Source organism: Phaseolus vulgaris, chromosome 3 (genome assembly GCF_051622355.1).
Source record: "Phaseolus vulgaris cultivar YP4 chromosome 3, ASM5162235v1, whole genome shotgun sequence".
Taxonomy (NCBI): Eukaryota; Viridiplantae; Streptophyta; class Magnoliopsida; order Fabales; family Fabaceae; genus Phaseolus; species Phaseolus vulgaris.
In genome coordinates, this window is record NC_143500.1 from 4,907,770 (window position 1) to 5,029,665 (window position 121,896).

Consider the following 121,896-nt stretch of genomic DNA (forward strand, 5'->3'; position numbering starts at 1 on the left):
AATGTGAGCATATTGAATAATCTCTCTCAAGCCCGGCAGGTGATGAATTCTGCTGCCTTAAGTGGTGGAACCTCTATGGGACTTCCATCAATGGGTCAGACTCCTGTTGCCATGCACATGTCAAACATGATATCTAGTGGGATGACATCTTCTGTACCTGCGGCTCAAAATGTATTTCCATCTGGACAATCAGGGATAACATCAATAACTAGTTCTGGGCCTCTTTCTGTTCCTGCACAGGTTGGACAAAACCCAGGTCTCGGTTCATTAACTTCAAACACTTCTAATTTGTCTTCAAGTTCAAACATTGGGATTTCACAACCATTGGGTAATCTTCAAGGGGCTGTTAGTATGGGACAACAGGCATCTGGTATGAGTCAAGGAAACCTTTCAGGGCCCCAAATGGTGCAAGGTGGGGTTCCCATGAACCAAAATGCAATGAGTGCTCTTGGTTCATCAGTTGTCTCTTCTGGGAATGGCACAATGATTCCTACTCCTGGAATGTCTCAACAAGTACAATCAGGCATGCAGGCCCTTGGGAACAATGCCGCAGCTAATATGCCTTTGTCGCAGCAAACATCAGGTGGTATGCAGTCTGCTCAATCCAAATATGTGAAGGTCTGGGAGGTATGTTGCCTTCCTCCATGGAAATTCACTTGTCAGAATTATGTTTTACAGCATTGGACTTTTTCCAGATTGCAATTTCTATTTTTAGTGCATTTCTCTTTCTATTATGGTTTCCCTGTAGTAACATTTGGCATCTCATCTCTTGTTCGATGAATTGTGATTGTTGGAATATATGTAAATATATAACATCTGATAAATTATAGTAATTAGCAACTATTCTATATTATAAATATTTATTCATATTAAGATATGATAATTCTAATATAAAATATATTAATTTGCAGAATATTTTTATATGTTATAATTTTGTATTCATCATATTATCTCATATATATATATATAATAATAATAATTTTTTATGAATATTTTAACTTATTTAAAATTAAATAATTAATATTTAAATAGTTTCAAAGAAATATATTTGAACAATAATTATAATTTTAAAAATATTTTTCATATTTTATAATTTTAAAGAAAGTAACTGCATAGGTTAAATATAATTTTATGTAATTTAGTTAACATTATAATTTGTTATAATTTTCATTATTAAAAAATGTATTAGAAGTTATTTTTTGGAAAAGTATATGTGTTTTAACTAAAAATAATGTCATTTGATTATAATTTATATCATATCCTATAGATATCTAATTTGTTAGGTGTACACCATACATAAGATATGAATCTATGATTACAAAGTTTATCCTGTTTTTAGCCTATCACGTTTTTATCCTGCGCTCATCCTCACTACAAAACATGCCTTAAGGATTCTTGCTTGTAATTTTTGTATGAAATGTATATATTATAGCAAATTTGTTAATATATGCTAAAACTATAGTTATTAAGAATTAAGATATTAAGGATCCTTTTGATTATTGTGTGAATAGTATATAATTTAGCAGCTCTATGTCATATAATGTATGAAGTAGCACTGATTCATACACGTACACCGGACATGACACGACTATGGACACCAAGACAAGGCTCATGTCCAAAATATTGGGTATAGGGACATCACATATATAATCAACATGAAAAATCTCCATTGAGAATTAAGATTTATATAATTCACATTGAAAAATCAAATTTGGTAAGCTTTATGATTTTCATATAATAACTATCCTCACAATAAAATTTTAAGAAAAGTATATCTTATTAATTAAAATAACCAGTTAAGTCCTGTGGAAAAAAAACGTTGATTCTTGCAATATTTATAAGATATTTTGATTTTATTTCATTTTACCTTTTTATGATACTAGTGTCTAGGAAGTGTTTAGCTAGTTCATTCACTCTATAATTGTGCTCAAGTTGTATCAAAGAAGTGTCTAAGATGTATTGAGGAGATGTTCATGCCAAAATCATTTTTCAATTGTGAGATTGAGGGGTGTTGGACACATATGGAAGACGTGACCAACATGTCGACATTCTATTTTGTAGAATTGGTGTTTTCTAGCATATAACTGAATTTTTATGCCTCTTTTATCTTATCACATGGTATCTAAAACTTGAGGCAATCGTAAATCTGTGTTTGCATGGTGGATCCACTATTTGTCGGCGATTTTGTTTCTCTTGTAAGTGTGTTTCTAATCTAGAGCAGATATTATCGACAACTACTTTTTTTTGAAGTTTTTAGTAAGTAACAATTTATTTAAAAACAAGCAAGGGACCTAGAGGAAATTTACATTAGAGGACCAAGGAATGAATGAAAACAATTGGAAAGGGAAGCAAGAAATTATAATAAAATTGATAGAACAAATTACATGTTGATAAATAAGTTGTGTTAGAGATCCCACATTGATTTGAGATTAGGACATGTCATAGTATATAATTGGGTGCAAACCTCACCTTATAAGCCAGTTTTATAAGGTCGAGTTAGGCTTAAAGTCAACTTCTTAATATGGTATCAGAGTTATTTAGAATCTATCCTAATGAGAGTTTGTTGGACTTATCAGGCCACCCGCTATTGGACCGCTATCAGATCACGCATAATATATAATTCCACACACGAGTTGGTAGGTCTTGGCGTGAAGGGGTGTGTTGGAGATCACACATCGACTAAAGATTAGGACATTTCATAGTATATAAGTGGGGGCAAACCTTACCTTATAAGCCGATTTTATAAGGTTAAGTTAGACTTAAAGTCCACTTCTTAGGTTTTATAAGGCTGAGTTAGGCTTAAAGTTCATTTATTAATATGGTACCAGAGTCATTTAGTGCCTATCCTAGCGAGAGTTTGTTGGGTTTATCAGATCACCCGTTATCAGGCCGCTATCGGACCACCCATAAATTTATAGTCCCATGCACGAGTTGCCAGCCTCGGCGTAAGGGGGTGTGTTTGAGATCCCACATCAATTAGATATAAGGACATTTTATAGTATACAAGTGGATGCAAACCTCACCTTATAAGTCGGTTTTATAAGGTTGAGTTAGCTGTTAAACTTTATGCTTAGTATATAAGTGCTTGCACTCTAGCCAAAAATGGCACCTCGAGATGGAGTATACAGGTGTTATGGTTGAAATGGGCAAGAGTAACATTGGAGGTTGTGAAAAATCTGTTAGTTCAAGCTAATTACCTAACTTGCATGACTTATTCTAATAATTATTTATACTAGCATCTCTCAGACAAACTCTCAACCTCTTTTTATGGTTAAAATGAGCAAGAGTAACATCTGAAGTTGTGAAAAATCTGATGGTCAAAGCTAATTAACCTTCAATACTTCTAATCATTATTTGCACAAGCTTTCCTCTCTCAAATTATCAACCTCTTTTTATGTTCTTTAATGTGAAACTGTTTTAAATGCAATGCCTTGCTAGCATGTTACTGCTTATGGCAGGTTTGTTAGTAATCTGCCTTTCTATATGTTTGTATAATTCTTGCATTTACACTACCACACCTAGTCTAATATTCCCTTAGCTTATGGTCCACAACAGGTGATTTCTAGTTCCTTGGTTCTTTACAAATACCTTATTTAGCACTAGGAACTTTTCTATTATCTCATTAAGTTATCTTTTTAAATCATAAAATACTGTACTGAAAACATCATATTTATACTGTATGTTGGTTATAATTATATCTATATAAATCTAAATTGAAGAATAATTGGGAAGTGTTGAAGTGGTAGCAATAATTTGGATTACTCTTGCATGCTTTGTTGGTTTTGTATATTTAATAATTGAAATTTGTGCAGGGAAGCTTGTCTGGGCAAAGACAAGGACAGCCCGTCTTTATCACCAAGCTAGAAGTATGTTCTCATATGCATGATAAAATTATTTTAATCTCACTTTAATTTGTTATTTCTGTTTTTAATTTGGACAGCCTATTTTCATATCCCTGTCTAGCCTTTTCCGTCTCATTCTTAGTAATGGAGATTGATGTAATTTTATAGCAACTCGTTACCTCTTTCTTGAATGATCCTGATGCGCAATTTTTGTGGGCAGGGTTACAGGAATTCTTCTGCCTCTGAATCGTAAGTTCAGGATGCTGTATTATCTCTTCCCAGTAGTATAGAAAATATTGTGTTTGAAATTTATACTAAAAAACTTAAAAAATATTCTTATTTTTGGTTGAATTGATTTTGGTTTAAATCAAGTGTTTAGTGCGATTATGAAATACCGGATTGTGAGCAATAGATACAACACTTTGATTGTCATAAAGAAGAACATTAGTAAATGAAACTTGCAATTCAGTGAGTAATTTAGAAATCCATGTTAATTTAGTGGAAGTTTGAGAAAAACTTCTATACTCAGCCTCAATACTAGAACGAGCAGTAACTCGCTGCATTCAGGACTGCCAAGATATTAAATTGGAACCAAGCAAGATGGCTGCTCCTGAAGTAGAATGTCTATCATCAATATCAGATGCCCGCCCAATCAACATCACAAAAAGGCTTTCAAGGACAAAGGTTAGACAAGAGATGCAGGCTGAATATGTAGTCCATGAAAGAAGGTACCTTTAAAATACCTAAGTATGCATTTTACCACAACCCAATGAGAATATAATGGTTTGGCCATAAATTGACTGACGAGGTCCCAAGTCCCATTGCTCTGTAATCCACACATCTTGTTTATCACAACTTGTTTCCATCCTAGATGGGCAAACACATCACTTGCAATCTTAGGAATTGAAATAGAGTGTAAGGAAGAAAGACTAGAATATTAAGAAGGAGAAATACCTTAAAGAACTTAAAGAAGTATAACAAGGTGAAGTACTATGTGTAGAATGTATACGTTTATCAGAGAGCAATGAGAATTTCAGACTTACGATGCAACACTGAAAGATGAGACGAAGGAGTAAGTGTCAAAGGTGAGTCTATGGTGTTGTTGGTGCTAGGTGGGGGCAGGAACCGAACAGAGAAGAGAGAAACTGAAAAGGCATTTGATGAATTCTGTATGTTTAGACCATGATGAAGCTAACGTTTTTTTTTTCCTGGAAATTCTAAGTTGTCTTTTTAGAACATAAAAGATATGAAAGTCTATTTTTTGAGACATTCATCATCAAACAAAGGTGTATATACAATTCTTGACTATCAATTTAGATATTTTCTGAAGTTTGTTAAGAGTCTATGAATCATTGATTTTGATGTTATTATCTGTCTGAAATGCTTTGTATCTTCTGTTAACTTCATTAATTTGTTGATTTTCTCACATGTTATTGATTTGGATGTCAGACTTGCATCAAATTGGCCCTCTGTAATGCAAATAGTTCGCCTTATATCTCAGGACCACATGAATAACAAGTAACTCCTTATTTTAACTGTTGCCATGTTCATTTCCTCTCATGGACACAGACACACATACTCATTAATATTGGTTCTTAATGTTTTCTTGTAGGCAATATGTTGGAAAGGCAGATTTCCTAGTTTTTCGGGCAATGAACCCGCACGGATTTCTTGGTCAGCTGCAGGAAAAGAAGCTGGTATGTTATCTTTGGGTGTTTTTATTTTGTCCCATTCCTATAAATCCCCCTTCTCCTAAACGCTGTTTGAACTCAGCCACAATTTCAATTATTTCCTGAATTTTTACCCTTGATGTCTTCTCTAAACTTCTTGCTCATGAAAGTTATAAGTAATTCAGGTTTAGTTCTATGAGCATTTTAAGTCAACAACTTAATGGCAAACGATTTTGAATTAATAATACTTGTAACTCAAGTAATATTAATGTATGTTGCATTACGTTCTTGTCTGTCTCATAATGATTTGACTTAATGACCTGTCAAAGGTAACCTATAGGTTCAAGCTGTTTGCAAATGATTTGAGACTATTTTTATTTAAATCTAAATAAATCCCTTAGGAGAAGGTTAGATGTGTTCCTCTACTTTGGGTGAAGGTTTGCCAAAAAAGGAGATTGCAATTTTTGGCCCTGCAGTTTCGCAGTTCATTGGTGTGGTTGGAATAGAATGGCTACATCTTGGAGGGTCTTTGCCCCTAAACTTGTTACGGGATAGAGTTAGTTCTTTGCTCCAAATGAGGTAGTCCACCACATTCTTCAGCAATCTAATAATCTTCTCCAATTCCAAAGCCTGAAATTCACACAAGATAGGTAGAAACTTAGTAACACAGTTGAGGTTCAGATTGTGCATTAATACCATGCGGAAAAGTGAACATTTTTTACTTATTTGAAATTGATGCAATGGGGAAGTATAAACAGGAAGAGGAGATTAATTCTTATCAGGCAATAATCTTTAAATGCTTTGTCTAAAAAAAACAAAAAAGGAAATAAAACAGATTCTAATTATGTCAATTCCTAATAATTTGATGTACAAATAAAATCACATAATTTTGATTGATTTCCATAGATCAAATCCCATGATTCTGATTGCTTTCCTTAACTATCATACACTGTATATGAAGAATTACCTTATGCATGTGGACCATTGGTTTCATTTCTTGCAGGAGGAATTTTTTGTGGTCCTGAATTTGTTGTTTGATTTTTCAGTGTGCAGTCATTCAATTACCATCACAGACGTTGCTACTATCTGTTTCTGACAAAGCCTTCCGCTTGATTGGGATGCTTTTTCCTGGGGTAACATTTAGTTGCTGATTTGCTTGACGCTCTATTATAATTATTGGCCTGTTATACCTTGCTTATTTACTTGAAGCCTTGAATGCTTGCAGGACATGGTTGTATTTAAGCCACAATTGTCCAGTCAGCAGCAGCAACAAATGCAGCAACAGCACCAGCAGATGCAATCACAACAGCAGCATCTTCCGCAGTTGCAACAGCAGCAGCAACTTCCTCACATGCAGCAACAGCAACTTCCTCAGATGCAACAGCAGCAGCAACAACTCCAGCAGCAGCAGCAGCAGCAGCAACTTCCTCAGCTGCAACAACAGCAGCAGCAGCTTCCTCAGCTACAACAGCAGCAACAGCTTCCTCAGGTCCAACAGCAGCAGCTTTCTCAGTTGCAACAACAACAGCTTCCACAAATCCCGCAACAGCAGCAGCTACCTCAGCTTCAACAACAAATTCCACAACTACAGCAGCAGCAGCAGCAGCTTCCACAGTTACAGCAACTGCAGCCTCAGCAGCAGCAGATGGTTGGGGCAGGAATGGGTCAAGCCTATGTTCAAGGCCCTGGGAGGTCACAGCTGGTTTCTCAGGGACAAGTTTCTTCCCAGGGAACAACAAACATTGGTGGAGGGGGATTCATGAGTTAGCTCAATTTTTCATAGGTTTCCCCACGGCCACGAAGGGTATGGTATTAAATGAATCATCTGCGACAGGTATCCAGTCACAAGTATTTTAGCTCATAATTTATCACTCTGATACGTTTTTATCACAGAAAGACGTTAGAATGTCCATTTAATTTATTCTGCAATGTAGCCATTAAAAACTCAGCCTAAATAGTTAATATTTGAAAGCATGTTAATTTTAAAGTTAGGTAGAATTGATTTTGATAAATATTTTGAAACTGGAGAATGAAATTGGTAAGTGTAGGATTGACTGTGTTTAGCAACCCAGCATAATGTTGAAATATGAAAATTTGTAAACAATGCCGTTTCTTTTCTCCTGTGATGTAAACAACTAAATGTCTATATAGGTATTCCTGTTGGTAAGAAGTTGTATATTTGTGCATCACAAAAGAAGGAGGCCACAAAAAGGTTATTAAGTGAGAAAGAAGGTTAAGTATTGTGTGAGAAACGGGATGAAAAAGGATAAACCGAGAAATTGAAAAGAGAAAAAGAAAATTTGAACTCTTAGATTTTAAAATTATTATATCTAACAATAAAAGTATTGTTGGTTCTTATTATTGCTATTGTGATTCTGCATTGGAGAGTAATGGCGTGATCTCCGTGTGTATATAATTACCATTCTCAAAGAAAGCAATCATTCGCTACTATTCAGTGCTTGTCTTTCATTTTCCATACTGTTTATGATATACTCCTCTTAGTCCTGCAAACAACTAACCTCTTGAGGTTAGGTCACATACCAACTGAAAGAAAGCACAAGCTCTACAAAAAGGGCGTAAACCTACTAAATTTTGTTGGGCATTGTCCGATAGTTTTTGGAACAAGTTCACGATATTTTAAAAATAGTTCATGAGATGACTAAGAGCAGTTTACTCAAGTAGAAAATGGCATTGAACATGTTGATTTATAACCTCAGCTATATCCAATTCTTGTCATAATTAAAAGTATTATCAATATCACTTTTAGCTTACTATTAGTACACAAAGTTACTTTTTTTTACTATTTATTAATTTTCATAAGTAGATGTTATTTGTGGTTGTATATTCATTAAGTTTGATAAGTACATGTTATTTGTGGTTGTATAACTAAAGTTTTTTAAGATAATACAAAGAAAATTTGAGTATATAAAAAGATCTATCCTTACTCCATAGTCTATTTCACATTACTTAAGGATTCATAAATAATGTACACTCTACTTGTCTATCAAACACACTATTACAAGCTTGTGAAAGTATTTTGCATGACCCATTTATATAAGATGTAAATGTTCATTCCTTCATTAGAATTTTCTGTATGGAAAAAACTTCCTTTATAAATGTGTCTTGCACTCAAAGTGTTGTATAAAGGATAACATTTTTTTCTATATTATTTCTCTACTATTTTCACAGCACCATTTTGATACAAACTAATGATTGGTACATTGTGGTAGAATCATTTATGAGACGTGTTCTTCCTTATAAAGGTGTGTTTAGTGTTGAAAACTTGTTTTTGTCTTCTTCTAAGACTTCAATTGCATTTAAGCTATTGTATGTGTCTTTTATATTTATATATATATATATGTATATATATGTATATATATACATATACATATATATATATAGATATACATATATATATATATATACATATATATATATATAAATTATGTTTTAGACGTAGAATTATTTCAATTATATTGTAACTTTTGATATCAATCTTAATGTATTTAAATTATATTATATTAATTTAAATTATATTATATTAATTTAAATTATATTATATTAATTTAAATTAAATTAAATTATCTTTCTGTAAATAGATAACATTTATTACATATATACAGTTGATTAACTTTGGATGAGGTGATGTTAAGTGTATAATTTTCCTTCAAATGAGACTAGATTTATATATAGCTTTTAAAAAATATACTGATTTATATGTGATTCTGTTTAAATAATAAAATGAATATCAAAGTTAAAATTAATAAAAGTTAAATTGTATTTCTATTAATGATTTCATTTTACAAATTAAAGTAATAAAAATTACTTTGCAAAAAAATTTCTCCGTCTCAGAAAAGTCACGAAAAGAAAAAATGCAGGTAATAATGTCCCTATTTATTCTCGTGGTCATAATATATACATGTATAGAAAAGGTATGATATAATTGATAGATAAAATTGTCTTTTAAATATATATGTTCGATTTCAATTTGTAGATTTAAATATGTATATATTCAGAAAAATCATCCCAAATAAATTTCAGTATTTTTAAAAGATTAATCTTTTAGAAAAATTTCCTACAAGCATGTAAAATATAATTTCAAATATAAAGGGACACAAACATGATACCCAAGTGGTTTTTGCAAACTTTATGGGGTTGGAAGGTCATAAAAAGCCAATTTTTTTGTGGTTGGAAAGCTACAATTTGTATGGTGAGTTGAGGGTTGAGTGTTTTTTTTTCTTTGGTCTTAGGAAAGAAAAAGACATTGATTAGCATAATGTGTTTAGTCAAAGGAAATGATGTGTAGGATAAGTTAGGTAGTTTATCTATTTCAAAAACATTGCGAGTAAAAGGAAGACTACAATATATAAGATTATTATATATTGTCTTCTCTCTCTCAGTTCATACATTATCTGTCTATTCTTATAATATTTTGTGTATGTTTAGTTTCACCATTTTCATGATCACATCCATTGGCTCTTGGATTGGAACACAGAGAGTACAATGAATGCTTCCTCACAATTATATAGTTTCAAAGAGTGAAAGTAAGCTTTTTTATGTTAAGAAAGACCTATGTTTCAAAATGAATAATAAGAGGTTAAAAAAATATCAAAGATTATGGAGAAAGATTCACAATAGGAATGTATAGGAGATTTAAAAAGAATATCTCAACAATATATAGGATGGTCGAAAAATGGTTTAATAGCGGGATAAGTCCAACAAATTATTGTTAGGATGTGTTAAAAAGTGACTCTGATACCATGAATTTTAAGTCTAATTCAACCTCATAAAATTAACATATAAGGTGAGTTTACACCCGCTTATATATTATGAAAATATATTAACTTTTAATCAATGTAGGATCTCCAACAAATAGCTTTAAGAAATAATAATTTTTTGAAATTGAGTTTTAAGATACTTGTATATACATGTTTGGATGTAAGAATAACTTTAAAAAATAAGAGTAAAATAAAAATAACATATATGAGACAATAAATAATGTTCTAGTTAAGAAGTTTGAAAATCCTAAGATAGAACATTTAGTGTTTACCTTTTTACCTTTAAGAGATGTAAAAGCTATGGGTGGAAAAATTGGAGAACTCGTTTCGTTTTGATGGGATTTGTTGTTAATCCATAAAAAAAAAACGAGTTAAGTTGGTCTGTTTAAGTTATACCAGCTGAAATTGATAACTAGTCCGATTATATGATTGTGATTTGTGGGTTGGTATGTTACTTTTTAATTATTTTTGAATATATTTATTTTATTGTAGTAATTAAATCACATCTTTGAAAAATAAAAGTACAAGAAAGAACAATAAATTTGAATCAAACTTTAATATTCTAATAAAAAATGTTTAATGTCCAACAAAACAAAGTAAATATCAATAATACTCCAATGAATAAAATCATGTATAAAGAAAGTAATGTAAATAAAATTTTACATAAAATTTTAACACCACCAATTTTGATTACAAAAGCATGACATTCCTATTTAAAAGTACAAAAAATAAAAGAGGGTGGGCTAGCGAGTTAGCCTACCCCGTCCCGCCTGTGGTCCGACCGATTGGCGAATTAGACGAACCAAACGAATATAAACTGACATGTTGAAAAGGTTGATTTACAACCGCTTAAAGGATGGTGCATTGGTGGGTTAATCATGAAACCCGACCCACTTTGTTGCTTCTAGTAAAAGCTTTTATTTATATTAATTTTTTAAGTAAAAACTTTTATTTATATTTATTTTACTATAGTAATAAGTCCCACCCCTATTTTCCCCCTTTAATAATTAAATTAGGGCTGTACTTGCGGTGATAGTGTGAATGAGGTGTCATTGATAATATAGATTCATCTATTATTTATATTTATTATTACATACATTTTTTTAATGAAGTATTTACCAGAACTTATTATTAAAAATGATATAATTAAATAATATTATCAAGATTTTCTATTATGATGTTAGTACTTGACCACTTGGATCGACTACAACTGCCCCAATCTATGTATATTATATGTATATTAAGAGTAAAGAGATAAAAAAAAGTAGACATATAAAAAATTAACAATAAATAAAAGTATTACATTTTTTTTTCTTGACATGGTATAAAAACAAAAGTTTATACTTTCTAGTAGGCTCATATGGGTTAGTAGTGACCTATGGAAGGGGAGTGTTGAGAAGTTTAACATTGTGTATCTCAACTGTTATAGTGAGTCTTATATATGTAACTAGTTAATGAAATGATTTTTTTTTTTACATTAATAATATATATAAAAAAAATGAAGTATTTAAAACTATTCAATTATATTCGACTGTGTTATGTTCTTGGAATCTTTTGAAAAAAAATTCTAATGCATAGAGTTGATAATTAATTATTTTAGATTGTTTTGGGTGGCTTTAAGGAATCTCTACTTTTCTGTTTTGAACAATTAGTGAAACACAAGCTTCATAGTTCTTTACTTTTATTTTTATTATTATTATTATTAATAATTATTGTTTTCACTTTAAAGGCAATACAATTATTATACAATATTATAAGCATAATTGGGAGCATAGATCCCTGGTTTATGACATCTTGTTCTTAAGAATTTTCATCCATAGACTCTCAAAAGCAACACAAATTAAAGAAAAGTTTTGTAGATTTGATGCCTTGTTAATTTGTGCTGTTTCTCAAAGAAGAATAAAAGGATCCTTCTTCCTTTGTTCATTTGAGTTGGATTGTTCTCAAGTATATGGTTCTTATTCTTTCTTACTTTCATTTGAACAATCATTCTACTTTCATCATCTTCTCATTGTTACACCATTTATGGTTCTCAATTAATTTGCCCTAATTAAGATATATGAATGCATTTTTTCACTACAAGAAAATATGAAATAGAAATCAATTTTTAGATACCAAAATAATTAGTTGCAATAGTAACTAAACTAGAGACGATTTTAGAAACTAAAACAAAATTTGATTTCTAAATTAGTTTTTATTATTGTTAAATAATTTTTAAATTGATATCTAATTAACAACCAAGGTTTTAGAGACCAAATTTAGAAACTAAATAATTGATAGTTAAAACTTTGGTTGCTAATTAGATACCAATTTAGAAACTATTTAACGGTAATAGAAACTAATTTAGATTTTTTTAGTTTCTAAAATGATTTTTAATTTAGTTATTATTGTAACTAATTATTTTGGTTTTTATTTCATAATTTTCTTGTAGTGTTTATCTATTAATCCAACCTCACCTTTATCCATTCAAATAGATTTGAACATGTGTTTTTGGCTCATATATACCAATTTTGTTTTGGGCCCTTAATAAAAGAAATAAATTTTTAGTTCTTAAGTTTATTTAAATAACAATTTTAAAAAAAATAAAGTAATTTAGATTCCATTTTAGAACAAAACGAAATAAATATTTATCAGAAACAAAGACAAAGTTAACAAAATTTAAATCTACAGTTTTCATTTTCATTTTTCATCCTAAAATTTATTTGAATAACACTTTAAAAAAATAAAGTAATTTACATTCCATTTTAGAACAAAATAAAATAAATATTTATGAGAAACAAAGACAAAGTTAAAAAAAAATAAATTAAATCTATAGTTTTCATTTTTCATTTATCATCTTTACATGGCCGAAAAGAAAGTGCAACGTGTTCACTTGTAAAGGGACAGGAATCTGTACTTTAATCTCCACTGTCATTATTCTCTTATTATTGTAGTTTAATATTTTTTTACAAATATTACGTGATTGAATATTTTTAATTTTAAGCAAAAGTAATTAAATTTAACAATATTTAGGTGGAAAATTGATGATATAAAAAAATATTATCAAACAAGTAGAATCGATGTTAAATTCGTATTAAACCAGTAAATATAAAACCTTGTCTAAAATTCTTTAAAAATTCTTTATATTGTTTATAACTTAGCTAGACTTGTTTTCAATATTTAATATGTAACTTCTATCATATGTAAATCCTAAATGATTTCAATAAATTGTTTAGACTTAATGTTTACTATCAGAATTCATCAATATATAATTTGGCGCCATAATAGATGGTATTAGTATATAAATCATACAGATTGTATTCGTATATAAAGTATTATATATATATATAATATTTTTAATAACTATAATAATAATATTAACAATATTTAATAATATTAACAAAATTTAATAATATTAACAATATTTAATAACATTAATAATATTAACAAAATTTAATAATATTAAAATTATTTAATAATATTAATGATATTTATATTATTATTATTCATAATATAAATTATATTAAAAATCATAATATGACAAAAGAACTTGTCTGGTGTAGTGATTAAAGCTTTTTTGGTCACTGAAGGGACTAGGCTTTGGTGATTATTCTTATCATCGGTGATAAAGTGTTGAGGAAAGTCTCGAAGGAGAAGACTGTAACAAGACTATGGAACAACTGGATGCATTCAACAAGTTGATACTTGATCTAAATAAATATTAATGATGAGGATTGAGCGTAATTATTGTTGTGTTCATTGCCTAAGACGCTTGGTCTTTTTAAGGAAACCTTGTTGTATGGAAGAGAGAGAGTCACTCTCTTAAGGAGGTTCAGGCTGCTATGAGCTCGAAGAAGTTGGACTAAACATTTAAAATTAAGGCTTCTAAAGATGATCTTGTAGCAAGGTGTACCAATTATAACAGAGGAGGTCAAAGTCGATGATGCACAATGGTGGAAATACATCGTCTATTAAGTGTTATCATTGCAAGAAGAAAGGTCACCAGAAGGTTTTGTCCAGAGAAATAGAAGAATGTTAACAACCTTGGTTCGATAAACAGTATGGACCATCTGCATTTAGTGAAGAAGCTCTAGTGGAAGATGATTATAAATCGTCACATGTCTTCATGATGTCGATTAATAGTGATGATTTTGAATGGATAATGAACTTGGGATGTTTCATGACACTAAATCGTCTATGCTTCCAACAATTTACAAAACTTGAAGGAGGTTCAGTTCTCCTAGGTGACAACAAGTCATGTAAGATAGCTAAAGTTGGAACCATCAGGTTTTCTGCATGATGGAACTTAGAGAGTGCTTGAGGAAGTTAGGTTTGTGCCTAGCTTGAAGCGCAACCTGATAACCCTTGGTGAATTTGAGAAAAGGGATATGTGTTCAAAGGAGAGAGGGGAATGTTGAAGGTGTTGAGAGGATCCATGGTAGTGATGAAAAGTATGAGGAAGAATGGCGTGTATGCCTTGAAACTTATTGTAGTGTCTAGATCAATGTCTACTATTGAGCAAACCGTCTTATCTAAGACTGAAATATGGCATAGAATCCTAAGTCATGTAAGTAAAAAAGTCATAGGTGATTTGAAAAAGCAAGACTTATTTGGTAGTGACAAAATTGAGAAGTTGGGATTTTGTGAACATTGTGTCCAAGGAAAAGCTTGTAGACTTTGTTTTAACTTATGGCAATAGAGAATAAATGGAATTTTTGACTACATTCATATTTACCAATGAGGACCATCTTCAACTCCATGATGCTCTGATTCTATATACTTCCTATCAATAGTAGATGATTACCCAAGGAAATTATAGATCTATGCTTAGAGGACCAAGGATGAAGCCTTTGAGAATTTCAAGAGTTGGAAGCATCTAGTTTAGAACCAAAGTGGTAAGATGGTAAAGAGGTTCAAAACTAATAATGGTCTTGAATTTTTCTCAAAATTGTTCAACACCTTTTCTAAGGAAAATGACATTGCAAGGCACCAGACAGTAGCAGGAACTCCTTAGCAGAATGACCTAGTTGAGAGGTTCAATAGGACCCTTTTAGAAAGAGTGAGATGCAGGTTGTTGAATGTTGTAGTTCCAAAGGTGTTTTGGGCTGAAGCTACTACTATTGTTCCCTACCTAATCAATATATATTGCTCAACAATGCTGAAGATAAAGACTCCTAAAGAAATCGGGTCAGAGAATTCTCCTTGTTAGAAAAAGAGGTCGAGTTCAAGAGAGGTTGAATTGAAATTTCAAAACTTATGAAAAATTAGAATGAATTACTTGCAGAATTAATCAACTAAAGTGAATCTAGTAAAAATTGAACATATTAAAATCTTTGTTACAATAAGAATAAGCTAAATTGAAACTCAAAAATACAAAGAGAAAAAGAAAAAAAATTACAATGATAAATTTTATATTTATGTAATGAAGTTACTTACGAGTCACTTTTATCACTAAATCAACTTTGAGAGTGTTACTTATGTTACATATCATTATTATAATTAATTTTAAAAAATTATATTAATTCATTTTCAAAAACTAGAATCAAATTAGAAGCATTTAAAATAATAAAAATATTAAGAGATTACCATAATAATATTATAATGAAATAGCTCAAAATTTCAAACTCATTCAAAAGAAAAAAATTAATATAAAAAAATACAAAATACAAAAATATTAACCTGATTCAATGAATTTTAAAATGTCTATGAAACATACAAACACATTAATAAAAACAAAAAAGTTGATCACATACATATTAAATATTAATAAAGACAAAAAGTTTGTTCAAGAGAGATAATATGATATAACATAGAAACACATTAATAAAGACAAAAAGAATTGATCACATACACATTAATAAAGACCAAAAAAATTGATGAAGAGAGATGATATTGTGTTACTTACCAATATTATCAGATATATTATAAATTTTAACAAAATTTTATTAAGTTAATATTTGCAAATAAAAAAAAAAGCTATTAAAGCTTTTTATTATGTGTGTTAGTTGAAAAAAATATAACTTTTAATAGATTTTGGAAATTTCTCTTTCTTAAAAGAAATATAAAAAGCAAAAATAAATCATAAAAAGGAACTTAGATGCGTGGCAGATGTGATGTGAACCGTTGGATCCTCCAACCCAACGTCTGCATCACCAACTAAGAAGACTCAATTACTTCAGCATATATTATTGTGAATTATATTCTTAGAATAATTAACACATGTTTCCGAAAATTTCTTCGTAATTAATTTAAGGATAAAAAATAAAATATATTTTTATAAGTTAACATAAATTAAGAATTTAGAAAAACTATATCAAATAATTTTTACAAATAAATTTTAATTTAGAAAATGTAGTGTTTTTCTTATTTTTTATGGAAAAATCTCATGAATATTTTTTATTCAACGTATCTCCGAAAAAAAATAAACCAATGTGTGTGGTACGTATTTAAAAGAAATTTATCAAAATAAAAATAAAATGAAATATTTTTTTACGGCGATAACTGTAAAAATAACATATTCTAAAGTAATTAAAAACAAATATTTCAGCTTTAATACAGTAGTGGCTTTTAATTCGGGTGGAAAAGGTCAAATTCAGAAGTTAGATGAATCAAATTAAGCAATTAAAACTTCTTTAATAGGTTCACTTATTTGATTATTTATTGAAGTTCTCCTTAAAATATTTTCAGTTTGTTAATTTTGGATTTAATAAATATTTGTATATTGTAAAATAAGTAAAAATAATCCTGAACATGAAATTTAAGTGTAATTATAATTCTCAGTATAACTTATTTTTATTATTATTTCTATCACTTTTTTTTATTTAAATTGTTTTTTTTAAGTGACATAAAATAAAGAACAGTCATTAACTTTGATGAAAACAATTATATTAGTTTATTTTTGTAGATAAGATGAAGTTGAAAATAAAATTAAAGAAAGTATCTTTGTAATTTTTTAGTTTTTTTTTCTTGTAAAAGCAGCAAGGACACTCAAATTGTGAATCTCCACCAACTTTGCCTTAAACTTTAATCATTAACCAGAAATTAAAAAGCTTTCTTTGAGAAGGCCTTAGTCAAGAAGGGTATGATGAAATTGTAGATCCCTTTCACTCACAGGAGAGATGTTTCCATCACTGGTCAATTCCAAAATTAAACAACATTTTAGAGATCAGGGGAAAATTCATATTCCAATTTCATTATGTATCATCAATTATAAAGGACCATTACATAACACCAATATGCAATCCACTAACCACACCAAAGAGTGATTAAATGATGTTCCTCATTCCATCATCTGTTACCCTTTAGCAAAAATAATCCATAAAAAATACCCCTTTGTTTTAAAACTGTAAAAGATCTAACTTTTTTGAAAAACAAAATTACCAAGTTGTAATTCTATTGTTTTTGTTACTTGCAACATATAAAATAACCTTATTTTTAAAAAAAAATATGTTGGCATGTGCTATTTATCATAATTATCAGGTGTGAAAAAGTTTTAAACTAAGCATTTTGGATGGAGATTACAAGTTTCAATGATGTAGGTGGTCAGGATTTGAACTAGGTACACACAAAAATGGGCTTGAATTGATGATAGTGGATTGCCAAAAGGGTTCCACAAATGCTCCTATATTTTGACTGTTATTGGCTACTGTTAAACCACAAGGTAGGAGCTGGTTTGTTTATCATAAATGCATAAACTTTGAAACAACTTATATAGATAGCACCAACCGCTTCACATAAAATTGAGTCACATTTCACCACAAGTCCTAAAGTCAAGGGGGTCATCTATCTCTGCTCTAATTTTGCAACTCAAAGGCAAAATGGTCTCAGGTTCTTCTCCCCCTTCCAAGGAAATGGTACTATACTGTTATCAATGTAGTTTAGTCAATATTTCTTGTGTAAACTACACTCTTTTATTATGTCAGTTTTTTTCTTGTTCTTGTTGCATGTTCTACACTTGTAGGAAGTTCAATCAGATCAGAAATGGGTGGAGAATGGCCCCTCTCGCAATGCCAAATGGTGGTACTCAACTTTTCACACTGTCACAGCCATGATTGGTGCTGGTGTTCTCAGCCTGCCCTATGCCATGGCTTATCTAGGATGGTAAATTGAACTTATGGCTTCAAGTCTTTGAGTTGCCACAAAGGTGGCAACTTGAGCAACATATATTACGTAACTGAGTTTCTTTTTCCTTATCTTTGAAGGGTGCCAGGGACCTTGATTTTGCTGCTAACTTGGTGCCTGACCTTAAACTCAATGTGGCAAATGATCCAACTCCATGAGTGTGTTCCGGGAACACGGTTTGATCGTTACATTGATCTTGGTAGACATGCTTTTGGACCAAAGTTAGGACCATGGATTGTGTTGCCCCAGCAACTGATTGTTCAAGTTGGGTGTGATATTGTTTATATGGTCACTGGAGGGAAGTGCCTGAAGAAGTTCATGGAGATTGCATGCACCAATTGCACTCAACTCAAGCAGTCTTACTGGATTGTCATCTTTGGTGGCATCCATTTCCTCTTGTCTCAGCTTCCCAATTTCAATTCTGTTGCAGGAGTTTCTTTAGCAGCTGCTGTGATGTCACTAAGGTACTTCTTGATTTCCACATCAGGAACCATTAGTAGCTTTAAATCAAGGCCAGTCTTTTGTATTGTTCAATATTTATCTTTCTGACTAATATGAAATGGATGTTTTGATACAAGGATCCATTTTGGCCTTAATAAATTTTGGGACCATTGAAAACGCCACCCATGTCTTTACTTTTCTAGCAATAGCTTTCTATCATGATTACTAGTATTCAATATTTACCATTTTTGAGAGCTTGCTGAGCTGGCTTGGCATTTTGCACCCATGTAAGGAAGATTCCAGGGAAAAATAATGTTTGGATTCTTCCCTGGATAAGTTATCCATGTGAAAACTGGAAAGCATAAAAAGACCTGTCCCTGAAGCTCAGAATTTGATATGAAAACTAAATATTTTGTAGAAAGATATCAGAAAATTTACCCTTTTGGTTGTGCTTGTGAACAAGCAGAGCCACATGACTTTTAAAACTTCGCAGAGTCGGTTGACAGCATCGAACTTTCTGAAAAGATCTTTGCCACAACACATGGTTGGTTTAGTTCAAATAAAATATACTATTTTGACACTCATTGTTTTTGTGAATCCAGTTGCTTCTAATTAGGTTGTGTTGTTCGGTTCTCCAACAGTTTGTAATTTATATAATCTGTAATGGCTGACATAGTTTGGTCATTTCCAAGAAAAAAGGTTTTGGGACACACTTTTAACACTGGTTATTTTAGCAGTTAAGACTTAACTAGTTATTTTAACTAATAAGGTATATTTCTTAATTAGAATTCTACTGTTATAGGGTTGTTTTCACAGGAAAATTTTGTTTTTAAAAGCAGTGGCTTACTCTTTTGGTGGTTTGATTTCAGCTATTCAACTATAGCTTGGGTGGCATGTGTGGGTCGAGGCCGTGTTGAAAATGTTAGCTATGCATACAAGCAAACCAGTTCTACAGACTTAATGTTCAGAATATTCAATGCACTTGGTCAAATTTCATTTGCATTTGCTGGCCATGCAGTGACCCTTGAAATTCAGGCCACAATTCCATCAACCCCTGAGAAGCCCTCAAAGATACCAATGTGGAGAGGTGCTATTGGTGCATATTTCATCAATGCTATATGCTATTTCCCACTGGCACTAGTGGGATATTGGACCTTTGGAAGAGATGTTGAGGACAATGTGCTTATGGAATTTGACAAACCTGCATGGCTCATAGCCTCAGCTAACTTGATGGTGTTCATTCATGTTGTTGGTAGCTACCAGGTACAAACACAGCACAAGCATATGCTTAAACTACTCTAGCATATTACCTTATTAATGTCGAGACATTGGATTCCAGGTTTATGCTATGCCTGTTTTTGACTTGATCGAGAGGTTGATGGTCAGAAGATTTAACTTCCCTCCAGGATTATCTCTTAGACTTGTTGCTAGATCAGCTTTTGTTGGTGAGATTTTCGAAACCATCTACTTTTTGGTTTAAGAACACAGTTATCTTCCACCGAGTATTAAACATAACTAACTGGATACTCAGAAACTATGAAATTCGGACACTTCTCTTAAATAACGTGTTCATATATGACACACATATTAAACACCGACATTCATGTACTACGTATCGGTGAAGTGTCCAGTTCAAAAAATATTTGTTGGATTTTTTACAATTCTAGTACGGTTCTAACACAATTTTAAAAAAAATACATTAATTTTCTAAAAACTCAAATTTATTGTATAAATTTTTATTATCATTATAAAATAAGGAACGAATCATTTTTGAACCAACCATAAAAAACATCTTTCTGTTCTAAAAAAAATTTGAAACATACTTATGCACTTAAATTTTTATTGTTAATTTATATAATTCATAATTATATAATATAAAGATATGTGTCTCCATGTCCTACATTTTAAAGATTATACATATTTTCGTGTCATATCACGTCAGTATCTGTGTTACATTAGTTTAGAACTCAAATCTGACTGAGTTAAATATTCTCATATCAGATAATACCTATGCTAGGCGATTTTCAAAATCATTTATGCTGTCATGGCAAAGCTATTTTGATAATTGATATTTGTGTTAAATGTTGCAGCTTTTACATTATTCGTTGGGGTCACATTCCCTTTCTTTGGCGATCTTCTTGGGTTCTTTGGTGGCTTTGGTTTTGCTCCTACTTCATACTTTGTAAAACTCTCTTACCATCTCATTTCCTCATGCTTATATCAAACTACCAAATTTACAAGACTTAATTTAGAACAGAGAAAATTAATATTGGTGTGTCTGTTGTTCAGCTTCCTAGTGTAATGTGGCTGATCATCAAGAAGCCAAAGAGATTCACCATCAACTGGTTCATCAATTGGGTAATGATTAATTTATTTCAACATTACTTAGAGAATGCAAAAATAGATTATCACAGTTCAGTGTAGTTTTGTTTTGGCATTGACCCTCAATTTTTTTTGTGTTTCTCAGGGTTCAATATATGTTGGAGTATGCATTATGTTGGTATCTACTATTGGTGGCTTAAGGAATATTGTTGCTGATTCCTCTACTTATAAGTTTTACACCTAAAATATTTTATATTATTGAAAAAATATGTAAGCATAAGCACTTAATCTAGTTGATATTAGACTTGAAGTTGGTAATTATCCTATTTATGGTGTCTGTGCTCCTTCAAGCAACAAGCCTAGTCTTCTTTCTATCAGTTTATTCATTCTCTTATTGATAGCATAGATAGATTTTAATATAGAATTTACAATATCTGAATAAAGTGAATTAAGACTTGATGTGTGCAATACTTTTCTTTTTTTTTAATTTGCCCCATCACTATCAAAGAGGATACATGTGAATTTATAAAAAATATAATATTATGAAATGTCTTTATTTCATCGATGTGTGATTTTCAATACATGTTCTTACGTCGAAGACTATCAATTTGTGTGACACTATATATTTATGAATGTTTTGATAGAGATTTGATAGCGAGTAGTCTGATAAACTCAATAAACTCTTGCTGAGATAGGTTTTAAATAGTGTTGATATCATATTATGAAATGTTTTTATTTCTGGTTGATTTTTGGAACTGATGTATTATATATATAAAAGGACACAGTTTATTTTGTAACCTTTAGAAAAAAAATTAATAGCTCAAGACTTTCATTTGCAAATTGCATGGCTTTGAAAATAAGTAGTTTCCATGTATAAGATGATTTTCCTATCGCAACTGTTTACACAAGATGATGATATTTTGTACAGTGAATAAACATTTTTTTATTGTCCTGAATTAATAGATAATTCATAATTTAATTTAAAAACGAATATTATTTATTCACAAATTTTGGAATATATATTGATTGCAGATTCAATTTTGCGAGCTTGTTAATAATAATTTTTTTCATAAAATAATTGTATTTCATTATAAAAGAGACATTATAAGAATTTGAATCAAAGTAATTGGCTAAAGTAATTGGCTACCAACACTCGTATGACACTTGTAGGACACGTATTCGTGAAGTGTCAAATTCAAAAAGTATTTGTTGGATTTCTGACAATTCTAGTACGATTCTAGCACAATTTTAAAAAGAAAAAATACATTAAATTTCTAAAAATTCAAACTTATTGTATAAATTTTTATTATGATTATAAAATTAAGAAACAAATATTTTTGAACAAGTAATGAAAAACATTTTTCTACTCTAAAAAATAATCTGGAACATACTTGTGCACATAAATCTTTATTGTCAATTTATATAATTCATAATTATATAATATATAGATCTTTGTCTCCGTGTCCTACATTTTAGATATTATACGTATCTTAGTATATGTGTCTGTAGCGTATCAGTGTTTGTGCTACATAGGCTAAAAGACACCTACTGCCACTCGTATAAATCAATACTTCGTAATTATTCTACTAATTAAATATTACAATTTAATTTATTATGTATTTACCCATACTCATATATTCAGAAATAATGTATATATTTTATAAAGAAGTTATTATCAACATATCAAATAATAACCATAAGATGATGCCCAATTTACCCTATTCATAACCCCCAACATTTTATATAATATCAATTGATTAGGGTTATCAGCCAAATTAATTGACAATCTTATAATAAATGGGTTATAAATACCAAATAATTAATTATTTAATAATATATACTTTGTAACAAATATTAACTACTCAATTATATTACAAAATGTTTATACTAAAAAGCCTATATTAAGATATCCCTGTGATTGGGAGAAAAATCAAATTTCAATATTTACTCTTACATTATTTTGTTAAAGCTATGTTTGCAAATATTTTTTCGACTTAAATATTGGAAATTCTTTGGAGGTGAATGTGATTGGATGACCTTTTATAGAGTTCTTCTCGTCAAAATTTACAACTCCACACAGAATCATCATTTGGCCAATAACTTATCATCAATACAATATCAATCATAATAAACCGGTTATATAATATGTAAAAAATAGATAAAACACAATAAGGAAAGTTGAAATTGTATTTTAAATATCTACTACAATTTTACTTATAGTGTCGTCTTGTTTGTATAATAGTTTTAAGATTTTTTTTTGAAAGATAAGGAAGAAAGAAATTATTCAAAATATTTATACAATTCGTTTGATAACATAGATGACATCCAATTCTTAATCAACTGATTGAGTTTTATTAAACATATTAATGCTACAAGATATAAATGAGTATTGTTTTGATTTGTGGCCACACTTAGCTAACCTATAGAATATTGTTTTGAAATGTAGTTACTCCTTGTTAACCTGTAAAGTATTCACTTTGGCTAAAAACTCAAATATTATTTTGGCTCATAGCCACTCCTCGCTGACCCCACGAGTATTGTTTAATAAAGAGTCACTCCTTGCTTAGACAAATAATATCTATTATGTGATAAAAAGATCATAAATTTTGCTCTCTAGAGAGGAGTAACATCTTTCGATGTTTACAATGTTATGTTCCCTCTACTAGTTTGCTAAATAAACTCAACAATGTTCTTACAAAGCAAAATCTTTGTTTACAATAAAACAGAGTGAATACTCGATCATCTACAGACAATCGTCTGATGGACTGTCTAGCAACACATAAAAATGTAAAGACAAGAATATAAATGACAGAAAAGTAAAGAGATAAAAAGAAAGTGTAATGTAAATGAAAAACAAAAGAAATGAAACAAATTTCAGTAAAATGTAACTATCAGACCGTTTAGCCTGCAATCACTTGCTAGACCGTTTAGTGGTTGTTTTGCAGAAAATGAAAAGAATTTTAATGAAAGAATTTAGACATAATTTATGATAAACTAATTGAGATATTCTTCTATAATTACAATTTAGTCATTGCCTTATAAAACTTCTTCTATGCATTTTGCTCAATTTGAGATACAAAGGCATAAGTACTCGGTTTCTAAAAGATGATCTAATCCTTATCCCATTATTTTTTCTCCAATTATATACTCCTTAAGATGTCACATATATATATATAGTCATTGGTTTGTGATTGTGACTTTAGAGCATCATCAATCAATTGATTGTGATTCCTCTTATTTAGCATCATCTAAATCTCATCTAGCATCATTTAAAATTCTAATACGAAGAGGTGCAAAGTCATCTTCTAGATCTAATAATTTTCTATTATTTTATAAAATGTCACTAAATTTTACACATTTATAATTTTTTTTTTGTCAAAATGTTGTTACTATTTATCACTTAAAAATCAAACTTCCTAAGTTAATAATTAAGATTATAAATAAAATATTTATGAACTCTAAATAATGATATCAAAATATGATAGGTTATGTTTATTCTTCTCTATAATTCAGAGTTTGATCCATCAAAACTCTTATCAGGATTTTATTTTATGCATAACATACCGTTTTCACAACCTAAAAGTGTTTCTACAAATAATTTTCATAACACATTATTCTAGTAATCTCTCATGGAATCCTATTTTTCCTTCAACTAGCCATTTTATTGAGGTGTTTTTATTAACATTACATATCATAAAGTTGAAATCCACCTAATTGAAACAATGTTTTGATTCCTAAATTCTATTTATTTTTTTCGATAACAAGTGCAAAATCTTCTAATTTTTGCCATGTCGGGAACGAGTGCCAAAGATCGCGTACACGTGTCATTTTCTCGGGCCACCAATTTTCAATCCTAATTTTCCATTTTTTTTACTTTCTTGCTCCTCTTCGTTTATTTATTGTACTGAGAAAAACAACAAAACCCAGAGAAAAAAAAATAAAAAAATCAAAGAACTCAAACAAGGAAGAAGAGGAAAATGAAGAGTGCGATTTGTGGGAGAATTCTCTCTCCCAACCATGTTTTCAAACCAGGTTCATCTCTCTTTCTTCTCTCAGATTTCGATTTCCTTGGCACTTCGATCCTGTGGTTTCTTCAACTTTCTGATGTGTATGGTTTTCTTTCTTGCCAAATTTTTTTTTTTGAGTGTTTCGAGTTTCTGGGGCTCAAGGGAATTGGGGTTTGGTTATTACTTTGTGGGATTTTCATTTTCTTCTTTACCGTACAAAAAAAATCATTTTTCTGTTTGTTGAATCTGTTGACTAGTGTGAATGTTTTAGTAATTGGAAGTGTTTGTGAAGCTGGAATTCTTTGATAAAGGGATAAATCACACTCTTTAGGAATTGGGTTAGCATAGTGTGATTTATTTCATACCTCATGTTCTTCCCTTGCTAGAATTACGGTTGTGCTGACTATTTCTAGGAAATTTTGGTTGAACAGAGTAAACTTCTGTGCAAGATTGATTTTGACTTCCCCTGATGCACTGAAGCTGACCCGTGTGATTTTTTTAACAGTTGCACCTGCTAGAATGGAAAATATCATTGCTTTTGTTTATTCAGCCAGGTTATGAGTTATGAAGGCTTAGTGGTGACAATGTTATCCACTAGGACTAAAGATTTGTCACCTTGTGTTTTTGTCAATCGGAACTTTGAATTAGAACATATCATTAGAAGATAGTAAACATCATTACTTAAATTTGAGTGTTGGATATGTGAGTTCAAAAGAGAAAGTGACATTGATCAAATAGTGGATTTGATAGGGATTGAATTCTTTGGAAATTATTTAACGTTATTAAACTAGCCCTGCTTATTCTACACTGGTGTTAGTATGTTAGGTTTCAGTTCTCTCCCTGCCATCTTATATGTATTGATCATTGTCTGTAGGGAAAAATAAGAACACCCGCACTAACAACTATTAGCAGTAGTCTCCATGAACTACTTTCAATTACTAACAGCATTTTGTTTGTTAGTTTAAAAAAAATTGTTTATCATGCAATAATCATGTTTTCCTTACCTAATTCATTCATGTTGATCTTCACATCATTTTTAGGTGTGAAATATAAAATAGTTCCCTAAACATTGATCTTTTTATAAATTCAAATCTTATGATATGTTATTAGTGATAAATTGATTAATAGGAATTGTTAAATCTGCCTACAAGCTTGTTACCCGGTTGGCATCTGCTCAAGTCTTTTAAGATTTTGGTGTGATGATGAAGTCAGAACTTCAATTGTCCACCAGGCTGATTACCATTATTGCCAATCAAATACTTTCAGCTCATAAGCAGTTAACTTATAAATTCTTAGATCCAAGCGAAATTATTCTTAGGTACATTTTGCAAAATTTGAGAGAATAGTTGGAATATTTAGAAGTTCATGGCGGGTACTCACATGCATAGTTTAAGACTTAACGGGTGTATACCTGCACTTTTTTTCAGAGTCTTTCTTTTCATTTCTTTTGCTAAATTCAATGCTTATGTTTAATGTGACTCCCTCCCTGTGTATGGAAGATCATGTACTTTTTCTTATTTAAGCATATTTTGGTGATGCCTTTAGAAATCTATGCCTAATAAATAATTAAGTCTGGAGAGCTTTTAATTTTCTTTCTGACTCATACTAAATCTCATTTGTTTCGCTATCTACTTTTTGATTGAAAAATTTTAGCATCCATGAAACCGTGTTGTATCCTATGTATATGGTTGAGTGCTTCAACTGTACATATTGAAGATTTGCATTACAGGGGACACACCTTCATTTTGTAAAGGACCATACTCCAATCTTTGCGTACCCATGGCCGTAGTGGCAACAGGACCGGGTAAAGGAGGAGGGTTGCTGGAAAAGCCAGTTATTGAAAGAGTCACCCCTGGCCGTGAGTCTGAATTTGATTTGAAGTAAGCAGGAGTTTTGTCTACTTATCTTCAAATTAAGATTTTCTAATTAAACAAATTTTGTTTGGGAACTTTGTTTTCTGAATGTGATAAGAAGGGAAATTTCATTTCAATGAGTGAAAATACAAATAATTTAATATTTGAAGTTATTTTACCAATAAACAATGGGAAAGTGGAGATCATTTTTTCAAAGGGATCCCTTTTGTTAGTAATAAGGGATTCATTTCTCAAAGGAGTTATGTTGTCATTTTCATTAAAAGCTAGCCTAAAATGGGTGAAAGATCTTGTGTAAGAACCATGGTAATAGATTTGAATCAAACTAATATTTCCTCATTTTCTTCAAAATAATGCCATTTTGAAATATGAACAGATGTTTATGCCTTAACCTGCTCCCTAACAAAAAGGAAGTAAGCAACCCATTATAGTGGCTTAGATGCTGAGTTGTTCATTCATGCTTTTTGCTGAATTTTCTGTGATATCTTGTATGGACATGTAACTATTTATTTCTTTGCAAAATAAAATGTAAGAAAGAATATATTTGATTCTGGTTTTTCTAAGATGTGCAGGAAATCACGGAAAACAGCACCACCATATCGTGTAATATTGCACAACGACAACTATAATAAACGGGAATATGTTGTTCAAGTACTGATGAAGGTCATCCCTGGAATGACCCTTGATAATGCAGTTAATATCATGCAAGAAGCACACCACAATGGGTTGTCAGTGGTGATCATCTGTGCACAATCTGATGCTGAAGATCATTGCATGCAGCTAAGAGGCAATGGGTTGCTCAGTTCGATTGAACCTGCAGATGGTGGCTGTTGATGAACAGTTTCACTTTAAATTTCCCTGAGTTTTATGTTATTGAAAGGTGAGATGGAACTATTAGCAGGTGTACATAAGTTCCCATCTTGAAGGCTTAGAGAAACCAGAAAAGAAAAAAGACGTCTTGTGTAAAACTTGGCCTCATGATTAAGATGACCGAACCTATGATTAAGACATGTGATAGTTGTGATTTTGAATAAAGATTGGCACAACATATGAAAACTAATAGCTGATGAATGATTGGTGTATATGTGAAAAAACATATAGATTTAGATACTAATGTTAGTTTTTTGTTTAACACAGCCTTGTCATGTTACTTGCTAATAATAGGATCTAAATATGTTATTTATAGGAATGAATCAAATAATTCAGAAACCTTGGTGATTTTTAAAATCATGGGTTTTAAGCAATACTGTAGCATATCCCTTGACGTAGGACTATACTATTTTTTGCAACGTTAGTTGTTTGACTATGAGTGATAATCATGCTAGAATTTGTACTCATACTTTTAATGATTCAAACATAACCTCAAGGTCAAAGAAAATTAAATTGTTCTATTTTCTTACCAAAGAAACTGTCATTTCTTTTCTAGTGGATAGTGATATGAATAAGGTCTGTTGCTAGTTAATGCTTGTCAAACATGTTTGTTTAATTAAAAAACAAAATTAAGGTTGAATGGTTTATTTTGAAGAGTTAACCTCAAGCTTTTCTAGCTCAACATTAATGAATTGTTAATAGTCTGTTTAGAGTTAAAATTTAAAGGTTAAATTACTTGTTTAGTTCTTTTATTTATGGTTTAATTAGTACTGTTTTTTTCCTTTGATTATTTTTAACTCCAATTTAGTTCATTTATTTTTAAATGTTTCAGTTTCATCCCTTAATTCTCTGTAATTAAGCTGACATTATTATACTTTCAAAGCATTTAAAAATAGAGATCAAATTGAACTTCATAAATAAATAAATGAAAACAAAAAGTTATTCTATAATATTTATATATTATAATCTTTTTAAAACATTATAAATTTAAACAATAAAAGAACTTATTATCATGCAATACTTTTGTGTTCATATTAGATGGATTGTGATTTGTTGAGACCTTTGTTACCTTCATAGATTCTTGAGTAATTTTTTCTTTCGTAAAATATAGCGTCACATTAATGTGTTTCGCTCTCTCTCATAATAAATTTGGTTCTTTGACAATTGTATAGCACTGTTGTTGTCATAATGAACAGTTATTAGTCTAGCACCTTCCTTGGTTGAACCCTTGAGCTACAAGGCTTCTTTTATAGCTTTTGTCATGTCAATATAATGTATTTTAGTGGTTGACAAAGCTACTACCTTCTCGAAACTGGCCTTCCAACTTATGACAATATCATAAGTATTAAATACATAATTAGTGAGAGATTTTCTAGTGTTTGAACACCCAACAAAGTCTGAGTTTACAAACCCTTTTATGGGAACATTTTCGGCAACTCGTCTAACTCCACCATAAATCAAGACTTTTCTAAGTGATTTCTTCAAGTATCGAAGGATCCACTTAAGAGCTTGTAATGAGCTCTCCCAAGATTAAACATAAACCTGCTAACAAAAGCAAGCATAAGTTATGTCAGGGAGCAGGCAAACTATTGCACACATTATTGAATCAACCAAATATGCATTTGGAATACCATTCGTATAATGTTGTTCCTTAATCGTCTTAGGAGACAATTTATCACTCAACTTGTAGTTGGAAACAAGAGGTGTGGGAACAAGTTTTAAGTTTTTCATGCTCAACTTGTCAAGGATTTTTCTAAGATAGATCTCCTAGGACAAATATAGACTCTTCAACTCACATCGTTTAGAGATCCCAATCCCCAATATCTTCCTAGCAATGCAATCTTTTTCTTTTCGGTCATGGATTTGTCAAACTTGGAGTCACCTTCCAAAGCTTCAAGAAAGCCTTGTTGAACCAAAATCTTTAACCACCATAGATTGAAACCATTCAAGCTAGTGAATTTCTTAACCTTTCATTGATCCATCAAACCTCAAAATGTAACACGAAAATGGATGAAAAACTACATTTCCAAAAAGAAGAATGTAAAACGGGGTAGAACATAGTATCGAGAGTCACACACAAAACAAGTTAATGTGGTTAGAATGAAAACTCGTCTACATCCTTAAACAAAAATTCACTATGAACAATATATGAGATTACAACACTAAGTTTCTTTCAAGTTTCATAGTGAACTCTCAACTCTCACGCTAAAAAAGTAACTGTCAATTTTAAGTTCATATGTACAAGGAAAAATTGTCTTACAACTTCCAACTAAAGACGTTTCTCATCAGAACTAACCACGTGTACATTGATTCAGTTACAATAAACATGAGATGCCAACAGTTAGTGAGAAGTTTAAGAAAGAGACAAATGATCCAAGTTTTAATCTTTAGATCCTTCATAGGTGAAAACTAGCTAATCAAAATTTTTTGATACTCATTAGACAATGACGAACTATTAAACGATTTGAGACCAATAGACAATGACAAATTAATAGACGATTTAACATTTTTGTACAATATATGAAACTTGAATTTAGATCTTATTTGAACCAAATCTTCAAAATTTGAATTTATGATATTTTTTGTTTGAATGCTGAATTCGAATCCATTCCATCATATTTTATATGGATTCCATTACTCTAATCAATTTTTTATTAAATTATAACAATTAGAAAATTACTATAGTGTGAAAATTTATATAGGTTTAGCTTCTTCTATTGGAACAAGATGAAGTTTATATTTTTCAATCTTTTATAAGGGAATTCAAATTTTAGTTTAAATTGGTCCCAATTCATGGACTGATAAAGAATCTGTGGCTTGGGAGACAGTTACACCGACCGGGCACAATTTTGAAAGCAAAAGTACTACAACTAACTGCAAGTCAATGTATGACTATGTCGTACTTATTATGGTGGGCTCTGCAGACCGAATGAAGCCTTGGCTAACCCAACTTCTAACATCAAACATAAAATTAACATGTAAAATCTAATACTAATATTTGGTTTTCTTAACTAAATCACACACTGACCCCAATCACCTTTTACTTTTAAGAATTAGCAAATAAAGGCTAAAGTAATTAGTCATGATAGCAATTACATGACCTCACACTCTACCCACTTTTTGTCCCACAAATTTTCAGCATCATCAAGTGCCCTAAGTTGGTCCCATTTTCTAATCATCATTCTTACATGCGCTGTCTTCTAATATCTATGAATTAGGTCAACCCTTAGAAGGACAATTTTTAAAATAGTTATTATTTATTAACAAAATTAGATATATATATACAATGTTTGATAAACAGTATGAAAAAAAAATACTTTATAGAAAGTATTAATAAATATCACAAATTTGTTTAAAACATAGTTTATGTTAATGAGTAGGTGTAGGAAGTAAAAGATAGCATTTGACCACTAATGGCGCTTATCCCAATAATAACACCTACACCTAAGTATCGTAATCAAGCACCGATAAAGTTAGCTAGAACCCTGGTCACAACCACCTTTCGGCTTTCCCAAGACCAAAAACCAGAAACAAGAAAAAGAAACACTAATTATGAAGGAATAAAATAAACAAAACATTGCCAAAAGCACAAAGCTTATGCTACTATCTCCTTGTTAAACAATATGCAAAAATCCAATGCCAAAACCAAGCTTTCTCAGATCATTCAAATCTTCTCCTAATTTTCACTTCATTTTGTTAATCCAATAATCTTTACGTGAATCCTTTTCATCCCAAAATAAAAACCCCTATTCACTCCCAAACCTTCACATCACACATTCTTTCTTTCGTTCCAATGGGACCTCTCATTTACCTATTCCCACTTTTGCTTCTGCTGTGCTTATCTCCGTTAGCACTCTCTCGAACCGCACCGCACACTCCCAAAACGACACTCCTAGACGTCGTTTCCTCCCTTCAAAACGCCCACAATGCCGTCGTTTCACCCCATTACCACCCTCTTCAACGACAAGAAGAAACTTCTCTTCTGTCGTCGTTTTCTGTTCAACTGCATTCCCGTGCCTCCATTCAGAAACCCTCTCACAGTGACTATAAATCGTTAACCCTATCGCGACTCGCGCGCGACTCAGCCCGAGTCAGGGCCCTGCAAACTCGTTTAGATCTTGCTCTTAATCGCGTCTCGAACTCGGATCTCCACCCGGCCGAGTCACGCTCCGAGTTCGAAGCCAATGCGCTCCAGGGCCCAATCGTGTCGGGAACGAGTCAGGGAAGCGGCGAGTATTTCCTCCGAGTTGGAATTGGAAAGCCTCCCAGTCAAGCCTACGTGGTTCTCGACACTGGAAGTGACGTCAGTTGGATCCAATGCGAGCCATGCTCCGAATGCTACCAACAATCCGACCCGATTTTTGACCCGCTTTCGTCCTCCTCCTATGCGCCTATCCACTGCGACGCTCCGCAGTGTAAATCCCTCGACCTCTCCGAGTGCCGCAACGGAACCTGTCTGTATGAAGTTTCCTACGGCGACGGATCTTACACCGTCGGCGAGTTCGCCACGGAGACCGTCACTCTCGGCGCGTCGGCAGTCTCCGGTGTCGCCATCGGCTGCGGCCACAACAACGAAGGACTATTCGTCGGCGCTGCTGGTCTGCTCGGTCTCGGCGGCGGAAAACTCTCGTTCCCCGCGCAGGTCAACGCGACGTCGTTTTCGTACTGCCTCGTGGACCGTGACTCCGACGCCGTGTCCACTCTTGAGTTCGACTCGCCGATGCCGCGCAACGCCGTCACCGCACCGCTTATGCGGAACCCCGAGCTAGACACGTTCTATTACCTTGGCTTGAAAGGAATCAGCGTCGGCGGCGAGACTCTCCAGGTACCTGAGTCGAGCTTCGCGGTCGACGCCACCGGAGGAGGCGGCATCATTGTCGATTCCGGCACCGCCGTGACACGGCTACGGAGCGAGGTGTACGACGCGCTCCGCGACGCATTTGTGAGGGGGACGAAGGGGTTGCCGAAGACGAACGGCGTGTCGTTGTTCGACACGTGCTACGACTTGTCGTCGAGGAACAGTGTGGACGTGCCGACAGTGTCGCTTCATTTTCCTGAGGGGAGGGAGTTACCGTTACCGGCGAAGAATTACCTGATACCGGTTGACTCGGTGGGGACGTTTTGCTTCGCGTTTGCGCCAACGACGTCGTCGTTGTCTATCATTGGAAATGTGCAGCAACAAGGGACACGTGTCAGTTTCGATATCGGTAACTCGCTCGTTGGATTCTCTGCCAATAGCTGCTAATGAAAAGGGTGGGTGAGTTAGCTTCGTAGGCGTATAGCAGGAGAATCTCGTGCTTATTTTTATTTTTATTTGTATTTAATTTAATTTAATTTAACTAATATTTGTCTTTTTTTTTAATTTGTTACGGTGGGTAAGGGTAATTGGGTAAAAAGCCTTTTTATTATTCAATTGTAACGTGTGGGCCCATTCGGATAAGGTACAGTGTAAGTTGGGCCAGCTGAATGGGCTAAAATGTAGAGTGAGTGAGTGAGGAAGTGGTGCTTATGAAATGGTAAGGGGTTGCCAAAAAGTTCAGAGTTAGACAAGGAACATTTCCTGATAATTACTTTTAAAACACGATTTACAAATTAAACCAAAATTATGGTTTCAAATGCATTTTTTTTATGCAAATGGTATTTTAAATTACGATATATCTATATTCAGAATTTTTTTTATAATTTTATATTGTTTTAAATTGCAGCTGAAAGATAAAAAGAAGCCCATATGATGGTAATTGGAGTGCTATTATTAATGCGGGACTTTTTCTTCCTGCACCCCACAATTTTAAAATAATCATTTTACCCTTCTTTAAAGTGTCTTCTGAAATATTTGTTTTAAAAAAATTTCATAACACGTTTTTTCGAATCCATAAAATACATTTTGGAACATGATTTTTGCAACACGACTTGGAATAGATTTTTGGAACAATCTTTTGATGAAATGTGTTTCAACAGCAGCGATAGTGTTGACGTTGGCAGCAGTGGGGTGAGTGATGGGGTGTAGTGAGACAAAAGCAGATGAAGGCAATTCGGTCATTTCACCAAATTGTGGGGTGCAGGTTGAAAAATGGTGACTGCAGGAAGCAAAAGCCTTAATGATGAGATGTGAGATAGAGAGATATCCCACTTGAATCTTACAGTATCTTTTATCACCATTACACGAACACTTTTGATTTATCTAGTACAAAACTAACACATTGATATGAGACGGACACAAAGATATGTATAATCTCCACAATATAGGATAAAGAGACATAGATTTATATATTATATAATTATAAATTATATAAATTAACAATAAAGATGTATTTGTATAAGTATGTTTCAGTTTTGTTTGTAGTAGAAAAATATTTTTCATGGTTGGTTTCAAAAGGGGTTGTTCTTTACTTATATAATCATAATAAAAATTTATACAATAAATTTAAGTTTTTAAAAAATTAATATATTTTTCTTTTTTAAAATTATGTTACAATTGGGTTAGAATTGTTAAAAATCCAACAAATATTTTTTTGAATTTGACACTTCACTGATATGTGTTCTACAAGTATTGTTGTCCGATACGTATGTCCGACACAAACACACCATTTAAGAGGCGTGTCCGAACCTGATAGTTTTTGACAATTCTAGTTAAGATTAAATAAATAAAAAAAAATCCTCCCAACAACAAGTTGAAAGAAAAAAATAAATACAAAAGTTAATTAGTATAACTTATGATCTCCAAGTCATTTATTTAGTAAAATAACTCTAATAAGTATTTTTTTTAATCTTGTATATAGTTTATATCAATGTTTTAAAATAATTTATAATTTTTCCAAATTGATTGCTCAATGTGATATCTTTTGTATTAAGCTGTGTGTTTTAATAAATAATAATTACAACTGTTTTAAACCATTAGAATAGAAGATGATGTTTTGATGCATATTTTCAAACCATAAAAACATATTTTTAATAAATTAAAATCACTTTTACCTTATTTTAATGAATTAAAATATTTCTTTAATGGATTAAAATAGTGAAATTATTAGACTTAAAAACGTTTTAAGTGATTTTAATCAATTAATTCATGTTTTACTAGATTAAAATGTTCTTTCTTATCAACTTAGCAAATCCAATAATATTTTAATAAATTAAAATATGTTTTTCATACATTAAAACAAAACTTAATATTTAAAAGAATGTTAAAACACTTCCAAATAAATTAACTACATAACAAACGCAAGACCAAGAACTAAAAACCACTTACAACAACCATAAATTATAACTCAAACCCAAAATCTGAAATCAAATACATGATCAACATCTTTAATACTTGCATCATCAACTTAATACATTATGATTCAAAACATCAAATTTTTAAACTTTCAAAATTTTATATTAACAAATACTAATTAAGTTGAATTGTAACCTAAAAACAAAAGAATGTAAATATGTTTATTTTATTCACTAGGAGTAAAAACGAGGTGGGAGAGGCCACAAAAGACTAATTTTATTTTATTTTTCATTTTATTACATATATATTAAAAACATATTTAATTATATAAATATTTTATTAATTGATTATTAATTAATTTTTTCAACAAAATAAATTAAAATATTATTACCTTTACATCTTAAATTATTTATTTATTAATAATTTATAAAAAAATTATTTTTTACTTACATTATTAATAATTATATTTCATACTTATTATATATAATTATAGAGTGCTATGTTAAATCTAACAATTAGTAAAAAAAAATTAAAACATTGAATTTTGAAAAAGTATGAAATTTAAAGCTTTCACATTTGAAATTGGGTAGATTGATCCATTTTGTTATATTGATATCCATTATTACACCGACAAAGGTTTCAGATTTACTTTACAATAATGAGTACTCATACTATCACCATGCCACTGCCAACCCATTAACTTCACAACACCTTCTACGCATGCCACTGCTACAATCATGGCGCGTGGCACCTTCCACAAAACTTTTCTCTCTCTTAACACTCTCAAATTTTCCAACCTCATCTTTCTCTATTAGCCGTTGAGAGTGTTTCAGTTTGGATTTACCCTCCATTTTCACAACATTCCCTGTTCAACTCTCTTCTCTCCTCACTGTTTTTAACTATTATTTTTTGTTCAGTGCCCCCATTTAAACCTTTGGCCTTTCACCGTTATCATGATTCATTAACCAAATTGATGCATCTCTTTCCCTCTCTACAACAAGCTGCCATGTTTATTCTTCTCTCACAATGGTGGACTCTCCCTCATTCTCTTCCAATTCTTCCACCACCAGCTATTAGGTACCTTTTTCACACTATACTCTCTATTTCTTCAATTTCAATCACCATTTTCAGTTTTTTTTCCATTGATCTTGCTGCCTCAATTACTCCTCACTGGAAAACCCAGAAAACAAAACTGAAAATCACTTCTTTCTTTTCCTGATTACTACCTTTGAGGCAAAAACTAGTCCATAAGGGCATAAAGTTTTCCTTTTTAACCATGGTTTAAAAGATTTTCTTTCTGGGTCTATGAGATTGTGGGGAAAATATTTTCTTTTTTTCATAATTTTTATTGATTTTGCTTACCCCAGATGAACAAAATAAATAAAAACGTGGGCTTTTACCTGTTTACTCTCTATGTGGCATAGTTTTTTTTTTTTTTTTTCACTTGTTCGTTTTCTGTGATTGCGATCCATATGTAGATACCACAATAACCTTTGCTTGTTTATTTTTCTTTCTGTGATGAGTAGTGAGAGGTGAAGCATTTATAGTTTTTGTTTAGAGAAAATGCATTGTGGGGCTACATAGAAGTGGCAACATAGTGATTTGGTGGCAAGAAATGGAGCAACCGCGGCGTTGGCACGATTTGTTCTGGTTAGGGATGTTTGTTATCCATTTGGTTGGTTTGGGTTTGGTTCTCGGGGTTTTAGGCCTCAACAGGTTCAAGCAAAAGAACAGGCTTGACATTGATAAGTACACCTACCGGTTCATGGAGAATGAGGCTGGTTTGACGGAGGATTACTGGCCGATTTACGCGGTGGCAGGAGGCATTGGAACTGCCCTTGGATGGAGTTGGTTGCTGCTGTTAGGCTCACGCGCTACCCAGATGATGAAGGTGTCTGTGCACATCCTCACCACTTACCTTGCAGTGATCAGTGTTTTGTGTTTCTGGGCTGAGCAGTTTTTCTGGGGTGTTGCCTTTGCTATTGGGGCAACCTTGCAGTTCTTGTATGTGATGTCTGTCATAGAGAGGTATGGTATTGATGAAAGTGGCCTTTGGACATGTTTTCTGTTTGAATTGATATTTATTTAAAGGTTTTAAATTGGGATCACTGTTGCTGTTTTCCGCAATCTTTGATATTGTGGAAAATTGTGGGCCTAAAACCTTGACAATTGTGGCTGCAATTGTTGCTGACTTTTCTTTAAAACCTTATTTAGTTATTGCAATGTTGTTTGTTGGTCATCCAATTTGGTGTTTTAGTGGATGTTAACATGGTTGTCAAACTCTTGATTTAATCGTTAGACTCTTACAAATTTATGATTCTAGGTAGATAAAAAGAGGTAAGTCGATATCAAACTCATTTTTGGGTAAACTTACATACACTTTGGAGTCAAAAGAGAGTCAATGAGTTTGAATCAATTGTAATTTTTGCTACCATTAATTCCTTTATAAAGTGTTTTCACTTTAGTAAGTTATGTTCTTATAAATTAATATATGATTTGGTCACTTTATAGTTTGATCCTGCTTTGTACTAATGCACTTTCACACTTTATTATTGTGGAGTGTTATTTACTTTATTATGAAGTTGAAATGTTGAATTACTCTGTATTGAGTATTTTGTTAAGCGCCTATATGTCATTAATAGACTTTTTAATATTATTTGTTATATTATATAAACTCTGCCAGTTTATTTGTTGTCATTTTACTTTGTTAGTGTAATGTTTCTTCATGTTCTTTAGACATTTTGCTTATTATTGTAAAAGTTCTGGGAGTTCATTGTTGTCATTTTAACAATAGACTTCTGTATAGTTAATTTGTTAAAATGATTTTGGGGTGGCTTGTTTCTTCATGCTTTTTCTCTTCTCCAGACTTCCATTTACTATGTTGGTTTTGCAAAAAGCTGTCAAGATGGTATGGAATCTTCCTGAAGTTATGAGAGTAGCATATGCATTTATGCTTGTTGTGCTTTTATGGATGGCCTTATGGTCATTTGGAGCTGCTGGTGTGGTGGCTTCAAGCATAGGTGATGGTGGACGCTGGTGGCTTCTTGTGGTGAGCTGGCAAGTTTTGTTCTTCATTCTATTCATACTTTTTAGGACTGGTTATTTTGTGGAGGCAGATTATACAATCTGATTAAAACTGATATTACTATGATAATTCATGAATGCAGGTCCTCTCTATAAGCTTATTTTGGACAGGAGCTGTGCTGTGCAACACTGTGCATGTCATAGTGTCTGGGACAGTGGTTCGTGTTACTATCCATGGTGGTAGAGAGGGTGCATCAGTTCCTGCTAACTCCTTAATGAAATCTTTACAGTATGCTTTAACAACATCTTTTGGCAGCATTTGTTATGGATCATTATTCACAGCTGCAATTAGGACACTGCGATGGGAGGTATTAGCTACCATTTACTTTTTTGTGAATTATCTTAAATTCATCTTTATATATGGAGGTTTTTCATTCATCAAAATTTTGATGCCTTTCAGATAAGAGGAATTCGGTCAAAGATTGGCAAGAATGAGTGTTTGCTTTGCTGTGTTGATTTCCTCTTCCATCTTGTGGAGACTCTTGTCCGATTCTTTAACAAATATGCATATGTTCAGGTTGACTTCTCTGTCTATATCAGCAATCATTCACCATGTATCATGTATTTTGTGTCATCTGTGACAACCGAGATTCTGAAAGAGTAGTTCACTATATTGAGGCTAGAAATGAAAATACAAGGACTGTAATTTTACTTCACAATTAAGACAGTTAGAAAACCTTCTAGAGAGACCTATAAAAATAGTTTTTAGTTTTGGCTTGTTATGATAAGCTTCTTGATAAAACTTATCAAAATAAACTCATTCTAATTTATTTCCACAACTTTGATGGGTATATCTTTGACATGGCTCATGTTTGGGTAAATTTTTTCAGGAACACTTACAGAGAAGAAAATAAGAATGTCAAATAAATAAATATATATATATATATATATATATATATATATATTCACAAGTTAGAATCTACTTATGTATCCCAGCTTGTGAAGTTAAATGTATGAGTTGATTTTAAGTTTTCTGAGGAACTCGAAATATTTTACTTTCTTATTTTCCTCCTATAAACGCTTATAGAGAAGTTTGTCTGAACAAATTTGAAGTAAGAGAGTTTTATTAACTATGCTATATTTCTAGAGGCCCCAAATGTCCTGAACTTGAAATCTGAACTAAAAGGAAACTTTTGTTTGAGGTTTTGGTGATTATTGTTGGCAGTATGTTTGTTGGAAAACTTACACTAACATGGTTTATGGTGATGTACCCTGCAGATTGCTGTTTATGGTAAAAGCTTTAACAGATCTGCTAGAGATGCATGGGAGTTATTCCAGTCAACTGGAGTTGAAGCAATTGTGGCCTATGATTGTTCAGGTGCTGTGTTGCTAATGGGGACCATTTTTGGGGGCCTGATAACTGGAACTTGCTCTGGTGTTTGGGCCTGGATTAAATGGAATGACAGGGCTTTTATGATTGGGTCAACATCTATGCTCATGGGGATGGTATTGGTAAGTTTGTTCAAAGTTTTGGGCTTTGATACATGCTGTTACTGAAATTTCTGTCATCAAAAGTTGGCCTACTGGAGCTAGGCACTAGGACCACCAAATAAGTCTTTTTTCAGTAAACATAAACAAGTTTTGATCTTTGCAAAAGTCCTTGCAAAGATTGAACTATAGGGATTCAAATCCCTCCTCCTTTAGTTTCTCCTATTTTGTTTAGCTATCATTCTACATTTAAGAGCTATAATGCAATGTATATAGATAATGAATAATGATGCATAAAATGTTAAAGCAAACTTAGGGAGTGAAAAAAATATAGATTTTATAGTTGAGATATATAGGAAGAGAGATAGAGAGAAATTATAGTTGTTAATTGGGTATTTAAACATAATGGAAAAGCAATGATTTACTGTGAGAAATAATTACCAAAAACAACAAAATAATAGCTTTAAATTTTTCTCACATATGAGCTGATTTTAGATGAAACTCACGTATATAATTCAAAGTTAATATTTTGTTTATAATTATAGCTTTTAGATTAATAATTAAAGTAAATAATTAAATAAAATCAGTGTATTTTTTACTTTAACAATTTTAAAGTAATTTTACTTTAATATATTATTATTTTAAAAATATCTTTTTTATCTGTTAAATTTTATAATAATTTTTATTTTAATTTAAAATTTATTTTAATTCTGTTATATTTTTAAAAATTATTTTTTAATCAAATTATTTTTTAAATTTTATTTTATTAATTATTTTTAAATATATTTAATATTTATAAAAAATATTTTATTATATCAATCAAATTTACTACAATATTTCTACTTATTTCCCCTTCTCCACTCTTTTCTTCAATCGAAAATATCTCACTTATTACTTTTTTTTTTCTCTTCTTTTCTTTCCTTTTCAACTCCTTTTAATCCAAACAAAGCATTATTGTAATTAATGCATACCTTCCTCCTCATCATTAGTTGTGATTATATGTTTGCTTGTTTGTTTTGAATTTTGGTAAAATTGATTTGCTAAAGCATTTTTTCCAGTAAGTACATGTTTGCATTCATTGTGAAACTCTGCCTAACTCAGCAGAAATTTCTTGTTTCGAGGAAGCACTTCTTGTGAAATCAAATCTTTGCATTGGAATGAGTGGAAAAGTTGTTTTGGGTGATGAAAATCCATATTGACTAGAGATATGATCAAATTATTATGGTATATAAGTAGAGTATAAACTTCAGTTACAGTCTAAGTCTAAGAAGTTGAGTTAAATCTTAGCTAGATTTGTTGCATTTTTTTAAAGTGGTATTAAAGATTATTCTAGCGAGATCTGTTAGATTTATCAGGTCACCCGCTATCACAATGTAAGCTGCGGCATTTCATTCTGTCGGGTTCCATGAAATGTCTGATATCTAGTATGATGGGGTGTGTTAGAGATTCAATAATAACGGTATGGTTGTAAGAATTTTTAGATTCTAAAATATGTTGATGGTGGAAAGATTTGTACACTATTATGAAATCATGAATTGAAAAGTGTGAAGTTTGGAGATATGCTTATTTGTTTGAATGTGTATTTTCAGGTTGGAATAGCTATGGTTGTGGTGGAAAGTGCTGTTACATCGATATACATATGCTATGCAGAAGATCCCTTATTGATTCAGAGATGGGACACTGAATTTTTCAACCACATGTCTGAGACACTGCACCAACGACTTCAGCATAGAAGTTCACGTGCGAGGGAAGTTTCAACCCACAATCACCTTGATTCACGTATAGGAGAACACTCTTCTATTTCAGTAATCTCATGATTCAACACTTCATCCTTTGGTTTTTAGGCTTTACCATCTTTTTCTTTCATTTTCTGGCTATAGGGTAACCCCATAACTTCATATTACATGCTCCTTTTTGTTGCCCCAAATGGGCATTTTCTACTTCTAAGAAACCAAAAAAATCAATGAATTTGTAATGTGATCTACAAAATGTACAGTTTCTTGCCAAAGGAGACCATTTCATTTTAAAGACTGAATCTTCTTCAACCTCTGAAGATGCAAAAACAATGTGTTTGTTGAAGGACAAGTGTTGGTGCTGGTAATTGTAGACTTTATACTTCATACTATTTTGATTCTATGTAAGAGATTGCATATTTGGAACTGAAAAAGACAAGTTCTGAAAAGAGGTGTATACTATTCAATGAGAAGAGAACTATAACAGTTTTATATTGTGATTATAAACCACTTACATCTTTGAATGGAAATTTGTTGCTTTTATAGTAAGTATAATTATTTTAAAAGTTATGATTTGTGAATAATTGACCATACAATGTTTTTAACAACTATTTATAATTAGATGTAATCATTAAACTTTAAAAAAAAACAATCTTTATAACATAACTAAAAGGATGAAAAATTATTCTTGATGCCTACAATATTATTTTTCAATTTGATTTAAATTAAATATGTTGGGTCATACAAAAGGAGATTTTGTATACTTGAGAAGTAAATAAAATTAATAAAATTAGAATTACCAAAATTCTTATTTTTTTATTCAAAAAAACCCTGAATAGGTGATGGAGTTTGGGCCTTTTCATCCTATTGGGTTGAGTCCTAACAATTGATATTTTGATATAACTAATTGTGAATTTCTTGAATGGCTGCTTCTTGTGCCACCTTCATGATCTTATTTCAAAAATACCCTTCTCAATATTTCGGATTACATAATCCAGAAGTCTTTTTCTAGATTCAGAATTAGCTTTCGGATTATGTAATTCGGAAGTCTTTTGTGATTAACTTCCGAATTACATAATTCAGAAGTCTTTTCTATACATAAGATTAGCTTTCGGATTATGTAATCCGGAAGTCTTTTTTTCAGATGTGTTATTAGCTTCCGGATTACATAATCTGGAAGATTTTTCTAAATATGAAATTGACTTCCAGATTATGTAATTCAGAATTTATCCGGATTACATAATCCATAGGCTTATTATTTCAAATCCAAGGGGTGAAATAAAAGGATAAAATAGTATTTTCATATTTAGTATGGGATGGCACAAGAAAGTATGGAGGTGTAGGAAGAAAGAGTCTTCTTGAATTCGTCTTGAGATACTTTTATGGACACAAGATTTTACTTCTATAACGTAAAGAATATTCATGCTAAATTTTGGATTAGAGTGTATGATTTTTAATACATGTATAATAAAGGATTAATAAGGAAGTTTGAAGTCACATTATTTATATATTAGATTTTTTTTTGTATTTTTTGTTTTTTAATTAAAAATCATTAACACTATTAAGCTATTAGATACTTTATTTGATGAAACTAACTAATTAGATGTATTTAAGATTCATGTTATATGATCTAAAATTTTAAAACTAAAAGAAATAAAGTTTTGATACTAAATCAAACTAAAGCATGGCTAGACATTAATCAAGATAAATAATTTTTAAAACCTAATGTTTGTAACAAAAATATATCAAATGTTAAATTTTTAAGCCAGAGAGTTGAAAGATACTTTTTATACATATGTACATAGATGCTACTAGAATAAGAACTGTAAAATAAGAAGGTGCATAGTAGTAATAGGATGATTCGCAAGAATAAAATTGTGTAAAATATTTAATGATAAATAAAGTGACATGTTTATATTAATTTATTCAAGGTACAAATAAAGTTACATTTACATATATGAATTTTGGAATAAAAGAGGATGTTACATGGATTTTTATAAATCTCTCTAATAAAGACTTTGTACAAATTAATTATTTTTAAAAGTCTTATTGGATGGACTTTATCAATGAATGGATATTTGAGTGCACATTTTATAGTCTAAAATTTTGTAAACTCTTGTACTATGATTTTTCATTTTAAAAGTTGAAGCATTTTTTTTGGGTGGGAAACTCTCTCTAGGTACTTGAATAAAATTTTAATTAGAGTTTCAAATTCAAAATAATTTTAACTTATCATTCTCTCTTTATTGTGGTGCCTTTAACTTATCAATCAAGTTTGACTGTGGTTTCTTTATTTATTATATCTTTTCATATTTTCTATTTTCTTAATACTTTTGTGAAAATCATTGGAAACGATTCTTTGTCAAGGTTATTTTTTTTATCACATTCTCCTAATTTGTTATTAGGTGTTCATCAACCATTAATTATAATATAATTAATTTCTAAAGCAATGTGAATCATGTTTTATTGTTTTAGTGTAATCAACTTTTTCTTAAATATGTGTAATTAGCAATTTTTGTAATTGACACTAAATAATAGGAAACAAAGAAGAAAGGAGTAGCTTGAAACCCATCAAACTCATTTGGGAGGCTCCAATTTTTGGCCAAACAGATGAGACAATAATGTCAAATTAAAGGTAAGACACATGTGAAGGAAAGCATGAAAAGCATGACCAAATATAAAAAGCATATTCTCAATTTTTTGAACCAATGAGAGAATTTCTTTTATTTATTTTATTTGAATTTTGAAATTAAATTTTTTTCTCTAAGGACTTTGTAACTTTGTTCAACTAGCACTAGGTTAGATTTGCATTTCATTTTTGGAAACATTTTGAATTTCATCTAGGTTTATAAATAGTCACTCATTTTCATTATAAACAACTTTTGTTGATAATGAATGAAAGTTTTTATAATGAATGAAAGTTTAACACTTAGAGCATTCCTAAGTGTCTTTGAGAAAGTGGAAGTTCTTTATTGTTTCAGTCTTATCTTGTTTCATAGGATCAAGTTATGGCTTAACTCAACACTTATTTGAAGCAACTTCAACTGGCGTGAATTCCTCCATCAATTCATAAGTTTCTTTCTTCCATCATTTTATTTTGTTTTTTCTTTATGTTGATTCATACTTGTTATAATCTCTCCATGATTTATTTTTTTGTCTTGTTTCATTTATATGTTCATGTTCTTCTCTTAGAAGTAAACTTTTACACTTGTATAATCCAATGGATTAAACTTATGTCAATGACAAGCTTCTAAGAATTTTCATCTTATCTAGTTTTTTTTCTTGTTCTTGTTATAGTTTTATATACAAACTTTTACACTTATATAGTAATTATGGATTAAATTTATGTTCAATGTTAAAGATATTTTGAGATTTATGGTTAGACACTAATCAAGATAAATAATTTTTAATGTTTGTAATGAAGACATATCAAATGTTAAATTTTTAAGATAGAAAGTTGAAAGATACTTTCAAATCTTGGATTGTTTAACACATAAGGTTATAATTAGGCTAGGAGTATAACACTCTAAAACTTATTTTGGATTGGACTTGACGACGACGATGGTCTCATCCTCAATCAATAACTTTGTAGTCATATGGTGCATGAAAATATGACTCGAAACTTATTTAAATTTTGTTGTTAGAAAATCATCAAATGTCAATTTTTCTTAATGGTGCCAAAAGTGGTAAGAGATGTGTGTTAGAAAACAAGGCTAAATCATTAACCAGGAGAGGGGTGAATAGGGTGAATAGGTTCTTTGAGATCTTTCTATTTATAATATATTCTTTTGAAAATAGTTTTTTTCAAACACTTGATGATAGAGTAGGTTTTATTGTAATTTAAATGAACACCAAAATACATGATGAAAGAGATTGCATAATATATTTCTTGTTTTACACATCAAAAAGTAGTAGAAACCTTTTGCAAAAAGCTACTGCAAACACATCAATACAAGGTGAATAGAAATCAACAAAAGAAACTAAAAAGATATTTCTTGTTTGTGATGAATATTGATGATTAAACTATTCAAGATTAAGAAAAATATTGAATACACAACTCTCACAAGTGTTTTTGAAGGAATTCTTAGAACGTTCTTGGAGTTGTTTTCTCTTAAGAACTTTTAGAAAAATATAACATATCAATACCTAATCAATTATATAGAATGACAATTATTATATGTGAAACCATGATTTTGAAATAAATTGTGTTGATTAAATAATAATAAATTAATATTAATAATAACTCACTATCAACCTTATAATAATTGATTATTACACAATATAATCAATTAAAATATTCTTAAAACACTTTGTAAGACTTTTTATTTTATTGAACTTAAATTCATTCCTTTCTTATATGCAGCACACACACAATTAAGGAATGTAATTTTATACACAATACAAGATCTTCAATGACATCAAGGTCATCAAACATCTTCAATGTTTCAACTTGTTTGATCTTGATAAAAAAAAATTCCCCTATTTTTTATGCAATCCTTAAGAGCATGATAAAAGCTTAATCAAATGAAAAGATGTTATAGAAGAGAAAATCCATGGAAGAAGAACATTGAAAGGTTGCAAAAAGCATTGATTCCATGGTGATTCATTTTCACAACTCAAGAAAACAACATGTAAACACCACTTTCAAGATCATCCTCAAAGGATAATTTGTCAATCAATAATGTATTCATTATGCACGTAAATAAGATAAATTGAGAAACTTAATTTCTTCATAGAAGATCGAATTAAAAAAAATAGAGAAAAAATAATTAAAACTGTTTCTTTCTTTAATGTTTAACACTTTTACTTACATAGTTAGCGATTAATAGGCTTAAGAAGTGTTATTTTAGGGAAAACTTGGTAAGTATGAAAAAAGTAGGTATTTTATGTTTAAAATTGATTGGTTATTGACCAAAGACACTAATCCTACTATGAATAACATTATTTTAATAATTAAAAAACATAAAATGATGTTGAAAAAATATAATATTATAATTTCATGATACTAAAATTTGAAATAAAACATAAATTTATATCTTCTTCGTAACATTTAAACTTTATATAAAAATGTAAATAAAATAATTTATTATCCATGATATATGAAAGTATTGCATCTAAATAGGTATTTAGGGTTTAAGGTGGAGAAACAGAGAAAGTTGTTTTAGCTTCATGAATGGAAAATGGCATGGAAAGAAAACAAAAGAATTGGAATGCGTAATGCGAATAGAGACAAAGAAAGAAAACAGAGAGAGAGAGAGAGAGAGATGAGAGTAGGAATGTGTCATAACGCATTCCAATTTGGGCCTCACCTAGTCTACTGCTCTGTTCTGCTCTGTTCTGCTCTGTTTCGGTCTGTTCCTGACACACTGCAACTACACCCTCCAATACTCTGTTTTTCTTCCAACAAAGACCATTTTCCTTTTCTTGGCTCACCCTTTGGCCTTTTCAACAACTTCATTCTTGTGTAAAATGTCTAATTTTGATTAAGTGTATAACTATACAAATATCATTGCTTTAGTGAAATCACATCATTATCCATATGATAAAATATACAATTAAAATGTGAATTCACTATCTTGAAATCTACATTATACACAAGAAAAATTATCTATATAAATTAATTGTTAGAAATCTCACGTTAATTAGAACTAATAATATATAAATAAATATAAATTTAATTTAAAATTTAATTTTTAAAAGTAATTTAAAATTTATTATAAATTGTTAAGTTAGACTTGAAATATAATTTTTAAAATAATTTAGAATATATCATAAATTATTTGACTTAAATGACCATCAAACTATTGTCAAATCCTCCAAAAGTATGTGATTATAAAATATTTTAACACTAATTTTATTTACCTAATATTTATATAAATTATTATTTTATTATAGTATAATATAATATTTTATTTTAAAATATAGTTATAAAATATTTATTTTTAATATTAATGTGTTAAACAAATTTTATTATGATAAAGCCATCACTAATTTTTGAAAGTGGTGCAACAACATCTTGAACTATGCAAAAAAAAGAGATTGATGTGACCTTTGATGTTGAACAAAATATTATCACTTATAATTATAATACACACAAACTATTTTTAGGTAAGTTTTTCCACGTGTCAGCTTCAGATAAACTTTTTAAAAAATACAAACTAAAATCACAAAACTTACGTGGATTCTTTAATTGACACGTGGTTCACTCCTCCACAAGAATCTACCTCTAGTCTAATGTCTTAAATAAATTTTTTATTATATTATTGAATTATTCAATAAAAAAACATCTATGTAATTACAATTAAGAATTATACAACACTTTTTTAAAATATTTTTCAAAAAGAATTTCAATCTAATGAAAAACTCAATTACTTATACATCACATACTTTTGTATAATCATTTAAAAAGATAAAGATATAAAAGGAAAGGAAATATATCCTTAGGTGACAAATATTTGGCAAAAAGAATTACAGTAAAAACTTGCAGTATATTCAAACTCTTATTGCTCTTGAAAATAATTTTTTAGTAAAGTGTAAAAAAAAACTCCGACACTTCTCTTTAAATGACGTATTCGTGTCGAATATATGTATCAGTGTCGATACTTGTACGATATTTGTAAGATATTTATCGGGGTGAAGTATTCAATTCAAAAAATATTTGTTAGATTTTTGAAAATTCTAGCACGGTTTTATAACACAATTTTAAAAAATATAAATACAATAATTTTTTAAAACCTCAAATTTATTATATAAATTTTTATTATAATTATAAAAATAAGGAACAAATTCTTTTGAATCAGACATAAAAAAATATCTTCTTACTCCCTAAATAATCTGAAACCTACTTTTGCACATAAATATTTATTTTTAATTTATATAATTCAAAATTATATAATATATAGATTTGTATTTCCGTGTTTATATCCGTATTGTGCTACATAGAATAGAATACTAACTTCTAAAGCGAAAAATATTTTAAATACAATTTCTAATGAAATTCTCTCTCAAACTTAAAATCAAAAAATATAATTAATTATTTAAAAAAGAAATTTATCAGTTTCCTAAATATAATCCATTATTTTTTTATCAACATAAACAAAGTAAACTCCAATTTTAGTTCAATTAAAAATAATATATTATGAACTTAACGTAATCGATTATATATTTATAAAAAAATAAAAAATCAACTTTTAAATCATGTTTGTACATAAGGATCTTAAAGATTGTTTCATACTAGAAAATTATTTTAAAATAATGAACATTAAAGAGTAAAACCATGAACAACGCAGACATTATTAAGAGATCATCCCAACATAAGTCTCAATAATCTTATAATTAAACTTGTTTGTATAACAATAAATTATTATTCGAATAAAATTTTTAAAAAAAATACTTTTTATAAAATGTAACCATAATATACAACACATAAATATATACAACACACAAACACACATAATTATATATATATATATGAGAAATATACTAAATAAAAATGAATTGAATGAGTAAAAATAGATAAAAATAAATAAAAACAAAATCTAGACAGGCGATGGAAGAAAAAACGTATAATAAGTATAATAAGTCTTACCACTTAATGATAAATGCTGTAATAATTTAAATTTTAATAAAAATATTATTATAATAATGAAGTTAGTGTAAAATAAATTAATGTAATAATAATTAATATTAATTATTCACTCAAAATATTAAAGACTAATTTATTTTGTTATAAAAAATGTTTTATAAATTGACATAATAATATAATTTTATTATTTGAAATTATAATTATTAATAATAAAAGTAAAATTTGCATTTTTTTATTTAAGAACATGAAATAATTGAAACAGATATATAAATTATAAATGAGAAATGTAATTCTTTTTTTATAAATAATTTAAATTTAAAAATACACTACAACAAAATCATGAAATAGAAACCAATTTTTAGTTACAATAATAACTAAATTAGAGACCATTTTATAAACTAAAAAAAATTATATTGTTAAATAGTTTCTAAATTGGTATCTAAGGTTTTTGCTACTAAATTTAAAAACTAAATAATTGGTAGTTAAAATTTGGTTGTTAATTAGATATCAATTTAAAAAATATTTAATAATAATAAAAACTAATTTAAAAATTAATTTTTTTTAATTTTTAAGATGATTTTTAATTTAATTACTATTATAATTAATTATTTTAATATCTAAAATTTGATTTCTATTCCCTCATATTTTCTTTTCTTTATAGTGATATATACGACAAATGGATAATAATAACTATATATCGATTCTTTTTCTATCAGTTATAAAAACAAAATTGTGTTTAAATTAAAAAAACATGTGTTATACGACACAAGTCTAATTTTATTAAAATATTTTAAGAAATAAGATTTTTAAAAAAATCAAGTGAAATGATTCATAAACAATCTCCTTATTGTGGTTTTGGAATAGACACTAATATTCTATTTAATTAATATTTTATTTAAAAAAATCATACTTTATATAAAATATATCGAACTTTTTAAATTATTCTATTTTCTATTTTTTAAAAGGGAAGGCCAGAATTCAAGTTTGGGAAATCAGTATTAGAATGATTTTTTGTTAATTTAGAAAAATAAATATTTATATTATTAAAAAATAATAAATATGAAATAATTGTATAAATTTGTTGAATTGTACTTGTGATTAATCTCATCATCACTGTCCTATCATCTACACTCTTTCCCAAACTTTTTGATTCCATCTCTGCCAAAACTCTTCACAGTCAGATTTCAGATAATCTCAGAGCAGCTCAACCCTAGCTACAAAGACAGAGATTCAAGAGGATTATGGTACAATATTTAATATTATCAATAATCTAAAATACCTTTATTTACTATTTTTAAATTTAATTATACTCCATATTATAATATAAAAATATCATAGCTACTCTAAGGTTTAATAAAACTTTAGCACAATAAAACATCAAGAATTTGGAACAAAACTAAGAAAATATAAGAAAGAAAAAGGAGTAATACAATCTACCTGTGGGGCTACAATTACTTTTAAATTGTTTTAAAAAATAATTAAACTAGTAATGTCGTCTATTTTATTCAATTTATATTAATATGCTAACTAAAAATCAGGCATGATGATTTATTTTAAATAAAATAAAATACATAAGTGTTATTTTATAAAAAAACATAAAAATAGTATACATTTGTATATGAAAATAATTAATATCTGTTTAAAAATTATAAAAAATAACACTGTTTTTCATTAAAAATTTAAAAAAGAAATTGTTTATTTTCTAGTTTAAAGGAAATAACAATTTCAAGTTATAGAAAAATTTAAGATGAGGGTTTTACTCAAGAAGTAAGGAGTGTGAGCTTTAATTCCTATGAGTACATCACACATAGAGAGCCATGTGCTAGAGAGGTAGGAAGAAAATGCTCATTAATGAAGATCTCAACAACATTGTGGTTAATCTAGTGTAAAACATGTATTTCTAAGTTAAAATTTTGCATAAACAATTTAATTTGTTGCTTATGATTTTTGTAGGAATCTTTTCAAACTTTTAACCTATAAAACTTTTTATAGTGAAAATATTTGGATCGTGAAGATTAGAAAGAGATGATTTATTAAAATCATCATTTGTCGATAGAAAACATTAAATGATCTAAGAGCTAAAAACAATCTAATATATGATAATGTTGTATTAGATTCAAAACTTTGTAAAAACCAAATAGATGAAGAGAAACTAATTCTTTTCAATAACATTTTAGTTTTTACAATTAATAGTTTTATCTGTTTTTAGTTTATTTCAGTTGAACTTTTTGTTTATTTAAGTTCTTTGTGTTGAAATAAAAAGTTTAGTTTAGTTCGAGTGGGGATAAATTGAACTTTAAAAGATTTTCGCAGAACCTTTATCACTTAAAAAATAAAAATTGAATTGTTGTTTAACAAAAACAATATATTAAAGACAACAATAGAGGAGTTGTTAAAACTTAAAACAAATGATTTCTGAAAGACAACTAATTTTAGTTATGTTCCAAAAATATTAGAAAGACAATTCACACAAGTTCAACAACAACACATAAAAGCAATTCACACAAGTTCAACAATACATAAAAGTAATTATTCTAGATATATGCAAAATTATATCAAAAATCTTGTTTAAGAAAATAGAGTATTATAGAAAATAGTTGGTTTTAATATTGACGGACAACAACAGATAAAATACATTAAATTCTTTTTTAAAAACAATTGATGTAAATTTTGTCAATAAGAGAAAATTTTAACTGGTCTTTCTTGAAAAACAATTGGTTCAAAATACAAAAACAACATATATGCAACATATTAAAGCACAAAAAAATTAAGAACCAAAAACATAAGTATTTTTATACTGGTTCACTTTTTTTTCAAGAAGAGCTACATCCAGTTACCACTTCACACTAAAGTGGTTTTCACTAAAACAAACAATCATTTACAAAAAGCACACAAGAAGACAGTTCTTGAACCCTACAAGAACTCTACCCTTTTAACATTCTATTACACATTACAGCACCCAAGAAACCCTATCTTGAGTGTAATATAATGCAAAAATATTAAAAACAAGTACAAAGAAACGAAAACACTTGATACAGAAAACAAATAAACACAACAGGTTTCTAGTTTTCCAAAACACTGAAGAACCCTCACCAAGCAAGATGAAGATCTAAATCCTCCAAGAAAATAAAAAAAGATCTTTGGAAAATTTGTAAAAAACTATTTTGAACACACTCTCACAGGTTTGAAAATGCAAAATGATCTTTGTTATTTTTTTTGAAAGCTAAAAGATTATTTTTATAGATTCAGATACGCTTACAACAGTTTCTAGAAAACAATTTAAAAAAACAATATGTCATTGCTCAAATGCACCAATTGATTTCACTTAAAGTGAGCTAACTAGAGTAGAAACAATTTTTCTAAAAAGTTAAAACCTTGGAATGAAAATTAACCATTTTAAACATATCAAAATACCATTTTAACATATTGTAAAAATTTCTAAAAGCTTCTTAAGTGTTTTTAATCAATTGATTATTGAAAATAATAGGTTCAAAGCATTCAATTAATTGATTAATGAAAAGAACAAATTAAAACTTTAACTTTTCATTAAACCTTTTTTGAAACAGTTTCAAAAACTTGTTAATCATTTTAAACCCTTTTTTCTTGGATCTATCATCTCATAAATGACTAACTGGTTCACCACCTCTCTAGGGGAGAGTTTGTCCACGAATTTGAAAGATCTGCACTACAAGGAGATAAGTCACTTACATCGAAACTATGACCCACATTATAATAATTAGGAAAATTTAATTTATATTCGTTGTCCTTTTTCCATTGTATGATTTGGAAAGAATCATCTCCCCTATCCCATAGTTTAGACTTTCTCTTATTAAGAAATTTATCATTTCTTAAATGAACTCATACCCAATCTCTTGGTTGAACAATGACTTCTTTTCTTCCATTACTTGTTGACTTTACATATTGAGTGATGCAACATATTTTCTATTATACAATGACAACACTTTCCATATGCATTATTTCCAATTTTAACTTATTTCCTTTTAATAGTAATAAATTTAGTTCATTGTACATATTTGCTTTAATTTTATATTTTTAACTCATCTCACCTTTGCTCATTGTTTTGGACATAACTTTTTTTTGTAGATATTATTTTTTGCATATTCTAATTGCATTGGATTCTACATTTACAAGGCTTCAAAATAGACATATGGTTTTTTGGATTTGGATTTCTTAATAATCACTTAGAAATGTAAAAACTAGAAATAGATTATGATTGAATTGAAATTGTAATTGGAATGTAAGTACAAAATTGTAAATGTAGAAATTTAAAAGAATTGAAGTAAAGAGAAGAAAATTTTGTTCAAGAAAATCAAGTAGAAATCGTGGTCAAGTCATCTTCAACCTCTAATGCAAGAAATCCAAATTTGGATTACTTGTTTAATGAAGAAAATACAGAACTAGTCGGTTTTTACATTTAAAGAAAAAAAATTCTCAATCGAGAACAAAATTCTAAAATGATTTCAAAGAAGAAAACAACTTAATAGTGTATCATCTAACACGATTTGTATTCATTTTTACCCATTTCCAAAATTCAATTATCTTCCAAATATAAAGTTGCATAATTGAAAGCGATAAAGAAAAGTAGAAGAGGAGAAAGTAGAAGAACTAGACAAAACTGAATTGCATTAAACGTAAGTAAATAAACGTATCTAAGTGCATAAGTATGTCTATAGTTTTCTATTCATAAGATTATGAAAACACAAATGGATGGACCTAAAATGAAACAAAACTTAGACCCAAGAAAATCTATTACAAAGATATCTTATACTAGACTGTCTTCCATCTCCTAGACCGTCTAACACACTTTATTCAACATATTTGTGTTATTTGTTCCTTTTAGCTAACACCTCCAATCTTCATTGAAGCTTCATAAGTAAAAAAATCTACTACAATAAAGATAAGCTCCAATCTTTATCTCTTTTTTTATGTTTTCTCTCCATTTTCTTTTTTGACTCTTCCTCTTGTTCTCTCAATTTTGTCTTCTATTCTTCATCCATGGAGAAGTAATCTTTGATGATCAATTTACAGAATGAAGACCAAACAAGATGAATTAAGTTTTGTACCGATTGTTGAACACTCTGAGCTTGTTCTTCTCTTCTCTAATTTCAAGTTTGCTCTTTGTAATTACAATTTGCATTTCTGATTTTAAAAATCAAATTAGGAATCAATTGAATCTTGATTTGATGATTAGATATGGATTATATTGAATGATACTTTGATTTAATTCGTATAATTTTTTAATTGATTAACTAAATCGATTAATTGTTCAAACTTGGATCTAAATCTTTAGAGAATTGTGATAAGAGGAATTATTTGGTTCTTGAATCTTTGGATTGATTTCTTCATCTTCTTGAATTTGGTTTCTACTAATTAGTTATGTTTTCAATTTTTGTTTTACATTTCCAAATCCCTAAACCTCCAAATTAGTTTGTACAAGAATAATATTAGATATTGAATATAATCAATATGTGTCTTCTAAAAATTAGCCTAAGTTGTGCTCTATATTACAAAATTTAGAGAAAACTTAGTATATTTTATTTCAAGAAAGACATTGAAAACCATTGAGCTATCTTCTTCTCTATTTCCTTGAAAACTCGTATGTGAAGATCCTTCACTAACCTTTATTTCTTAGATCCATCACTACACATCACAACTTCCTTAGTAGGAAGAGGTGATAAATCAAGAGGGTTAGAGGATTAAACTCAAATAATTTCAAATGAGTGAGTAAGAAGTTATGGAGTGTATGATTTTATTATAAGCAAGCTTCACATGTGGGAGGAAATTTTCTCACTTAAAAAACATACAGTGAGGTAGTTAAGATAAATTTCTATCAACCTCTTCCGTTTGACCATCAATTTAGGGAGGATAAGTAGTTTAGGAAAGAAATTTATAATATCTTCTAAAAACAACTTAAAAACTTAGTATCTCTATCATGCTACCTTCAACAACATGTTTAAGAAAGGTCTGGGAGAGGAAGTATGTCAAGCAATTACTAGGTTCTTATATAACAACGTTATACCTTTTAATGTGGCAAAAAGTGAAGAATTCACGGTTATGTTTGATTTGGTTTCAAGGCATAACCTTGGATTTAAACTTCCATCCTATCATGAGATTAGAGTCAACTATTTGAAGGAGGAAGTTGAAAATACATCACTTGCTTTGCAAGCACCTAGGGATGATGGAAGAAAATGAGATGTACGATTATGACTAATGGTTGGACTCATAAGCAAAGAAGAGAAATAATAAACTTCTTGGTAAACAACCCAAAGGGAACTGTATTTCTAAATTCCATAGATGCATCTTTTATATCTAAAATAGCTAATAAAAAATTTTAGATGATGGATAACATTGTTGAAGAGGTCGGAGAAGACAATGTGATTCAAGTTGTGACTGATAATGCAACAAACTACAAAGTTATTGGTCAAATGTTGATGGTAAAGAGGAAAAAACTATTTTGGACACCTTGTGTTGCACATTGTGTTGACTTAGTGTTGGAGGATTATGAGAAAAATATCTCTCAATTCATGAGGAGACAATTCCAAAAGGTATAAAAAATTATTGCCTTTATCTATTCAAGATCTCCTGTAATTTCTTAACTACAACATTTCACAAAAGAAAGAGATTTTGTAAGGTCAGGTATTACTCGTTTTGCTACATACTTGACATTAGGGTGACTTCATGAAAATAAGGAAGCTTTTATTAGAATGTTTACGAGTAATGAATGGAAGTCTAGTAGGTTTGTTAAAACAAATAATGCTAAAATAGTTGAAGATGTGGTTTTAGATAAGGATTTTTTTGAAGAATATCATAACTTGTTTGAAGGGTGCATTGCCTCTAATTGAAATGCTTTGATTAGTTGATTCAGATCAAATCCAACCATGGTTTTCATTTATGAAGAAATAGAGTAAGCTAAAGAGAAGATACATAAGGCTTTCAATGTTTTTATTTTGGTTAGCTAAGTGTCTATGTATTTGTTTATTAGGATAATGATTCTGAAATTCAAACAAAAAACTAACTCTTTTAATATATTTTGGTTAGTTATTTACCTTTTTGAAACATCATTGATGAAAGTGGGACAAACAACTCTCTAGGCCTTTGCATGTTGCGTGTTATTTTCTTAACCCTCAAATGCATTATCGTCTCAGATTTAAAGCAAATTTAGAAGTGAAATTAGGTCTAATGGAATGCATAACTAGGATAATGGAGGATGAGGATGAACAAACTCTCATTGAAATTCAAATTGACGATTTCAAAAAATGAGCAAAAAATTGTGGATGTCCTTTGGCTACTAGGTCAATGAATTTACAGACTCTAACAAATTTGTAGGAGACTTATGGTGATGAGTATCCAGAACTCCAAAAAAATTTCATTCATGTATTGAGCTTGACATGTAGCTCTTCTGAATGTGAACATAGTTAGAATTCCTTTGAGATGGTAAGTTAATATTAAAATATATCTCTAAAATAAAATTAGTAGTTTACTAATCCAATACTTCCTTATCATATTTGTCTTTGCATTTGTTTAGGTTCACAAAGAGAAGAAATAGTCTAAAACAAAGCATAATGAATAATGTTATTTTTGTTATGACTAATTCAAAATTAGCCAAAAAGAAGCAAACAAGAAAACCAACTCAACTTAATATTCATGAGTGTTCATCTGATGAAGAAGGAATTATGGAAGATGAGCATGAGTATAATGAAGCATTGGATTTGGATGAAAACTTAGTTCAAGTGTAAGTAAAGGAGGAGGAGGAGGATGAAGTTAAATATGAATTTAACTTCCAAGATTATTTGATTTAAATAGATTATTATTTTTTCAATGTCTTGTAACTAGTAGAGTTAATCTTATCATATGGATGCAATGTTTAAATCTAATTATGTACTATTTTATACATTATAAAATATTATAAGGTTCAATTATGATTTTTTAAGTGAGATATAATAATTTTAGTTGTCTATATAATCTTTTATAAAATTTATAGGATCTTACTATCCATATTACAATCTCCCTATTTACTATTCATATTTATGTTTCCCCCTTAAGTAAATCTCAATTCTAACTACCATATATTAACCTTTTAAATGAAAATGAGTTTTATTACAAACAACTTTACTAATACTTATACTTTTATTATTACAATCTTTTCTTTTATTAATTTCTATTTCCGCAAGTGTCTTCTTGACTTTCAATTCTTTATATATAATATTACTAGAGTGAATCATGTTGGTGAATCACAAGGAAAATAAAATTATCCATGGACAAAAAAGAGGATGTGAAATGAGAATTTGGTGTGTTGTGTTAACAATCCATTCCAACTTCACTACATAGCACCTTATCTTGCACACAAGCTTCATTTTATGTAAAACTATGAAAAAGTTTGAACTCAAATGCGACTAATTAAGAATATGCTGGTGTAAAAAAAGAGAGAAAGTAGGCAGAGATACACATAACATTAGTGTCAATGAATTTTATGTTTTTACTTTTGGATGAAAAGTTTACAGTTTTTAATTTCAAGTTCAAGCTTTTACTCTTGTTATAAGCTGCATTGGAGTAAACAATGCAAGTTACAATTCGAATCTGGCCACTTTCAGATACGAATGCACACATCACTGTTCACTGTTATTCTCTCTTTTTTTTAACAAAATCACTGTTTTGGTGAGTGTGTATAGTAGCTTTAACCACTCTTCTTTTACGTTTCTAAATTTTAATGCCTCTTTGTGAGTGGCCAAACTTCTTCTTAGGAAGAATCACACACCTTTATTACATGAATTACACAGCACAGCACATCACAGCACAATGTCACGTAGGTAGGAACTATATAGGACTAGGAATAAAAAGCACGAAGGAGACGTCTAATGGGGAAGAGATTGAGATGGTCATTGAACAGTGTGAAACTGTGTCTCAGAGAGAAGCATTGAAAAAATAAAATCCCAAGTCAGATAGCAATAATAATGAAGAATAAACACCCTACTACTACTACTACTACAACCTCAAATAATAAAAAACTATACCATATAACAAGTTAAAATATATAATAAAACAAAGGTACTTGCATACTCCTCTTCTTATAGAGACAAACATTTTCTCACTTCTCACACAATCTTCTTCTTCTTCTTCTTCCCATAACAATTTTCTGCTATCTGAACACAACAACATATTCTGATGATGATGTTTGCGTGACGAGAGAAACAAAACAACATTTTTGGTCTGGTCGGTCCCTAGTTTGATGAAAAATATGCAAGGCTTCAAGACAGCACAACCAAGTTCACAACTCTACTGCCACTCTTCGTTTTTGCTTCGGTGTGTAGTACCTTTTGTCACCCTTTTGTTTGCTTATATCCCTTTATTGTTCTTCTTTGTATATCTCTTTGTGTGCAACAAAGTTGTGCCGTTTTGGTGTTGGCAAGTTTGTGTTTGTGCTGATGAAACAGAGCGTCTCTGTTTTGAAACAGGGGAAATGACGCCAACCGGAACCCAACCACCGGGTTGTGTGATCTTGGGGACCTTCACCATTCCTCTGCCGTTTTTCATCAAGAAGATGGGGTTGATTTAGGCTCAAGTAACCCTCTCTCACTGTATTTGGTTGCACCGTGTGAACGAAATGAATTTGGCTTAGTGTTGTTTTCTATAACTTTAGTCTTCGAAATAAAAAGTCTTTTTTTAAAAGAAAAAGTAGTTGCTTCTTAACACATGTTAACTGTAAATTTAAGTGAGGTAAGATTATCATGTGATTATATGGTTACCATTACATGACACGCGTCTTTTGTGTGTGTGTGATTTCGATTTTGTATTCTTCTGCAGGTTCAATGTACAGTGTGAAGTCAAACAATGTTGTTGGTGGCAGTAACATGCAATATGGGACATTGAGCACGGTGGTTTTTCTTCTTCTTACCTTTTCTCTTTGTTGTTGGAAGATTGTAGATGGGCTTTATTCTGTGAGGGTCATATGTGATTGAAATTTGGGTTGGAAATTTTTGTGTAGAATGTTGGGTCTTCGGAGATTGGTTCAAGTGGGGGAGGGTGCATGGATACAGGGCTTCAACTGATGTACCACAAAGGAGTAGTTATGCCAACCTTGCCTTTGGGGAATGGTCATGTTGACAATTGGGCTGATTCAGGCATAGCGGATAATAGCCAGCATACTGATGATACTTCCACAGATATTGACACTGATGATAGAATCCAAGTAAGTAAATAGTCTCTTTCTCAACCATGCAATGATTTTTTTTTGGCATATAACTCTATTTGACTACTTGATTTGCATTTTCTTTTGGTTGGGTTGAAGGGGGCTTAGGACAATAATTTTAAATTATTTTAAGTGAGAACTTTGTCCATACTTGGTTTAACTTTATTATCCTTGAAAATAGTAGGGATTTTGGTTTTAGTTCTATCAAGATTTCATTCATTTCTAGTTCCTACAGAGCAAGGATGTAGTGTTAGTCCTCGCTAGAGACTAAAAATATCCCCCGATTAAGGACTAGAAGCATGAGATTTTGTAATTTTTTGGGATTAAGCATGATTGCAATATTTTATCGGGACTATATTCAAAATTCAAAACTAGTGATGTTTTCAACACCAAAGCATGGTTAATACTTCTACAGCTATACTGGAACAGAGTAATTGTGTCTGCAGAATTTTCTTTTGGTCTAATCATCAATTGAGTTGAAAAGATAAGGTTTGTTTATATACATGTTGGATCAAGTGCTTGTGCACTAAACCCTAAACCCTAAACAAGAAATTCTTGCTTTCCATGAATTAGAGCAAGTGTGCTTGTGTACATGTGTGAGCCTATTAAGCAGATTAATAGAAGTATCTTTCTATACCAGTTTTATGTTTTAGATGAATAACTGAATCTTGATGATGTCTTATAGTGTTTGTTGACCATGTGTTAGTGCAATAGAGTTAAGAATGGTTCGCGTATGGTTATGCACTCCAAGGATAAGACAAAGGTCAAACCTGAAGATCAGAAGGTTTTGTGTTTGATTACAACTTGGTACAATTTGTAGCTACTGAGCTGTGTTTCCTTACTAATGCTTTATATATTTGGATGCCATTTTTCTAGACCCTTCGTAGACTGGCTCAGAATCGGGAGGCTGCAAAGAAGAGTCGGTTAAGGAAAAAGGTAATTGCTTCAAAGCTTTAAATTGGATTGCTCACATTATATACCTTGACATGTAGAAAACTATAATTGAGATCCTTTTGTTAAGTTAATTGACACCCCTTTTTATTTATTTTATCTATATGATTGATGAAGAGGTCTTTTCAATGAGTAGTTTTTATAAATTTGCAAATTTTGCAATACTATGATAGAATTGTGTAAGATAAGTGCACAAATAGGAAGATGCAAGTTTCCATTTAGTTGGGTTCAAGATTTTGGTTTTGGTTTTAAATAGGCATATGTACAGCAATTGGAGAACAGCCGAGTCAAGCTTGTTCAATTAGAGCAAGAACTTCAACAAGCACGTCAGCAGGTGTAAGAAGTTATAGATATCTGGTTGATGTTTGTTGTAGATAATTTGATTTTCTAAGTTAGTTTGTTTCATTGCAGGGTATATGTATTGCGGCTGAAGGGGATCAGGGTCGTTTGGCTGTTGGAAATGGTACCTACAAAGAAACATTTCTTGACAATTATTTCCTGCAGTAGCCAAAACATAATGCTTATATTGGTTTTCTTGCATTTTCTTGAAATTTAAGTTTAGTAGACAAATGGTGTATAGATTATAATCTACTTGATTGTAGGCATCACTGCTCACAAAATTTCAATTTCTTAGATTTCTTGAAAGATATGTCGATGCGATAAATTAACTTCAGCTAACAAAGTAATTTTTTGGACTGAATGTCTGGCAAAGTTCTTGGTTCTCTTACAACTACTAACCTGTTAGCTCTTGTAACCATTCGTGGATAATTGTTGTTTGACAGTGTTTGTAATCCAAAGTGGAGAAACACAAGATGGATCTTAATAGATTGCATTGTTTTGTAGTAGTTTATTGCACACAAATACTTGCAGATGAATAAATAGTGTATTGAAGTTATCGTTTTTTTATGGCTAAATTATCAAAGATTGCTTCTATTTATTAACACAAGATTTCATGACTGTGCCAATGAGTTGAGGTTCATATGGTGCATGCTGTGTGATATATTAAAGTGCAATATGTTGAAATTTACTTTATCATAGGAGGAATGTGATTGATGATATTTATTGAATATGTAGGTGCCTTAGCATTTGACATGGACTATGCTCACTGGGTGGATGAACACCAACGTCTGCTCAATGATCTAAGATTGGCTATAAATTCTCAAATGAGTGATGATGAGTTACATATCCTTGTTGAAGGTGTCATGGAACATTATAATGACTTATTTAGGTTAAAGAGAATAGGAGCAAAGGCTGATATATTTCACATACTTTATGGAATGTGGAAAAGTCCAGTAGAAAGACGTTTTATGTGGCTTGGTGGATTCCGTTCATCTGAACTACTCAAGGTGATTCACCAATTTAGCACTTTCGTTTCATTTGTGCTCACTTGTGTAGAAATACTTTTTTTTTCAGTTCCATTTGTTGTCTTTTGGGATTCAGATCATCATGAACCACCTTGAGCCATTGACAGAGCAACAGTTGTTCGGCATTTGTACTTTGCAAAAATCTTCTCTCCAGTCTGAGGATGCTTTAAATCAAGGCATGGAAGCATTGCAGCAATATCTTGTAGAAACACTTTCCTCCACCTCCCTAGGACCCACTGGTTGTGGAAATGTTGCTGATTACATGGGCCAAATGGCTCTTGCAATGGGCAAGCTTGGTGAACTGGAGGGTCTCCTTCATCAGGTATGAGACACTAACTTTGTGGAGCTAAATTTGATCAGAGTTCAAATCCCTCTTAGAATTTTTTCCTACTAATCCTTCTACTTTTTACTAAATGAAAAATATTGTTTTTTTAGTAATTTTTAAGATACTAAATGGACTTCTATTTTCTTTTATTACTTCTTTTGTGAATGGATTATCTCATGTGGAAGCTTTGTATCTTGTTTCATAATGATTCACTAGTTTTAATAAGGCTCCATCTATTTAAATCTTATGAAGAGAAAGATAGATACAAATATGTGAACAGATAATATAACTTATTTCGCTTTTGCTTTTCAAATGAGAATACAATCTCTCTCAATAGTCTCAAAATAGACTTCTCAAATTCTACATTCTCTCTCATAAAAGTTATACTATACATTACATTTAAAATCATAGTATAAATGACATTCAAAACTATCATTAAAGCTAATAATTATTGACTATTCAAATTTCAAAATTAAAGTGATGACAGCTTTGAGTTTAATGCTTAACAATATCAACCATGCCAAGGTTATATGAAAATTCAGAGAACCTATTCCTTGTTTTCTTTCTATGGTATTTAGGGAAGTTAATGAGGACAGTTTTTTAGCTTGCTCAAATATCTTTCTAATCCTTGGGGTGTGCTTGCTTAGTACTTGGAGGAGGAAAATGGGAGAAAGAAGTCTTAGGATGTGCTACATATCACAATACATGTTTAATTGAAATTCTTCTCTCCTTTCCTTCTATTAAAAAAACATTCACCACCACCACCATCAAGATCAGATTCATGAGTTTATACAAATAGTGTTCTGAGTATGTTTTATGTTCTTAGGCTGATCTCTTGAAGCAACATACTCTTCAACGGTTGCAACAAATTTTGACGACACGACAAACTGCCCGAGCACTCCTTGTCCAAAATGATTTCATTTCAAGACTAAGAGCACTTAGTTCATTATGGTTGGCACGCCCTAGAGAATAGGGACTTACATTAGTTTCTATCAGCTTGCTCTAGTGCATCCTTCTGCAGTACTTCTTATGTTGGCTACAAACTAAATGGCCACTTCTGTTCTAAATAGGAACAAAGTCATGAATTGCTGCCACCTTCAAATATAGTGTTGACAATAAATCGACTATACTGTGAAGAAACCTTGTTAATTGTAGCTACTAATCTAATTTTCTTTTATGATAAATTGATGCCATTATAACAGCTTTTTTACAAGTTTTATCAGCTTGGATGTTCTGTATATTAGTAGCATGTTCATGTGGCCATTATTGTGCAAGTGTTGCATCTAAAAGCTGAGACTGGTGTAAATGCATATCAATATCAACCTTACCCTTTTAGCAACAATGGTACTATAGCATAAAAGCATGAACTTGCTTTGAACAAAGCATAGAAACATGGTAACGTGATATTCGGAAGATAAACCTCAGTATTTTGCCTTTCTTTTTCTTTTGAACAGGTAGACATTTTTATTGACCACTAGTTCTGATTAAATAATGTTAAATGTTCTTTTATATCTTGCTTTAACTATAAGAATATTGTTAACCAACACTATTTTTTATGCTGAAAATAACATACAATTTGAATGGAGAACTTGCTGGGGAGATTTAAACAATATATTTAAGTTTTATTTATCATTCATTCTATGACATAACTACAAATTGTGTGGAAAGGTGCAAAAATGACTTCACAAATATCTGTCATATCCTAAGTGGATTCTGATAAATTCTGTACATAGATGTCTCAAACTGATTAATATTTGAGAAGTAAAATAAATATTTTGCACCTGCTACCCCATCTCTGCACTTGATTGACAATGCTACAAGTTATTCAGATAGGCCGAGTTATGATGAACAAGGTTGAATCTTCTGTTTTCACTATACACAAACTTAGAAAGGGTAGTTTCTTCAATACTTATTTGCCACTGGTTTATATATTTGCTTTCTGCCATTAATTGTTCCTGGAAATTTTCAAAAAAAGCACAAACATGAGCTAAAATTAACTATTTTTCTAGAGGGTTGGACTAAAAACAAGTTGAAAGACTGAAATAGACAAGGAATATGTACCTGGTCTCTGATCCTTTTTACCAGTCACAACTTGAGGAATGAACACCCCAGTACCTCTTCCACTCTTCCACAAATTCACAGGCAAATCAGGTGAACCAGAGCTTTGAGCTTCCCATGAGCAAAAGTGGTTTGCAAGTGGTGGTGTGTTGTTATATGCTAGCCTTGTTGAACCAGCAACACCAGCTTTGTTGAAAGGTTTTCCAACTAATAAATCTTCATCTTCTGATGTCAATTGCAGAATCTGCCTCCTAATCTCAGCATAGAAAGTATCATCATCAAACTGTGCCTCCATAGTTAATTTTAAAAGATTGATCCAAGTCTCTAAAAAGGGGTGTGTTCTTCATAAACATATATGAAAAATTTAACTTGGGAGCTTAAAAAAAGTTGGAACTGAGACTCATATATATAGATGAAAGAATCACACAAACCATATAAATAATACTCATTTGTTTATTGACAATGTTTGTTTTGAGTCCAAGAAAGCAGGACTGTACAAAATTCATTTCAAATAGTGTCCAAATTAGAAGAATAAGCCATTTTAAATATTTGAATAAGCTCTTCTGCATTAAGTGCTTTTGAATTTTTTGGTTGCACTCATTTAACACAAGAGCCAAATTAAATGTATGAACATTCAGAAGGAATTTGGAGATTACTTTATAATGGCACAATGTAATGGTTATTCATCTTCAAATATAAACATAAACCATACTTGTAGCTATGGTAACCACATGTATAATATAATATTCATGTTTGTGCTTTACGAAGTGGCTAAAGAAGAGTATCAAATTGGTGGTGGATCACCACTCACGTAGCATAACTAATTAATTAGCATTTAAAAGGTCAAACTTATGCTATATTTCGATTGTTTCTGATAATCTTTGTAATTGTTTAAAGAATTTGATTGAAATGTATGTATATTTTTTACACTGTTGTTTAATCATGGATTAACATGTTATTAATTTAAGTAATAATGTGTTTAGAAGTTGTGTAAGATTATTTCTAATCACTAATAGTGCGAAAAATATAGTGTAACTTTTTTTAATAATCAAAGTGGAATAAAAGCAATTATATTCATACACTATTCACAGTTACCATACAAAAACTTTACAACTTACTAGGTTCAACTAAAAATAAAAAATGTTTGTTAAGTACTTAACAAAACATAATACATGAAAATTAAGACTCCGTAATTAAGAATTAAATTTTTTGAATAAAATATCATACATAATGAATTGAAAGTATCTTACTTACTTAGTCTTGAATACTTATAAACTTCAAAGTTTTCAAGGCTTTAATATTATTTTTGTCTATCAATTCTAAAAAAAAATTCACACAATAAACAATGAATTAAAAAAAATAAAATTAAAATTTAACATTACTCTTGTAATTAGTTTATTGTAGAACAATTAATAAGGAGTTAAAAGGTTATATATAAGTGCATTTGTTGCATCTACTTAAGTTTTACGGATAAAAAATATATATTTAAATATAGTATTTTTTTAGTTTTAAATTAAATAATTTTTAAAAAAAATTCTTTAAAAATGATTTCTGGATCACACAATTCTGGTACTGAAAATAAAAAATAAATTTAAGTGGAATATAAAAATATTTTTCTAAAGAGAAAATGATTTTTGAATGGTATAATTTAAAAAAGAATAAATAATTTATAAGGATAAAATGAAAACTTTTATATTAAGCGTAAAAAAAATCTATGAAGGTGCAAGAAAACTGTCTTAATGTATCTTGTAGAAATTAAGGTCTAAAATATGTTAGAATTGAAGACTAACTATTCATTTGGTTGATAATCTTAACTTATATGTATTCTTAGGTTTAATAGCTTGTTTTATTTTCTCATAATTATTTTCAATTTATTCCATTATTTTAAATTTAATTTAAACATGATATTATTATAATGATACTTACCATTTATTGTGTATATATAATTAGTTAATTTCGTAAAAGAATTAACACGTATTATTTGTTTTTTATACCTACATTCTTACGACAACTTTATTATGATAAAAAGAAATATATTAACTCACGCAACTGAAAAAAAATATTATAATAATAAAAAACATTATTAAATTTTATTTTTAGATGAAACATTTATAAATTCCAGGAAGGTTTGGATAAACCAAACAAGTCCTATTAAATGATATGAAATTCTATATCTTTATTTTATTAAATTCATGAAGATTTTTAGTTTTGAAAAGTAAAGATTTTACATTCTTAACTAATTAAAAATGAATTAAATAATTTTGTACTATCTCTATAACTTTTTTTACATCTTTAAGTAATAACAAGTTGATGTTTGTCGTCAGTACAAAAATATTTACTTCTTAAAAACTATCTTAAGTTTAATTTCTAAATGAATTTTACTTAAATAAATAAATTTTAATTATATGCAATTTTTTCAGGTGTTATTTTATATAAGAGAAATATAACCACAATCTAATCATCGTCTGAATTTCCCCTATATTTGTTGGTTTGATTTGAGACATTAAAGCAGATTTTAATAATCTTAATATTTTAATGACCTTATTCTTCCATCCTCAGCTTTGTCCCCAATAATCTTTTCCTCTATATTTGTCTAAAGTTTTGTTTCATTTGGATCTTTAATTTGTAAATATGTGAAATCATAATTTTTTATCAATATGAAAGGCTTCATTTAACATCAAATTTCGATACTGTATATTCTATCAGTTTGGAATCAATTTACACCTTTATAACCTTTTTGTTAAAATCAAACAATAACAATTTATCCATCTAAATAAAGCATCAAATAATTTGACATTTAGGGACATTTTTATCTGATACAAGAAACTTCACATTCACCAGTTTAAGTATATATGTTACATAATACATAAATTAAAGTACTGGTTATAATTAAAACTAAAACCAATAAACTTTCTTAGTCTTTATGCTACTAGTTGAACATTCTGAATCAGGAAATTTCTTTTCACATACAAAATAGCCATATTTTCAAACTTCATGACGTTACCTTTATATTTAGTGCTAGTCTGTGTTAAAAGAACAGTTTGAACTCTAAATAACCCCAAAGTTTGGTACGATTTGAGTAAAAATAACTGCAGAAATAAATAAAGGGTTATGATCCACAAAAGAGCTATTTTGGGTTGGCCAATAGGAGATAAAATTGTGTTACAAAGCATTTTCATTCGTTGTATGACATTAGAAAACACGGTGGGGTTAAGGACAATGAACCATTACTGCTCTTTGCGAAAATACATAATTAACAAAAGGAAAATACAGTTGCACTTGTACAAGCTAAGATTTAATCACTCTTACCCTATATAGAGTCCTTAACATTTGAATATCCTATTTTAGCAGTCACAAGACAGCAATTCAATCTCTATGAAGACAAAAAAACAAAAAGAACCTAGTAAAGATACAATCAACATAATTATACAAGGGAACAAAATCACATCAATCGTTATTGACTAGGATGTAGGTCACAAAACCACTTAACTATCGCTGAGAAGAACCCAAGTAGAATACAAGTATTCCGATAGGTGGAAGGCTTCAATCTAATGCGTGCTAAAGATTGCAGCCTAGCTAGACATCATGACATGATCAATAGCCTGAAGTGCTTGATTAGAAAAAAATCTTACATCAACATCGGGATCCTCACTGAGCTCAACCAGACTAGGTCGGATAGACTTTTCCACAACCTAAATGAAAATTATGTCACAGAATAAAGCAAAAAACAAAAAGAGAACAAACACAGAATATAAGAGGACAGAAAGCCCAATAAAGGTTTATTATCATAATAAAATTGAAGTATGAGATGCTTAGCTGCTTACAGATTGATCCACTATGGGGAAGATTGACTCCAAGACCTTTGCCACATTGAACTTAATGTTGGGGACTCTATAAGGATAAAATAGGGAGCAGTTAGAAAAGTGGTAGTAACATTACCCAACACCATAACCACGCTTAAAAATCTGGAATACCTGTCTTTAGATGCAGTAATAACAACAGGCAATAATTTTGAACAAGTGATTTCAGGTCCCATAACAGGAGCAAGCAGAGAGATGGAATGAAGTATGGTCATTCGGTACAAATAATGTGGATTAGTAATCATATCCACAACCTGTTTCATACATGCCAATACCCGTTACTTGTAAGATACATTTGGTAGATATACTAAAAAGGTAAATGGTATATTATATTAAAGGCGAATATCATAAAAAGCATCATAGACCTTAGGAAAGGGAGAGGGGACAGTTATAACAAGATATGAAGTTACTGTGGAACTGGAAAAAAAAGGACTTTGACAGAGAACGAAAAAAAGCTTGGACTGAAAGAAACCACAAATCTAAGTTTAGTTCAACTTAAAACCTATCTAAAGAAATTATTCTGTTTTGTGACCTGATGACCCAACAAAAACCAACCCTGTAGTGGTATATCGTTGGTTCAGTACAGAAGCACCAAAAATTCTAAACACTGACCCAACTCAAACTTGTTTGTTTAGTTAGGAGAAAATTTGATTTTGATAACATTGGTTTTGAACCATTAATGTAATCGGTGCCCAAATAACCAGTGCAAAATCATCTTGGTGGATAACCAAATGGGCCATAAAACTGTTCCTTGTTCATTCACAGTTCATGCTATGGTTTCGCATAATTTTCTAAAACTTCATCACATTGTAAACAATGAAATGTACCACACAAAGTATGAAGCAATAAAAGGATAAGAATGTCAAGTTGAGGATACAGAAACATACCCCCCTACACACACATTCATATAGGCATAGTGTATGATACTAAAATAATAATCTAAAGCCAAGATATGAACCTGTGGAATTATGTGTTGCATAGCCCACTCAGGACCAAATTCTTCAGCTAGGCGCTTCAAGTTGTTAGCAGCTGCCTCACGGATTGAATGAACCTACCATAACAATAAGGAGGTTAATGACCATAGTCATGTAGAAAATGTGGTTTCCAAAAGTATGCACAAACTATCAAATGGAGTCCACAAACCTTGTCCTGTAACCACTGCATGCAAAGAGCACCAAGCTTGTCATCAAAAAACCCAACACCCAATTGACTTGCCAATAAGGGTATATATTCTATTATTGCAAGTCGAACTCTCCAATGCCTATCCTCAGCAAGCTCAACAATGGCTGGTAACAAAGATTGAGATAATAAATCAATTCCAATGACCTGCAACAAAGATTTGATCAACATATCATTGCAAATTTAGATTTCTTTATGACTTTAATTTTGCATGTATATTATATAGAAGGTGGTATAAGACTATATACTCTGTACTAGAAATCGCAGCATTGTTAAAAAAACAAAAAGGAAATAAGGTTGTCAAAAGTTATAAAGCAATTTGGAAATATAAATCACTCATATATTACAAACCTGATTCACTTGATCCAGCTTGCTGATGATATTTAGGCGCACATCAGGAAACTCGTCCTTCAAAAGGGAAAGGAAAATAGGAAGAAGTTGCTCAATTGTTGCATCCTGCAAATAAGAAAAAGAACAGGTAATCAAGTATAGTTTCTTGAAAATTTTGAAAGAAGGGTTAAACATTGTCGCAGCCTTAGCAGTAGAATTAAAAGTATTAAAGTCATATCACAGTATAACCAACATAAAAGTCTTCAAAAAAATATTAGAAGTTGGATACCACAAAATAACCAGCCACGTACAAAATATACAGCAGAGAGCTCATAAAATAAATATTAAAAATACCGACGCAAACCAAACATGAAACATAGATAATATTGCATGGGCTTTAACTCTCACAGGTTACATAACACCTTGGCCTATGTTGTTGGCCAGGATACGTATAGAGTGCACTAAACTCTGTTCTTGATTCCCATAAAGTAGCATATTCATGTTAAGCTAGATTTCAAGCCCATGGTGGGGGTGTACATATATTGTTTTCTCTTGGGAATATTGGAAGTTAATATGTAATAAGAACATGAATTTCTATTCCCACTCCCCCTTTTTCCTCAAATTATTATAATTTTGAGAGATTAAATCATAATCAAATATTTGTAAAATTTAAAAAGAAATAAGACTCTTGGTCATAGTATTCTTGTAACATATATAGCTTGAAACAAATGCCTCCTAAAGGATGATTATGGTTGACTAATGCACATGCAAATAAAGTTCACCCCATTCATATCACCAAACAAACTTGCAAAAGATAAAATTACATATTTAGAAAAGAGATATTTCAGTAACATAGTTGTTTAAGGTTCAGCGGCCCATGCACCACAACATGTGAAACTGCAAAATATACAGAATGACCCAGAGCACTAAATTATGTCTAACCCTCATTTTAAACAAAAGAAAAAGGAAACATAAAAAAGTAGACTTCACTTTTTTGCAGCTAGGTACCAAAAGAAAAATTTAGTAACTTCTGCAACCAAATATTTAAGCATGAACGATATGGATAGGAATATTCTTGCTAAACTAAGACCACAACAAGTGTAAAGAACGACATTTAATACGCATACCTTTCCTAACACTGGAGCCATTCCCATTATCACTGAAGCCAAAGCAGATCGAACATGCTGTGAAGAATCCGATGACAATTCCTGCAAAAGTTGTAGCAAAGCAGTTTAGCCTGTAAATAAAAATTTTAGAATAATGAATTTCAAGACCAAAACAAAAGACACACCTTCACACAAGGAAGAATATGCTGAATTGAAAGATCTGGATTTAAAATCCTGCAAAACTTGGTCACTTTCCCGGCAGCTGCAATCCGTACTTCAGCTTCATTGTCTCGAAGCAACCGCACATAGGAAGGGACCAATTCCGTTCTATACAAAATATTAGTCATAAGAGATAATTTTAAGAAACATAAAACAGATAAAATGATAAGACATTGAATATGGACCTTAGTAAATATGAGAAAAATAGTATAGGAATCACAAGTTTTGACATTTAAGGTTTTAAACCATTAGCATGTAAGGCTCCAACAGCATGACTACTACAGCCCTAAAACTAATTAAACACAGATCACAATACAATATATTGGCATACTATATAAATAAATTATATGACAGAAAGATATGCATCATGTTTACTACTCGGAAAAAACAATACCTGGTAGGTTCAGGGCCTACAGCTTCACAAAGCTCATATAATTGATTTGCAACCATGTATCGCACACGCCATGACTTATCCTGTTTAGGGTCAAATCAGAACAAAGGTACATTAATTAAATAAAAATGGACTCAGTTTGGTGGAAACACATTCCACCAACCCTCACATACATATATAAACAGAGTAATAAAACTTAAGAATTATAATAAGTGATTATAGTATTATTCATTCTTAACAAATCTTAGAGAAAATTGTTTAATTTATGTTTCCCTTTTTGTTTACATCTTAAAGCTATTGAATAGAATGAACTGTTTTTTCATTGAATTTAGAAAATTAACGTCTTTCTTCACAAAGCATTAGAAAAAGAAGTGTACATGCAGATTATTCCAAGGTTTGAAACTCATATAATAAGGATTAAGATATGCCTCCTAAAGAAGGCCTTATATGGACTTAAGCAATGTCCAAAAGAATAGTTTGAGAGATTTATGAAAGCAATGGTTTCCTTAGGATACAAGCAAGCCAAGGAGATGATACTTTATTCATAAAGCACTCCTTACAGGTAAAAATTTCCACTACTATTGGTATATGTGAATGACATGATATGAAACAGAGAAATTGGCATTAAAGGAAAAATTGGCAAACCAATTTGAAATGAAAGACCTGGGAAAATTTAAGTATTTCCTTATAATAGAGGTTCTTATTCAAAAACATGAAATTTTCATTTTCCAAAGTAAATATGTACTTAATCTCCTCAAAGAAACAAGTAAAATAGGATGTAAATCCTCAGAAGTTCCTATTGAATAGAATCATAGAATTGGAAGTGAAGAGAGTTCTCTAGTAGAAAAAACTCGATTCAAAGATTGATAGAACACCTTATTTATTTCACACGAAACCAGACAATGTTTATGCAGTTAGTGTGTTAAGCTAAATTATGCATGATATGAGAGAAAAACACATGAAAGCAGTTGACAAAATTCATTAGAAAAATTAAAGAAGCTAGATAAATTCCACATAGTTGTAATCCTTCGTGCAATGAACCCATTCTAACAGGTCAATAACTTCTATCCATGGAAAGCCTCACAACAGAACTAATTTGTGTTCCCACTAATCAAAAAATTTATGATTATGTTGAATCATCTGTCATGGTTGCTACTCATGGTAGATGAGGTCGTGGCAATAGAGGAGGCCAAAGTGGTTGTAGCATCCTTAGTGCCCTTATTATAAAAGAATGAATAGGGGAAGAAGAATAGGTCAGACTCATATCATTGGCTCTTTAAGAACGAAGAAATCCTTTGAGAAGGAGAAACCCTTGGAAGAGATATTTCTCTCCTATTCATTGTTGTTTTCATCCTATTTAAAAAATTGTTTCTTATTTGTATTCTTAATTCCAAAAAATCCAAAACAAAATTTGTAGCATAAATCTTAGAAACTTAACATCGCTAGGTTAAGCACATAGTTTTGAGTATAGCAGAAGAAAAAAAAGACTAATTATGTCATTACTAGTATATTTTACTCCTAGAAATGCACCTGTGAGAAGTTGACAATAACCGGTAGTATATGTGTAACACAATCTTGTGGCTCCAGCAGCTTCCCGAGTGCAGCACAACCCTCCACAGCCAACAATCTAACAGAGTCTTGATCTGACAGTATTTTAAAGTTTTTACATATTTAAAAGGTCCACTTGCATCAAGGAAAAATATTATTGAATCTACAAAACAGGCTAAGGCATCTCGAAAGAATGAGAAATATGTACTCAATTACCATCCTTAGTGAGATCCTCAAAAATTGACATAGTGTCAGCCTTCAAATGAATGTATTCAACAGTTGCAGCAAACTTCCCAAGATTTGAAGCAGCAGATCTTCTAACCATAGGCATGTCATCTTGACACAACAGATTATATATTGATCTCAATTCTGTCTTTGACATTTCCGGTGCACTAGGGTAAGCAATGTGAAATAGACCACATGAAGACACTCGAGCAGTGAACCATTCACCTGCTGCCAACCTCTGAAACAAAACAAAAAATTGACAGGATGTTGAAAAGAACTATACAATACATCATTATTCATGAATATGCTTTAAGACATATGCAACCAATTAATACCACCAGAGTGCTAGATACTGAGGCAAAAGCAGCAGAGCAATATAAGTTAGATATGGGGCAAGTCATTGAAAATTAATAGAATTTTGGTAGAGAAATCACAATCAACCCTATTTATACTGGTACTAGACTCCTACTCCTAGTCAAATCAAATAAGGAAACTAATCAGGATATAATATATATACATAATATGATAAAAAAAACTTAAGAGATTATCTATTATACTCTAAAATATATTCTATGATACAATATTAATATAATGAGATACTTCCTAGATATTCTAACACAAGCTCAGCTTTGGTGCAACAGTTAGAGTTGCAGCCATTTAAGTAGCTGGTCAAAAGTTCAAGTTGTGGAATCAGCCTCACACAAGTGCAAAGTAAGCCAGCCTACAATAGACTCCTCCAAATAAGTCTAACCTTCCCAAAACCCCATGGCAACGGTTTGTAGCAACATTCTTATTATTCTAACAATCAGTCTAACATGGATACATTAATCAACAACTTTTTGGTTTCACAAGTTTACTTCACAGGAAACAATTAAAATCCAAGAAAAGTAAATGAATGTCATAATCAGAACAATAGGCACTGGAATAATGCATAAACAAGGAAAAACTTCACTTACAGAACTACAAAGTACAATCAATCAAACATAGTTCAATAAATAGTAACAACAAAGGCATCATATCGATGGAACAGTATAATCTGACCTTCACCAAAGGAATGAAATACTCAACCAAGTCACTTTCCCTCATTTGTGATCCAATCCTACAAAGTGATTCCACAGCTTTATCTCTCACACAAGTTTCCTCAACAGTGCAAAGCGTCTCCAAAGGTGGGAGCAACACATGAGCATGTTCCACTCCCCCGACAAAAGGAACAAACACCCCCAACTCTTCCGCCATTGCAAGAAGTACCTCATCATCATCATCATTATTCTCACCCAAAAAGGGTATCAACTCCCTACGCGTTCGCTCCTCCCCAAGAGCCCGGGCAATCGTAGATAGTTTCCTAATCGAGTTCAACCGCAGCTGAATGTCATCATTTTTCAGTTCATCTATAAGCACAGCTATGGGATATAGCGGCTCATCAACCATGGACATTTTCTTTTCCTCTAAAAATTTCTAGCCATACAATTAAAATCAAACTGTCAGAAAATACTACTAAATAGTCAAGCTATCATAATTTAAAGTATATATTCTTCAACAAAAAATTGACAAAAACAAAAAATTAACTTCTGAACTAATTACTACGGAATTAACAAAAAAATTTAATTCCCCTCAGCTCAGTTCAGAGGGTTATGGTCAAAATAAAAAAATAAATAAACAAAATTGCTGCGAAAATGGCAAGTCAAAATTTGTCAACAAAACCCTAGAGATAAAATCCAGAGACAGAGGAACGAAACACCATACCGTGTAGCGCAGTAATGCCGATATAATTCAAAATTTCGGTTAACTGAAACGGAAGTGAGAAGCAATAGATTGCGATACTCTGTGGAATCTAGAACAGAATCAAATAGCGGTTTCAAAAACGCGTGGTTTTATCTCGGAGATGCCAGTTATGGGCAATGGCGAGTGAGCGTTGAGAAAACCCTAACGCTTGGGAAGAGGAGAAGGACCAAAGGAGTTTCTGAGAAAACGAATCCTTTGAATTCTTGTATTTTAAACGCATGGTTGAATCAACTTTCCCTTTTCTTTTTTCAATTACGAAATTACGAAGGAGGGTTTTTCTAATCAACACTTTTGATTTTGTATACACAATTCAAACATTTTTTTTCTTTTTCACAAATTAAAAAAACTTAAATATATATCTAATAAATGAAAAACAATATAAATATTGATTGTTTAATACTTTTTTTTTATCTTAAATCATAAATTTTTTAATGTCATCTAAATGAAATACTTGCATAAAACTTCACCCTATTGTATATAATGATAATGAGTGTTTGGCTTAATTTTTGGTCATGCAATTTATCTACATATTAATACTTAAAAAAATTATATATTAATGTCTTTCATTTATAAAATACAAATTTATGCATTTTTCATAAGTCATGTGATGTGATGCAATGATAACTTTTTTTATTAAGTTGTTTAATTTGAAATAACCTTTATAAATAATCAGGATAATCTGTTTAAACTTAAAATAAATGTTTATAAAAGAAATACTTGTTTCATAAACATATAGAATTTGCTTCTTAAAATAAGGAGATAAATTGTTTATGTTTAAAATATAGAATTTGATTAATTTTCAAATTATGTGCTGGTTTTTTTAAAATGCTAGGATGACTTGGTTTTTAAATTTTAGCAAAGGAAATAATTTATCTAACTCGTGATTCCTTTACCTAATTGACATTTCTTAAGAAAAATAAAATAAATAAGAAAATAAGAAAGAGTTCACAAAATTATATTGTTGTTTTAAATTATTCTAGTTAAAATAAAATAGTTAAATGAGCCCATATATATAAATATAAGAACTTTATGTCATTTAGTTCAAATATTTATTTTATAGTAAAAACATGTGATTTACATTAGGTGAAATATAATTTTATTGGTATGGATAAAAATATATCTCTTATATGTTAAAAATTAGTTCGAAAATCTTGATTAATGTTTGTTAATAACTAATTATTTACATTTTAATTTACATTAATTGGAAAACTATTTTTGACTAGGATAAGATGTTAATAATGATGAAAGTAAATAAAATGTTACTCGTGTTTGCTCTTAAGGTTGATTTGTAATTTGTAGTTTCAATCATATTGTAAGTAATTAATTTACCTTGGTCTGAACATTTGTTAAAGTTGGAAAACTTTTGAAAGAGTTTTGGATTTGTTTGTTGTTTTTAGTTATGTTTTAATAAACTAAAATGTATTTTAATATGTTAAAATATTCGTATATTTGTTAGGAAAGCAAGTTTAATTCATTAAAATAAATATTTAATTTATTAAAATGGTTACTTACTTTATTAAAACAATAATTAAATAGTAAGTTATCGTTTTAACATATAAATCCCTTGTTTTATTATATTTTAATCGATTAAAAATAGTTTATTACAAATTTTATATCTCTCTCATAACCAAATGATACGAAATTAAAATCATTATTTTTTAAAACACATTGTCAATTAAGTTAAGAGAGACTCTAATAAAAAAAAAATCTTATAACCTTATTGTTTTATTATTTGATTAAAAATCTTAATTTGAGAAATTTACATTAAGATTATTTTTGTATCTTTTCTTTTATTTCGTGTTGTATCACTATCCATGTGATCTTGTACATTTTCTATAATTTCGTTGGTACAAGGACATGTTGTAAAATGGAAATGATAAAGTTTGGAGAAGTACAATGACAAGTTGGATCCTAAGGCACATATTAAAGCCTATATGACATAGGTTGACCTTTTTTCGAACAACATGGTTGTACACTACAAGTGTTTACTCACTACATTGTTAGGGGTTGCATTGGAATTGTACTAGTCTTTGTCTTAGAACTGGATAGACTCCTTTGACACTTTTTGTGCAAGATTCCTAACTCGGTTTGTTGAGTGCAAACCTATCATAGTAAGCTCAATGATAACTTTATGATTTTTAGTATTTTTATAGACTAATTGCATTTCCTTGAGTTCTTTATTTTATTTTATGTTTTTAGGTTAGATTTACATTTCATAAAAAAATATAGAGTTTTTACAAAAATGACTTATTGTAGTTATATTTTGTTTGATTAGTCTAAAGTAATGTTTTAACCCTTTTATAAAGATGACATGTACTTGAAAATGACAAATGAAACATGAATGAATATTCTAAAGAGGAAAAACTTGGAGACCATAAGCTTAACTAAATAGAACCTGTAGGCAACCTTCAATAGAAGGTCAACAAAAAGCAAAGGTTTATGATAGATGGTCAACCATGTTTGAGAAAGAAAAAATATTGAAGTTAGTTAGGAATGTAACTGGGAGTTAAGGATTGTTAAAAGTTAAGTCTGAAAACCATTCAAAAGTAGAAACTCTATAAATATACAAACAAAGTACGAGGAAGTGTGTGTGAGAGTGAGTTGGCTATACAAGTCATTTTAGTTTAGTTTAGCTTTTTGTTTTATGTTTTTTTTATGATGTTTTGAGTGGAATCTATTACCTCAATTTTTACATTTCATCACTTTCATGGATGAGTACTTCTCCATTCATGACCCAAAATAGGATGAACTGGTTATGGCGACGACCACAATAGCCAAATAGCGAGTGAGGAAGGTGCTCATTGATCACGGAAGCTTGACTAATGTCTTATATTGGTTTGTTTTCCAAAAGCTGGATATCCCTTCTTCTTTCTTGGAAAAAAATCATCACATGAAGGTGTATCCAAAGACGGTAAGGGAGCTATATGCCTAGAGTCTCAAGGTCAACCCTTATTTTATAAAAACCTTGACTACAACAACGACGAACAAGGACGTAACCCACCTCGATGAGTATAACGAGACAAATGACTGGCCCCATGGGGATACCAACAATTGTATCGAGCAAGTGTGCAACACTGAGTTCCCACAAAAGGATGAGGAGGAGGTCGATCTCGATCCTAGGACCGAGTTTGTGGAGAATCAACCATCTTGATAAAAGTGTAGCTTGAAAACCGACTGGCCAATGTATGAAGGTTGGTACATTAATTGGACAATCTTTTCGGAAGCATATTGAAACGATATTGTTTAATAACTTTGACCTCTTCGCATGGAGTTCGACGGACATGCTAGAGATTGATCCTGACTTCATATGCTAAAAGCTTACCATACTCCTACATGTAAAGCCCATAATTCAAAAAGAAACTTGGGGAAGCCATAGGTCTTTGAGACGAAGAGATACACAACATATTGTTGGATATCAATGCACTCCCCAAACATCTACAGGAGAAACACCTTTCTGGTTGATATACGGGGTAGACACTATGATTCGCGTTGAGCTTACATAAAGTACTTTTTTTTCTTAGATCAATTATTTATCTCCAATAGAGTTTTTTTGGTTAATGTTTTAATGAGACTTATTCTTTTGAAATAAAGTTTTTTTTATACATAACTATTTACAATAATACTTGTTATAAGTTGTTAATTGATATAAAAAAATCAAACAATACTCTTTAAGATCAAATGATCATCGAATCAATAATGTTTGATCGAGAATCAAACTATGCTCAAGATTTTTTTATAGATAAATAGCAAATCTACATAAAAAAAACAAATGTAAATTATAGTAAGAAGTATTGCGATCATTTTAAGTGGATAAATAGTCATTTTTACTATTTTTGTTTCATGTTTTCTACGTATCAAAATAATAGGGGTGACAAAGCGGCGTGGGCTATGCGGGTCGGTCCGTGACCCGGTAGTAAAAAATGCGGGACAAACTCAATTTTTCAACCCACTGACCTGCTTCAGTCTGTCCTGCATAACCTACAGTCCGCACGGGCCAACAGCGGGGCAGGGCGGGCTGGCCCACTAGCCCACAAAAAAAAATAATTTGTGTGTTGACTTGGGTTGGGCTTGACAGTGATAACTTGGACTGAAAAATAATATTAAGGTTTTTGAATAACTATGTTAATTGTAGTGGTGTTTATATTTAATGTTTTTGAATTAGCTATTTTTAATGTTTTTGAAATGGAAGAATATTGATATTTGATTTTTATCTTAATTAAATTATTGATGTTTGACTATGTTTGAAATGGAAGAAAAAAATATTGATGTTTAATAGTAACAAATATATAAGTTCAATTTGACAATTTTTCAAGAGTAAAAGGTAAAAAACATTTTCATTGATTTTTTTTTTTAAAAAAAAACTAAATGCGGGTTGCCCTACAAACTCGCGGGCGAACCCTTATGCGGAGGATAAATAATCTAGCTTACTTCATTTGATGGGGCGGACCAACCCAACCCACATTTTATGGCCCAAGTGCAGAACAAGCCTATGCGGGACAAGGCGACCCGCTTTGCCATCCCTACAAAATATAAACTTCAAGGTTAAAAAACCTAATTAAGGAAAAAAATATAAACTTGAAATGTGCATATAAATTCATTTTATATGCTTAGAAGATAACAGTGTTATATTCAAAATATTAAAATTTTAAAATATAAATAAGAAAATAGGAATATAGAATATGTCTTCATTTTGTTATAAAAGAAATAATATAGATTCTATATTTGCAATAAAAAGAGAAGATTTTTTTTTTAATTGTAGTGTAAAGTAATACTATAAGATGGATAAGTAGTTTTATTGCCTTTATTTTCTTTATTGTTATACTAGCGGGAACACGTGCACGCAGTGCCGGTGTATCTGTATTTTTTTTCTTCTATTTTTTTAGTATTTTTTTTTATTTTTCAAAAATAATTTCTCTTAATAACATTAAAATGAGAAGTTAAGAGTATACAGTTAAAGAGTAGTGTGTATCCGCATTTTTTATTTCTCTTTCTTTAGTATTTTTTTATTCTTCAAAAACAATTTCTCTTAATAACATTAAAATGAGAAGTTAAAGAGCATACAATTAAAGAGTAGGTTAATAAAATAGTGGAGAGCGGTAATTAAAAGTTACATATGGTAAACAGAATGAATGAATTTTCAAAATTTAAAATTCAAAATTACTATTTGAATTCAAAACCGTCTCTCAAGATAGAAAATAATTAAATAGAATTTGAGTTTCATATTTTTTTTATAATTTTTAATATTTTATTAATTATGGGTAAAAATATATGTATTTGGTAATAGTTAAAATTTATTTAAAACTACAAACTCAACCGAAAAAATAATTAAATAGGATTTGAGTTTCATATTTTTTTTAATAATTTTTAATATTTTATCAATCATAGGAATTAAACCAATATTTTTCATTAGGTCTATAAACAACCAATAATATATGACAATCATTACAATACATATGACACCATTAAATAATAAACCAAAAATTAATCCTCAATTGTTTGAAAAATATTATATACAAAAGAAGAAAATGCAATGAAATCTGCTTCTCTTCTCTTCACCTTGGACTCTTGGACCTGTATAGAGACTCGTTTAAATTGTTCCCATCTTTCGCATCCAAATCTAATGTTCCTTCGTGTTAGAACCTTACGATTGGGAGAGTGAGGACGACAATCCTTCTCTGATTCCTCTATTTTGCTATGAATATTAACTTTCTACAATTAACAAATAAAAAACAAACAAAATATTAGTATAACATGTAAAACACACTCTCCAGTTAAATAATAACAAATAAAATAAATTTTAAAATTATTTTATTAATTTTTGAAATTATAAAATGTCCAAATAACCAAAATAAATTAATACAATAAATTATTAAGTAAAGATAAAATGAAAAAAAAATTAAGAGCAGTTAACAGGAGAATAAGAAATGACACAATGATGAGAATACAATAATAAAATTAAATATTAATATAAGGATAAAATAGGAAAAAAAATAAGAGTAGGGAAATTCCCTATATATAGGTATAGATATAAGTATAAATAATATATAATAATTTTAATTAAAGAAAATAAAATAAAGAATATGTAAATAAAACAAGATCTATTTATTATATATTTTTCTAAGTTATAGATATAGTTTAAAATAGTAAAATTATATATTGATTGATTATAAATAATGAAAGTAGGGTTGTGTAATTTGTGTGAATTTTTATTTTCTTGTGTTATTAAAAAAAAAGTTTGTATGTGATGTTGTGTAGTGAAAAGTTAGTGATTATGTTGGCGAGGAATCACAGGAAATTAAATGAGAAGGGTTAGAGAAAAGGGTTAATGCACGCTGCTGGGGTTGAAAAGAAGGTGGCGCGGGTCGTTCCACGCGGAGGCGCGATTGGAAGTGTTGATGGCATCGCCGCCATAGCCGCCACAACTCTACTCAATGAGCCTCCATTTTAGAGCCTCAAAACCCTTCTTAACCCTCAAACTGCGCTTCCTCTTGCCCTTGCCGTCTTCCTTTTCCTTCTGCACATACGACGCCGTTGTGAACAACAACCGCTCGGTGGTGCTTTTCCGTGCCGCGGTTGCTGAACCGGAGTTGCTGGTCCGGGTTCTTAACACGGTTAGAGACCGGCCCGTGGCGGCTCTCCGGTTCTTTCGATGGGCCGAGCGTCAAACCGGGTTCAAGCGATCTGAATTGGCGTATGCCGTTATTCTGGACATTCTGGCGCGGAACGGCTTGATGCGGTCTGCTTATTGCATCATGGAGAAGGAGGTCGTTAGAATGGGCGGCGGTCTGGTGGATGTATTGGCTGACGGCGGGGTTTCGTCTTCCGAGGTATGTGTTAAGCTTCTGGATTTGTTGCTTTGGATTTACGCGAAAAAGTCGATGGTTGGGATGTGCTGGTTGGTGTTTTATAAGATGGTTGGTAAGGGGTTGTTGCCCGATGTGAAGAATTGCAATAGGGTTCTGAGATTGCTTAAGGATACCAACGTGGCAAGGGAGGTTTATAATGTGATGGTGGAGTGTGGAATGAGGCCTACAACTGTTACGTATAATACAATGTTGGATTACTTTTGCAAGCAAGGGCAGGTTCAGCAAGCTCGGCAGCTTTTGCTTCAGATGCAGAGGATGGGGTGTTCGGCCAACGAATTGAGTTATAATATTTTGGTCAATGGTTTATCTCACGAGGGGGAGTTGGAGCAGGCTGAGGAACTGATAGAGGAGATGCTGAGATTGGGACTCAAGGTTTCGGCTTACACTTATGACCCCTTGATTCGTGGCTACTGTGAGAAAAGGCTGCTTGATAAAGCCTCGAGTCTTGGAGAGGAAATGTTGAGTAGAGGAGCTGTGCCTACAGTGGCAACATTCAATACAATCATGTATGGGCTTTGTAAGTGGGGAAGAGTGAGTGATGCTAGGCAGTTGTTAGATGTAATGGTAAATAAGAATCTGATGCCGGACTTGATTTCATTCAACACTCTAATTTACGGTTACAGCAGGTTGGGAAATTTAGGGGAGGCTTTTCTCTTATTTGTCGAGTTAAGATACAGAAGTCTAGTTCCCAGTGTCGTGACCTATAATACGCTTATTGATGGTCTTTGCAGATTTGGGGACTTGGATGTTGCCAGGCGGATAAAAGATGAAATGATCAAACATGGGCCTAATCCTGATGTATTTACTTATACAATTCTTGTTAGAGGATTTTGCAAGATGGGGAACTTGCCAATGGCTAAGGAATTATTTGATGAGATGCTGCATAGAGGAGTGCAGCCAGATCGTTTTGCATACATAACTCGAATAGTAGGTGAGCTAAAGCTTGGTGACCCATCTAAGGCTTTTGGTATGCAGGAAGAAATGCTATCCAAAGGCTTTCCTCCTGATTTGATTACTTATAATGTCTTTATTGATGGGCTCCACAAGTTGGGAAATTTGAAAGAAGCAAGTAAACTTATGCAGAAAATGCTCTACAATGGAATCGTTCCAGATCATGTAACCTATACTAGCATCATCCACGCTCACTTGATGGCTGGGGATCTTAGGAAGGCTAGAGTGGTGTTCTATGAGATGTTGAGCAAAGGGATATTTCCATCAGTTGTCACTTACACAGTTCTAATTCATTCATATGCAGTTAGGGGAAGGCTGGAAGTAGCTATTTTGCACTTCATTGAGATGCTAGAGAAGGGTGTCTATCCAAATGTGATCACCTACAATGCTTTAATCAATGGCCTTTGCAAGGTGAGAAAGATGGACCAGGCATACCATTTTTTTGTAGAAATGCAAGCAAAGGGCATTTCTCCAAATAAGTATACTTACACCATTTTAATAAATGAGAACTGTAACTTAGGCCATTGGCAGGAAGCTTTGAGATTGTATAAGGATATGCTAGATAGAGAAATTCAGCCTGATTCATGCACACATAGTGCTCTGTTGAAGCATCTAAACAAAGACTATGAATTGCATGCAGTTTGGCGTCTTGAGAATGTTATTGGAGGCTGTGAATGAATTTGTTATGTAAGGATGAAGTAATGATTATTTGTTATGCTCAGTTTGTCATTCCCACATGGCTAATGAGTAAAAGACATCCCTACATTTGAATGAGTTTTACCCTTTGAGGTTTACATTCTGTGGACTGAATAATATATATTTTTCGACTGTCATGGTAAGAATCCCTATCTCTTCTTAGATACATAATGCCTTATATAACTATTATATTCCCTTGACCCTCATCCATTATCTAATTTGTTACAGGTTGAAGATGCTTATGGTGTTCCCGATTATTAAGATGGGCAGCAGACTTCAACTGTTTACATGTTTTGACATGATATATCCTCAGACTAGGTAATACTTGGAAGAGTGGGGAATTTATCAGTTAAGGTTCAAAGATCTGTAACGTTATGCTTGCAAGGCTAGAGGTATACATATAAAGCTCAATTCTTCTCAAGATATTTCAAACAATTTTATGACATATCTTACACAAATTTTTATTCATTTTTCTTAGTCTATTGTGGGTAAAAGGAACATTTTGACGTGATAGTGCATATTCTTTGCATTAAAGTCTTAATTATCTTTTTAAGCCTAGTGATACACCTTTTGTATTCCATCACAATTTGTACAATGAAAGGAAAATAAAAGATAGACCTTTTCTAGTTCCATACTGCATTTGAATGCTCAACAATTTTTTCATCACTGTATTGTATCTTAGCTATTCAGAAGTCTCTTGCCTCTGTCAATAAATTATTTTTTATCAGTTACATTCTTCATTTAAATTCTCTGCATCTCTTATTCTGTAATTAATGTCCTTCACAATGCTTCTAGTTTGACATTATTCAGTTATTCAGACTAGAAATACATAAATTAAAAAAAGTAATACAGTCGACAAAATACTGAAATAGTATGGGATATTGAGATGATGTTGTATTCGATAATTATAGCCCAGAGAGTTCAATAACCAAACACTGCATTAAATTTTAACGCAGCTCTGAAGTTATGATTTCATTTAAAATGGAAACTGGAGTTACTTTGGAGTGTTTTGATTTAAATTGCTTGCTAATTTATTATGTTATAGTTGAGAATAAGGAGTTTTGGAGAAAAATGAAGGTTGAGGTGATTATTCTCAACTGATCTATTATTAATATAGAAAATATGCAATCTGAAAAGCAAAGGCTGATAAGAAAACCTAAACCTTGGGGGACCCTGTAGTATTGACAGGTATAGCAAAAAAAGCTTTAAAAGATATTCTAGAAGACAATAATTAACTTTTTCTAACACTTCCCCTCAAGCTGGAGTATATAGATTGTATAGGGCCCATCATTGATTCGGTTAGAACATCTACAACTTGATCATTGGAGCCCCAGTAAATTCAGTGCTAATTTCTTTTGTTCAGCAACTTTTCTCTAACAAAATGATAATCTATTTGTATGTATCTGGTTCTTTCATGAAATACGACATTAGATGCAATGTGAACTGCTACTTGATTGTCACAATACAACTTCGTTTGTTGAATCTCACAAAGTTTCAATTTTTGGAGAAGTTGTTTGATCCACACAAGTTCACATGTGATTAAACACTAGATCAAACAACTAGATCAAAACGATTGTCTTATATTTAGCTTCAACACTAAATCAAACAACTACATTTTGTTTCTTGCCCTTATAGAAAATAATATTGCCTCCAATAGGTACACAATACCCATTAGTGGAACATTTGTCTGTAGGAGTACTTATCCAATTAGTATCACAATACGCAAAGTCAAAGAGGAAACAAAAGAGACTTAAGAAGGGAACAACCAATGATAACTCAAAAGATTGTTAATGGGATGAGGATTTTGGATAGAACGAATGCCTTTGCAAAGATACTTCTAACCTTTCACCAAAAGGAATTGCACATTTAAAAGTCACCAGAGTCTCTAGTATTTGGGTTCCATGGATTGCTAAAGCAAAGTACAAAGTTGAAAGTCTAGCTTCTTCCACTACTTAATATTCTTTGATGAATTCACTGATGAAATTTCTTTGCTACCATTTTCAAGGTGATAATAAATCTTTGGCCAAGGGATCTAAGTTCAATAGATGTAGACCAAGATATGTAATTTTTTCCCTTGAATTTTTCTGATGTTATTGTGGGAGTTCCAAAGAAGGAAAACACCTCTCCAAACGCAATGATATATGGAGAACAAAAGAGGATGTTCAGTAGGAGAATAGAAGGGGCCTGGACACCAACATACCACCAAGATAAGGTTGGAAAATCTGAAATGAGGGTTGAAACATGAAGTAAAAGAGTCAATGAGACTGAAAGAGAAGGCACAGGATTGTTTCTGTCATTGGAAGGTAGAGTATACTCAGTGACCACTAGGGTTGTGCATCACTTGACAAGGCACACTGGATCCGGTGTTGGTCCAAGATACTGTAGGATTGGAAGTGATAGGCTGAGCAGTGTTATTGCGGTGCCTGTGTGAAAAGAGGGAGTAGCAGTGGCGCCCGTGCGAAATGAAGGAGATTGAAGCCTTGGGTCCACGTGACTCGACCCTACCTAAGTTAGTGAAAAACCTGAATCTTCTTTCTTTTCTTACTTTGCAGAGAGCGTAAGCCCAAGTGTTTTTTCTTTTAAAAAAAGGAGTTGGGCCATACAACCCGACCCAAACCAAACATTATGACAGAATATTGACCTAGGCCACACTACCTGCCTCGAACCAACTATCTTCTTCACAGTTGTGCAGTCTTGCTGCTATTTTTGTTCTTGCCGCTGTTTCTGTTGCTGTTGTTGTTATTTCGATTGTTGCTGCAGATTGCAAGTCCACCCTACCCACAATGAACTAGTAGCTCCTTCATTATTAAGTATTAAATTAGCAACTCCTTTTATATATTGTATTTTTTTTATATTATCTATATGGATTTATTTTTATTTGCAGAAGCTTCCGCAATAGCCTGTTATGGCTTCTGATATATTTTCATATAGGGTTTTGGATCTCCTATATTTTCCCGTTATCCGATATTGATGATATTGATAACCCTGCTATAATATAGACACACACACACACATATATATATATATATATGTGTGTGTGTGTGTGTGTGTGTGTGTGTGTGTGTAAATCTAGATATTCTTGATTAAATATAGTGAGTGAACAATTTCTTAATATTATTTTGTTTTCTTTGTTTAGGAATTTCATAATTTTTGAACTCTGGTTGGTTGTACCCAAACAAAGATAAGCTCCTTGATTCTTCTATATAATCTCTATCCTCCCTGCCCCCACCACCTTATTTGCTTTCTACTATATCCATTCTGTTGTAATTATAGAAATAAGGTGTAAATTTTATAATCAAGAATATCTAGGTTATATACGCATTATTAGGAACATTTTTATTTATTCTGGTATCATACTTTATTATTAGAGGATATCAAATCTCTTCTATCTATTTATTGTATTGTTCCAATTGCTCACTATAAATAAATTGGTGTTGTCTCATAAACACATTTTCAACTCAATGTCTCTCGCTTTCCTATAGTTTAACACATCCACACATATAGGCTGGTTTCATGATGATCTTTTTCTTTTTATTTGAAGACTTCAATTTGAGAAAAGTATAATCCCCTTCATGGAGAGGTGAATGTGTTACGCTTTAGTCCAATTTAATATAGATGACTTTTGTAGGGATTTTCTTTTCCATTTGCAATGATTCTTGGTGTGATTGAGAATAATTTTGAATCTCTACTAACAACTTTGTGACTTATAAGATGAAATAAAGATACTGATAATTCAAAACTAATACTAGGCGTGTTTAAAAATTCATTCATCTTGTAAGGTCCTAAACTTAATTGATTGTCCAAAACTCGCTATTGGTAATACTAAAAGTTGTTCAATAGGGAAAATGTCCTTATGAGGCTCGTTATAATTGTTTTCCATTGAAGGGAAGTACATATTCATTTTGTAGGATGATCAAATGTAATTTTTAAAATTCAGTGACATAGTAATGCACTTTAAGCCATCTCTCAAGGGATTGGGTTTCTTCTTTAATATTGATCTGTAACCTATCACTGAATCATATTTTCTCATCATCAGAAGATTTTAGCCTCTTGAACACTTGTTGTCAAGCTTTTTGAACAAGTGGTATCATATGATTGAATGAAAGTATTAGAAGTTATACAATGACAACGTTATTTTCTCATCCTTTTTTATTTTATCTAGCACACAAACATTTGCATCTGATAGCATATCTTTGCTTAGGGTAACTTTTTTGGTTATATTATATAGTGATTTGAGACTTAAGTATTTGATATTTTAGTAAAATGCTTTAGAGGATTTTAACAGGCTCTATTTATGCATCCACAATCCTTCATCCACGCTTGAACCGTCTTCATGGTCACGGTATGAGTAAGCAATCTGGTATTGTATTTGTTCTTTCTGTATGTATAAAAGCTATTTCCAGCAGTTGTTCTGTTTGTAGCCTACTGCAATATGTGGCACACTTTGTACTCCTCTAGTAACAAAGATATGAAAAGAGGATAAATAAAAAAAACTCGTTATTATGCTGTAATAGGCAAGGTTGTAAAAGTGCCAAGAGAAGAGGTTAACAAAAAGTGACATTAACAAACATATAATATTTTCTGGCAGGAGAGTAACATCAATATCCTTTTTTAAGTCATTCCAAGAAGACACATTTGATGGTTCTCTGAGAGTTTATAAAGAACAAAGCATACACAATAAAAAAAAAGGGATAAATATGAAGATTAAGAAACTTGATTGTCAAGTGAAGAAGAAGGCATTTTGTTAAATGTGAAAATAGACATTTAGGATCCGTTTGTTTCATACGAAAGAAAGGCGGGGAATGTACTCTGAGAAAGTAAAGCACAAAAATCAAGAAAAAATATTGAGAATAACATGCGATTCGAGAACACTAATCACTTTTGTGTTTGAAATTTTTCTTGCAGATTTGTGAATAAAAGGCGAAGAAAGATACATATTTGTAATAAATATTTATAATTTATTCTATTATTCTTTTATTTTAAACTTAAATTATTATTTATTTTTATTTAAAATAAAATTACATAATTAAATATAATATAATAATATTTAAAATAAAAATATTAAATGTTAAATAAATTTATATGAGAAAAATATATAATAATTAATAAGTACTATAAATTATAATTATTAATAATATTTAATATGAAAAAATAAAGATAAAAATAATAATGTTATTTATAAAAAATATCAAATATTTATAATTATAAATATTTAAATATTTTTTATTAAATTTTATATTATTTATCAAATAGTTCTAATATATTACCCAAAATAATATTTCAATCACTAAAATAATATTTTAATTAAAAATAATTATAATTTATAGGTAAACAAATTAAATTATTTTTTTAATATTTTTTAAATATAAGGTTAATTTTGTAAATTTATGTTTTTATCAATTAAAAAAATACAATTTTAATTATACCCATCACATCATTCATAAACTTTTCCTACACTTTTCCCTATATTTACCTTAATCAAAACAACATCACTTTCTTCACATTTTTCCTTCAAATCATCTCAAATCCTCTCCCTCAAATCCACTCTCTAATCCAAACAAAGCATTAGGACACCATCACTCCAACGATGAACAAGCATATTTGCACTAAGTAATAAGCTACAAACAATTTCACCCAAATGTTTATTATTTATTTCCCGTATATTATTTTGTTGGGGTGTGTGATGGTAAGTAGACTGATGTAAAATGTCACGTGTGATTAAGAGAGTAGAAATAAGAGACAATTTTTTTTGGCGTTATCATTTCGTAAAATTTTGATTACCTTGCTAAAATGATTTTTGATTTCATTAAGGAAAGACATAAAGATAAACAAAAGTTTAGAACAATATTTCATTAGATAAATTCAATTACATCTAGAAAACTCATCAAATAACAAAATATATAAAACTAAAAGACTAGACATAACTTGGCTCGTAAATATCATAATGGATAGAAAAAGTAGAGTTACATCGAGATTTAAAATGTTCAGGAAAACAAGACCTAATATGTTTTTCTAGTTGACATGATTCACATTCTAAAGTTGAAGTCTGCTAAGTTCATAAACCATCTTTAATTTTGACGTGAGGATGACCTAAGAGTTCATGTAGTAGTTTAGTAGATGAGTATGCAACACAAGACACAAGTAAGTTAGTATCACGGTGGTATAAGCCTATAGATCCACATTCCTTATAACAAAAGAGTAGACATCAAATGTTACTAAACAATCAATGATTTGGTTAATTGATTTAAAGAAATGAGACTAAAGTGACATGAAGGAACAAAGAGGTCAAATTTAAAGTTTAAAGAAGGAGAAAGACAAGCTTGACCAATTCCTTGAGAGGTTACTATAGATCCGTTGGCTAGGGTTATGACATGAACTGTTTTAGGAAAGGAGAGAAATGAATAAAGAGATATTACCAGAAATATGATAAGCATCTAAATCAATCATCCATGGACTATGACTTTCTACACAAATTGTGAAATGCAAGTTGTTGACAAATTGGAAGTTGTAGATGATTGTGCTAGGTTTTTTTCAACCTCAAATGTTTCTAATATTCTTCATTAGAGAACTTTGGTTAAACAACTTCATATTTGGTGTTGATGAGTAGAATGGTGGTGGTCCATGAACAATTTGGAAAATATTAGTATAACTTAAGAATAAAAGATAAGCAGGGAAAATCAAGAATAATATTACATCAACCAAAGCAAACTATATTGAAGCTTATATGATACCATGAAAATTTCTAAACACGAGAGAAAAGTTGTGCTTGGAACTAATATGAGAAACTTTTTTAATACGTGTTTATGGTAAACAAGCTTTTCTAAACATACCAACGTTGTACAACATCCAATGATGGATGGGTTTTAAAGCATGGGAACAAGTTTTTTTAGAAATAATTAAGCACAAATTAGATATCATTGAACAATGAAGAACAAGAATACCATTAAACAAGATTTATAACATAATGGAAAAGGAATGGTTGAATCAAACTTCCTTCTCAATTAAACTACACACAAACACAGGATGGTTTGTTTGTTTATCTCGTCTAATTCGCTTTTATTTTGGAAAGCTCTTTTTGGAAGACATTCTGGAAAACTTATTTTGAAAAATACATTTCAAAATGTATTATTTCAGGAAATATTTTCCAGAAATACATTTATTGAATTCCGAAAAGTATTTTCTGGAAAGTTCTATTTATTAAATTTCAAAATATGATATGGAAAGCTCCTGAAAAAGATAATCTGGAAGTCATTTATAAAAACAGGTAAAACAATTTTCTTAAAAAAATTGATGGGCTGGAGGAATTTTTTTGATAGGGTGGAAAAATAAACACCCTAAAACTCACAATGAAAATAGTTTGTTTGTGTGAATTTGCATTTTAAGTGGGTCTTATCCTTTTGTAAAATTGTAATTGGCCAACAAAGCTAGTTCAATGAAACACAAAATAGTTTTTTTAATTAAAGTAATAATTAATAAACATATTCAAGTGCCCCAAAGATCAAAATTAATACAACAAAAATTAAAATTCGGGTAGTTCACATGTTTAAACCTAAATATCCACTAATTGGATGTGTTGAATAAATTTTATTTGAAGTTATAACGGATGGGATAAAAAAATTCATTGATTTATTTGGATCCATTATTAATTTAATTAAAATGGATTCATTAAATAAAATTTAATTCAATGTTCATTGACAACTTTTTCCATAGATGCATATCTAATCATTTCATAAGATTTTTTTTTTAAGAAAACTAAAAATAAATTCTTTATTTTTTTAATTTAAAAAATTAATCCTATAAAACAAATTTAGAAACATATTTTTGAATAAAATTAAAAGAGTAAATTTAAGAAATACATAAGCATAAAATAATTGGTTTCGTGAATTTTGATATTTTGAGTATTGATAGAGGAATCAATTAAATTTTAAGAAGTAATCACCAATGCAAAAAAGTCTCTAGACAACGATTTTTTTAGCTATTAGACCGTGGTTTTGTAATTGTAGTTTATTAGCACGTAGTCTATACAATTGGAGAATAGACATCGATTTCAAACCGTTGTTTATAAGTCACATCTAGATGACAGTTCTTTTGAATAATCACAATGTATAACGAAAAGCAAATATGACTATAGAATACATAATTAAGGAAATAAATGACAATTTTGGACAAAATCGTCGTCTATTCCCTTACTTGAGAGTGCTTAAAATTATACATGGTTGGGGTATATACAACGATTATGATCCAAAACTGACCTCTATTATGAGAGTTTTTTTTTTTTAATTCATTATGTTTTATGCATTTCCCTTCTTAATTAACCTGCTCATTTAAAACCCAGCTAGATGCGTAAATTTAGACACATTCAAACAAGAAAATTATATATATTGATAAATTATTACAAACACTAATACATATATGTATTACAAACACTAATGCATATTCCTACCTATCTAATTCCTATACTATTCATTAACTATCATAGAGTTATAGAAAATAATGAAATATGCGGTCCAAACATTTCTGACATAATCTAGGATTTCCAAAGGCAGTGGTTGTTCATCCATAAAAAAACTGCCTTACAAAATAATATCAAATTAGTGTTAAGATACATATATTTTTATTATAAAGAATAATTTAAATATTATTACTTGTTTTCAATCTTTTCAAATACCTACTCTTACAATGGTAACCATCCATTGCATAACGAAGTAGTTACACTCATAACCTCCCAATTGTTTATTACACTACAATTCAATATAAATTAAAAGTTAATATTGATATTTTGGTAAATAATAAAAAGAGGATTACAAAAATTACAAACCTTTAGGTTCAACCATTTCAACTTTTGATAATTTACATTGGTCGACCTTTGAGTATGCTATATTCACGTCATGCCTTGATTAATAGAAAAACCTTGTCATTATACATTTTAGTATTATATGCACGTAAGTTTATAATGTAATTACACATCAACTATTTGCTTTAGATGTGTGGATGACTTCTTATGCAGTGAACAAAATCACACAACAATGTTATCAATTACGGATAACACAAGTAACTGCTAGTGACCCCTGCATCATCCATGAAAACAGTTAGTAAACATTTAAAACACAAAATACTAATAATTGACAATTTATAATTAAACTTAGTCATTAATATAAGGGCAAAAATATATTTGTTTTCCCTCTTTAATCAAAGTGTTGGTGATATATGATTAAGTTTTAGCTTTCTTCGCTCTAATGGATTAATGAAATAGGGATCCAAGAATCCATAGACATCTTGATTTCTGTTATTAATAGAAACTCCAGACAAATACCTATAAGTTATTAGTTAAAATTAATCAATAATAATTTAACATAAAGTAAATTGAAATATAGGTGAAAGATACTTACTTCACAAAAAATTGAACGATGGTTATATTGAGTTCCTGGTTTCGAGCTGCAAATTCTAACACATCTGACATGTATATGTACAGGGGGAGTTAGTGTTTCTTCCAAAAAAAAGTATCATCCCACGAAATCTCCAGTGGGTTTGTACCAATAGCCTTGGTAGCTGATAATAAAGAAGCTATAGGATCGTCAATTGTAACTAGAAGTTTTTTTTGCAAACTTGGTTTCTGACGAGGTTTCTACAAAATAAAGAACATTTGTATTAATACTTACAAGAGACTCCGATGATAAAGTCATAATCAGTTAAAATTCACTCTACTTACCTATGAAGCAGATCACCTATTCATAATGCTCACTTATTAGGCTTTTGACTTAATTGAATTTTTACACTTTGCAACCTTGCAATTATTAAATATAATGTAAATGTTTTTGACTTATCTATTATACTTTGGAACAATATTTCCTAATTTCATTTTTGACTTTTTGACCTTTCGGTCTAACCAGTACAAAATTCACTTGAAGTAAGCAATGTTAAATGTAATATTGATTTCATTATGCACGTGAAAATCTTGGTTTTGTGGCTTTTGCATGTACTTTTAGAGGCAATAGAGCCTAGTATTTGAAGAGTTTTTATTCTTTTCTAGGTTATGAGATTGCTTGTTAAGGCTGAGCTTATGAAAGTCATGTTAGTCTTTGAGTTAGCAATGGTCAAATGTTATTTTATTTGGCTTGAAAGTTACATGATGGTGGTAGAAGCTTTCAATACTATTTTATTGTTCCTTAATGCTTTAGGAAAGATGAAAGTGTATCACCGTGTAACATTTTAAACTTCAAATTTTATCATATTTTTAGGGAAAATAATAATGTGCTAAATTTATGTTTAAACATTTGAATAGTTGGATTTTATATCTTCTATTATATTTAAAGTAAATGAGATATATTTAAAATTATACATTTGATTAAAAATCCTAATAAGATATATTTTAATGATTTATTTACTATTTTTGAGAACGTTTAAAGATTATTATATCTTATTGAAGTATACTTAAATTTATTAAAAGTACTAAATAAACCATTAAACTCATTACTATACGGTATTATTTGGATTATGCAAACAAAGAAAGGGGAAATTTTATATGCATGGATTCAATTTTGATATATTACTATAAAGTTTTTTAATTTATGTTATTAAATTAGTTAAATAATTCTTTAATCTATGGTTGAATGATTGAATGCAAAGGACGCTTGATAAACTGAAAGGGTTCACTGTCTGACACGAGTTAGAGTTGAAAACGCCATGCGCAGTATCTTATCATCTTGCAGAGATTCGTTTGTTGTTATTCTCTTTTGTGCTGAGGATTCAGAAATTTTGAATCTTTTGCTGTAGTGAGATGATCGTGAAAATTGGGTCTTCAAAATTTGTCTGTAAGTCTTGTTTAGATTCTGCTCTAGTCTTGTCACTTTCTCATATGTATCCCTGCGATCCCAAATATCGTTTATTTCAGTTTCTGTTGTTTAATTCATACTTTCTTCTATATTGTTATTGTTTACTTAATTTGGTCTCTTGGGTGATGAGCTTGAAATGAAATGAATCTGTTTTGTCTGGATAATGATTGAATAGTTTGGTTTTTGAATTGGGTGTATTGAATAGTATGTTCAATTTTTTTACAAGAATAAGAAACTAATTAATGGTGAATGAATGTGTTGCAGGAGGGAGTTTTGTTGTTTGAGCTAAAACATGTTTGCTGAAAGTACTGCGACGTCTGCTGGTGCGGATCTGGCAGCTGCTATAGTACCATTGTTGAAGCTGCTATGCCTAACAGTCATAGGGCTAGTTCTTGCAAACCCAAGAATGCAATTCATTCCTAGAGCTACGTTTAAACTTCTTAGTAAACTTGTGTTTGCGCTGTTCTTGCCATGCCTTATATTTACTGATCTAGGTCAAAGCATTACTCTTGAAAATTTTGTGGATTGGTGGTTTATCCCTGTTAATGTGCTAGTGAGTACAGGGATTGGATGCTTACTGGGGTTCTTAGTGGTGATCATATGTCAACCACCTCCAGAGTTAAACCGATTTACTATTATAATGACGGGATTTGGTAACACTGGAAACCTTCTCCTTGCTGTGGTTGGATCTGTTTGCCATACTAAAGATAATCCATTTGGGAAGCATTGCAACACTAGAGGGGTGGCATATGTTTCTTTATCTCAATGGGTTTCTGTTTGCCTCGTATACACTCTTGTTTATCACATGATGGAACCTCCTATGGAGTATTACGAGATTGTTGAGGAAGGGGCTGAAATCGAGGAAGTGCGAGCATTGAATGATATCAGTAGACCACTCCTTGTAGAAGCTGAGTGGCCTGGCATTGAGGATAAAGAGACTGAGCATTCTAAGACACCGTTTATTGCTAGGGTATTTAAAAGCATCTCAGGTATATCCTCGTCCAATGTTCCTGAGCTTGAAGTGACAGAAGAAAGTGGTGGGAATAGTCCAAAATCCATTAGATGTTTAGCTGAACCTAGAGTTGTAAGGAGGATCAGAATTGTTGCTGAACAAACTCCCATTCAGCATATACTTCAACCCCCAGTACTTGCCTCTCTATTGGCTATTATTGTTGGCACAGTGCCTCAGCTGAAAGCTGTGTTCTTTGGATATGATGCTCCGTTATCTTTCATTACAGACAGTTTTGAGATTTTAGCTGGGGCAATGGTGCCTTCTGTGATGCTTATATTGGGGGGTATGCTTGCTGAAGGACCAAATGAGTCTAAACTTGGGCTTAAAACTACTATTGGTATTACTGTGGCAAGACTTTTGGTGCTTCCTTTGGTGGGAATTGGGATTGTGGCTTTGTCAGATAAGCTGAATTTCCTAGTTGAAGGTGATGCCATGTTCAGATTTGTGCTTTTGTTGCAGTACACCACACCGAGTGCTATTTTACTGGGAGCAATTGCGAGCCTAAGGGGTTATGCAGTTAGTGAAGCCTCAGCCCTTCTCTTCTGGCAGCATGTGTTCGCCCTTTTCTCCTTTTCGTTGTACATCATTATCTTCTTCAGAATTATTGTTTATGTGTGAAGTTGCAGCATATTTATTGGCTTGACTTTCATGATTGAAGTTGTGTTGTTCTGGCTTATTTTTTCTTCACGATGAAATTGTTGATGTATGGTTCTTTCCTTCCAATAAACGTGTTGTAAGTTGTAGGGCTTAATGCATATATGATCTCTCTTAGATACAAATCAATGATGTGAGAATTTCTTGAACTATGTGTTTGACATATGTATCATGCTATGAGTTGCATTATTGTGACTTAATGCCATTGTGACGTGACAAGTAAACCTAGCCTATGCGAAGTGAAGATTGTTCTCAGTTGATGTTAAGGTTAGGAGATTGTTGCCAGTGTATTGTCCTATGCAGTTTGATTCATGATGGGAATGGAATCATTTCGAGAAGAATTGGTTTGGCACTGATGAGGGTCAACTTTATTTATCTTTAGAAAGTTTGTCTGATGGAACTGTTAGATGTAATTTCTACACTTTTGGAGCCTTTTGTAACATGGTTTGGCACATGTTACACATTCATATCAGTAACTGCGTGCTAAGATGGTAATTTTGAAGTTTCCCTTTGACTACTAAGCTAATTTAATTTGAACTTCACAGCAACTATTTCTTCAGAAAATCTGCACAATGAAGGTTTATCATGGTTGTGTTGAAAAATCTTATCAATTTTTCTGGGGAAACTAAGTTCACTTTCCAAATCTCTTATAGCGAAGATCACTAAGGTTTCTTTTTACGGCATCGAGTGGAAAGAGATGTGGGTTTGTGAGACATTATTATTTGCAATATTTGGATAAATGTTTCATTTCACCTTGATTATGATTAGATAGTTTTGCTGCAAAAAGGAGATGTTATGAAAGCTTAATTTTTCCTATATCTTGTTGGTGAAAGTGAAAGCATAAAGTGTTCCATTTTGAAACTTTAATTCTCTGGATCAAATATTGTATATTTCAACCTCCCTTAATGATTGATAATCGGCAGAATCAAGATCGCTGAAATGTGTTATGTTGGGGATTCAGAGCAACAATATGAAGTGGTATTCAACAGAAAATATACAAAAACAATATTTGTTAGGGAAAATTTATTTCTTATGATTGAGACACATTTATAAGCAAAATAGAATAATAAGAGAAAAACTTGTTTTCTCATTGGGTCGGGTATTTGAAAGTAAGAGGCCCCAGATAATTAGGTTTTTGTGTGCTTAGATTCTCTATATAAGGGCTGCTTCTTCCTGCACCCTCATGTGTTCTTCAGGCACCCTCATAGTAAATTGAAACTACTGTTTTGTCTTTCAGTAAAAAATTTAAAATAAAAAACCCTAAACATTTTTCATCTTTCTCTCTCAGCTCTATTCTCTCACCCGACCCACCATCAACCGTGACACCCTTTGTGGTGGTTCTTGTTAGATTTTCAAAGGTTTTGCTTTTGCTCTTGTATCAGGAACATATTCCATGTGCTGATAAAAAAAAAAAGGGAGTTTCTTCCTGTACCTTTACATTCTTTAAAATACGGAAATTATCTTTTCACAGTTTTATGTGATTTCACAATAGGAGTTCGGTAAGCAAAGAGTGTTTTCAGAATAGGGGTTTCGTAAGCAAAGTATTCTGGAAGACAACAAATTATTCTGGAATATCCTTTTCAGAATAATTTTTTGATTTCTGGATTGGTAAATCCCGAATTAATAAAATGTATTCTGGAAAATATGTTTTGTAAAAATTTCTGAAAGAGCAATCTCCAGAAGTCATTTTTAAAATGGATAAAATAGTTTTTTTAAAAAATGATAGGGCGTAGGAAGAAATTTGTTAGGGAAATAGAAAAAAAATGAAATATATTCCGCATCTTTCATCTCATTCAAGGTCTTTAACTTTTCATCATCTTTGTAAAGAGTAGAATTCTTATACTCAATAATTCTGTTCCTGCCATCAAGCCTAATTGCTATATACTTCTTCCAAAAGCCACATGCAGTCTTCCACCCAGCCTCTATTCCATACTTGCTTTTCATAGACCGAAAATGTAGGTAAGTAAAAAAAACCCTTTCAGATTGGTAATCTAGAAGCCATTCCTCATCACGTTTTGGATTATTACATAATCCAAAAACAATTTATCAATATTTTTTTTACCTATATATATTTAGATTATGTAATCTATAAGTTTAATAAATTTGTAAATTTATTTTGGATTGAGTAATCCAAAACTCGCTGCCAAATCTAGATTAATATTTTGGCTTAGATGATTCGTAACACAACTATGTATTATAAATTATTATAAATTAAATTAATTGAAATATTAATTTTTTTTAGGAGTGAGTTTCGAATTACTCAATCTTAAATAAAATTGTTGGAGATCCCACGTCGACTAGAGATTAAAGTCTTTCATTGTATATAAGTGGGTGCAAACCTCAACCCTATGAGCCGGTTTTATGGAGTTGAGTTAGGTTTAAAGTCCACTTCGTAATATGGTGCCACTGATCATGTTTGCCACAATCTGAGCGTCGCTCTAAACCACATAACTTTGCTCCTCTTATTAATTGTAATATCACGGACAAAACACTGTGGGGCACCCTTCACATGAAAGATTACATGTCTTACGCAAACAATACTCTTTTATCACATGAAAGTCCATTTTTAAGCCAAAGATTAGATAATCCGTAGATACCGAATTATCCAATCCACAAAATCACTGTCAATGCCTCATGTTTTTAACTTTACTAAAATACCCTTTTCACTGTAGCATGCTCTGTCGTTGCTACAACCATTGCCACCATTGCGTCTTCTTCTTTGAATCACTACACTGTTTAAGTGAAAGAAGAAGAAGAGTGAGAGAGAGTAAAATGTTAGGTTTGAGGGAAAATTTGTTATGAAAAGCTTGTTTCCAAAAACATCTCACATGTTTAGGAAATCTTGTTATAGAAAACATCCCATATGTTTCAAAAACATATTCTGGAAAGCAACTCATGTTCTGCAAAGCTTATTTCAAAAAACTTGTTTTGGAAAACATCTTATATGTTTTTGAAAGCTTGTTTTAGATATTGTTCTCTAAAATTCTTGTTCCAAAAAGTATCTCATATGTTTTAAAAATCTTATTTTAAAATTTTTGTAGAATATATATTCCATAATTCACCATTGAAATGTACATGAACTATATAATAATCATTTTAAAATTATGGGGTGCAAGTAGTAGTCATGGGGTGCATAAAGTAAAAACTACTTTCTAAATGTATAAAAACCCAGTTGTCAAATCTTGCAAGACAACTAATACAATCATCTTAATTACCAATCATGAAGAGATAAAAGTTTATTGCAGTAAACTGATAAAGCCACTTAGGATGCTTTATACACTTTTTTAAGTGTTATGGTTGATAGCAATTGTTATATGTTTTTATGATATTTTTATGGCAAATTCTTCCTACACCATATCAATTTTAACTCCACCATATTAATTTTTTAAATTTCCAAAACTACCCTCCTGCACCATATCAATTTTAACCTCCACCATATCAATTTATTAAATTTCCAAAACTATCCTTATTCCAAATTAAAAAATCCAAAAAAATAATTATAATTGAGAAATAAAAAAATACATGCTAGAAAAAAAATTCTGAACACAACTAAAAATATATTTTGGATAAAAAATTTCAGAATTCAAAAATATGTTCCGAAAATTAAAATCTAAAATATTTCAGATAAAAGTTTCAAAAATAATTTTTCCCATTTTTGTGTAAGATTATTTTCGTCATTTAGGAGGGGTATTTTTGTTATTTTCTAGAGCTGATTGGGTGCACGTTGAAATTGATATGGTGGAGGGAGAAATTGCCTATTTTTATTTATGTGATTGTGTCAAATGTTGGCACTACATAATTTGTTAAGAGTTAAAGATGAAGAGACCTTTTTTTCACAACACACAAAACCTTAAACTCTAATTACTTTTTATTTCTTAATTTAATTATGTTTTAACAATTATTAGATTATATTTTTTTAAATTTAAAAATATTATTTTTATTAAATTTTATAATAGTCTTTCCAGAGTGTTAAATCATACTAAAAGAAAAATTTAGAATGTCAAAACAGTATGAAAAAATTGAACTGTTAATTCAAACAAAGTTTTTGCACACACATATACATATACATATACATTACATCAAAAAGAGGATGTTGTAACTGTGAATATCTTATTGGATACAGAAGAAAAAAAAATGTCTCTAATGGGTGAAAAAAATTATTATGTAATTAAAAAAAACTTAATAGACATTCATAAACTGCTCTACCATAATTTTTAGCGGATAATCCCAATTTAGATTTAATAGTACATTCTAATAGGGGACGACCATACTTGTTCAATTTATCTCTCTCAACTTGGATGCCATGAGACGGACCTTGGAAAATTTTAATATAAACGGTTGAGGATAATATTATAATAATCATTAGAAACTAATTGTTCTCATCTCAAGTCTAAGAGATAATATTGTTAAATCAATCACTACAGTTGAGATATTATTCGCTTTGAAGGTTGATATTCCGTTATGGTTTTGTCCTTAAAAAAAATGAGTTGGGAGAAGAAATAGTATATATATAAACTGTTTTTAATATTGACTCTGATGTGCAATTATATTAACGGTATGAAACACTAATATTATAAAAAATAATACAAATTATGAAAGTGATTGTGCACCAAACATTAGGATTACATAAACTTTTTCAGTGTAATTTTAAAAGATTAATTAGAAACTATTGAAACTATACATCATCAAACATAATCTAAGATGTTGATATTGTAGGTGCTATGTTGAAGAATGATTTAAAACCTTGGTCACGTGAAAACAAATATTTTGGCGTTTGTTAGCTGACATTCTGAAAGCATAGAAGAATGATAGTTGGGAGTTATATTATATATCTATCGTCACTGATTTCCCATTACGATCTTTCAAACTAACAAACAACAACGGTTAAGCCAAGTTAAGCCAACATGCACACTAACGTGGGGTTAAAGTTGGTGATTAATTCATTATTTGATATATGGTACATTTATATATCATATTCGTGGCTGAAAGTAAAATGAATGTGTCTTTTTTGGTGTCATTAAGGAAAGTAGTGAGTTTTTGTCGTAATCTATTACTCACCCCATGCAGCTCAGTGTCGGATTTCAATGCAAAACAATGAAAATGACTTTCTGATTAATACTTTTTCATCACTTTGTTTATATTTCATTTTCCAACAATGTATACGTGGAACAAAAATCACGATTTTTTAATTTTTCAATTATTATTATTTGTCAAAAATACTAGTTTTTTCAGATACGTCACTTACCACAAGGAAAAAATAAAAATGATAAGCTAGTTGATTCTTTAGTTTTTGTGTTTGCATATTGTTGTTCACTTTTTTGTTCTTATACACAACACATTAGTATTAAGGTCATTGGTTTGCATTTATACATGATTATATATCGCAAAAAGATGGGAAATAACCTTAATTCTAAAAGTGAGTTCAACAATCTTATAAATTTTTTCACAAAACTTGTTGGAAAATAATTGATTTAGCCGAAAGTCTAATAAATATCATCAAGGTGTAAAATATTTTAATAAAAACTTTTTTTTTCCAAAAGACACATAAATGTTTGACTAGGAATGAACATATAAAAAAAGATAAACACATGTTGTTTTTATATTAGTTCAATCAACCTAAATTACATTCATTTCTTTTTTAAATAACTCTTCAAAGGTTCCACTATAATCAATTTATACAACAAGTATTGTTTACTGACCTACACAAGTGCACAATGTTAACAATCTATTTTTATCTCCTTTAAGATAAAAAAAAAACAAATAATTTATGTATATGAAAGAAAAATATTTTTTATATTTATCTCTTTAGAACTTATTAACATGTTTACTATTTTTTATTACATTCTTAACAATCTTTACAATAATTTCTAACTAATTAAAATACATTAATGGTGTTAATGGGAGAAAAAAATAGATAAATAAAAAAGTTATATAACTATTTTATTAAAAGTAAAAAATTCTTACAATGGGATTAATTGTTAACAATATGGAGAGATATTAACACGAATCTGATGAAAAAGTAATAAACAAATGCAAGGCAATTGCAAATAGCACATCAATTTTCAAAAGTTGCGGCATTGCTTTACTTAACTCAGTGGGTTTTAATCACAGCGAGAAATAAGTAATTAAACTACTTTTAATTAAATCACACCCAACTTTTTCGTTTTCCATCGCTTTTAAGTCTTCATCACAACCCCACTTGTTCCCTCCTCCCCACTTCCATAAATCATCCAAAGTTCCAATCTTTTGTTACAAAAATGCAACACAATCCTTAATCAACACCATCACCATGCTCAACTTCTATGTTGGATTCTCTCAAGAGTTGCTGAGAACATCCAAAAATGGAGGGGTGCCATGCTTTAAGCTCTGAACAGTGAACTTTCTTGTAGCCATGAAGTGTGCTCCCTTGACTGTGTTTCATTTGCTCTTCTTCATCTTCCCCCTTGTACTCTCTGTTCACTTTAGTTTAGCTTTATCTCCCAGTGGGGCCACCAAACATCCCATAAAGTTTATCCTAGGTTGGTGTCTCTGTAACTTTGATTATGGGGAACGTGTTTTACCTTGGTAACTATATTGGGGTGGTTGTAAATCTTATTTTTTCACAGTTGTTTGGTTTCTTTGAAAGATGGGAATGTAAAATAAAAATAGTACGTAACAACTAGTGTTTCAGTTTATATTTAGTATCTAGAAAATTTGATCACATAAGCTGATCAATTTGACAACGGTATTGCTAAATGCTTACGTGAATTTTGACATCTTCCATGGTGAGGGAACAAGGCATATTCTTCATTCCATGACAAATGATGTGTTTATTTAAGGAAAGAGTCTATTTATTATGCGTGTTTTTATTGGAAAACAGCCCCAACAACACGTGTGAACTGCACCTAGGTTGTGTCCATGTTAACATATTTTGTTTTGTTCTTACCTTGCTCTTTTTGTTTTAAGGGGAAGAGAATTTGGGTCCATGGAAGAATGAAGTCACAGAAGTAGCTCCAGCACCACGTCCCGAGACTAAGGGTACTCTTGTCCTAGCAGCAAACAGGACCAATAGGCCTGACATTCTACGCAGATTTCGATGTTACCAAGGTGGTTGGGACATTGCAAACCGACATTATTGGGCTGTAAGTACTACAATGATTCATTTTCATCATGTTTTCAAAATGACTGATTGATGCTAATTTATTATGTGTCTTCTCATTCCGGTTATATTTGACACTCTAGTATGTTTCCTGAGGAGCACAATTTCTTTCTATTTGTGGAGAGGATCCATTTTCTTTCCTGAGGATGTTCCTCCCAGTGTTTCCCATTGACCTCTCAGGATACTTGATCAGTTTGTTGAATTGGACTTGATGATCTTCTTCTGGTTGACCTTGTTTTATTAGAGCTCTTTTTCACTTTTATATGCTTTTATACAGAAGGGTAAATCCAAAATCCAAAGATGTAATAATTGAGCAGAATAAAAGGGTTGGAAGATCATTGTGCATCATTAAACATTTTTATATTAAATATTGATTGACACGAGTGATAGTAGTTTCTTAGTTGATGTCTTTTAAATCTAATGAATAATCCATATCAATATCATGATTGAAAACATACATCCTTTTGTTAGTGCTGAGAAATATTTGGTGTATATTATGATATAGTTAGGCAATCTTAATTTTCCTAACGCTTGTCACATGGTAAATAAGTTGAATCTTGATGCTTAGGTTATTGGATAGATGACTGGTATTTACTCTCAAGACATTTCTATTTCTAGGCCTATTTCTATCCAACATAGTATAGCTCTTTGCACATTTCTCTCTCATAATAACCACTTGAAGTTTCTTTGTGTCACTTTCTTTTTCTATTTCTGAAATGATACATCTTAAGTTGAGCTTGTATTTTTCAATTATGTAGTTTTTTGAGTGGATTCTTTATTTTTCTCCTGTTCGCAATAGACTCAAAATTCTGGTGTTAACTTCAACTGAACTAATATAATCAGTTCTAAACTCTTGTATGTTCAGTCAGTTGGATTCACTGGTGTAGCTGGTTTCACACTTGCTGTCCTATGGTTTATTTCTTTTGGCTTGGCACTACTGATTCATCTATGCTGCGGATGGGGAATTACCATCAAGGATAAAGGTTCAAATCGTTTGCAAAGAATCGGGCTTGTGTTGCTGTTGTTATTCACCTGTGTTGTAACGTAATTCTCTGAACTTGATTTAATGTCTCTTTGTTAAAATCCAGGGTCGATTAGTATCTTGTTTTATTATCTATTGTGTAGCTAATCCTGCATTTAGCCTAAACATTTTCTGTTTGACACTTGAAAGAAGTCCATTGACGAAAATCATCAAATTCAAATCCCTGGAGTCAGAACTTATGGGTTAAATAAGCTTTTGATATTGTCAAAATTGACTCTATTAAAATCATCACCTCCAAAATATTTTTAGTGTTTTTAATATCAAACGTTTGATAAATAGGTTAATCTGATACTTTTTGTATTAACAGTGTTGAATAATAAAGTTACTGTTAGGACCAAATATACATAGTTATTAGCTGTTGGTTACCAAAAAATACTGAAAAAAACTGTTAGAAGTATCAATGTTTTAGAGGTACCAAAAATTGATCTAACTGGTTATTCCATTCAAGCTTTGCTGGTAAATGTTACCTGGTTAACATTATGTATCCTCTCTTGTTCCCACAGGAGTGGATGTATCGTTCTTTCTTTTGGGCAGGAAAAATTCAATGGTGAAGCAATTGATACCCTCCATTATGTTGTCAATCAGTCAAACTACACAGTGCACACTCTAAGAAATGTTACAGAGTATCTGTCTCTTGCCAAATCTATCAAAGTGGCAGAGATGTTTCTTCCATCTGATATCATGGATGGTATTGACAATTTGAATGTGGATCTAAATGCCGCAGCAGATACACTTTCTGACCACACAAATGAAAATTCTGTTAAAATGCGAAAAGTATTTAATGCTGTGTATGCTTTCATAGACCTCACACTTTTCAGTTATATCTATATACAATTTAACATTGGCATATACATATGGTAAACTGATCCATTTTGCAGGCGTCTTGCTCTGATTATAATGGCAGCAATGATGCTACTACTGGCTCTAATTGGCTTAAGTAAGTATTGCTGATGATAACTTCTTCAAAACTTTAAGCTAATTTTATAACTATATTCTTGCTCATAATTTGCTTGTATGTTTTCTTCAGTCCTGTCTATCCTTGGATATCAACATGCTATCCTTGTGTAAGTTATGATAATACCTTTGCTTGTTAATATTTCTGTCTCAAGGATCATTTTTATATTTCAATATTTCATTGCAGATTTGTTATCAGTGGATGGTTATTGGTTGCAACCACATTCATTCTTTGTGGAGTGTTCTCAATCCTTAACAAGTAAGGCCAATGTAGCTTGCTCATTCAGAATGAACTGGCTAAGTTATGGGAATGTTTGGATAAACTTCTCTATAAATATTTCCAAAAATGAGTTCATTATAGAGAAATTTCTTTCAATTTCTGTTCTTATCTCTTCATTCTAGAAACATTTGTAGAGAGAAGTTTATCCAAATAGTCTTATATATATATATATATATATATATATATATATCCTTTCTTAACCTCTTTGAAATTCAATTATCTAGAATTTGTTGACTTTGTCAGTTATTTATTACTCTCTAACAATCAGTGAACCAGGCATGATTAACTTATTTCTATTATAGTGCAATTTGTGACACCTGCATGGCCATGGAAGAATGGGTGGAGAATCCACATGCAGAATCAGCACTTAGCAATATCCTTCCATGTGTTGATCAGAGAACAACAAACAAGACACTTTTCCAGAGTAAACAAGTGGTTACCAATATTGTTAGTATTGTGAATCGGTTCATCTATGAGACTGCAGATGCAAGTCCATCACAAGGTAGTATGAACTATTACAACCAATCTGGACCTGCAATGCCTCCTCTGTGCTACCCCTTTGATTCCCTCCTTCGAAAACGCCAGTGCACAGCACAAGAAGTTCCCTCAGCCAAAGCTTCATTGGTATACTTTTCACTCTGTTCACTTTGAAATTTGAGAGGGAAATGAACTTGCTTTTTGGTCAATCACTTGTTTAATGAAAGATTGTTCTACACACCTAAAAGTATTCTATCACAGTCTTATTATTTGTTACTTTTATAATATTTATTTCTTGTAATGATGTTTAGGTGATTCATATAACTCTTTGTTTGAACTTGTTAATAGGTTTGGAAGAGGTATGAATGCAAGATATCTGAATATGGTATTTGCTCAAGTATTGGAAGGGTGACCCCAGAGATTTACACAGAGTTAGTAGCAGTAGTTAACGAAAGTTATGCACTGGAACATTATACTCCAATTTTACTTAGCCTTCAGAATTGCAATTTTGTGAGGGACACATTCAAAGAAATTACTTCACGTTACTGTCCTCCATTGAATTATTATCTTAAGCTTATCAATGTAGGATTGGGTCTAATTTCAATTGGTGTCTTGCTTTCTCTTGTTCTCTGGATACTTTATGCAAACCGCCCCCAAAGGAGGAAGCGTTTGTTTGGCTCAACATGCCCATAAAACTAAAGAACAAATTAAGCAAGAACCCCATCAGAAATTTGTCTTTGCTCAATCTTACTGAGTGAAGTATAGTTATTGTTCAATGCGAATTTTTACTAATATGGTATAATTTTATCTCTTAATTATCAAAACGGGTAAGTTTTTAAAAGTTACCAAAACTGATAAGTTGTGTCACTTCGATACGACTTTAAAATTTGATTATATTGAAGTTGTGTCACCGTGACATGACTTTTTCACAATGAAGTTGTGTTAGCTTGACACGATTTATATATTTTGGTAATTTTTAAAAATTTTACTTATTTTGATAATTAAAGGATAAAGTTGTACCAGATTAATAAAAATCTCACATTCATAGTTGCAAAAAGTAAAATGTGGTGTTTGACTCCAAAACAAGGTGAAGCAAATACATCTTGGACTAGAAGACCATATAGCCAAAACTAGTGTACTATACAAAATTATTATTCATGAAAGGAAGAAATCAAATTGTTTTCATTGAGTAAATACTTGATGTACAGAGTTTTACCCTTTATTTAATCATAAATCCACATGTATGGTAAGTTTAATAATTCTTATGAAATTTGCTTTGAAAATCATATACTTACTATATATATGATTTTATGGGTTGATAAAATAAATTGTTTTACAATGCAAAACTCAATGGTGAGGCAATTGATACCCTCCATTTTGTTCTGAATCAATAAACTATGCAGTACACACTCTAAGAAATGTTATAGAGTATTTGTTGCCAAATCTACTAAAATGGCAGAGATGTTTTATCCATATAATATCATCATATATATTAGATGGATGAAACATCTCTTAAAATACGAATAGTATTTAGTGTTTTTTTTATGTTTTCAAAGATTTCACACTCTTAACCGGCATCTCTATTTATAAACAGTATAAGATGATATAATATGAAAATATAAAATAATTAATTAATTAACCTAAATAATAATATGAGAACATAAATACAATGAATTGAAACTTTAAACTATGATAAACTGAAAATAGTTTAATGTTATAACATACTCACTGTAAATTTTCAAACATCTCACAACCTCTGAACATCTTTTTTATGTACACGGAGAATCTAAACTATAGTATATTTCATCTTCATTATATATATTTTTTACCTATGAAACAATCTCCAATATATGAGCTAAAATAATTCTTCCACTAAAATAAGAAAGGTTCTTCAAGTTTTTAACAAAATAAATCAAATCCTCAAAAGCATATTCAAAATTTGGAATGAGAATATTTGTAGGTATTATTCCTAACTTTGTCTCACCTTCTACTGAACCATGGAAGGTCATCTCCAACTATTAAAAGTCATCCACTAAAAATTTTTGTTGCAGTTTAATCACTATCAAAAGAATTGTTATTAAATCTACGTTCTTAGTAAGTGGCAAAACTTTGTGGTATGATTAGAGATACAAAGAGTTATTGCTAAATACACAATATATTTCCTTGAACCTCTTTTTGAATTATTTGCAAAATTTGTCAGAAATCAACTCCCATAACAATTACCTTTCCACTGAAAGGTAGGTCAGAATTAAAAGATCTTGAAAACGTAATATCCTTTAAACACTGTTTAAAGCTTCAAAATAAAGCTTATTTGTCATAGGTGCCTCCTCCTTTATTATCAACTTACTTACTCCTTTTAAGATATTAACTGAATAAGCCTTCTCTTTTCAAATAACATGATATTTATGTGAGAATAGACGAAATACACAAGAAAAAAGAGAGTTAAATTTTGTATTTGAAATTTTTTTAAAAAAAAATCACAAATCAACATTTGATAAAAGAGAAAAGACGAAGTTTATACTTTGACATATGCACTATTAAGTAAGTTTGGTTAAGAGCAGCATTTGTGGAATCTTTGCCTAACCATCTATGAAAAATAGGTAGACTACACTAGAATTGAGAATTGAATTCTGTATTAAAAGTTTTCAAAGATTTTCGAAATAACAACATGGGATGAAAACAATAAGACAATGTTTTAGATTGGCAAACTCATGTTTTCAGAAGATTACTGTTTGATTAAAACATTTAGACGTGGTTTTAAGTTGACATACTCACTATCAAATTTTTTTGTTAAACTTGTTTAAAAGGATTCTTCCTTTTTTTATTAAAAAAAATCATAAAATAAAAATTAATTTTAAATATCAAAACAATTAGTTAGTTACAGATTATTTTATAAATTAAAAAAATTATTAATATCTAATGTAGTTTTTATTATTAATAAAATTTTATAAAGTAGTTTCTAAGTTTATATACAATCAGTAGTTACTTTAGTTACTAATTACTTTATATTTTAAATAAGTTTATATTAATTTTTAAAAATTAATTTAAAATTTAAAATATTAATAACTAAACATTTAGATACGAATATAAAAATTATTTTATAATTTTTTATTAATAATAAAAATTACTTCAAATATCAATACTATTATCTAAATTACTCTATAAGTAATTATTAAAATAAATTAATGAAATAGAAAATATGGAAATCCGGATGTGTTTCCACTATTGTATCATAAAATTATACTTAATATTAAATCATTAAATTAACATTTAATTATCAAAATTCCCTATAAGAAAATTATAAAATAGAAATAAATTTTTAGAGATCAAAATAATTAGTTGCATAACTAAATTAGAAACTATTTTAGAAACTAAACAAAATATTTTTTAAATTAGTTTCTATTATTGTTAAATAGTTTCTAAATTGATATCTAATTAGCAACCAAAGTTTTAACTACCAATTATTTAGTTTCTAAATTTGGTCTCTAAAACCTTGATACAAATTTAGAAACTATTTAACATTAATAGAAACTAATTCAGAAACCAATTCTGTTTTTAGTTTCTAAAATGGTATTTAATTTAGCTACTATTGCAACTAATTATTTTGGTCTCTAAAAATTGATTTCTATTTCATAATTTCATAAATTGGTTTCATAATTTTCATATATAAATTTTATTAAATAAATTGATATTAATAAATTTAACATCACTACAAACTATATTAAAAAAGTAAAATCTCAGTCAATTTATATATATTTTTATATATAAAGCATAAAATAACATGGATGTGAGATGCGGAAATTAGAAAATAAAATTATTGAGTTCCCTTATTGAAAACAAAACATGTGTGTGGCGAATAACATCAGGAATACCAAATATAGTGTGAATCACTCCAAAATAGCAGCTAGGGTTTCAATGTGTTCCCAATGTCAATCACAAATCGATACTTAACATCAGCTTTCACTAGTCTCTGCATTGCTGTGTTCACATAATCCATTGGAATTACTTCAATTTCTGGTCTAATATTGTGTTCAGCAGCAAAATCAATCATTTCTTGTGTCTCCTTCAGTCCTCCAAAGTAACTACCTGCTACACTTTTTCTCCCTGTCAAGAACATGGAATAACACTCCTAAGCCTTACAATATATAGAAAATGTTGTGGCCATATCCATCACTGAAATGTGTTTGAATTGTTACCCAAAATTAAAGTGGGGAGTAGCAACTCCAGAGGCTTCTCTGGTGCCCCAACTGCCACCAGTTTCCCATGAGACTTCAATAGATCAATCAATGGCATTAGAGGATGAACTGCAAAAACAGTGTCAATTATACCATCCAAGGTGCATATTGCAGCCTGCATGAACAGTTACACGAATATGTCATATTGCTTTCTCACTCTTGTTTGGTTAAAATCAAAGAGATGAGTCAAACAAGATTGTAATTAACTCAATCCTAGAAAATAAATTACATATAATGGTCCCATAGAAACAACAACAATTAGTATACCATATATAGTTTCAACTTAATTCAATTCACTTGTAAAGTAAAAACTATTTCACATTTTGTATGTTATGTTATTTTTAGTTCATTTTAGAGTTTTTTTACGAAAATGGGATAATTTTCTCCTTTTTATCATAACTTCTGAAAGTATTATGGGTTTAGATAAGTTAGGCTAACATGACAAGATTTTTCTGACACTTCAAAATGAAATCGTGTTAAGGTGTCACAACTTTAGTTTAACCAGTTTAAACTGAAGTCATGTCAGCTTATCAACTTGACATATCAGAAATTATATTACCTTATTAACAATTTTAGTGTAACCAGTTTGAACTGAAGTCATGTCACCTTATTGACTTGACATGTCAGACTTTTTCAAAATAAAGTTATGTTACACAATTTTTTCATGATTTTGTATTACCTTGTCATAATTTTTTCAAAATGAAATTGTGTCAGTTAGCACAATTTTTTCATATTGATAATTTTTTCAAAAGTAATAAAAAAGGGAGAAAGTCTCACTTTCATAAAAGTTCTTATTTTGGGAAGCATGGTGTGAAGGAAAAAAACAAAATAGTCACCTTCATTTGATCTTGGTCTCTGCTGACCACAAAGGAATCTGCTCCAAGATGTTGAATGGCTTCTTCTTTCTTATTAGGAGAGGTACTAATGACAGTGACCTTCAAGCCAAGGGCTTTTGCAAACTTGACAGCCAGATGGCCCAGTCCTCCAAGGCCAACCACTCCCAGGTGCAAACCAGGTTTATCAAGGCCAAAATATCTCAAAGGGCCATACACTGTGATCCCTGCACATAGCAGAGGAGCAGCAGCATCAAGAGGTAGGCCATTGGGAATGCTGACAACAAAGTGTTCATCTACAACCATGAAGTCAGAGAATCCCCCATATGTGATGCTCCCATCCACATACTTGGCACCATATGTGTGAATCAATTTTTGACAGTAATTCTCAAGATTGTTGACACAGTTTTGGCATGAGTGACAAGACCCAACCAAGCATCCCACAGCCACCTTCTCTCCAACCTTAAACTTTTTTACTTTGCTTCCCACCTCTGTCACTTCTCCAACAATCTCACGCCTGCAGATTTTTTTTTTATATCAGCAAAAATAAATAAATAAATATGAATCATTTCAAAAGTGGTTTACTCCTTATACAAAACAAGATACTTTTGACTTAACCTTTCTTTTTGCAACTTACTAAAACCCAACAAGATTAACGACAAAATAAACACCCTAACCAAAAGACAAGCTTTACACATACTGACAAAGCCTTCAAAGTCAACCATCTCAAACAAAAGGTCTTGAAGTTCACAGTGACTTAATTAGAAACATACAAACCAGAGAGTTAATGCACCAATTAGAAAAAAACAATTATCATAAAAATTTGAGATCAAAGAAGCACAAGATTTTACATGTCTAATAATAGCTCTGTTATACTGTGATTAGATATTTACATGGTCTTTACCATTTCTTTCTTCTCTTATCTCATTTCTCTCCTTTTCTTTGCATACAAAATATCCATTTTCTATATTTGTATCATACTTCTTTCTTACCTACTTACAAATCATTTTGTAAAAGGAACAAGGTAAAAGACACAAACATTATTAGAAAAGAAGAAGGAGAAATCATACCCAGGAACAAGTGGATAAATGGAATCACTCCATTCATTCTTCAATTTGTGAAGGTCTGAGTGACATATTCCACAGTACAACACCTTGAATGTCACATCTTTCTCACCTGTTTTTCTGTTATTCCAAACACCATTTTAGAACTCTAATTTTGTTGTTTAAATTGATTATCGATTCACATAGTAATATTATACAAAAACTCCTTATATAAGATGACTAATATCTTAAAAATGAAACTTTTCGAGTTTTAAGTAAAATTTGTTAAAGTTTTTATAACAAAAATGATACTATAATTTAATATATTGATAGTATTTTTCAATTTTTTACACAGATAAAATTGTCTGTTAATTAGTATTTACTAAATAAAGTTCTAATGTTTATACTAATTTTTTTTTTATTAAAATATTATACCAAGGAGAGCTACTATATATACCCACTGTTTCCAGCGTGTAATAAACAATAGTTTGTAGGTGAGTGAGACTTGGATAAAGTTTAATTTCTTATTTTAATTTTTTTATTTCCTATATTATTTTAATTGATTTTACTTCATACCTTGCAAAAATTATTAAGATTTTTTATTTAGAATTCTTCGTATAAATCTAACATATTAGATTCTCATCTTCTTTTACAATATCCATATTTCTTTAGTTTTAAAAGCAATACACTTTCCATCCATCACTAAATAAAAATCAATTCTAGATAAAAAAAATAATTAGTTGTTATATTGACTAAATTATATATTATTTTATAGACTAAAAAATGATTAATTTCTAAATTAGTTTCTATTATTGATAAATAGTTTCTAAATTAGTACCTAATTAGCTACTAAAATTTTTGCGACCAAATTTAGAATCTAAATAATTGGTAGTTAAAATATTGGTAGTTAATTAGATACCAATTTAGACTTTATTTATCAATAATAGAAACTAATTTAGAAATCAATAAATATTTTAGTCTCTAAAATAGTATCTAATTTAGTCAATATAACAATTAATTATTTTAAATCTCTAAAATTAGTTTTTATTTAATAATTTTCTAATAGGACAGAATAACTTTCTAATAATGTTCGATCGATTACATATTAATCAATATTCGATTTAATGGAATGAGGTTATCAACAAATTTTTTTATCTAAGTCACTGAAATTATACAAGATTATACACGAAAGATTCTTATTTGGCTAGCCTTATGTCTCTTATCCTAGGTCTTCCTCCACTAGGAGGTGCATATATGATGCAAAATTTTCTAGATATCATGAAATACTCAGTAACTTGTTGAAAAAATATGTAAGAAAGCTAAAATGGGATGCTTTCAAGTATATTTACATAACTATGAAGAAATTAAGGTTTAAAATATTGATTATCCTAATTGAGAGGAGAATGAAAGACCTTCTGGAGAACAAAAATGGGGAGAGAACACCAGATGTATCCCTAGCAGCCCATCCATAGGCCTTCCTTGGATGCTCAACTTCAGGTTCCACTGCCATTTCACTCAAATCTGCAACTCAGAAACAAAGTAAACTCCCAGAAAAGTTAAAGAAAGGAGTAACAAAAACTGTGTTTAGTGTGTGAGAGAGATGAATAAGTAACTGATGTGTCTTAAGAAAGCCAAGTTTAAGGATATTTATAAGATGGAAAGTGGGGCCTTCTGGTGTCTGCTGTCTGCTGCATTGACGTATCGAATGACCTCCTTCATCTGATACTAAATAAAATATGAGTACCTTGCTAGCATAATTAAGAAAAACTAATCACAGATATTATATATGTTTCTGTGATTAATGCTATTGATTAATGAATGCAATTCTAGAGCTATCAGTGATCTGCAATATGTGTTGACCAATTAATGCTAGAGCCGCCAGCAAAAGTATATGCATTGAATCAATGAATACTTGCAATGGAATCGATTGGATTAATTACTTTTAAAATATATGTGGTTACTTTTTCAAATTCTATTTTGATTGTATTTATGTTTTAAGTAGTTATGTAAAAGTTGGTTTGCTTAAACATGTTTAGTGTAATATTTTATTTATAGTTTTTTTTTTGGGTGGTGTTATTAGTATATAAGATCTCTAAAAGCTGTATTTAAGTTTTTTAATAGCATATTTTATTTTGAGAGTTTAAGTGGATTTTTTAGGCCCATACTAAATTTATGCTCGAGATGACTCTTTAAGTGACTAACTCTCTTAATGTAATGTTTAATTTTGACTCAGTTGTGTGTAATGTATGGTGTATATTTTTTTTATTATTGTTTAATGTTAAATGTTCTATTATCGAGAAAAATAAGTGTGGTTAACTATCATAGAGGTTGCATAAAGAAGAAGAAATTAATTTTGCATGGGGCAAATTAAATGCTTCTCAAATTAAAGCACAATAGATGGAAGGAGAAAAAGAAAAAAAAAACATTGATTTGAGTTCAAAGCTACTTGATGCTAAGAAAAAAAAAGCAATAACTATTTTATTCAAGTTTATATAGATTAGGGATGACAATGCGAGACAAACTCACTAATCTAACTTTTTAATCCCCTTTGGTTCGTCTTGCATAACCCACAACCCGCACGGGCCAACAATAGGCGAATTGGTCCGCGTAAACAAAAAAATAATTATTTTTTTTATATATAAAAAAAATCATACCTCATTCATCCATTATTGCAGTGTGGCCTTTATTTTATTTTATTTAAAATAAATAAATTTAATGTACTAAAAAATGGATGTTTTATTTTAATTAGGTAAAAGAGTTAGTATTAATAGTGATAGTGGATTTAGTTTTATGTAAAGTCTTATATTTAAAATTTGTTAATAAAAAAAATATATAAATAAATGATTTCAATATGATAGTTAAAAAATTAGTCATCTTCATTAAAATAGTTTGTAGCAAAACTTTTATAAGATACTCTTGTACATTTACATACGTATATAGGAAAAATAGACGCAAAACAAAACTTTAATTATTTTTTATCAATTCTTCTAACAACCCTCATACTTAAATTTATATTTTGATCTTAATTAAATGAATTGAAACACGGATACAATTTTAATTTTTCAGTAGTAAGAATAAGTTTTTTTATAATTAATGAAATTTTAAGTTTTGAAAAGAAAAAATAATCTTATGCAAGTTGGTCCGTGGGTAATTTCTTATGCAGGGCGGGCCAATGAAGTGAGTCGTACTCCTAGCGCGAGGCAGGCCAATTGGACTCGCATTTTGCGGGTCTATGCGATGCGGGCCAACCCGCATTGCCACCCTACATTGTCACCCCTAATATAAAGACATCCTTCGAAGAGAATAACAAAAATAACCATTATTTTACAAGTGTTGAAACTGCTAATTTTATCAATACCCTAAAAGCTTTGTAAAAATACTATTTATGTTCATCACAACAAACTAGTAGAGAGAGCATAAATCATTGCATAAATCAAAAGACACTACCATATCTAGTAAATAAAAAAATATGATTTTTTGATCATAAAGACATTATTTGTATCTCAAGCCAAGAATGACTTTATGTTTAAAGTGTAGGGACAACTGACTCTATAAGGGATTGAATGAAGTTTGAACTCAATTCACGAGTCTAATAACAAAATAAAAATAACATTTAACCGACAAAGGAAATAAAACACATATTTATGTTGGTTCACCCTATCCCTTACGTTACATCCAGTCCCTTTAAACAAACTACTTAAGAACTTTTCACTAAATTATTAATATTTAATGTAGTTTCTATTATTAATATAATTTTATAAAATAGTTTTTAAATTTGTATATAATTAGTAGTTACGTTTTTAGTTACTAAATACTTTATATTTTAAATAAGTTTATTTTCAATTTCTAAATTAGTCTCTGTGCTAAAATAAAGTAATGTGATAGAAAATATGGAAATCGTTTCCACTATTATATTATAAAAAGGACTATAATAATATTATTATTATTATTATTATTTAGGTTTAAATTTATAAAAATAAAAATTATAGTGCTCATTATTATTAATTCATCGTTTATTTTATACAATTTATTATTAGTTTAAAAGAAAATGATACAGTAAATAAAATGATACTTAATATTAAATCACTAAATTAACATTTAATTATCAAAATCATATATAAATTTTATTAAATAAACTAATACTAATAAATTTAACATCACTACAAACTATATAAAAAAAAGTAAAATCTCAGTCAATTCATATATATTTTTATATATAAATCATAAAATAACATGGATGTGAGATGTGGAAATTAGATTGAGTTTCCTTATTGAGAACAAAACGTGTGTGGCGAATAACATCAGGAATACCAAATATAGTGTGAATCACTCCAAATAGCAGTTAGGGTTTCAATGTGTTCCCAATGTCAATCACAAATCGATATTTAACATCAGCTTTCACTAGTCTCTGCATTGCTGTGTTCACATAATCCATTGGAATTACTTCAATTTCTGGTCTAATATTGTGTTCAGCAGCAAAATCAATCATTTCTTGTGTCTCCTTCATTCCTCCAATGTAACTACCTGCTACACTTTTTCTCCCTGCCAAGAACATGCAATAACACTCCTAAGCCTTACAATATATAGAAAATGTTGTGGCCATATCCATCACTGAAATGTATTTGAATTGTTACCCAAAATTAAAGTGGGGAGTAGCAACTCCAGAGGCTTCTCTGGTGCCCCAACTGCCACCAGTGTCCCATGAGACTTCAGTAGATCAATCAAAGGCATCAGAGGATGAACTGCAGAAACAGTGTCGATTATACCATCCAAGGTGCATATTGCAGCCTACATACACAGTTTCAGGATTATATCATAATGCTTTCTCTCTCAACACTTTTCACTCTTTTTGGTTAAAATCAAAGAGATGAGTCAAACAAGATTGTACTTAACTCAATCCTAGAAAATAAATTACCTATAATGGTCCCACAGAAACAACAACAATCATAATTTCAACTTAATTCAATTTCACTCGTAAAGTAAAAACTATTTCACATTTTGTATGTTATATTATTTTTAGGAAACTTTAGAGTATTTTTTTTTTACTAAAATGTATAATTTCCCCTTTTTTATCCTAGTTTTTGGAAATATTATGGATTTGGAAAAATCGTGTCAACATGACACGACTTTTTTTATATTTCAAGGTAAAATCGTATTAAAGTGTCATCACAACTAGTTAGAATTGAAGTCATATCACTTTGTCGATTTCACCTTGTCATGATTTTTTCACAATAAAGTTGTATCGACTATTCATGACACGTAAGAAATAGATGAATAATCATCTGTTTTCGTAACAAATTGATTTTTTTTTTCAGAATCCTATAAGAATTTTTTTGTTGGAAATCTTGCAAGAATTACTCGTTCTTTTTTTCTCTAACAGATGATCAAAACTTCATTTGAATTTGAATCGAATCTCATAAATTGTCGAAAAAAGAACAAAAGAAACATCTTACTCTTTCTATATGATTAGAAAAAAAAAATAGTGAATTTATAGGACTTTTTCATGTTGGTAATTTTTTCACAAAATTAACCCCATTTTAGTAAAAAAACCCCATTTAAGTAAAAAATGGAGAAAATTGTCTCACTTTCATGAAAGTTCTTATTATGAAAAGCATGGTGTGAAGGAAAAAAACAAAATAGGCACCTTCATTTGATCTTGGTCTCTACTGACCAGAAAGGAATCTGCTCCAAGATGTTGAATGGCTTCTTCTTTCTTATTAGGAGAGGTACTAATGACAGTGACCTTCAAACCAAGGGCTTTTGCAAACTTGACAGCCAGATGGCCCAGTCCTCCAAGGCCAACCACTCCCAGGTGCAAACCAGGTTTATCAAGGCCAAAATATCTCAAAGGGCCATACACTGTGATCCCTGCACAAAGCAGAGGAGCAGCAACATCAAGAGGTAGGCCATTGGGAATGCTGACAACAAAGTGTTCATCTGCAACCATGAAGTCAGAGAATCCTCCATATGTGATGCTGCCATCCACATACTTGGCACCATATGTGGGAATCGTTTTTTGACAGTAATTCTCAAGATTGTTGACACAGTTTTGGCATGAGTGACAAGACCCAACCAAGCATCCCACAGCCACCTTCTCTCTAACCTTAAACTTTTCTACTTTGCTTCCTACCTCTGTCACTTCTCCAACAATCTCACGCCTGCAAATTTTTTTTATATCAGCAAAAATAAATAAATAAATATGAATCATTTCAGAAGTGGTTGACTCCTTATACAAAACAAGATACTTCAGACTCAACTTTTCTTCTTGCAACTTGCTAAAACCCAACAAAATTAACGACAAAACAAACATCCTAACCAAACGACAAGCTTTACACATGCTGACAAAGCCCTCAAATCCAACCTTCTCAAACAAAAGATCTTGAAATTCACAGTCACTTAATCAAAAACATACAAACTAGTAAGTCAATGCACCAATCAGAAAAAAAAAGCAATTATCATTGAAAATTTGAAATCAAAGAAGCATAAGATTTTACATGTGTAATAGCTCCCTTATGATGTGATTAGATATTTACATAGTCTTTACTATTTCTTTCTTCTCTTCTCTCATTTCCCTCCTTTTCTTTGCAAACAAAATATCCATTTTCTATATTTCTATCATACTTCTTTCTTACCTACTTACAAATCATTTGTAAAAGGAACAAAGTAAAAGACACAAACATTATTAGAAAGGAAGAAGGAGAAATCATACCCTGGAACAAGTGGATAAATGGAATCACTCCATTCATTCTTCAATTTGTGAAGGTCTGAGTGACATATTCCACAGTACAACACCTTGAATGTCACATCTTTCTCACCTGTTTTTCTGTTATTCCAAACACCATTTTAAACGCCCTAATTTTGTTTGTTTAAATTGACTATCGATTCACATAGTAATATTATACACAAAAACTCCTTATATAAGATGACTAATATCTTAAAAATGGAACTTTTCGAGTTTTAGATAAAATTTGTTAAAGTTTTTATAATAAATATGATGCTATAATTTAATATATTGCTAGTATTTTTTAATTTTTTACACAGATAAAATTGTCTGTTAATTAGTATTTAATGTTATACTAAAAAATAATTTTACTTTTACTAAATAAAATATTTTACCAAGGAGGGGTACTATACCAATTGTTTCCAGCGTGTAATAAACAATAATTTGTAGGTGAGAGAGACTTGGATAAAGTTTAATTTTTTATTTTTTTTATATTTCCTATATTATTTTAATTGCTTTTATTTCATACCTTGCAAAAATTATTAAGATTTTTTATTTAGAATTCGTATAAATCTAACATATTATATTCTCATTTTCTTTTACAATATTCATATTTCTTTAGTTTTAAAAGCAATACACACTTTACATATATGATGCAAATATTTCTATAATGATAAAAGAAATTAAAAGGTGTTAAGCTAATATGAAATACACAGTAACTTGTTCAAAAATAATATGTATAAAAAATAAAATGGAATAGTTTGAAGTATATTTATATAACTATATGAAAATAAACAAGTAATTAGGGTTTAAAATATTGATTATCCTAATAGAGAGGAGAATGAATGACCTTCTGGAGAACAAAAATGGGGAGAGAACACCAGATGTATCCCTAGCAGCCCATCCATAGGCCTTCCTTGGATGCTCAACTTCAGGTTCCACTGCCATTTCACTCAAATCTGCAACTCAGAAACAAAGTAAACTCCCAGAAAAGTTAAAGAAAGGAGTAACAAAAACTGTGTTTAGTGTGTGAGAGAGATGAATAAGTAACTGATGTGTCTTAAGAAAGCTAAGTTTAAGGATATTTATAAGATGGAGAGTGGGGCCTTCTGCTGTCTGCTGTCTGCTGCATTGACGTATCGAATGACCTCCTTCATCTGATACTAAATAAAATATGAGTACCTTGCTAGCATAATTAAGAAAAACTAATCACAAATATTATATATGTTTCTGTGATTAATGCTATTGATTAATGAATGCAATTCTAGAGCTATCAGTGTTCTGCAATATGTGTTGACCAATTAATGCTAGAGCCGCCAGCAAAAGTATATATGCATTGAATCAATGAATACTTGCTATGGAATCGATTGGATTACTTTCAAAATATATGTGGTTACTTTTTCAAATTCTATTTTGATTGTATTTATGTTTTAAGTAGTTATGTAAAAGTTGGTTTGCTTAAACATGTTTTGTAGTATTTTATTTATAGTTTTTGTTTTTTGTTTTGTTTTGGGTGATGTTATTATGATATAAGATCTCTAAAAATTGTATTCAGGTTTTTAGGCCTATAATAAATTTATGCTTGACATGACTCTTTAAGTTGCTAACTCTCCTAATACATGTAATGTTTAATTTTGACTCAGTTGTGTGTATTGTATGGTGTACATTTTTTTTTTATCATTGTTGAGTGTTAAATGTTCTTTTATCACGGTCAACTATCATAGAGGTTACGTAAAGAAGAATAAATTAATCTTCTATGGGGCAAATTAAATGCTTCTCAACTTAAAGCTCAATAGATGGAAGGAGAAAAAGAAGAAGATGTTGATTTGAGGGCTGCTTCTTCCTGCACCTCCATACCTTATTCTCTCACCTCCATAGGTTTTCGTATTTCCAAAAATGCCCCTCTGTAATATTCCGGATTACATAATCCGGAAGTCATTTTTCAAATTTGTAATTAGCTCCCGGATTATATAATCCAGAAGTCTTTTTTCAGATGCATTATTACTTTCCGGATTACATAATTCGGAAGTCTTTTTTAACTTCCGGATTATGTAATCCAGAAGTCTTTTTTCAAATGCGTTTTCGGATTACATAATCCAGAAGTTACTCTATGGGGGTGGCACAAGAAGGACAAAAATGTATTTTCATTTTGTGTATAGAGGTGCCAGAAGAAGATATGGAGGTGCAGGAAGAAACAATCTGATTTGAGTTTAAAGCTACTTGATGCAAACAAAGGGAAATACAATAACTATTTTATTGAAGTCTATATAAAGTAGGCAGTTTCTTCCTCCACCCGCACATTTTTCTTCCTGCACCTCCACACTTTTATGAAAAGACTAAATCGCCCTTATTAGTTTTTAAAATTCCAGAAATATCCTTAACCTAAAAAAACCCTAAAGAGGTGCAGGCAAGGATGCTCTCTTGCGCAGCCGTGTCTTTCATGTTCCAGCAGCAGCACGCTTTCATGTTCTAGTAGCAGTGCGACACCTCCAAATCCTTTTCCTTCAATCTTACATTTTTTTTTGGTAATTTAGAGTGTTCTTGACAAAGGTAAGTAAATTTCTTTGCTTTCGGATCTGCACATCCATTTTTTTTGTGGATTTTTGTTTTCGTAAGTATTTTCTTCCATTCCAGATTTTAGAATCTGATAGAATTTTGGATCACAAAATACAGTAAAATCTCGAATTTTTGCTTCTGGTAAAATCCCGAATTTGTGGATCTGGGAAGGTTCCGAATTTGTGGATCCGGATTTGTGTTTTTATGGTTATCCTTTCTTCAACATATAAAACTTCATCAAAATATTTTTTCTATCTTCAAATATGATTTTCAGTGAGCTTCTTTTTTTTTCTTCTTTTAATATTTTTTTGCTCTATAGTTTATTTATATTTGTTTAGTAATGATACAATGCTTTTTTTTCTCTCTTTTGGTTTCAATAGAATTTTATATTTGTTGTTTTTTGTTTGTATTGGTTCTACATCTTATTCATTAGTTTGTGATTTGGTTTAATTTGAATGGTGTAATTGAACAGTAATGGTTAAGACTAGGGGAGGAGGTTCACAAGGTGATCGTCTATGTCCCACAACCTCTCTTAAAAGAAGACATGTTAATGAAGATGAAAAACATGAAGAACATGGATAATGACTTCTCAATATCATCATCATCCCACACATAAACCCCATCATATAATTCTTGTTCAAATTCATCACTATTGTCCATGCTTTTACAAATAAAAAAAATGAAACAAAATAATTGCATTTCAGATCCATGAATCCATAAGTCAAAAACATTATTCCGGATCCAACAATCCATAATTCAAAAAGACCATTCCGGATTCAGGAATCCAGAACACAAAAAAACAATTATGGATTCATAAACCCATAATGCAAGTGATGCATTCCAGATTCAGGAATCCATAACACAAAAAAACAATTCCAGATTCACCAATCCGTAATGCAATTTAGGCTTCTAGATTCAGCACTTTAGAAAACAACAATTTATGACCTTTTACCTTCCAGAACACCCCCTCATCTGGAAAACACAATTTAATCAATTCCGAATTCATGAATCCGAAATATATTACCGGATCCCGATATCCGGTAGCCCCTTTTGAAATTATAGGTCAAGGTTAATGTTGGAATATTTAAAATTGTGGGGTCCAGGAAGAAAAACGTGG

General features: G+C 30.6%; 12 protein-coding genes and 1 non-coding gene across 18 annotated transcripts in view; 9 read left to right on the forward strand and 4 right to left on the reverse strand.

Moving 5' to 3' along the window:
• Window positions 1-7,682, forward strand: part of PFT1 (phytochrome and flowering time regulatory protein (PFT1)) — an 18,442-nt gene extending 10,760 nt beyond the window's left edge. For both annotated transcript variants that reach the window (XM_068606259.2, XM_068606260.2), the window contains exons 10-16: window positions 1-627; window positions 3,813-3,866; window positions 4,063-4,091; window positions 5,292-5,360; window positions 5,455-5,539; window positions 6,559-6,645; window positions 6,738-7,682. The exon at window positions 1-627 is cut by the window's left edge and continues 219 nt beyond it. In XM_068606259.2, coding sequence (XP_068462360.1) covers window positions 1-627; window positions 3,813-3,866; window positions 4,063-4,091; window positions 5,292-5,360; window positions 5,455-5,539; window positions 6,559-6,645; window positions 6,738-7,280 — 1,494 coding nt within the window. In that variant the 3' untranslated portion in view covers window positions 7,281-7,682. The remainder of the gene's footprint in view (window positions 628-3,812; window positions 3,867-4,062; window positions 4,092-5,291; window positions 5,361-5,454; window positions 5,540-6,558; window positions 6,646-6,737) is intronic.
• A 9,826-nt stretch (window positions 7,683-17,508) lies between these two features.
• LOC137806255 (Transmembrane amino acid transporter family protein) lies at window positions 17,509-21,621 on the forward strand. The gene is made up of 8 exons (XM_068606261.1): window positions 17,509-18,122; window positions 18,230-18,369; window positions 18,471-18,854; window positions 19,701-20,094; window positions 20,171-20,276; window positions 20,922-21,013; window positions 21,121-21,189; window positions 21,299-21,621. Exons 1-8 carry the CDS (start codon window positions 18,087-18,089, stop codon window positions 21,395-21,397), a joined length of 1,320 nt encoding a protein of 439 aa, XP_068462362.1. The 5' UTR covers window positions 17,509-18,086; the 3' UTR covers window positions 21,398-21,621.
• A 3,408-nt stretch (window positions 21,622-25,029) lies between these two features.
• On the forward strand, window positions 25,030-28,163 carry LOC137806256 (ATP-dependent Clp protease adapter protein CLPS1, chloroplastic). Its single transcript, XM_068606262.2, has 3 exons — window positions 25,030-25,185; window positions 26,890-27,040; window positions 27,604-28,163. Exons 1-3 carry the CDS (start codon window positions 25,131-25,133, stop codon window positions 27,863-27,865), a joined length of 468 nt encoding a protein of 155 aa, XP_068462363.1. The 5' UTR covers window positions 25,030-25,130; the 3' UTR covers window positions 27,866-28,163.
• Window positions 28,164-31,435: 3,272 nt separating this feature from the next.
• LOC137806257 (Eukaryotic aspartyl protease family protein) lies at window positions 31,436-33,435 on the forward strand. The gene has a single exon (XM_068606263.2). The coding sequence runs from the start codon at window positions 31,695-31,697 to the stop codon at window positions 33,144-33,146; it is 1,452 nt and encodes a 483-aa protein (XP_068462364.1). The 5' UTR covers window positions 31,436-31,694; the 3' UTR covers window positions 33,147-33,435.
• A 2,320-nt stretch (window positions 33,436-35,755) lies between these two features.
• On the forward strand, window positions 35,756-41,908 carry LOC137806258 (uncharacterized). The gene is made up of 7 exons (XM_068606264.1): window positions 35,756-36,191; window positions 36,641-37,142; window positions 37,980-38,163; window positions 38,282-38,506; window positions 38,599-38,715; window positions 39,417-39,650; window positions 41,216-41,908. The coding sequence occupies exons 2-7, from the start codon at window positions 36,730-36,732 to the stop codon at window positions 41,441-41,443; spliced, it is 1,401 nt and encodes a 466-aa protein (XP_068462365.1). The 5' UTR covers window positions 35,756-36,191; window positions 36,641-36,729; the 3' UTR covers window positions 41,444-41,908.
• A 16,114-nt stretch (window positions 41,909-58,022) lies between these two features.
• On the forward strand, window positions 58,023-63,080 carry LOC137806259 (transcription factor TGA2.2). Of its 2 annotated transcripts, XM_068606265.2 has the most exons (11): window positions 58,023-58,265; window positions 58,418-58,524; window positions 58,767-58,837; window positions 58,948-59,151; window positions 59,858-59,935; window positions 60,028-60,087; window positions 60,359-60,436; window positions 60,514-60,565; window positions 61,177-61,448; window positions 61,543-61,788; window positions 62,618-63,080. In XM_068606265.2, exons 1-11 carry the CDS (start codon window positions 58,192-58,194, stop codon window positions 62,762-62,764), a joined length of 1,389 nt encoding a protein of 462 aa, XP_068462366.1. In that variant the 5' UTR covers window positions 58,023-58,191; the 3' UTR covers window positions 62,765-63,080. The 2 variants fall into 2 exon arrangements, with proteins under 2 accessions (XP_068462366.1, XP_068462367.1); XM_068606266.2 differs by lacking the exon at window positions 60,359-60,436 and having other exon boundaries at window positions 58,044-58,265.
• Window positions 63,081-63,393: 313 nt separating this feature from the next.
• Window positions 63,394-64,518, reverse strand: LOC137806261 (uncharacterized). Its single transcript, XM_068606267.1, has 2 exons — window positions 63,853-64,518; window positions 63,394-63,746 (listed from the first exon to the last, which is right to left on the reverse strand). The coding sequence occupies exons 1-2, from the start codon at window positions 64,142-64,144 to the stop codon at window positions 63,694-63,696; spliced, it is 345 nt and encodes a 114-aa protein (XP_068462368.1). The 5' UTR covers window positions 64,145-64,518; the 3' UTR covers window positions 63,394-63,693.
• A 2,541-nt stretch (window positions 64,519-67,059) lies between these two features.
• On the reverse strand, window positions 67,060-74,792 carry LOC137806262 (uncharacterized). 2 transcript variants are annotated; one of them, XM_068606268.1, is made up of 13 exons: window positions 74,451-74,792; window positions 73,749-74,162; window positions 72,699-72,945; window positions 72,465-72,577; window positions 70,938-71,017; window positions 70,510-70,651; window positions 70,346-70,426; window positions 69,240-69,344; window positions 68,853-69,035; window positions 68,668-68,760; window positions 67,824-67,963; window positions 67,674-67,740; window positions 67,060-67,541 (listed from the first exon to the last, which is right to left on the reverse strand). In XM_068606268.1, the coding sequence occupies exons 2-13, from the start codon at window positions 74,139-74,141 to the stop codon at window positions 67,422-67,424; spliced, it is 1,764 nt and encodes a 587-aa protein (XP_068462369.1). In that variant the 5' UTR covers window positions 74,142-74,162; window positions 74,451-74,792; the 3' UTR covers window positions 67,060-67,421. The 2 variants fall into 2 exon arrangements, with proteins under 2 accessions (XP_068462369.1, XP_068462370.1); XM_068606269.1 differs by having other exon boundaries at window positions 73,749-74,152; window positions 74,451-74,743.
• A 5,895-nt stretch (window positions 74,793-80,687) lies between these two features.
• On the forward strand, window positions 80,688-85,879 carry LOC137806263 (Pentatricopeptide repeat (PPR) superfamily protein). 3 transcript variants are annotated; one of them, XM_068606273.2, is made up of 3 exons: window positions 80,688-81,981; window positions 82,087-83,141; window positions 83,231-83,729. In XM_068606273.2, exons 1-2 carry the CDS (start codon window positions 80,921-80,923, stop codon window positions 82,982-82,984), a joined length of 1,959 nt encoding a protein of 652 aa, XP_068462374.2. In that variant the 5' UTR covers window positions 80,688-80,920; the 3' UTR covers window positions 82,985-83,141; window positions 83,231-83,729. The 3 variants fall into 3 exon arrangements, with proteins under 3 accessions (XP_068462374.2, XP_090156666.1, XP_068462372.2); XM_068606271.2 differs by adding an exon at window positions 85,008-85,879 and having other exon boundaries at window positions 80,773-83,141; window positions 83,231-83,394; XM_090300540.1 differs by having other exon boundaries at window positions 80,736-83,141.
• A 7,705-nt stretch (window positions 85,880-93,584) lies between these two features.
• On the forward strand, window positions 93,585-95,625 carry LOC137806264 (Auxin efflux carrier family protein). The gene is made up of 2 exons (XM_068606274.2): window positions 93,585-93,813; window positions 94,099-95,625. The coding sequence occupies exon 2, from the start codon at window positions 94,127-94,129 to the stop codon at window positions 95,462-95,464; it is 1,338 nt and encodes a 445-aa protein (XP_068462375.1). The 5' UTR covers window positions 93,585-93,813; window positions 94,099-94,126; the 3' UTR covers window positions 95,465-95,625.
• Window positions 95,626-101,708: 6,083 nt separating this feature from the next.
• LOC137806265 (uncharacterized) lies at window positions 101,709-106,155 on the forward strand. The gene is made up of 9 exons (XR_016519615.1): window positions 101,709-102,018; window positions 102,446-102,621; window positions 103,504-103,682; window positions 104,184-104,468; window positions 104,559-104,617; window positions 104,708-104,744; window positions 104,822-104,893; window positions 105,217-105,538; window positions 105,740-106,155. It is a non-coding gene; the product is annotated as an uncharacterized LOC137806265 (transcript).
• Window positions 106,156-109,128: 2,973 nt separating this feature from the next.
• On the reverse strand, window positions 109,129-113,257 carry LOC137806266 (putative mannitol dehydrogenase). The gene is made up of 5 exons (XM_068606276.1): window positions 112,915-113,257; window positions 111,530-111,643; window positions 110,463-110,976; window positions 109,588-109,741; window positions 109,129-109,495 (listed from the first exon to the last, which is right to left on the reverse strand). Exons 1-5 carry the CDS (start codon window positions 113,010-113,012, stop codon window positions 109,296-109,298), a joined length of 1,080 nt encoding a protein of 359 aa, XP_068462377.1. The 5' UTR covers window positions 113,013-113,257; the 3' UTR covers window positions 109,129-109,295.
• A 2,427-nt stretch (window positions 113,258-115,684) lies between these two features.
• Window positions 115,685-119,327, reverse strand: LOC137806268 (putative mannitol dehydrogenase). Its single transcript, XM_068606282.2, has 5 exons — window positions 119,074-119,327; window positions 118,212-118,325; window positions 117,147-117,660; window positions 116,137-116,290; window positions 115,685-116,044 (listed from the first exon to the last, which is right to left on the reverse strand). The coding sequence occupies exons 1-5, from the start codon at window positions 119,169-119,171 to the stop codon at window positions 115,845-115,847; spliced, it is 1,080 nt and encodes a 359-aa protein (XP_068462383.1). The 5' UTR covers window positions 119,172-119,327; the 3' UTR covers window positions 115,685-115,844.
• Between the last annotated feature and the right edge of the window lie 2,569 nt (window positions 119,328-121,896).

Coding starts and splice junctions, on each gene's coding strand:
- LOC137806255 (XM_068606261.1), top strand. CDS start 18,087: ATGGTCTCAGGTTCTTCTCCCCCTTCCAAGGAAATG. Junction 18,123..18,229: donor CTCCCCCTTCCAAGGAAATG/GTACTATACTGT, acceptor CTACACTTGTAG/GAAGTTCAATCAGATCAGAA. Junction 20,277..20,921: donor TGCTAGATCAGCTTTTGTTG/GTGAGATTTTCG, acceptor TAAATGTTGCAG/CTTTTACATTATTCGTTGGG.
- LOC137806256 (XM_068606262.2), top strand. CDS start 25,131: ATGAAGAGTGCGATTTGTGGGAGAATTCTCTCTCCCAACCATGTTTTC. Junction 25,186..26,889: donor CAACCATGTTTTCAAACCAG/GTTCATCTCTCT, acceptor TTTGCATTACAG/GGGACACACCTTCATTTTGT. Junction 27,041..27,603: donor GAGTCTGAATTTGATTTGAA/GTAAGCAGGAGT, acceptor TAAGATGTGCAG/GAAATCACGGAAAACAGCAC.
- LOC137806257 (XM_068606263.2), top strand. CDS start 31,695: ATGGGACCTCTCATTTACCTATTCCCACTTTTGCTTCTGCTGTGCTTA.
- LOC137806258 (XM_068606264.1), top strand. CDS start 36,730: ATGGAGCAACCGCGGCGTTGGCACGATTTGTTCTGGTTAGGGATGTTT. Junction 37,143..37,979: donor GTGATGTCTGTCATAGAGAG/GTATGGTATTGA, acceptor TCTCTTCTCCAG/ACTTCCATTTACTATGTTGG. Junction 38,716..39,416: donor ACAAATATGCATATGTTCAG/GTTGACTTCTCT, acceptor TGTACCCTGCAG/ATTGCTGTTTATGGTAAAAG.
- LOC137806259 (XM_068606265.2), top strand. CDS start 58,192: ATGAAAAATATGCAAGGCTTCAAGACAGCACAACCAAGTTCACAACTC. Junction 60,088..60,358: donor AGAGTCGGTTAAGGAAAAAG/GTAATTGCTTCA, acceptor GGTTTTAAATAG/GCATATGTACAGCAATTGGA. Junction 60,437..60,513: donor TTCAACAAGCACGTCAGCAG/GTGTAAGAAGTT, acceptor GTTTCATTGCAG/GGTATATGTATTGCGGCTGA.
- LOC137806261 (XM_068606267.1), bottom strand. CDS start 64,144: ATGGAGGCACAGTTTGATGATGATACTTTCTATGCTGAGATTAGGAGG. Junction 63,747..63,852: donor TAAAAAGGATCAGAGACCAG/GTACATATTCCT, acceptor GAAAATTTCCAG/GAACAATTAATGGCAGAAAG.
- LOC137806262 (XM_068606268.1), bottom strand. CDS start 74,141: ATGTCCATGGTTGATGAGCCGCTATATCCCATAGCTGTGCTTATAGAT. Junction 71,018..72,464: donor TTATTGTCAACTTCTCACAG/GTGCATTTCTAG, acceptor GACCCTAAACAG/GATAAGTCATGGCGTGTGCG. Junction 69,345..70,345: donor TGGCTCCAGTGTTAGGAAAG/GTATGCGTATTA, acceptor TCTTATTTGCAG/GATGCAACAATTGAGCAACT.
- LOC137806263 (XM_090300540.1), top strand. CDS start 80,921: ATGAGCCTCCATTTTAGAGCCTCAAAACCCTTCTTAACCCTCAAACTG.
- LOC137806264 (XM_068606274.2), top strand. CDS start 94,127: ATGTTTGCTGAAAGTACTGCGACGTCTGCTGGTGCGGATCTGGCAGCT.
- LOC137806266 (XM_068606276.1), bottom strand. CDS start 113,012: ATGGCAGTGGAACCTGAAGTTGAGCATCCAAGGAAGGCCTATGGATGG. Junction 111,644..112,914: donor CCATTTTTGTTCTCCAGAAG/GTCTTTCATTCT, acceptor TTGGAATAACAG/AAAAACAGGTGAGAAAGATG. Junction 109,742..110,462: donor GAGACCAAGATCAAATGAAG/GTGACTATTTTG, acceptor CTGTTCATGCAG/GCTGCAATATGCACCTTGGA.
- LOC137806268 (XM_068606282.2), bottom strand. CDS start 119,171: ATGGCAGTGGAACCTGAAGTTGAGCATCCAAGGAAGGCCTATGGATGG. Junction 117,661..118,211: donor ATTTATCCACTTGTTCCAGG/GTATGATTTCTC, acceptor AAAAATTTGCAG/GCGTGAGATTGTTGGAGAAG. Junction 116,045..116,136: donor ACTCCCCACTTTAATTTTGG/GTAACAATTCAA, acceptor TGTTCTTGGCAG/GGAGAAAAAGTGTAGCAGGT.